At 40.0% G+C, this 144,179-nt stretch overlaps 1 protein-coding gene across 1 annotated transcript; it reads right to left on the bottom strand.

Moving 5' to 3' along the window:
- Nucleotides 1–40,705: 40,705 nt before the first annotated feature.
- LOC126248956 (protein ERGIC-53) lies at nt 40,706–135,156 on the bottom strand. The gene is made up of 11 exons (XM_049950490.1): nt 134,966–135,156; nt 132,353–132,409; nt 132,181–132,278; nt 131,838–132,010; nt 131,265–131,364; nt 129,464–129,587; nt 103,804–103,960; nt 85,138–85,343; nt 84,800–84,914; nt 59,409–59,669; nt 40,706–43,521 (listed from the first exon to the last, which is right to left on the bottom strand). Exons 1-11 carry the CDS (start codon nt 135,129–135,131, stop codon nt 43,485–43,487), a joined length of 1,494 nt encoding a protein of 497 aa, XP_049806447.1. The 5' UTR covers nt 135,132–135,156; the 3' UTR covers nt 40,706–43,484.
- Nucleotides 135,157–144,179: the final 9,023 nt, after the last annotated feature.

The following is a 144,179-nucleotide window of genomic DNA, read 5'->3' as shown; positions in this document are numbered from 1 at the left end:
GGCAATTCATGGAGTAACAAGGTGATGATTAATGACAGTTCAGAAAGTTTTTAAGCTGCACAAGTTTCTTTATGCAGGAATGGGTAAGCGTGGAAGTCGGCATTGGAAAATTAAGGAAACAGTAGGAATGGCAGTTACTGTTCACATTCATTCCCTGAAGGGTAGATCAAGTCGCTGCAGCAATGACAAAACCAAGAAGTTGTATCTCCCAGAAGAAATGTTTATGAAAAATATTGCATGAAATGTTCCAGGAAAAATATCCAAATTTTGACATTTCGTATACAATGGAAAGAACAGTATTCAACATCAAATTCAATATAGCTTTGGAGTATCCAAGAAATGATACATGCTTAACATGCAATAAGCACACTGCTAAGATGAAAGTGCTGAATGCAATGTTATCTGCAAATTTAGATGATGACCTGAAGAAACAAGTCTTGAAAGAAATTAATAAGATCACTATTGTGCATAAAGTACACAAAGTGAAAGTTGAAACATTTTATACCAGAAAGAGAAATGCAGTACTCATTTAAGAAGCCAAAAGTCTAATAAACAGAAGCAATCCGCATCAACTACCAAAAAAATGTATGCTTACTTAACATAGGTACTAATGATGTCTATTACAAAAGACAGTTATCTGTTTACCCCATCAATATTCATTAACTTTCAAATGCAACTTCAGTGCTCTACACTTACACTGAAGATATTGGAACAAAAGAGGCCAATTAAGCTGCTTTGTGACACAATTATTGCACAAGAAATGAAACATCTAAGAAGTTTTTGCAACTCGTGTTCAGGGCAGAACAAGAATTACACTGTACCAAGGTATCTTAAATACCTCGTGAGTGATATTTGGAGGCAGTGAATGTCACTTATTAGAGGACACACTTTTAAGGAGTGTTATAATAGTATGAAACTGATTAACTCCTGAGCAGTAGCACATGATCCAATGGACTGAGTGCAGATTGAAACTCTATGTAAACCTTAGCCTTTTGACATTATGGTGGTCAGTGAAGATATGATACAAAATTGGGGGTCATTTCTGAAGAATAAATAATTAAGGAAATGTCTTTTCCTAACAAGGCCCAGCAGAGAGGTAGTGATCATGAAAAACATTCCCTCCTCATTAAATATTGAGAAACTTAGATGGAGCTTGGATTTTATTGGTAGTGAGAGTTTCACAGCAACTTTAAGAGCAGCAGTTTGGAGAATATCAATCCCCAACTCACATAGGTAAAATATAAAAGTATAATAAAATATTACTTTAGAATAATTTTGTATATTACTGATAATAATAATAACCGTAATAATAAGCCTTCTGGAAACATCAAAGAAGAGTATCAGTACCTCCAGGTTTTAAAGGAGTCCAGTAGACAAGAAACTAGAGTGTTTTACACAAAACTTCTACACTAGACTGAGAACTGCACCTTGGGTCAAAGTGACATTATATTTTATTCTTTTAGCATTTTACCACATTAAGTTAAAATAGCAAAGAGAAACTGCTTACCTTTCAAATGTCTTTCTTGTATCAAACATTGTTTTCCATCACAAAATAATCTGACACATAATATTTAACAAAAAATACAGTTTTACTTGCGATGCCTTCTATTCATCTATATAAAAGTAGCACTTTTTTCCCCCTTGTGGTGCTTCACATTACTTCAGATATTATGCAAATAACACCACAATTTAAATATTTAGGGAAACAATTAATATTAAATTTAATTTATATAACATTTCTTCCCAAATGACTTTTGTATTCATCAGATTTTTCCAAAAGTATCCATGAAATTCAGTTTAAAACTTTAAAATTGCTCTCCTGAACAATTTGATGATGTGAACAAAGCAAGTTCTTTTCCTGTGCTCTTCAAATGGCTCATGCATGTGACAAGGGATTCAGCCTATTAGATAAGCCTTGCAGGCAGCATGATATCGCATTTTCCGAAAATAAGCACCTCTCAGAATGTCAGACTGCAGATCAAATTTTAGCTGACAGAGCTAAGGAAATACATACAAGGAGGGACATCATTATTAGTCAGTGTATCACCTAACATGTAGTTGATAAGGCAATATGTGCAAAACTTTAATTGGGAACTGGGTTAAATGTCAGTCGAATTACAAATACAGCTCATCATCTGCTGAAGATGAAGAAGAAAAAGATGAAGGAGGAGGAGGAGGAGGAGGAGGAGGAGGAGGTCATGTTAGTGTGTTAAAAAAAATACATTCAGCTTTCATTTGTTGCAGCTAAAAGAGCCTCAACTGAAAAACTGATTAAAATGTCTAGTGTACTATCACTACCTAGAACATCAGGTGACATCCTTCTGTTCATAATTGTGGCACTGGTGGGACTTTTAGTGACAGGTTCTTTAGCTGTTGGTGCTGCATCTATCACCAGAGCAGTGTAAAATGCAAAAAATACACAACAGCAACTTGACAAAGTGAAAAGATGTAATAGGTTTAGTTTACAGAATCTGTGGCTATTGGGAACGGACTGTATTAAAATCACACAGGAATAATCTTGGAGTGTTCATATAAGATGGATGATTTAGATGTATATTTAAACAATGCCATACCAGTATTTGAGTTATGCGTGACTTTCAGTATGCTTAAAATGGAAATAAGCGTGCCGAAGGAGGTAATAGACTTTACACAGGAAAATTGAATGTAATCACCACTAAGTTTCTCAAAAAATCAGATTTTGTGGAAGGATCAGAATAAATTTTATGATTCAGCTCAACAGGTGGATAAATAACCGGTTAGCACAATTTGTGTTGAGCGCAATATTGCAATGAATTCATATCTGAGTGACAAACTAAATTACTTTTTCAACAGATTCTTTCCCACTGTCAGTCCAACCTACACACAATGGAAATGTTTCAGACACTCAAGCTACAAACAGGCATGATCTAATTGACAGAGTCAGTATAAAGACAGAGATTAGTGATCATGATGTCATCATAGTGACAACAGTTACTGAAGTTAATAAATCCATTACAAAGGCTAGGAGGGTATTTTTGCCACAAAGAGCAGATATGCAGCTATTAGCATCCCACTTCGGTAATGAATGGACATCATTTAGTTCCAATATGATGGACATAGAGGAATTCTGGGCAAAGTTTAAACAGACTGTAATTTGCCATCTGGAAAAGCATGCCTGAGTAAGTGGACTAAGGATGGAAAATTCATCATGGCTTAGCAACAACATTCAGATATTGCAAAGAAAAAGAGGCTCATGCAATCTTGGTTCAAAAAAGAATGCATAAATGATGACAGGCAAAAGTTAGTAGATATTCATGTGTCTGTAAAAAAAAAAAAACTGATATGGGAAGTACACAACTATTGCCATGATACCCTAGCAAAAGATCTTGCCAAAAACCTGAGAAAATTTTGATCCTACACAAAATCACTAACTGGGTCAAAGCCTTCTATCCAGTCACTCATTGACCAGTCTGGTGTGACAATATAAAACAGCAAAACGAAATCTGGAGTTTTAAATTTCACATTTAAAAAATCATTCATGTAGGGGGATCATATGAACTTACAGTTGTTTGACCATCACAGAGATGCCCACCCATATTGGGAACATAGTAATAAGCATCCCTGGTGTAAAGAAGCAACTGAAAGAGTTGAAAATAAATAAGTTACCAAGTCTGGATGGAATTCTGGTTTTCAGAGAGTACTCCATAGCACTGGCCCCTTACTTAGCTTTCATTTATTGCAAATCCCAAGCAACTGAAAAAAATGTGTAGGTGATTCCTGTAAATAAGAAGGATAAAAGAGCAGACCCATGGAATTACAGACTTGTATCATTAATATTGGTTTGATACAGAATGCTTGAACATATTCTTGGTTCCAATATGATAAATTTCCTTCACACAGAAAAGTTTCTGTCCACAAATCAGCTTGGGTTTAGAAAGCATCACTCATGTGAAATTCAGCTTGCAATTTTTTTTCACAATACGCTGAAAATCAAGGATTAAGGACAACAGGCAGTTTTCTTATCCCTAGATTTACGGAAAGTGTTTAACACGGTGCTCCACTGCAGGCTGTTAACAAAGGTATGAGTATACGGACTAGGTTCCCAGATATGTGAATGGGTCAAAGACTTCTTAAGAAATACAACCCAGTACATTCTTCTCAATGGCGTGTTTTCGAGAGAGACAAGGGTATCGTCAAGAGTGCCAGAGGGAAGTCTGATAGGACTGCTCTATTCTCTATATACATAAATAATCTAACAGCAGGATGAGCACCAATCTGTGGCTGTTTGCTGATGACACTGTATACAGGAAGTTGGTGTTGTTGAGTTACTGTCGGAGGATACAAGATGACTTAGACAGTCAGTGTGATGAATTGTAGCTTGCCCTAAATGTAGAAAAATATAAGTTATTGTAAATTAGTAGAAAAACAATCCCATAATGGTTGAATACAGCCTTAGTAGTTTGCTGCTTGGCACAGCCACAACGAGTAAATATCTGCACATAACACTGCAAAGCGATGTGAACTGGAATGAGCACATCAGCCTGAAAGTAGAGAAAGTGAGTGGTTGACTTTGGTTTATTGAAATAATTTTAAGAAAGTCTGGTTCATCTGTAAAGGAGGCTGCATATAGAGTACTACTCTAGTGTTTGGGGTCCCCACAACACCTGGCCAAATCAAAGGAAGACATCAAAGCATCTCAGATGTGTGCTGCTGCTGGATTTGTTACAGGTAGGTTTTATCAGCATGTAAGTATTACGGAGATGCTTCATGAACTCAAATGGGAATCCCTGGAGGGAAGACAACATTTTTTTTTTTGTGAAACATGATTGAGCAAATTTAGAGAAACAGCATTTGAAGCCAAATTCAGACTGATTCTGCTGCCACTAATATAAGAACCTCACTTAAGATGAGAGAAATTAGGGCTCTTATGGGGGTATACATACAGTCATTCTTCTCTGACTACGTTTGTGAGTGGACCAGGGCAGGAAATGATTAGTAATGGTACCAGGTGCCACCCATCACATGCCATATAATGGCTTTTGGAGTACTTATGTATATGAACATTGGTGTAAATGCACCTGTCAACCCTATTTGCCTTCCAGTAACTGTTCAGACATTAGTTCATCTCAAGTTCAATATTTTGAACCAAAATTCTCATTGACTTTCATTGTGAATATATTATAACACAACTACATTTGAAGCAGGATGGGGATATTGAATAAAACCAGCACTCGCAGGCAACAGAACTTCACTTTACAGTGGTAACATGAGATGTTGACAGCAAAGAACCATCAATTCCTTAAATTGATCATCTTGAAACCACTCAAAAACAATGAATGATACCATTCAAGATAACTGCCACAGTCGAATATATTGAACAAATCATTCCTCAGGAATACTACTTGCACAAACCATTTGCTTCAATGATGTTCAACAACAATGATGATATCCAAGTTGTGATCCAGCGCCAGGATGCTTTAACCATTACAAGCAACACTTTCATATTCAATACACACATCAAAAAAACTTTTGCATCACCCCAGTTCCCAGAACACCTGAAGATAGACGTTGACTATGGAGTATCACAGACACAGTCCCTTTGACTGTTCAGAGATGTCAGTAAACCCACCCAAAGATGTCAACAACTATGCATGGGCGGCAGTGCCTATTAGACAGAGCGGGTCCCACAGCCGACTAGTTCAAGTCATTCCACCAGGAAGGAGGTACATGGCTCATGTTGTCTGTAGTTCAACCATGCCTAGATGGTCAATACCGCGGTTTGATCACATCCTCATTGTTACTTTGTGCCGGGAAGGGCTCTCAACAAGGAAAGTGTCCAGGCATCTCGGAGTGAATCAAAACAATGTTGTTTGGACGTGGAGGAGATACAGAGAGACAGGAACTGTCGATGGCATGCCTTGCTCAGACCCCCCCCCCCCCCAAAAGCGCTACTACTGCAATGGATGACTGCAACCTACAGATTATGGCTTGGAGGAACCCTGACAGCAACATCACCACATTGAATAATGCTTTTCGTGCAGCCACAGGACATCGTGTTACAACTCAAACTGTGCACAATAGGCTGCATGATGCACAACTTCAATCCCAACACCAGTGTGGTGAGGTCCATCTCTGCAACCATGACACTATGCAGCGCGGTACAGATGGGCCCAACAACATGCCAAATGGACCGCTCAGGATTAGCATCACGTTCTCTTCACTGATGACTGTTGCATATGCCTTCAACCAGACAATCGTCGGAGATGTTTTTGGAGACCACCCAGTCAGACTGAACACTATAGACACACTGTCCAGTGAGTGCAGCAAGGTGGAGGTTCCCTACTGTTTTGGGGTGGCACTATGTGGTGCCGACGTATGCTGCTGGTGGCCATGGAAGGCGCCGTAATGGCTGTACGATACGTAAATGCCATCCTCCAGACAATAGTGCAAACATATTGGCAGCATACAGGTGAGGCATTCGTCTTTACGGATGACAATTTGCGTCCCCATCATGCACACCTTGTGAATGACTTCCTTCAGGATAATGACATCGCTCGACTAGAGTGGCCAGCATGTTCTCCAGACATGAACCCCATCAAACATGCCTGGGATAGATTGAAAAGGGCTGCTTATGGATGACGTGACCCACCAACCACTCTGAGGGATCTAGGCCGAATCGCTGTTGAGGCGTGGGACAATCTGGATCAACAGTATCTTAATGAACTTGTTGATAGTACACCACGATGAATACAGGCATGCATCAGTGCAAGAGGACATGCTACTGGGTATTAGAGGTACTGGTGTGTACAGCAAAATGGACCACCGCCTCTGAAGGTCTCGCTGTATGGTTGTACAACATGCAATGTATGGTTTTCATGAGCAATAAAAAGGGTGGAAATGATGTTTATGTTGATCTCTATTCCAATTTTCTGTACAGGTTCCGGAACTCTCGGAACCAAGGTGATGCATAACTTTTTTTGATGTGTGTACTTGGAGGGGAAATTTGTGAAAAAGGGGGATGGAGACCCTCTAGTAAGATCATGACTTAACACATAACACATTCCCTTTTCTGTTACACAAAATATGATACGATCTGAATGGTGCAGAAATTGACTGCACTTGGAATGTAGGTATCACATCAACCTTAAAAACATACCCTTCTGTGTCAAAACTGGGCTTGAATGGTTTATAAAGTATGGGATAGTTTATGTAGTACATGCATGCCTCTCAAAATGCTGATGGGATCCTTCAAGAACATGAAGTCCATTCTAGTTAATGTCAAGCAAAAAATCATTTTAGTACAAAATGAAACAGATGGTGATGCATATATCCAGAGATATGCCACCCTGAAGAGAATAAGATTTTGCTTAACAAATTAATTAGGAAATTGCCCCATACCTCTGTAACCAACAAGGAACACAAAAATCTTTTAAAAATACTAGGTGCTGGTATTCAGTTGCCTTTCAGTTGCAGACTGTGGTAGCTGTTTGAATATCCTCCACTTGCAAGCACATCCTGATGATCATGAACTATTAAAACATCAGTTCAGTTAGAAACAACTTGGTTTATCAAAACTGCATTTCAGAATGATAGGAAAGCAAACCTGAAATGTGATGCAGGCGAATTTGACATATGTAACTTAAGAAACAGTAGAGTTTACCTTAATTTAGAATACTACTCACATACCAATTTACAACAAGAGTGGTCCAATAATTCCTGCTCTTTGATATATATACAAAGTTTCATTGAGCTATGAGGGTGAAGAGAATGAGGGGTGTCTGGTCAGTCCAAAGTAATTTTATAAGTTAAATCCAATAATAATAATAATGGTGTGTAACGAGGGCCTCCCGTCGGGTAGACCACTCGCCTGGTGCAAGTTTTTCGATGTGACACCACTTTGGCGACTTGCGCGTCGATGGGGATGAAATGATGATAATTAGGACAACACAACACCCAGTCCCTGAGCGGAGAAAATCTCGACCCAACCAGGAATCGAACCCGGGCCCTTAGGATTGACAGTCCGTCGCACTGACCACTCAGCTACCGGGGGTGGACAGTTAAATCCAATCATTGTTATAGATTGTGTGAAACATAATAAGAGCATGAAGAGTGGACTGATACACTACATATTGAATTTGAAACTTTTGCAAACTTCCCAGCAAACACCACAGCATTCGCAATAATACTTCACAATACATAATTAACTGCTCACCACTTATTAGAATTGTGCAGAGACTTGTATAAATTAATAGGTGCAGTAGCTCATCAAAACCATTCTCCTGCAAATGTTATAACTGATATCTGAGACTTCCGCAATGAATATGGACAGTTTGTATATAAATATGTCTTGTTTATTGCCTTCACAAATGATGCATAAGCTACCATGAATTCTCTACGATCATCGCTTCAAGAAATCCTTTCAGAGATGTGAAATATCTCAATACACATAAAAAAATGTGCTTTGGTTAAGTGAAACTTTTGTGGAGTGCACTGGAATGATGATGGATTGAATCTCAAAGATATGGTGGCATTGCTTCAAAGTTTTGATCATATTGACTCAAATTTTATGTGAAAGATAGTGGCAAATCACTGGATATGTGATATTTACAAGAACAATGCAGTTAAAAATCTGGAACATACGAGTGTCCTCCATTGCACCTTCTATTGGGCCTGGTGAACTAGTGGTAAAGTGTTGAAAGTCGCTTCGGGTTTGCTGCTGGATCATAAAATCAACTGGATTCAATATTTCAGTGATCCAACTGTTCACCATCTCCATGAGATTACTGCTTCTGCTGCTAAGTCCCACTGAGAACTGATGCAAAATCTGCAAATCGACGTCCTATATAGCCCTCCATACTGTACACAGCTCATGCCGCCCATCACAGCTGCTACCCTCCAAAACTGGGCAGGTAGCACCGCCCTTTTTTAGAATGCTGGCGGCAATTATATACCACACTCAGAGACGATTTCTGAACACTCAGACTGGTCATACTGAAGAACGTACAGTTTTGATGCAGGATAGTACAGGGTTCAATGTCCTGCTAAGAGGAAACCTTTTGTCTCTATTAATCAAATTATCTGCCAACCTAATTTCAATTGCCTCTTTATAAAAACTGTTCCAAAAACCAGAAGTGTTGGCAACTATCACAGTTTCATCAAATTTCATACTGTGTCCCTTGTTTAACCAATGTTCTGCTACCGCCAATTTTTCCGGCTATTGTAGCCTCGTATGACAGCGATATTTCATGCACCTGTCACGAATTGTGTGAATTGAACGGCTAATGTAAGCCTTCCCACATTTACATGGAATTTTGTATATACCAGGCTTCCTAAGCCTCAAACCATCTTTCACAGAGCCAAGTAGGGCAGTGCATGTGGTTCAGATTCAACATTAAAGTGCAGGTCCCGTTTCTCTGTTTGGATAACTGGGGTAGGTTAGGGACACGCAGATTGCTGAAATGACATCCAATTGAAAGACTTGCACCTGGCCACTGAACTACAGGAAATTATTATTACTGGACCTCCTTAGGAGGGGGAGGAGAAAGAGGAGGAGGGGGAGGAGTAGGAGGAGAACTGTTTTGCATGTGCAATAAACGTAAAACTACTAGTGACATTTTCAACTGCTTTAATCCTGCTTGTGACCATGTCATATTGTGAACCCATTCCCAAGAATCTGCAGAGAGTCTATCTGAAATATAAGGACGGAAATGAGGAAGATCTTTTGAAGTAACATCCAGCATTCATCACATGACGTGAATTCTCCCTCATACTAGCATCAGGCTTGCATAGTGCATAATCCTATTGGTTGCTGGTGTGTTAAAATCATGTTTCATCTGGCTCATCTCAACACTTTGTTAGGGAGGTCAACATACCGAGAAGTGATCTTTCTTTAGCATCAAAGTTGGGTACGTTGTGGAACATCTCCTCATAGAGTGAAGTAATATGCTCTCTCAGGTATTCAGGCTGATCAGTTAATTACATGCTTTGAGGTGGTCATCTGAGTTTTTGTTTCCATTTTATGCAAAATATTTCAACGAATGACCCAGCTGCCTTCTTCAGGTGCTGAAAGTTTTGCTTTTAGGTGTATTCACTGCGTGGACTGAAACAAGACTCTGAATTATTGTGTCTCATGCTGCCATTTATGTGGGCTTGGTTCTTAAATGGCAACTGTGACCTTTGATCCTGTATTGTTCTTCAGAGACCGCACTGATATTTCCTAAAACACATATTCTCTCAACTTCTCACAGCTCTGGTGGACGTAATGGCCAGTGAAATCTTAACAAATTGAGTGCAAGACCCCAAGCCTTATTTAAAATAGAACCTTCCTGTTTATTAGGTTTTCCAACAACTTCATTTCAATAGACTCCTTAATTATGTTGTCCTAGAAACTTTGCATTTGCTCCACTGTACTGGTCTCATGGTATTTTATTTCAAGATTATATTCAAGGCAGTGCTTGAGGACAATTAATTTGCTTGGCTGATTTGTTCAGGTGAGTGGCTGATGTTCCTCACACCTCTTCTAATTCATCTAATACCCTGCTCCACATAAGATATCCACATTCGCATGGAATGCATAACACACGCAGCTTTAGGAGATCAAGAATGCCTTTAATGTTACAAAGACTACTTTTTATCTTTATTGATAGGAGGAAAATACACTGGATGGTGTTTTCCTGTAGGAGCCTACCAATCTTTCAGGAGTGCACCATTCTGCAGCATCCATTGACTGAAGGCTTAAAACATATATGAAATGAACTATATATCAGATAAATTAATCTCACTTCTTCATATGTCATTAATTTTTGAGTAAGGATCTCTAGTTAACGTAACTGCCTTTTAAATTTGGTCAATGATGTACACACCGTGAACATATTCACTTTTACAATGCCACAAGAAAGTTATTAAGTGACATATTATCACCATGCAGTGACTATGTTCACTACCGTGTATCATTTGAAAATGGAAAAACTAGGTTTTAATATATAATCTTTGACAAGACCATTGGAGACACAATTCAAACTCAGATTTGATACAAACTAGAAAGAAAACCAGCCATATCCATTTTAAAGGAATTATCCTCTCATCTGCCTTAAGTGGCCTAAGAAAACCACAGAAAACATATATCTGTATGGTTATTCAAAGTCTACTCTTGCAACATGCATGTCCAGTGCCTTAACCACTACGCCATCTTGTTCAGTTTGCACCATTTGAGTGTAATGCTGAGGTCATACAATACTTTTTTATATTAACTTAAAAATGTAAACTTATTCACATTCACCAAAATGTGAAACTTATGTAAGATTTCCTCCCCATGAACCATGGACGTTGCCGTTGGTGGGGAGGCTTGCGTGCCTCAGCAATACAGATAGCCGTACCGTAGGTGCAACCACAACGGAGGGGTATCTGTTAAGAGGCAAGACAAACGTGCGGTTCCTGAAGAGAGGCAGCAGCCTTTTCAGTAGTTGCAGGGGCAACAGTTTGGATGATTGACTGATCTGGCCTTGTAACACTAACCAAAACGGCCTTGCTGTGCTGGTACTGCGAACGGCTGAAAGCAAGGGGAAACTACAGCCATAATTTTTCCCGAGGGCATGCAGCTTTACTGTATGGTTAAATGATGATGGCGTCCTCTTGGGTAAAATATTTCGGAGGTAAAATAGTCCCCCATTCGGATCTCCAGGCGGGGACCACTCAGGAGGATGTTGTTATCAGGAGAAAGAAAACTGGCGTTCTACGGATCGGAGCATGGAATGTCAGATCTCTTAATCAAGCAGGTGGGTAAGAAAATTTAAACAGGGAAATGGATAGGTTAAAGTTAGATATAGTGGGAATTAGTGAAGTTCGGTGGCAGGAGGAACAAGAATTCTAGTCAGGTGACTACAGGGCTATAAACACAAAATCAAATAGGGGTAATGCAGGAGTAGGTTTAATAATGAATAGGAAAATAGGAATGCGGGTAAGCTACTACAAACAGCATAGTGAATGCATTATTGTGGCCAAGATAGATATGAAGTCCACGCCTACTACAGTAGTACAAGTTTATATGCCAACTAGCTCCGCAGATGACAAAGAGATTGATGAAATGTATGATGAGATAAAAGAAATTATTCAGATAGTGAAGGGAGATGAAAATTTAATTGTCATAGGTGACTGGAGCTCAATAGTAGGAAAAGGAAGAGAAGGAAACGTAGTAGGCGAATATGGAATGGCAGTAAGGAATGAAAGAGGAAGCCGCTTGGTAGAAATTTGCACAGAGCATAACTTAATCATAGCTAACGATTGGTTCAAGAATCATGAAAGAAGGTTGTATACATGGAAGAAGCCTCGAGATACTGGAAGGTCTCAGATAGATTATATAATGGTTAGACAGAGATTTAGGAACCAGGTTTTAAATTGTAAGACATTTCCAGGGGCAGATGTGGACTCTGATCACAATCTATTGGTTATGAACTGTAGATTAAAACTGAAGAAACTGCAAAATGGTGGGAATTTAAGGAGATGGGACCTGGATAAACTGAAAGAACCAGAGGTTGTAGAGAGCTTCAGGGAGAGCATTAGGGAACGATTGACAAGAATGGGGGAAAGAAATACGGTAGAAGAAGAATGGGTAGCTTTGAGAGATTAAATAGTGAAGGTAGCAGAGGATCAAGTAGGTAAAAAGATGAGGGCTAGTAGAAATCCTTTGGTAACAGAAGAGATATTGAATTTAATTGATGAAAGGAGAAAATATGAAAATGCAGTAAATGAAGCAGGCAAAAAGGAATACAAACGTCTCAAAAATGAGATCGGCAGGAAGTGCAACATGGCTAAGCACGGATGGCTAGAGGACAAATGTAAGGATGTAGAGGTGCTTACCACTATGGGTAAGATAGATACTGCCTACAGGACGATTAAAGAGACCTTTGGAGAAAAGAGAACCACTTGCATGAATATCAAGAGCTCAGATGGAAACCCAGTTCTAAGCAAAGAAGGGAAAGCAGAAAGGTGGAAGGAGTATATAAAGGGTCTATACAAGCGTGATTTTCTTGAGGACAATATTATAGAAATGGAAGAGAATGTAGATGAAGATGGAATAGGAGATACCGAACTATCAGTTTAATAAGCTATGGCTGCAAAATACTAACACAAATTCTTTACAGATGAAAGAAAAAACTGGTAGTAGCCGACCTCGGCGAAGATCAGTTTGGATTCCGTAGGAATGTTGGAACACGCGAGGCAATACTGACCCTACGACTTATCTTAGAAAATAGATTAAGTAAAGGCAAACCTACGTTTCTAGCATTTGTAGACTTAGAGAAAGCTTTTGACAATGCTTTCCAATTCTGAAGGTGGCAGGGGTAAAATACAGGGAGCGAAAGGCTAGTTACAATTTGTACAGAAATCAGATGGCATTATAAGAGTTGAGGGGCATGAAAGGGAAGCAGTGGTTGGAAAGGGAGTGAGACAGGGTTGCAGCCTATCCCCGATGTTATCAATCTGTATATTGCACAAGCAGTAAAGGAAACAAAAGAAAAATTTGGAGTAGGAATTAAAATCCATGGAGAAGAAATAAAAACTTTGAGGTTTGCCAATGACATTGTAATTATGTCAGAGACAGCAAAGAACCTGGAAGAGCAGTTGAACGAAATGGACAGTGTCTTGAAAGGAGGATATAAGATGAACATCAACAGAAGCAAAATGAGGATAATGGAATGTAGGTGAATTAAATCGAGTGATGCTGTGGGCATGAGATTAGGAAATGAGAAGCTTAAAGAAAGAAATGTGTTTTGCTATTTGGGGAGCAAAATAACTGATGATGGTGGAAGTGGAGAGGATATAAAATGTAGACTGGCAATGGCAAGGAAAGCGTTTCTGAAAAAGTGAAATTTGTTAACATCAAGTATAGATTTAAGTGTCAGGAAGTCGGTTCTGAAAGTATTTGAATGGAGTGTAGCCATGTATGGAAGTGAAATGTGGACGATAAATAGTTTAGACAAGAAGAGAATAGATACTTTCAAAATGTGGTGCTACAGAAGAATGCTGAAGATTAGATTTTTTTTTTTTTTTTATCTGGTCGGGGCGGACGTTGTAAGACACCCTTTTAAGTTCGTTGTTGATCTATTAACTCAGTTTTTTTATTACAGAGGGCAGCTAACCCTCTGACCGAACACGCTGAGCTACCAGATGGGTAGATCACATAACTAATGAGGAAGTATTGAATAGAATTGGAGAGAAGAGAAATTTGTGGCACAACTTGACTAGAAGAAGGGATCGGTGGGTAGGGCATATTCTGAGGCATCAAGGGATCACCAGTTTAGTATTGCAGGGCAGTGTGGAGGGTAACAATCGTAGAGGGAGACCAAGAGATGAATACACTAAACAGATTCAGAAGGATGTAGGTTGCAGTAGGTACTGGGAGATGAAGAAGCTTGCACAGGATAGAGTGGCATGGAGAGCTGCATCAAACCAGTCTCTGGACTGAAGGCCACAACAACAACATCTATAAGATTAAAACTGTGTGTCATCGAGGTTAGAAACTGGGCCCTTAACCATCATGATAACAGTCTAACTGAATTAGTTATCAGGTGCGAACTGTAAACAAGTGACATGACAGTTTCAATTCAGCTTGTACATCTCTCTACATTCAAAAAGAAAGAGAACAGAAAAAAACAGCTGAAACATGGTTTAGCCACAGCCTTGGAGGACAGACTGACAATGTATTTGGTAAACCTTAAGTGTTTTTTTTTTCTGCTCCTTAAACTAGGATTCCTTTTTAAAATCCCTCCTTAGTTTCCTTTACTGCTTGCTCTGCATGTAGATACAAAAACACAAGGGTAGACTACAAACCTGCCTCACTCCTTCCTCAACTACAAGGGCCATTCAAAAAGAAATGAGCCAGAGGCATAATTACAGAAACCAATACCTGTATGTTAGAAGTATTCACCCTATCTGTTGAGACACTTGTCCCATTTTGACATAAGGTGGGGAATGGCTGTCTCATAAAATTCCTTGGGCTGCAATGTTAACCAGTTCCACACGTACAGCTGGATATCATCATCTGAGGTGAATTGTTTGCCCCTCAGAGCCTTTTTAAGGGGACCAAGATGGGCCCCTTCTGATTCACTTCCTGCAGCATGGGACAACAGTAAATGCCCAACGTTACCCGTAAACCTTGACCACCCTTTGCCAAGCAATCAAATCAAAACGACCAGGCAATCTCACCCGTGTGGTCATTCTGCTCCACGACAATGCAGAGCCTCATACGGCCAACACAGTCACGGCAATCCTGCAGAAATTCAAATGGGAGGTTCTTTGCCACCCTCCATACAGTCTGGACCTCTCTCCCTGTGATTACACCATTTTTGGCCCCCTTAAAAAGGCTCTGAGGGACAAACAATTCACATCGGACAATGATGTCCAGCTGTGCATGCGGAACTGTTTAACATCACAGTCCCAGGAATTTTGTAAGACAGCCTTTCACCACCTTGTGTGGTTGTGGCAGTGTCTACCTCTACAAAACTTGATGTCAAGTAGGCCCATAACAAATAACTTTGTATGCTGACAGACAAAGGCTGACAGTCATAAATACTCCATCCAGTCAATACCAATACAAGAGGCTACCATTTGGGATTGTCAGTGCTACAGGATTGTTCCATGGTTATTTACAACAATAAAGATCACTGCAAACCAGCCGGATGACATCATTGTCTCAGGAAGAACTTCAGGTGAACTGTTACATAATTTTGAGGCTGTTTTCAAGATTTTGCTTGTGGTAAATCTTAAACATAATAAAAATGAGTGCATATTCTTCCAGAGCAAAGTACAATATTTAGGACACACCCTGTCTGAAAATGGCATCAGACCAATGTCACAACAAACTGAAACAATTAAAAACCTTCCAACTCCAAAAGACAAGTGATTACACATTGTATTAGGACAAATAAATTACTATAGCAAGTTTATCATACATGCTACATCTGTAAGACAACCACTTCACAAATTATTATACAAAAGCACAAAATGGAATTCAAATAATGAACGCTAATGTACATTCAACAAATTAAAACAAGATTTGTTAGATGCCAAATGTCTAGTGGCACATGACCAACATAAAATATTGACAATTGCAACTGATGTGTCAGAATATGGTATCGGCACCATATTATCACATGAATGGTCTATTGATACAATGGAACACAAGGAGGCAACTAGCGTGAGTTTTGGTGTTCTCGTAAAGATAAGTCATTTTAGATTATAAAACATATAGTTTAGCACCGATTACGTGTTAAATACATGTATTAGTGTGCTTTTTAAGTGTACCATTAAAGTTTTCATTTTTCTTTACATAATATAGCAGAAAACGTGAAAAGATCGTACAGTCATATTTTCTGTTTACGTTTTGCCGTAGCAAATCTATAGAACTTTGTTTAGTTGTTCTTTGCTCTCTCCAGCAATTTAACTTAGCGTACCTCTTCATTATTTAACTAGCATTTCTGGAAAGTAGTGTAAAGTTTAAGTTGTTGTTTCAGAAACTTTGCACTGTTGCTTTTGTTTACACACAGTTGCGTGTAGGCCAAATTTGTGGAACCATATTTTCGTGTTTATCTGTAATTTAACTGACTTATTCTTAATAAACTAGTACGTTTATCATGAGTGAAAAGTGCTTGACTTGCCATAGGATTGTTAGGTCGGGGCTTTGGTGTGATGGGTGCTGTAGTTTTTTCCATGTAGGTGAATGTAGTGGCATGGGAATAGGGGAAGTAAACGAGACTTATCAGTGGTTTTGTAGGATTTGTAGTAGAGATAGGAAGATACTAGAACAGGAGGGGAAAAATTCCGCCCTTCAGGCTGAGTTAGACAAGGCCAGGGGAGATCTTGACAGGTTAAGGAGGGAGAAGGGTAAAGAGAGGTGGGAAGTGGCTACAGGCAACAGGAGGAACAGGCCTAGAACTTTGTCTGACAGCTTCATGGTGAATGTGGACAATAGATTTGACCTGTTGCTTCAGTTGCAAGCTGGTGAGCCTCAAGCAGTTGAAAGTGTAGACAGGGCACAACAAACTTTCAGCAGCAAATTGAAAAGTAAGAATGTAGGGAAATCAGTAAAGAGAAAGAAAGTGTTGTTGTTAGGCAGTTCCCATGGAAGAGGTGTTGGTCAACTTTTGCACGATGAACTAGGATCAGAATACCAGGTCACCAATTTTTTTAAACCTAGTGCTGGTCTGGAGCAGGTGACAGAGGATTTAGGATTACTTTGCAAAGATTTCACTAAGGAAGACACTGTGGTTATAGTGGGTGGGGCAGGTAATAGTATTGACAGAGATCCTGCGTACAGTATAGAGTGTGACCTGGCAAAGATTGCATCAGCATCGAAGCATACTAGTGTTGAGTTTGTATCTGTTCTTGGGCACCATGACCGATCTCATTTGAACTCTTCTGTCAAGAGAGTTAATTTGGAGCTGGAACGGCTGCTTATGTTGGGTGCAGGGTCACACATTGGTGTGGTTCCTGTTGATTCTCTCAATAGGTGGGATTATACTAGGCATGGCCTTCACCTCAACAGGAAGGGGAAGGATAAATTGGCTGGGAAAATAGCAGGAAAGTTAAAGGGGGGAGGCACTGTCATGAGTGGTAAAATACCAGTGGTTATAGGGTTCAAAAAAGACCCTTTTTTAAGGTAGGGAGGACAGAAAGAAACCAAATTTTAAGAGAGGTTAGAACTGAGACAAACCTTCAGTTTGAGAAAGGAGCCAAATTCTAGCTTATTACATTCTAGCTTATTACATCAGCATAAACAGCTATTGGTTAAGCATTTTCAACAGTCTACCCACTTTCAACTCAGTCAATGTGAAATGTCAGCTATCTTTATTGCATCAAAATAATCAAGGACTGAGAAATAAAATTAATGAATGAACTATCTGCATAGATGAATTAGAGTCTTCAAACCCAGCTGACATAATCTGCCTCTCTGAACATCATATGACCACTGGTATAGAACTTTTAAGTGTTACAGGGTTTAGGTTAGCATCTCACTTTAGTAGATCAGAAAGGAGGAAGGAGGAGTTGCCACATTCATCAGGAACTGTCATAAATTTAAGAACATAGACATTCATAAATTTTGCCTAGAACAGCATATGGAAGCTTGTGCAACAGAAGTAGAATTTCACAAAAAATCCTTCATAATATTAAGTGTATATCGAGCACCTGCAGGTAACTTTAATCTGTTTGTAAACCACCTTGAAGCTGTACTGGCCCATTTAACAACCAAAAACAAAGAAATAGTGGTTGCTGGTGATTTCAATGTAGATTTCCTTAAAGACTCTCCCAATAAGAACTTATATGAGTTAGTAACACTATCATTCAACTTAATTCACACAGTAAAGTTCCCCACTAGGGTAGCCAATTGCTCACAAACAGCCATTGATAATATCTTTATAGAAAAATCCAATGAACAAAATTATATTACAAAACCAATAGTCAGTGGCCTCTCAGACCATGACATGCAGTTCCTTCTGTTAAATGTTAATACTGAACAGGATATAAAATCTGTTAAATCTGAGCTCAAGAGGGTAATCAATAAGCCAAAAATTGATTATTTTAGGACACTCCTCAGAGACATTCACTGGACTGATGTTTACAGTGCTCATGGCATGAATGAAAAATATAACACTTTTGCTAATAAAGTGCTTACCTTATTCAAACACTGTTTTCCCCCAAAACTTACCAAGGTTAGACCAAAGTCTACAAAGAAGCCATGGATCACTCAAGGAATAGGGGTATCTTGTAAAACAAAAATAAATCTGTATCTGTCAATCCGAAACAGTGCCGATGTTGATGCTATAGCACATTAGAAGAAATACTGCAAAATATGAAAGACTGTAATATGGACATCAAAGCAAATATATTACAAGGAAAAGATAGTCATATCAGATAACAAAATAAAGACAATATGGGATATAGTGAAGAAGGAGACTGGTAGAACCAGACATGAAGAGGAACAAATAGCATTAAGAGTAAATGATACATTGGCGACAGACGTGTATAGTGTTGCAGAGCTTTTTAACAAACATTTTATAACTGTTACTGAAAAGATGGGATTGTCAGGCTCGGTAGATGCTGCTATGGAATACCTCAGACCAGACATTTCAAGTAACTTCCATAATATGAATTTGACCCTCACTACCACAGCAGAAATAATGTCCATCATAAAATCCTTAAAATCAAAAACATCTAGTGGGTATGATGAAATATCAACAAAGTTAATTAAAGAATGTGATTCTGATCTAAGTAACATATTAAGCTATCTGTGTAATCAGTCGTTTATCAGTGGAATATTTACTGAATGGTTGAAATATGCTGAAGTTAAGCCACTGTTTAAGAAGGTAGATAAAGAAATAGCATCAAATTTCCGTCCAATTTCACTGTTGCCAGCATTCTCAAAAATTTTAGAAAAAGTAATGTGCAATTGGCTTTATAACCATCTTATCTCAGATAACATACTGTCAAAGTCACAGTTTGGATTTCTAAAGGGTTCTGATATTGAGAAGGCTATCTACACTTACAGTGAAAATGTGCTTAATTCATTAGACAAAAAAATGCAGGCAACTGGTATATTTTGTGATCTGTCAAAGGCATTTGACTGTGTAAATCACAATATCCTTTTAAATAAATTAGAATATTATAGTGTAACAGGAAATGCTGCAAGATGGTTCAAATCTTATATCTCTGGCAGGAAACAAAGGGTGTTATTAGGAAAGAGGCATGTATCAAGCTATCAGGCATCATCTAACTGGGAACTAATTACATGTGGGGTCCCACAATGTTCCATTTTGGGGCCCTTACTTTTTCTAGAGTATTTAAATGACCTTTCATCAGTAAAATTACCAGATGCCAAGTTCGTTTTGTTTGCCAATGATACAAACATTGCAATAAATAGCAAATCAAGTGTAGTCTTAGAAAGATCAGCTAATAAAATATTTGTCGACATTAATCACTGGTTCCTAGCCAATTCTTTGTCACTAAACTTTGAAAAAACACACTACATGCAGTTCAGAACTTGTAAGGGGTGTCCCACGAGTATATGCCTAACATACGATGACAAAGAGATAGAAGAAGTGGACAGTGTTAAGTTCTTGGGATTACAGCTTGATAATAAATTCAACTGGGAGGAGCACACCACAGAACTGCTGAAGTGTCTTAACAAATCTCTATTTGCAATGCGAATTGTGTCAGACATAGGGGGATATGAAAATGAAAAAGCTGGCATACTATGCTTACTTTCATTCCATAATGTCATATGGGATTATTTTTTGGGGTAATTCATCACGCCAAGCTAAAGTTTTCCGGGCACAAAAACGTGCAGTAAAAGTTATATGTGGTGTGAACTCAAGAACATCCTGCAGAAGCCTGTTTAGGGAACTAGGGATACTAACTACTGCTTCCCAATATATTTATTCCTTAATGAAATTTGTCATTAAAATATATCACTTTTTCAAACCAACAGCTCAATTCATGGAATCAATACTAGAAATAAGAATAATCTTCACAAGGATTTAAAGTCACTTACTTTAGTCTTGTACAAAAAGGTGTGCATTACGCAGGAACACACATTTTCAATAACTTGCCATATACATCAAAAACGCTGTAACTTACCAAATGAAAGCGTTGGTATGTTGATAGATACAATAAACACACAAACACACACACAAATTTCAAGCTTTCGCAACCCAAGGTTGCTTCTCAGGAAAGAGGGAAGGAGAGGGAAAGATGAAAGGATGTGGGTTTTAAGGGAGATGGTGTGTTCATTGTAAATAAGTATAATAGTAGTTGTATTACACATTTATTACCTTATAAATAAATAAAAAACTTTTTTATTTTAAATTCAGTGCATTAGTATTTGTAAAATGACTCTTTCATATAATATTCATTAAAAAATGACGATCATTCCACTTGGGACCTGTGAAATGGTACATTAGCTTTTTGTTTTAGTTGTAAATATTTGTCATGTATTTTTGTTTTTCTGACATGTTCTACATCCTGGAGTACCTCCTCACTATGGATCAATTGGAATGAAAGTAAATCTAATCTAATCTAATCTGACAACAGGTTTTTGAATGGTCAATAGCACTCACATACAAACATTGAAAGTTGCTCAGAGGGACAACAGTTAAATTGACAAAGAAGCACTTGCCATTATTTTTGCTGTTAAGAAAGTTCGTGAACATATTTATGGCCATAGATTCATCCTGCTTGTGAAACACAAGCCTTTGGCGGCTGTCTTTGTACCAAATAATACTAATCCTTCCAGGACAGCTCAACAATTGCAACACTTGATGCTGCTCTTGTCCGATTATGACTAAGAAAAAATTTTCAGTTCCACAGCAAAACATATGAACCCAGATTTGTTTTCACGGCTGCCAACAGGGTAGAATAAATATTTTGAGTCTTCAGTAGATAAATGTTTTTCTTCAATGATGACACTGTGGAAAATTTCTCACTGAACTGTGATTTAACTTCAAAGCATGTGCCAAAGGAACCAGTTTTATCTAAGATTAAACACTACATTCAGATGGAGTAGTGTAGAGATAAGAAGTTAATTCAGCAACCAGAAATTAGTTCATGCCATTCTGGTACATTCAAAATCAGGAAAGACGTGAGCAGTTATTCCCAGGGTACTTCAAGCCAAAGTACTTCCAGTGCTAGATCAATGCCGCTGAGACATAGTGAGAACCAAAGCCACTGCCAGAAAACATTTATACTAGAAAAATTTAGATAAAGACATAGAAGTGATGCTGGCCAAATGCCAATTATGTTAAAAATACACAGGGATCACAATCTTGGTCACATTTGCACATCAACTTTGCTGGACCATTTTTTGGGAGCTACTGGTTCATTGCCATCAACGCATTTTTAATATTTCCTTTTGCGATCCAAATGTCATCAATTACCTCTGTGAAAACAAATAGGTTTTGTCAAGGATCTTCTCCAATGAAGAACTGCCAAAAACAATAGTTACTGACAACAGTTCTCAATTTTCTTCTCACGAATTCAAACTTCTTTGTGAAAGGAATGGCATTTCACACTTTAAAACTGCACATTACATCCAGAAGCCTATGGATTTGCAGAGCAATATGTGTGGCTGTCCAAGTCACATAGCGATGCAGCCAGCAGCAGTCTCTGACTTTGGCTCTGGCAGTGGGGTCCAGCTGCAGCCAACGAGCAATGATCAGATGGATATGAATGTTCCACATCATCCTACAGATGAGCCTTTGGACCTGGACTTGGCCAACTTTTAACCAAAAACTCCCTCACTGTGGTTCTAACTGTGGTTTTCCATCATGTCATGTGCAAATGCCAGATGGAGCAACATGTGTGCACCCATGACATTTACACATTGGCAAGTTGCTTGGTTGGTTTCAAGAGGGGGGAAGGGACCAAACTGCTAGGTCATCAGTCCCTTCCTCCTATTAAAATAATTCCACAAGAGAAAGAATAATAATAATAAAAAAAATTAAAAAATGACACTCACAGCACAAAACTGGGAGACAGGAAAAAAACCACAAGAACAACAGAAGGGCAACAAACACTACAGTGAACAAAATAGGGCAGGAAAACCAGAGAGAGGTGTAAGAAACAGGTATAAGGAATTAAAACAAGAGAGCAGATGACCATGGCTGGCTGATCATGAGAGTAAGTGAGGCAAGTGAGGAAGCATGCAGCTAATAAAGCCAAGTTCATTGGTTGGCTCCCCTCCCCCCTGCCCCCCACCTTCCAACCCCAGGGAGAAATGGAGGCTGAGGAGAGGTGTGTGTTTCCATCAACAATGGCACACAGTGGTAGAATCTGGGGCGACACATTACAGGCAGTCTCAGCTCGGTGACATAGTACAGTCACCTCCTAGATGGCGCGCAGACCAGAAAATGCGTTCCTGCTCAAGACATTCAGATAGGCCATTCATCCACCAAGATTTACAACTGCTACCAAAAAGAATGAGATTTTCACTCTGCAGCAGAGTGTGCACTGATATGAAACTTCCTGGTAGATTAAAACTGTGTGCCGAACTGAGACTCAAACTCTGGACCTTTGCCTTTCGCGGGCAAGTGCTTGGCCATCTGAGCTACCCAAGCACGAGTCACGCCCCGTCCTCACTGCTTCACTTCTGCCAGTACCTCACCTGCCACCATCCAAACTTTACAGAAGCTGTGAGGACAGGGTGTGAGTCATGCTTGGGTAGCTCAGATGGTCAAGCACTTGCCCGCGAAAGGCAAAGGTCCCGAGTTTGAGTCTCGGTCCAGCACACAGTTTTAATCTGCCAGGAAGCTTCTTATTTGATGAATCCACCAAATAGTCACTGAATAACATTCATAAGCTGAGTGCATGATTTAGGTGACCGCATGCTGATACTTAGTCAGTTCCACAGCAGTTACTGGTCAGTTCCAGCATTAATCACCCAGCTCCAGCAGTTCTTCAGTTTTACATTTCCCTACAGTGCCAACCAGTCTAGTCATTGTGGGCTGTTTACACTAAGTGTATAACATTATTCAAAGGGTAGTGAAAGTGTTTGCCTATTGAGAGACTTAACTTAAACTCGATCCATATTGAACTTCAATTAGATTAAATAGTTATAGTGTTAGGTTATCTTACTTGCAGAACTTTCAACTGATTTTGTTATAGAAATATTGCTCTGTAAAGAGACTGTAGCTAGTGTACAGGAAGGACACTTTGATTTAGCTATGGATATCTGTGGCATCGGGGTTCAATTCGTGATACCTTTATGATGAGCACCTACCTTTGGTGAACATAACAGAAGTTAAAAGCTGGGAATGAATATTTAGTTTTTTGTTGACAAACAACTAACAGCTTATTGCAACAACATGAGCTCATACCAACTGTTCAGTGGGTACAACACAAACTATAGGAATCTTGGTACTGCAGTTTTGTGCAGCGTAACCCAGTGACAGAAATGAACTTATGGTTCAAAATCATTTCACCCCATAGATTGCACACATTGTTTGTGATAATGGTGTAATTGCAGCTCTGCCAGAACTCTCCAAAAATGTATTCCTCAAAGTATTCATTTTGTGCTCTTATAGATAAATCTTCTCCCACATGATCCAACATCACCACCTCAAATTCCACAATGTGAACAATTCTTTTTCAAGGACTTTGGTCATCTCCCTGTTGATTGAATGGCCCACTTTCTTGTAAGTAACCACACTCAGCAAGAAATTTCTTCCATCACATGTGATTTTGTATCTTTTGTAAAGAGAGCAGCAGTAACATCAATATGGCAAGTGGTGTTTGTTATGAAACATATGCATTGTACAAATACATGTCTCACATGCATTGCTAATTCAAGACCTTGCACTGCACAAAACATTCATTTCAGACCATTGGTTCTTATCTCAAAATACTCTATTTAGGATCACCTATCATCAGTAAAATTTCAACACCAAAGTTTTGGGACAACCTATATCTCTGTAAGGCCAAGTGCAGCTGGACAATGATCAAGGAAGGATACCATATCACTGGATTCTTCCTGGAATGTTCTGCCAAAGCCACATAAATTGCTAATGCTGTTTCAGACTTGGGGAGATACGTAATCTCTGTTCCCAATAGGTGGTGATTGATTCACACTCAACAAATGATGGCAGCTCCTAGTCACAGTGTGACTGTCTGCAAACTTATTCAAATAAACAAGAAATAAAAATGAAGTTATCTGTGCACTCCCAGTAACAGACCATACTGAGTTTTGTTATTTTACTGTTGAGGGAGAGTATGAATGGACTGAGATTCAGTACAAAGTTCTCTTAATTTTCTGTACAGTTCTTTATAGGTGCTATTTACATTTTTAGAAAAAGTTCAAGTTTTTTTGAAATCCAGATTATCTGGTGTTATCCTTTAAAGAAAAGAAGTTATGCCTATTGCCTCCTTGAAAAATATGTATTTGGGTCAAAGCGTAAATCATACTGCGTATACTTGCATCTCTAAGTTAACTGTAATCGAGAAGGAGACCACATTTTTGAAATGGATGTCTGAAGGGTTACAGAAGGACAACCAGCATACAACAGCACCCAAAATATGAAATTATAAAAATACTGGAACAGAAAACACACAATTAGAAAAAGTAATGAAACTGTATATTCTCCTCCAGAATGAAATATTCAATGGTGTATATGGTTACGGATTGAAGTGGAAATTAGTGAAGTCTGGTGGCAGAAAGAACAGGACTTCTAATCATGCAAACACAGGGTTATAAATATGAAGTCAAATAAGCAAGAATGGTTTTAATAATGAATAAGAATATAGGAATGTGGGCAAGCTACTATGAACAGCACAGTGAATGCATTATCATAGCCAAGATACACACACCACAGTAGCACACGTTTATAAGCCAACTAGCTCTGCAGTTGATGAAGAGACTGAAGGAATGTATGATGAGCTGAAAGAAATTATTCAGATAGTTAAGGGAGATGAAAATTTAATTGTGATGGAGGACTGGAATTCAATAGCAGGAAAAGAAAGAGATGGAAAAGTAGTAGATGAACATGCATTGCAGGAAAGGAATGAAAGACGAAGCCACCTGGTAGAATTTTGCACAGTGCATAATTTAATCATCACTAACACTTTCTGTAAGTCATGAAAGAAGGGAAAGTACCTGGAGACACCATAAGGTTTCAGACTGATTACATAATATTTTAAACTGTAAGACATTTCCAGAGGCAGATGTGGACTCTGACCACAATTTATTGGTTATGAACTGAAGGTTAAAGCTAAAGAAATTGCAAAAAGATAGGAAATTAAGATGATGAGACCTGGATAAGTTGAAAGAAGCAGACATTTCTGAGAGTTTCAGAGGGAGCGTTAGGCACTGGATGACTAGCACAGGGGAAAGGAATGCAGTATAAGATGAATGAACAGCTTTAAGAGATGAAATAATGATGGCAGGAGAGGATCAAATAGATAAACAAGACAAGGCCTAATTGAAATCCTTGGGTAACACAGGAGATACTTAATTTAACTGATGAAAGGAGAAAGTATAAGAATGCAACAAATGAAGCAGGCAAAAGGGAATATAAAGACCCAAAAAGTGAGACTGACAGAAAGAGCAAAATGGCTAAGCAGGAATGGCTAGAGGAAAAATGTAAGGATTTAGAAGCATAGTTCACTAGGGGAAAGATAGATACTGCCTACAGGAAAATTAAAAAGGCCTTAGCAGAAAAGGGAAGCAGCTTTATGAATATCAAGAGTTCAGATTGAAAACCAGCCCTAAGCAAAGAAGGGAAAGCTGCAAGGTAGAAGGAGTATATAGAGAGTCTATGCAAGAGAGATGAACTTGAATGCAATTTTATAGAAATGGAAGAGGACATAGATGAACATGAGATTCTGTGAGAAGAATGTGATAGAGCACTGAGAGACCTAAGTTGAAACAAGATCCTGGAAGCAGAAGACATTCTGTAAGAACTGCAGATAGCCTTGTGAGAGCCAGCCAAGACAAAACTCTTCCATCTGATGTGCAAGATTTGTGAGACAAGCAAAATGCCCTCAGACTTCAAGAAGAATGTAGTAATTTCAATTTGAAAGAAAGCAGTTGCTGACAGAAGTGAAAATTAATGAACTACCAGTTTAAAAGTCATGGTTGCAAAATATTAACACAAATTCTTTACAGAAGAATGAAGAAACTGATAGAAGCTGACCTTGGGTAAGATCAGTTTGGATTCCAGAGAAATGTAGGAACTTGTGAGGCAATACTGACACTGTGATTTGTCTTAGAAGATAAGTTAAGGAAAGGCAAACATATATTTATGGCATTTTTAAACTTAGAGAAAGCTTTTGACAATGCTGAATGGAACACTCTCTTTGAAATTATGAAGATAGTAGGGGTAAAAACAGGGAGCAAAAAACAATTTATAACTTGTGCAGAAACCAGACAGTGGATATAAGAATCAAGGGGCATGAAAAGGAAGCCGTGGTTGAGAAGGGATAAGAGACGGGGTTGTAGCCTATCCCCGATGTTATTCAATCTTTACACTGAGCAAGCAGTAAAGGAAACCAAACAAAAATCTGGAGTGTAATTCTCTCTGAGACAGCAAAGGACGTGGAAGAGCAGTTCAATGGAATGGACAGCTACTTGAAAGTAGGATATAAGATGAACATTAACAGAAGCAAAACAAGGATAATGGAATGTAGTCAAATGAAATAAGGTGATGCTGAGGGAACTAGATTAGGAAACAAGACATTTACAGTAGCAGATGAGTTGTCACCTCAGTGTAAATGTATGTATAAGCAGAATAATATTCACTCCTAACCAATCAGTTGTTATATTGGAAAATAATTGGCTTCTGTCAATTAGGCATGTCAGCCATTTTGTGACATTTCGACTTGCGATGGCTATAAAGCTGAAATCATGACTGTGTAAAATAAATGAATAGTAATTTAGAGTTTAATGATAGAAATTTCTATCAAAATGCTTGCATATGTAGCACAAATGCTGCAAGTCTGTTGTCATACTTGTGAATTTGTGTACTCACTCCCCTTTCAAGTCCACTTGTACCCAGCAACATGGTGACAAGTGGGCTTTGGAAAAAACTCACGAGATGAGTCTACAGGTACATTGAGATGCTGAGATTCGAGATGACATCACAGGTGTCACTGGTGAGTTTAAAGTGAGTATACAGATGTCATTTCTCATCTCTAGTATATGGTATCTCAGTGCCCTTCACAGTGCTCACTCAACATCTGACACTGTTCGCATCCCTCATACAACCCATCAAGCCAAGTAACAGCACTAAATATAAGCAATACTAATGCACTCTGGTGGCCATTCTACTTGTCACAGAGGATTGCTGCTGATAGAGTGTATGTGCACAAAATTACATTGACATCCGATCATGTCTACTAGCCACTTCACGTTTTTGTCAGGTCACGTATGTAGATTATTTATTTATTGAGACTTTCTTCGATACTGACATCTCTCTGCAGTACGTTGATCTTGCATATATTCTTCTTCTGCCAAACCATCATCTTGTCATCTGCAAATTTTGGAGCCAAGTCGTCGTCGTTGTCATCTTCTTCTTCTTCTTCTTCTTCTTCTTCTTCCCTCAATTTCCTTTCTCCCCCAGTACCAGTTTTGGTAATTTTGTTCCCACTGTTTTTCTTACATGTCTGTATCACTGTAATTTTCTTCAGTCCATCAACATCACATATCCCTCCTTCCACTTCCATTATCCTTGTCACTTCAGTGTTCCTTAGGTTGCCTTTCCTTTGTATTCTTGCTGATCTAGAAATCCATCTCTAATACTTTCAGCTTGTTTATATGTCTTGTCCAGATTTCTGCTCCATACAGGACTGTACTTTCTAATATTGACTATAATAGGTGTCTTTTTCTTCTATCCATCATTCTCCTGTTCCATAAAATTGAACTGAAAATCAAAATGACCTTGTTGCCACCACTAAAAATTCTTTTATTAATTTCTAAATTTGTATTTCCCCCTTTGTTGACTTTTTGATCTCACCCTCATGTGCAGTTCAATAGTAAGATATTCTGCTTTTTGATAATTAATCTGCAAACTTCAGTTTTTATATTCCATTGCTAGCATATATAATTTGAATCCCCCCATCTTGCACTGTGATAACTTTTTCATCAGCTAATAGTAAATGGTGCAGATATATTCAATCTTCAGTCTCTAACCCCATTCTCTTACATTTACAAGCCCAGTTCCCAAGACTAATATCAATACACATTTTGAATGGCGCTGGTGACGTGGCTGTCTTATAACAGGCGCCTGCTTGCTCTAAACTTTTTAAAAGTATATTACCAGTTTTTATTTGGCATAAATTATCTTTACACATTTCTTGTGTTATTTTAAGAGATCCTATGTCTGCCATACATAATGCTTTCCAAACCAATTTCCTTGGAATGGTTATAATATGCCATTTTGAAATCTATGAAAACTAATCTCACAATTTTGATTTTTCTTTATGTTTTTTCAAAAACATAATCTAGACATGATCTACCAGATGTGAAACTGCATTGTTCTTCTCGGGTCCTAAAATTAGTTTCCACTCTGTTTTTTATTACTTTCCTTAAAATTCTTATTAATGAGTTTGTAACACAAATTTCTCAATCATTTGAACAAATTTTGTGGTCTAGTAATATAACAAAGCTTCATTTCCTAGTGTACGTAGATGTAGATTAATTTTCTGAAAGTATTTTCTGCACACAGCATGTTCAATTGCTTTCAAATAATAGAAGTGCTTCAAATGTAATCTCTCTCTTACATCTGAGATATTCTGCAATGCTGTAAAGGCATCTTGTGATAAAAACTGCTCAAAAAAATGTTTTGCACTGCAATTATGACTTATACAGTTTTCCAATCTATTTCTCAGTACTCTTCTGACCACAGCAAGTTATTGCATTTGGCACGTCTAATAACCACTACCTAAAAATTATGGCTGAGCTGTCTGTCTAGATGCAACTACGAGGGCCAAGTTGACCATGGTAGTAAAAAAAATATGTCCATGTGGTCAAATTAACCTATACAAATCCATTAAGATTAAGAACACTAGTACACATTCTCCAGCAGTGTGGTATGGGAAGAAGGCAAGCGTGTGAACACCTAGAATGAAATTTGGAGTAATGGGATCATACTTTCTTCACTGATGAGTGCAGGATTTTTCTGATGCCTGATCACAGGAAAATGTGGAGATGGCCAGACACCAATACATGTCTCAGGCACACAGTCCCACAAGTTTAGCAGTGATGTGTGTCACTCGCATTTTGGGCCAGTATCACTTACATTCGTCAAAAGCCTCTCTTCACTACCAATGGTAATTTGAGGGTTGTAGAGTACTTAGGCAGAATCTTCCAACTTACTGTCTAGTCCTACAGTCAACAATTTGATTATGGGTCCATCTTTCAAGACAATAATACACAAGTACATTGAACTTACCTCATAAACAGCAACCTCCAGGAGGAAAGAGTCAACCGAATGGAATGGCCTATGGTGTCTGCTGATATGAACATGGCTGAGCATGTATGAAACCAGTTGAAAAATTACACGGGATCAGCACAGGAAACCTGCTCACACATTGGATGATCTCTGGAGTGAAACAGTCAAAGAGTGACACAGGCTTGAGCAGCAAAATCTTGACACACTTGTGGACAGCATGCCTAGGAGGATATAATCATGTTGCAGTACACTAGACTGAGTAATGCAGAACTCATATATTACCCAACAGCAGATTTTGCTTTCACAGATGAGCACTTTTTAACAAACTACCTTTATTTTGGAAGTTGTTTGTTTTCATTTCACATAAATCACATTCGTAATTTCACAAGGCTTCTTTTCTCTTTTCCTGTTCACCTTGAAACTAAGCTTACACATGTTCACAGGCATGCAGGTGGTGCAAAACTTCTTTTGATCAGTGTATTTGCTAATCCTGTTCAATAAATCTTCCCACATTATGTGCCATTCCGTTTTTTTACTCATTCTCGGCTTACAACAACATTCACTGCAAACCATGGTACAGTATATGTTGGAGGGTACATTGTGTTTATAATCTACTTTGTCCTATTCCACTAACAAATCAAACATAGGAAAATCTAACATCCTTCATGCTTCTGTATGCACCTTGAAACATAAACATAGCAAGTTGAAACTATTCCAAGTGCTATTGTTCTACTCCCTTTATCAACATTTTATTCCTTGTCTTTCAGCTTTATAAGTAGGATATATGCTAAATATAAACTCAACCTGATTGGTTTTTTATTTATGTAGCGTTTTCATAATTTGTTTCAGGATGTACTAACTAACTTAATTTCATTGGCAACCTTGTTAATTCAGAGAAATTACTAATCAAAGTCATTACAACAACTTGCTATATGAATATCACTGAGAATGAATCAGTAGTTCTAAGAGAATTGACACCAGTCATTAGAAAGTCCTCATGTCATTCTTTCCAGTAATCTGTTTTTTTTTTCATAAAATTAATTAACTTAAAAGGTATTTGTAATTAAATATTGGTCACACACACACAAATTAACTTTTGCTAATTGAGCCATTATGGTTCCAGGATTTGACTTTATATTTTTGTTGCCCTGTAACACCATTATCGATTGTGAGTAATTGGTACGGTGTAATTTTATTATGATGTGTTTATTCTGTATGAGTTAAGATCTTTGAATTGTTGGAGGAAAGTGGAAATTTGTGATGCATACTTTGTAAATATTTAATGGTGCATTTAAATAATGGAATTTGATAAAAATATGGCCGTTTGTAAAACCAAAATTGTATGTAGAAAACTGGTTCATACTTAGGGATCTTGTATTGTGAAATAGAAAAGACATAGGGAACCCCCTCCGCTACGGAAGGGGCTTGGCACACAAGAAAAGGTGAAAGTGGCAGTCAATCTGGGCAGCAAAAGAGACAGCACGTTAGGCAATCAGTGGCCAGCAGTCACATAGTCAACACCGCAGGTGCCAAGTGAGGCATTCTGAAACCAAATCTATGATGGAATGGCCTCGGATGTGGTTCTGGTTGTAAAATGGTGCTCTCAGATTTGGAAAGGCTCTAAAGATGATGAATACTTTGCCAAAAAGAATTACATAGAGCTTAAAACTGCCAGGAGGAGACCTGACACCACCACGAGCTTGCCACCTCTATTGCACCATTGCTTCACCTAATTTGGAAAACAGATATGTATGCCAGTATGAACCATTGCGCTTGTGTGTGCTTTTGCAATAATAAATCAAGAGTTGAAAAATTTGTGTTTGAACTTTGAAACTGTCCTATTCATGATACCAAGCAGGGTCCTATCCTAAAAGTGCTAAAGACCGAGTATCCTGTTTATGAAGAAATGCAAATTTGTTTCTATTTAAATGTGCCTAAGTTTCAGTTTTAAAGAATATAAAAGTTGCTAGTTAAATCATTTGTTTCATAGATAAAGAGAGAGGCACATTATTTTAAACTTTTTAAAAAGATTTTTTTCCTTGAATTGCCACTACTTTGATTGTGTCAAAGGTTAGTGCAAAAGGGTATAATGTTGTTAGTTAAAACTACTTGCTTCACAAGTAGTAAAAGAGGCACATAATCTTTAACCTACTGAAAACTTAACTTGAACTTGAATTTATTTCCGAAACTAAATGAGAATATTGCTAGTGTAAATTGTTCTAAAGCATTGTGGGCTAAATAATCTTAAGTGGGGTTGTAGTTCAGCATTTATGTGATACAATTTGTTCCTGAAATGCGTGCATAGTTGCTTATAAAGGAAGGGACAGTTTAAGGGCCACCACTTATCTCTTGGGGCCTTTGAGAACATTTGGTGCTGAATTAATTAATGGTTGAGGTAGTAATTATAGTTAACAGGAGTAAAGTCTCTTTTTACATTTCTGTGATTGTTAACCTATGCTATTAATAGCTACTGCTATCCAGTGTGCATTTAACCTGGTGTGTGTTCATCGCGCTTTACTAAGACAGAATTTATTGAAGTCCCTTTTGCAAAAGTATATTTAAATCCACTAAAAGTAATGTTTTCACATTATTATGCCTAATTAGGCTGGCAACCGTTTATTGTTTCACTTAAGGGAACTTTAATTTTGTAAGCAAATAAAGCAATAAAGTCCTTCTGCTTTCTACTAATTGCCATAGTACGAAATTCAGGTTCGATACCCTCTGTCCATTACATTAATACATGGTCAATTTCAAAATTGCTCCCAGAGGGTAACACTATACTGTAGGTTTATGTCATATGTGGCATTTAACAGTCCGCGATTATGTTACAGCTCTAATTTTTCTGAACTGGATAACACTCTTCATTATTCAACATAGTCTTTAATTCATAATTTATGTAAATTAACAAAATTTCAAACATGGCAACTTTACTTTTAAGTACATAATAAACAATGTAGGCATACAGTATGGCAGTCAAATAGAACTGTGAACTTTTATAATTTTCTAACAAGCTACATTTTAGTTAAACCAAATCATTCCTGGAACCTATAGATCACCTACTCTATTTAATTTCCCCCTTGCAGTTTCAGAAACTATAATGTGGTTATTAAGGTTACAAAATATCATTATGTCAGTCTTTATATCCTACCACACCCCAAAAAAATTCATTCCACAGCCCAAGAGCAGATAAGTCAACACCTTTGTCAAAGTTCTGTTCACATCATGTCATAAAATGTAGTAAAGTCTGCCGCCAGGAGTCATACAATCAACATATCTGAGTTAAAAAGGCTGCACCTAGCTACTACCGTCACCATCTCTCTGTGAAATCACTTGTAGAAGTTGAGCTTAGTGAACGTCTTCATAAACTCTCCTTTGGCACTACTCATGTATGTGAACTGTATCTGCCAATCTGCACCTTATATTTGTGTTTTTACAGTTGCCATATGGAAAGTCTGATAGCTTATTGTAAGAACTATGCATTATTAGGTATTGTCTGATGAACTGTAATCTGTCAAACTGATGTTGACAAAATTTTTTGCCACTGAAATTATGAAGAAAACTGCAAGTGTGGTGTTAACAGAATATAAACAGTAGTGAAGATAAACTGGTCATCACTCATATGAAGAGGTCTAATTTGAATAACTCTGGCATCAACAAAAATTTCAGTCAAATATGTTTTGTTCATCACTGAACTGTTATGACAATCAACAAAACGAATTTCTGATGATGAGACTTCATATCAGGGTGCACTACTGAGGAAATTTGATCTACAACCAGGTTAATACACTTACAACTTGTATCTGTTATTTTATTATAATGATCTCTACATGAGAAATAGAATGGAGATACCAAAACTATTAAACTGTATAGCTCAGACACTAGGTGTTTAAATTTAGAATTATTTGTGAGAATGCCACATTTCTTCCAGAGACCCTCATTTCAGTTCCCTGAGAATCTCCACGAAGCTTTAGTACTGCTTGTCTGCTGCTAATTTCGCACATCTGTATCATTTCATATTGCTTATTATCATTAGAATTACATATTTAGACAATATTACAGGCTACAAAAGTTGAGCACTAACGTTCTAGTCAGGTACCAACTGGCTATTTCTATATACTATAAACATTATCTTCCATTTATCCATGTAAGTGAGATGCATTCAGTCACACTCATTCTGCATGCCCTAATCATCTCTCAGTACTGCCCTGAATACATTGTGATTACAAAAAAAAGTCTTCTTCCCAACAGGGATTCCCGTTCAAATTCACATAAATTTTCTGTAATACTTGTGTTAGCTGAATCTGCCATTAAAAAATCTAACAAAACACCTCTGGATTGCTTTTATGTCTTCTTTTAATTTGAGATGTCGGGGATACCAAGTACTTGAGCACAAGAATGGATCGACAAGTGCCCTGTGCATTGTCTTCCATATAGATGAGCTGCACTTTGCGAAAATTCTCTCAATAAAATGAAGTTGATCATTTGTCTGTCCTGTAACTGATCTCACATGCTTGTTCCCATTCGATTTACAACATTATCCCTATATATTTAATTGATGTGACTGGGTCAAGCAGCAAACCACTAATATTGTATTTGAACTTCATAGGATTACTTCTGGATTAATTTAAATTTTCCCACATTTAGAGCACTCTGCCATTCATCATGATGCATAGAAAATTCTGTCCAAATCACCCTGTATACTCTTACAGTCACTTAAAGATGACAGAATTCTGTATGCTACAGCATCATCCATTAACATGTGTATATTCCTGCACATCCCATCCATCAGACCATTCATGAAAGCAGGGACCAAGGGTGGTCCTAGAACACTTCCCTGGGGCACTCCTGATTATCCCTTTGTCTCTGATAAACATTCGCCAATCACAACAGTGTGCTGGGTTTGATTACTTAAAAAGTCTTCGAGTCACATATCTGAGAACCTATTCCACATGCCTGGACTTTCCTTAACAGTCTGCAGTGTGGCACAGTGTTAAACACTTTCCAGAAATCTAGGAATGTGGAATTTGTCTGTTGCCCTCCAGCCAAGGTTCACAGGGTATTGTTCAATGAACAGGAAAGTCGAGTTTTGCATAAGTGATTTCCTTCTTTTTTCCCCCCCCCCCCCTATATCTGCATTGATTTGTGGATAGAAAACTTTCTCCACCACAGAAACTTATAAAAATTACATTCTCAAGAATTCTGCAGCAAACTGACATTAAGGATACTGGTCTGTAATTGTATTAATAGAATCATATTATTAAACTACACTGTGTCTTTTCCATCCCCAGTCTCCTTACTTGGCACATACTTCTCCAGAGGGCAATTTATTCAGTTTATACTTTGCCCATAATTAGTCTACTTCCATCTCACTGAAACTAAATTATGTCCATTCATTGTATATGTAGAATACTAACAACCGCTTATCTGTTCTTTCATCTAAGTCTACATCTACGCGATTACTCTGCTATTCACAATAAAGTGTCTGGCAGAGGGTTCAATGAACCACCTACATGCTGTCTCTCTACCGTTCCACTCTCTAACGGCACGCGGGAAAAACGAGCACTTAAATTTTTCTGTGCGAGCCCCGATTTCTCTCATTTTATCGCGATGATCATTTCTCCCTAAGTAGGTGGGTGCCAACAGAAGGTTTTCGCAATCGGAGTAGAAAACTGGTGATTGAAATTTCATGAGATCACAGCGCGATGAAAAATGCCTTTGTTTTAATGATTGCCACTCCAATTCACGTATCATGTCTGTGACACTCTCCCCCCTATTTTGCGTTAATACAAAACGAGCTGCACTTCTTTGTACTTTTTCGACGTCATCTGTCAGTCCCGCCTGATGCGGATCACACACCGCACAGCAATACTCCAGAATAGGGCGGACGAGTGTGGTGTAAGCAGTCTCTTTGGTAGACCTGTTGCACCTTCTAAGTGTTCTGCCAATGAATCGCAGTCTTTAGTTTGCTCTACCCACAATATTATCTACGTGATCGCTTCAATTTAGGTTATTTTTAATTGTAATCCCTAAGTATTTAGTTGAATTTACAACCCTCAAATTTGTGGGACTTATCGTGTAATCAAAATTTAGCTGATTTCTTTTAGTACTCATGTGAATAGCTTCACACTTTTCTTTATTCAGGGTCAGTTGCCACTTTTTCCAGCATACAGATATCTTATCTAAATCATTTTGCAAGTCATTTGGATCATCTGATGACTTTACAAGACAGTACATGACAGCATCATCTGCAAACAATCTAAGACGGCTACTCAGATTGTCTGTTAGTCACTAATATAGATCAGGAACAATAGAGGACCTATAACACTTCCTTGGGGAACACCGGATATCACTTCAATGACTTTCCGTCTATTACTACAAACTGTGACCTTTCTGACAGGAAATCACAAATACCGTCATACAACTGAGGCAATACTCCGTAGGCACGCAGTTTGGTTAGAAGATGCTTGTGATGAATGGTGTAGAAAGCCTTCTGGAAATCTAAAAACATGGAATCAATTTGACATCTCCTGTCGATAGCACTTCTTACTTCATGAGTATAAAGAGGTAGTTGTGTTTCACAAGAACAATATTTTATGAATCTGTGCTGACTATACGTCAATAAATAATTTTCTTCGAGGTACTTCATAATGTTCGAATACAGTATATGTTCTATAACGCTACTGCAAATCGACGTTAGTGATATAGGCCTGTAATTCAGTGGATTCCTCCTACTTCCATTTTTGGGTATTGGTGTGACTTGAGCAGTTTTCCAGTCGTTAGGTACGGATCTTTCTGTAAGCGAGCAGTTGTATATAATTGCTAAATATGGAGCTATTTTATCAGCATACTCAGGGGAACATGATTGGTGTACAATCTGGACTGGAGGCCTTGCCCTTACTAAGTGATTTAAGCTGCTTTGATACACCGAAGATATCTACTTCTATGTTTCTCATCTTGGCAGTTGCTCTTGATTGGAATTCAGGAATATTTACTTCATCTTTGGTGAAGGAGTTTCAGAAAACCGTGTTTAATAACTCTGCTTTAGTGGCACTGTCATCAGTGACTTCACCGTTGTTCCAGTACGAAATCACTCTTAACCATCTTGAAAGATTTATTAACGTTCGTAACCATTGCAGCTATGGTAACATCATGATCACTGATTCCTGTCTCCATACTGACATTGTTAATAAAGTCAGGCCTGTCTGTAGCTTTGAGGTCCAAAAAAATATTTCCATCACATGTTGGTTGTGCCACTAGTTGTTGAAGACAGGTTTCAGATAAAGTGTTCAGAATTTCTTTGCAAGACTGTCCACGACCTCTGCAACAAATTGACAGACATCCCAGTCTATACTGGATAGGTTAAAAGTCATGTCCAACTGAGTGTACGATCTGGGTACTTCTACTCTACAAAGTGTAGGCTGTTTCAATGATTCCTCAATTGATATAGTGGAATCTGCTGGATGATAAAAACATTTGTTGTTTAATTTAAGTTTACTTATACTAGTTATATGTATCTGGTTACTTCACATTCAGATTAAATTTTGGCCTTGATGGACATAATACTTTTGTAGATTGCAGTTTTGACCTGTCTCTGTGATATACATTTCATGCCTTGTTAAATATTCTGGAGCTTTCTAATTGGGGCTCAACCACCTCTCAGCTCAGAGTATAATTTAAGGTATCCGCTTTCCTGTAGGGCAGCAAATTAGACGAGTTTGTTACAAACACTTTGGCAATTTACCATTAAAATCTTGATGACTTGAGTGCCTCTACTTCCTACATTATCAGATTTTACTCTCTGCTGACCGGTGAGCGTTCATCAAAGAATCAGTATTACGTCGTATCACCTAAAAATTCTCCGAGAGAATTGCGTATTTATGAAGATACTTCACATAACAAAAATCTTCCAGAAATACAAGAATACTGAATCTGCATGTTCATCCAGGTACTTTTTGCAATATGTTGAGTGTGAGAAAATCATGTGTGTTTCACACAGTTGGTTTTTCCTGAACCTGTACTGCTCCATGGCCTGTAGCTTGACAATATTAAGCACCTCTGTGATACTGTAAAGGGGGAAAAAAAAAAAGTAAAATGCTGAAACACTGTAGGAACCCAAAGTGAGAAAAAGAGTGTGTCAGGACTTAAGCATACACTAAGTTTAATATGGCCCAAGGCTTTTTTTTTTTAACCTCTAGATTTGATTCATCTTTTGTAATTGTGCACTCCTTTTCAAGCTCATTTAGCACAATCTGAACTTTTTTCAAGAGTACCACAACCAGCACACTTTGAATATTATTTATGTTTACAATGTTCAATTAAGTGGTAACGCCATTTTCCTTCTCTCTTATGGTCCGTTTAGAGAGATGAATTCATATGTAGTCTCCAAAAATCATTGAAGTATAAGCCTGATTTACTCAACTTTCAAGAGGAAGGCCAGAGGAAACCTCTCTCTATATGCCAACAATAGTTTTATTTAATGAAGCAACCACAGCCAGCAACATTACCTCAATTTCGTAAATGTGTTCACAAGTAGGGATAGCATTGGCTCATTGGTAGAGAACAGTGTAATGAGTTGGCAACAGACTATGATGGAGAGGTGCTCAATAGAATTAGTACCAGATGGTCAGCCACAGGACGTCCATTGAACATGCTATGAAGATTAAGTGAAACATGAGTGTGGAAAGTGTTATGGCAACAAAATCAATAGGGGACACCACCTCCATAATGTGCTAGTACTGTGGTTCAAAATCTTTTTACTTTATATTACACAATCAGACTCAGAGTGTACAGGCTGACTGAATCTCTACACTAATTTAAGCTACTATGTTCAGTGTTTTGACCAGTAAAACTGCGGGTACAAGTATGTGTGCTACAAGCATCTGTACAAACTGTAACCCACACATTACTTGCCAAATAGTCTGAGAAAAGTATTCCTGCATTATAAGTTAGCTATTACTGGCAATATTTCATAAACCTGAAGTGTGAATATCTGTGTTTACACACAGTGAATATAAGTCTCGGGAAGATTTGAAGTTACAAGAAAATAGATGCTACATATTGCAGTCTGAATGACTGTCCAACTACAAGAGCTACTGTGTGGTGCTTCATGTTGGAGTATTTATAAATATTCTATATTCTTTACTATTCCAGTATATGTGACAGTGGTGGCCACACAGAGATTACGACACTCAGGTTTACTGTGAGGAGCAATAGAAATAAAGAGAAAAAGAAAGAATGGATAGCAAGAATGAGAAATCTGTCCCAAGGATGAAACATCCAAGAAGTGATGTGAAGCAAAACTGATCAGAAGTGGAAAGATGTTAACTGCTCATCATCTAAATTTGACTGTGGGAATGTGGACATCCAAAAACTATTAAATTCCACAGTAGAAACATTCCAAAGATTTTTCAATGGCACACTCGTAGAACCACATACACGCAAAAACAATGGGTGCTTCAGCTAATTATACTCACGTGTCGAATGGATCATCATCCTGCTCAACACTTCATAACAAAAAGGATGTTGTTACAGATTAATTATGTCTTACAAGCATTCAAGGATCATCCACAAAAATCATATTTTGCTAACCATCTATTTCTAAACTTTATCAAAAGGATGGTTATTTTTCCCGTGTACAAGACACATGTTTCTCTCAGCCAAGTGAAAAGACAAACTAAGAACCTTGCCAATATTTTCAGTTGCTTCTGACAGCAAAAGTGCTCAAAACATGTGAAAAGACTGTTTCTTCATCTCAGTGTGAAAGTTGTACTAAAATGCATATACCAGAGCAGCTTACAACAAAGCATCTCACTGAGAGGATTCCACTCATGGCAAATAATTCATAGATGTGTGTGCGCATTACGCAGCAAGCTAAGAAAAAGAAAGGATACAGCATACTAGTGCAAAGACCATGAGGTAGTTGCCTGGAACAGTCTTCAACAGAGAGTAAGTCACACAAAAGTGTATTTTAAATGATTATGTCCATACTAAATGTAATAAAATGTACTACAGTCCGTTAAAATGTCAGCAAATGAGTGTAACTCCTAGATGTGTAACAATTCAGACTGTTTAAGAGAGAGAGAGAGAGAGAGAGAGAGAGAGAGAGAGAGAGAGAGAGAGAGAGAGAGAGAGAGGGGGGGGGGGGGTAGGTAGGTAGGTTTGCAGAATCTAGTGTCCCAAAGAATTGATTCATCCCGGACAACAAGATATTCAGAAAGCTTATTTCACATTGGGAAGGAAGCACCTGAAACTTGGTGATTTGTGTATACTCCTTGAAAGGTATCAAATAGAGGAAACTATTTTTCTAAGCAGTATATTACATTTACATATGTGTTTCCCAACATGTGGACTGCTGCCTAAGTGAGTAAATGTAAGACTATGAACCTGAAGCTTTGAATTAAAAATTGTTAACAACATTTGTTTTTCATTTATCACTTCTTTCACCTCTTGTAATGGTTTGTTATGCGAAGGATACCAAGTTGCACCAATGTTAAGAATTCCTGTTAAATGGTACATTTTTCTATAACTAGCTGGGTAAATCACTTCAATGGTCACATCAAAGCAAGAGCATACCAGCTTTAATAGGACAATACCTAGTCAAGTACTGTGGTGTTCAAATTTCTCTTCTGGTTGAAGGCAGCTTTATCTTTGGCAAATAAGTCTTAAATGTGGAAAGGTATGGCATAAATATTATGAAGTTTTACACTGACAAATAATAAGCAGAGAAATGTATTAATTGGGAAGTATCTACATGCACAAGTCTTGGAATGGAAGAAGGTGAGTGTAAATAAAAAGAGTCCTTTAACAAATATTGCACGCCAATTTTATTTGACTGTTTGTTCACTTCTGTTTACAACAGTCTACCTGAGACTCAATGAACAAATGGTGAGGTTCCAATGCCTACAGCACTGTTTACATAACGTCACTTAATTTTTACTTTCATTTGTCTGACAGAAAAACTGCGTTTACTGGAAATTTCTCTTTGTGGAAAGTAGCTACCTACGATGTATTTTGCCATAAGTAAAAGAGATACAATAAATGAGATATAAAATGAATATCACAAAATGAATTTTGTTAGACATGGTACTACTAAAAAAATTAAGATGTAATAACCCACAACACATTCATTTACAAACCACATTTGCTAATTTTGTGCAATACACAGCAGTCTTCATCAAACAATAATAAATACACATTTTTGACTATGTGGCAGTGTATGAATGGGTATACCAGATGCTACCATCTTAATTTTTCTTTGGGTTAAAATAGTGTTCAGAAAATATAGTAATTCTGAGTAAGTACAAAAATTTTAGATCCTTACACACCAAAGCCCAAAAGATCATCATTTACCCCATAACTTTGTGACAACTATTCTAACACCCTTTGAAAACAAATTCACACTGTAGTAGTAATTCTGAACAAGGGCTACATTATAGATACATAACAAGTTTCTAGAATTGCCATGCATGTTAATGTGTGTAAATTTCATGTTTTATTCATTTTTAGCTGCAGGATGAATAAATGGTCTTCAATGTGACAAGTAAATTATAACTAACAAAAAATTAGTATGAAATAATTTTCTAGCAGGAACAATCTGGTCCATACGAGAGTAACACCCAAAGCATTGCACTTTATCTCCCACTGTACAATAACCTAATTAACAGTGTTTATATATAACTCCTTACAAGGAAATAAGAAGGAACAGAGACAGCATTTTAAAAATTGCCAAACAGGAAAAATTCATGCACAACATAACACGGTAGGAGAGGATAACTGGTTGGAAATTGTTGAAGACAAAAGCTTCACTACGATTGCTGTGTATGTCACAAATTTGAAACAATTTTTTTTTTACATGTATTGCTGCTTTCACATTTTCACACGACTTGCTGTGGAATCAATGTTCAAAAACAAACTGCCACAAATCACAATCATCAATTAAACTCAGAAAACATTAAAGTTTTGGAAAATTATCATAGGAATTACATACAAGAGAACTAAATATCAGAAACATGGAGAGACAACCACAAGAAAAATGCAAAGAAAATTGTCACAACAAACAAATTCTACAACAGAAAAAACTAAGAACAAACAGAAAACGCAAAATGGATGGAAACAAATTCAAATGCATGTAATGGCACAGGAAGCAAACAATTTTGGTCAGAGGAAAAGTCACTTTTGAACCACAGAATACAAACTTACAGTAATGAAAAAAGTAAGTTTCAAAAATAAATTACTGACCATACAGTTGCTGCTACCACTAATACCAAGACAATGTTGAAATGGTAACACACTGTTACCTTAAATTCATTTAGCCCTAATTAAGTGAAAAACAGACCAACTGTGCTCCAGTGCTTCCTCATCAAATAATGAGAAAAACCAACAAATTACTTTATGAACACACACACACACACACACACACACACACACACACACACACATTTTTCAAACTGGAGAACAATATCCACTAACATACAATTCTGTTACACCTTTTAATAATTAAATTTATGTACACCAGGCCCTATGAAATGCATCTGTTAAAATATAATCACTCAGTACTACAACAGCATTACAAAATTTGCCACAGCTCAGAAAAATGCAAAAATATATGCATTTATTTATGTTGGAATGTCTGCAAAAACTTAAGGACTGCCCAAAGCAATGAAAGAATCTTACGATTACTCCCACTGATTACCTCTTCCAATTCTGAAGCTTCTCTCAGTGGGCTATTACATGTCAATCATAAACACACACTGGTTCTTGAATTAAAAGTTCACACTCATAATTCTGTTTCAGAACAACTATGTCAGAAGAGCACAAGTTTTCTTTGAAACACTAGAGCATCACAACCACATAACTTAAGAGAGGTATGTCTTCCTGAATGTGGAGACCATGCACAAATCTGCGTATACTGCCTGAAAATTGGCACCTTTTCTTGAATGTCCACATACTTAAAACTAAAAACTGTGATAATTGTGTCTTTTTCAGAAGCTTCCTCTGAGTGAGAAACATGGCCTTGGATTCTGTACTGTAACACACGTATGTTTTACAGCTCAAAACATCTCTTTACAATGAGAACTTCGAAGAGTGCGCGCGCGCACATACACGATTATCTGTGATGACTACAGTCAGCCAATAATGTAAGTTTAATTTTGTCATGTAGAAGGCCTAAAGTAAATTTTACACACATTTACAGGGCTCATTCCATATTGCTCTGAGCAGTCTCAGTAACAGGTACAGTGTTCAGAGAACAAAGAATTCTTTATTACCAATGGTGTTTGAAATATTGATCTTATTTTGTCTCTTACGATATGGGAATTAAGATGAATATGGGCAAAAAAAACATCGGTAAAAGAACTGTGTATTGTCTGTCATGGCATGAATTACAATCATTTAAAAAAAGCTTCTGTCAATAATGGAACAAATGTAATACCCTAGATACTATTTAGTGTTCAAACTTAACAGCCTTTTACTCTTTATTATCACAGGTCCCATCCTCCGTTACTTCATGAACACAACATTGCCATTACTACAGTTTCTCCACTTCTTTGGAAGCCTTCTGTCGAGCACAAATCACAGAAGTTAAAAGAACTTCTTTGCCTGTGCTTCTTTGTTGTCCCTGAAAATAAATTTACGGAATCAAAGCAGGGAAATACATCAATTTAAACAATAAAGTCGTAACAGCTCCCAATAGGAGGTTTTACAAAGGTTTAGAATGGGTGTTTTACCTGTGTATGCACATAACAAGTAGATTTCACATATATCTATCAAATTTCACCTGTATTTGTAGGAAAGTTCACCATTCAGTTTTCATTTTCATGCTGTTCAATATTTATGACTTATCTCCTGAACTATGTGTTGCAGAGTGATTCAACTTCTCTAGTACATTCAATGGTATTTGTGAATACTGTCTGCAATGTGTATCATGAATACATTTAGTAGTAAAGAAGTAATAACAAATTAAAACATTGTGCTTTACGCGGCAGTTTTACTGCATGAACAGTGGAAATGCAGTATGTGATAACCTTTTTTTCCTTTCATCATTTTGCTGGGGCTGACAGTGAGAAAAAGTTTCACAAAGGTTTGAAATTATGTGTACAATTTGTTGCAAGTCACTAAGTGGATTCTCAAATACTGGGTGACTAAATTATGGATATTTGCACATTGTGGGCTACACTGCTCTATCACCTCCTCCCTTTTGATACATAGGTGTTCCTTAACCCTACAGCGATCCTTTCCAAAGAGTAAATGATAGGTGAAGTAAGTTCGGTTGAAATCGGTAAAGTGGTTCAGGAGGAGATGTAGAACATACAGGGCTATTACAAATGATTGAAGCGATTTCATAAATTCACTGTAGCTCCATTCATTGGCATATGGTCACGACACACTACAGATACATAGAAAAACTCAAAGTTTTGTTCGGCTGAAGCCACACTTAAGGTTTCTGCCGCCAGAGCGCTCGAGAGCGCAGTGAGACAAATTGGCGACAGGAGCCGAGAAAGCGTATGTCGTGCTTGGAATGCACTCACATCAGTCAGTCATAACAGTGCAACGACACTTCAGGACGAAGTTCAACAAAGATCCACCAACTGCTAACTCCATTCGGCGATGGTATGCGCAGTTTAAAGCTTCTGGATGCCTCTGTAAGGGGAAATCAACGGGTCGGCCTGCAGTGAGCGAAGAAATGATTGAACGCGTGCGGGCAAGTTTCACGCGTAGCCGCGGAAGTCGACGAATAAAGCAAGCAGGGAGCTAAACGTACCACAGCCGACGGTTTGGAAAATCTTACGGAAAAGGCTAAAGCAGAAGCCTTACCGTTTACAATTGCTACAAGCCCTGCCACCCGATGACAAAGTCAAACGCTTTGAATTTTCGGCGCGGTTGCAACAGCTCATGAAAGAAGATGCGTTCAGTGCGAAACTTGTTTTCAGTGATGAAGCAACATTTTTTCTTAATGGTGAAGTGAACAGACACAATGTGCGAATCTGGGCGGTAGAGAATCCTCATGCATTCGTGCAGCAAATTCGCAATTCACCAAAAGTTAACGTGTTTTGTGCAATCTCACGGTTTTAAGTTTACGGCCCCTTTTTCTTCTGCGAAAAAAACGTTACAGGACACGTGTATCTGGACATGCTGGAAAATTGGCTCATGCCCACAACTGGAGACCGACAGCGCCGACTTCATCTTTCAACAGGATGGTGCTCCACCGCACTTCCATCATGATGTTCGGCATTTCTTAAACAGGAGATTGGAAAACTGATGGATCGGTCGAGGTGGAGATCATGATCAGCAATTCATGTCATGGCCTCCACGCTCTCCCGACTTAACCCCACGCGATTTCTTTCTGTGGGGTTATGTGAAAGATTCAGTGTTTAAACCTCCTCTACCAAGAAACGTGCCAGAACTGCGAGCTCGCATCAATGATGCTTTCAAACTCATTGATGGGGACATGCTGCGCCGAGTGTGGGAGGAACTTTATTATCGGCTTGATGTCTGCTGAATCACTAAAGGGGCACATATCGGACATTTGTGAATGCCTAAAAAAACTTTGAGTTTTTGTATGTGTGTGCAAAGCATTGTGAAAATATCTCAAATAATAAAGTTATTGTAGAGCTGTGAAATCGCTTCAATCATTTGTAATAACCCTGTACATACATATTTATATGTACATCAATTTGTGTAAGAAGTATGGATTCTTCTGAGAAACTGTTTACCATGACGCTTTATGCATGTTTGCTAAATATTACTGATGAACACCACAACCACATGGAAACAGGAAAAACGTTTATTTGCATGACAGTATCAGGTTGATACAATTTTGAAACTGAGTTCATCTGTCACCAAAATAAAGTTAACTGTTGCACGAAATGATTCTTTCTTAGGAAAGTAAAGACAGCAGGAAACATTAAGATAAAAGTTGTAATGAAATGCCAACAGCAGATGAGACCTGCAGAAGCCGCAAATTACAGGTAGCAGAATGGACAATCAACAAATGGCTACCACATTCAATAAATAAAAGACAGGAATTATTGAACATATACAATGACATTGCCTTTACAAGTCATAATTAAGAAGGAACGTGGGAAGTTTTACTTCACAAGCCAGTAATAATCGAACAGCACTTGCAATTACAGCACCACAAGCTAACCCGGCAATGCTTTGCAACTGTTAAAAATGTATGGGAACTGAATATATGTCCTAAACTACACTTTCCTCCCAATGTCTATTCACCCCCCCCCCCCCCCCACCCAATCTGTACGCGAGAGTTCCACACTCCTAAACATCCCTAGGTCCACTGTTTCCAGTGTGATAGTGAAGTGGAAGAGTGAAGGGACACATACAGTACAAAAGCATACAGGCCGAACTCGTCTGTTGACTGACAGACTGCAGACAGTTGAAGAGGGTTGTAATATGTAATAGCCAGGCATCTATCCAGACCATCACACAGGAACTCCAAACTGCATCAGGATCCATTGCCAGTACTATGACAGTTAGGCAAGAGGTGAGAAAACTTTGATTTCATGGTCGAGCGGCTGCTCATAAGCCACCCATCACGCCAGTAAATGCCAAATGACGCCTCACTTGGTGTCAGGAGCGTAAACATTGGATGACTGAACAGTGGAAAAATGTTCTGTGGAGTGACGAATCATGGTACACAATGTGGTGATCCGTTGGCAGGGTGTGGGTATGGTAAATGCCTAGAAAAGTCATCTGCCAGCATGTGTAGTGCCAACAGTAAAAATCAGAAGCGGTGATGTTTTGGTGTGCTTATGTTTTTCATGGAGGGGGCTTGCATCCCTTGTTCTTTTTCATGGCACTGTCACAGCACAGGCCTACATTGATGTTTTAAGCACCTTCTTGCTTCCCAATGTTTAAGAGCGATTCGGGGATGGCGACTGCATCTCTCAACATGGTCGAGCACCAGTTCATAATGCACAGGCTTCATTGGAGTGGTTACACGACAATAACATCCCTGTAATGGACTGGCCTGCAGAGTCCTAACCTGAATCCTACAGAACACCTCTGGGGTGTTTTTGAACACAGACTTCGTGCCAGGCCTCACTGACCGACATCAATACCTCTCCTCAGTGCAGCACTCCATGAAGAAAGGGCTGACATTCCCCAAGAAACCTTCCAGCACCTGACTGAACGTATGCCTGCGAAAGAAGAAGCTGTCATCAAGGCTAAGGGTGGGCCAACACCATACTGAATTCCAGCATTACCGATGAAGGGCGCCACAAACTTCGTCATTTTCAGCCATGTGTCCGGATACTTTTGATCACATAGTGTAGTTGGAGACATTTGAAAACGGAAATGCTGAGATGCATTTGATGGGCTTGTGCTACAATTTAGCAAACCATACTCATTTTTATTAATCGCAGTTTTCTAACTGGTAGGATGATACTGTGAAGCCATACACTAACTCTGAAGTTTGTCAAAGTTAATTTGACTGACTACTACAGCCCACAAATGGAGACTTATCAAGCATACTCTGGCACTAACACTAATAAATATCCAAAAGAATAGCTGATAATTGTCATAAAATCATTATAAGATACTTAAAAATGGTTTCTATTTGGTGAAATAAACAATGTTCTGCAATGATAAAAAGGAAACAGGAGTATGTCTATAAATTGGTATGTGCTGAAGAGAGAAGCCTGTAGATAACACAGAATGGACTCTCAAGACCATACTAACACTTTCCTGAAACAGGTCCCACTACAGAAGAAACAGGGCCTCGTTTACACAAACACAGTACTTGTCATTTCTGAACCACGAGGGACTTAAAAATGATCAACTGAGAAATATAAGGAAGGGAAAGTGATACTTAAACAATGAATTGTTCACATGCAAACGAGTCATGGTAGAATGCATGTATTAAATACTTGTGCAGAATTTAGAATGGAGGTGATGGTCGTGTTACTCACTCATGGAGTTAATGTTATGGACTCTGGTGTCAAAGTATACTTTTTGACAACTGGCAAGTGTAAAAAGTTAACTGTATTCATTGCAGAAGCATTTGAATAGAGTAATGTAGCGAAGGCAACTAGTGACTGATATTGTAAGAACAATTAAAGGCCATTAATGAAAAAAAAAACTCTCATATTGTATGAAGGTTGTGAAAGTGGGAGTTTAAGGCAAAGAGCTGTTCAGCAAAGCAGTTCCTTTTCCTTGTTACTCTTCATTACACTGATGGACACAATCGAGAAAGACATCAAGGAAGTAGAAAATTTAGATCTCAATGATTTTGCTTTTGCTTTTGTGGATGACATCACCATTTGGGGAGAGACGGAAATGGAGGTTCAGAGACTGGATTATGTTGTAGCACCATACAGCGAGACCTTCAGAGATGGTGATCCAGGTTGCTGTACACACCGATACCTCTAATACCTAGTAACACATCCTCTTGCATTGATGCATGCCTGTATTCATAATGGCATACTATCCTCAAAGTTCATCAAGGTACTGCCGGTCCAGCTTGTCCCACTCCTCAACAGCCATTCGGTGTATATCCCTCAGAGTGGTCGGTGGGTCACGTTGTCCATGAACAGTCATTTACAATCAATCCCAGGCATGTTCGAAAGGGTTCATGTCTGAAAACATGCTGGCCACTAGTCGAGTGATGTCATTATCCTGAAGGAAGTCATTCACAAGAAGTGCACGATGGGGCCTTGAATTGTCATCCATGAAGATGAATGCCTCGCCAATATGCTGCCGATATGGTTGCACTATCGGTCGGAGGATGGCATTCACGTATCTACAGCCATTACGACGCCTTTCATGACCACAAGTAGCGTACATGGGCCCCACATAATGCCATCCCAAAACAGCAGGGAGCCCCCCCACCTTGCTACACTCGCTGGACAGTGTGTCTAAGACGTTCAGCCTGACCGGGTTGCATCCAAACAAGTCTCTGACGATTGTTTGGTTGAAGGCATATACGACACTGATCAGTGAAGAGAACGTGATGTCGACCCTGAACGGTCCATTCGGCTTGTTGCTGCACCCATCTGTACCACGCTGCGTGGTGTGGTTGCAAAGATGGACCTCGCCATAGAAGTTCGGAGTGAAGTTGTGCATCATGCAACCTATTGCATACAGTTTGTGTCACAACACAACATCCTATGGCTGCACGCAAAGCATTATTCAACATGGTGAGGTGGTTGTCAGGGTTCTTCCAAGCCATAATCCACAGGTAGCAGTCATCCACTGCAGTAGTAGCCCTTGGGCAGCCTGAGCGAGACATGTCATCGACAGTTCCTGTCTCTCTGTATCTCCTCCATGTCCGAACAACATCGCTTTGGTTTACTCTGAGACGCCTGGACACTTCCCTTGTTGAGAGCCCTTCCTGGCACAAAATAACAATATGGACATGATCGAACCACGGTACTGACCGGCTAGGTATGGTTGAACTATAAACAACACGAGCCGTGTACCTCTTTCCTAGTGGAATGACTGGAACTGGTCGGTTGTCCGACCTGCTCCGTCCAACAGGTGCTGCTCATGCATAATTGTTTACATCTTTGGGTGGGTTTAGTGACATTTCTGAACAGTCAAAGGGACTGTGTCTGTGGTATAATATCCATAGTCAACATCCATCTTCAGGAGTTCTGGGAACTGGGGTGATGCAAAACTTTTTTTAATATGTGTATGTAAGGAGATATCTATAGGTAACCTTAACCATGGAGGAAAGAATAAGTGCTGCAAGATTGAAGTGGTTAGGTCACATGAAGCACATGCACCTGCCTAACTCCATGTCAGTATTTGGTGATGGAAGTACCAGGAGGAAGACTGACTGGGTGGCCCAGGAAGGGATGGGCAGATGAGGTTAATGAAGATTTCAGTAGGAGAGGAGTAACATGGAATGCAGTTGAGAGAGAAAAGTTGTACCAGGGCAGAAATCAATGACGACGGCGACGACTACTACTACACCACAGAGTTGAGAGGGTATTCCTTGTTAGCCATGTTGTAGAAGAACTGTAAAACTAACTATAGAGAAAAATATGTTTCATGGCTTATCAAGTCACCCACTCTTTATTCCTCCCTCTGGCATTGTCTTCTTCACTATTTTCCGTGCACTGTTCTGTCACTGTCCAATAAGCTCCAGCGCCAGTGTGTCCCTCTCTTAATCTCTGCCACTGTGTTCCTCTCTTTCTCTCACATTGCCATTGTCTTCTTCATTCTTTCTATAACACAACCACTGTCTACCATCTTCCAGTACTTGCTGCTTTTTCATCTCTCTGCCACTGCCACTGTGTCTTCTCTCTCTGCATAAAAAAAGTGCCAATATGTTGGCATGCCAAAATTTTTGGGAGAATTTTTGAAAGTGCTGAGGAAGGTAGAATGTAGCAGCTGGTACCCCACTGGTACTCAGAGTATTTTAAATAAACAGGAACACATTCGCATTTCTTCGCCATGTACCTCATACGCAAAGAAATGTATTTGTCAGTAAAATTTATATAGTTTACTGAAGTGAAACTGAAATAATACAAAACTAATTTTACAGCTCAAACCAGATTTTATGTGCAAAGCAATATTGCATGTGCTTCAGTACTACAACATGGGGGCCCCAGAACTCCTTTATGATAACAGTTACACTTAACAACACATTTCTCTGTGCTATGTCACTTTATAAACTACGTTTTTGCCGCACACTGGATTTTATGTCCATATTTTACAAGTACAGGTGGGGTAATTTTGAACCTCTGTATCCCGAAAAGGGATAAAGAAATCTTACACGATAGTTCGAGATTGGGGTCTTTGGAACACATAATAAAACTTACAGCCATTTGCTATGCATAGCCATCTCAGAATCCAGGCTGGGTTTTGACCTGCTGGTGATGGTGAAAATATAGTAAAAAACTAATTTGTGGGGTTTTCCCAAGGAACTTTCAATGAACTAATGGTGCCTCTAAGTCCCACCAAGCCCACCATAGACCATACCAAATGCAAAAAGAACCATCCGCTTTGCTCCATTTGCCTAAGGAGGAGGAAGTGTGTAATATTCATACTTTGACCAAATATGTAGGATACTGAAACTACAATGATCATTCTGTTGGGTATATGAATGATCCCTCGTCTAAGGGCTACCCAAAACACTTAACCCCTTCCTTTGTATCACAATGAACCTGTGGTATAACCACCAGGCAATCCTGTTTTTACACATGGTGTTTTGGAACATATTAAGTATGTAAGCTGTCGCAAGTATACCAATTTGTACACCAAGATACCATCACATTCATTTCAGTTACCAGCATTTCGATACTGCTGTGTGTGATATTGTCAGTAAACATAAAGCTGTATGTCTGACTCTTTGAACTCTTCATAAGGGACATTTAGCCACCACTTTGACAAGGTATTTGAATGGTTTATGGCAGGGATATTACGCAACATAATTCCACTGCCTCCTGAAACATGTATACTTTAGGGCAAAACAGTGCCGATCGTGAGGAAAGAAGACACTTTTTTTCAATTGTTTGTGTACTTAAAAGAACAATACAAGTGTCAATAATTACTGTCAGTTTCCCTTTACAAATCACATTCAAAATTACAATAAGAATTTTTAGTGAGTTTCCTTTGAAAGGAACCATTTTGGCATCACCTTACAAAATTTAGAGAAACCTTGGAAATCCTAAACCTGGATGGCCAAATGGGAATTTGAACCCTCGTCCTCCTCAACAGGAGTCTAGTGTGTTGCAACTGCCCATCACAATAAGTGTAGGCCTACAGAATGTACCCCACTGCATATTAAGTTTTTCTTAAACTATTCACTGAACAGTATGCACCTGCCAAAAGAATGTTCTTCACTTCGTTCACTTCTCACTGGCCCCACCCTTCTCACTTGAGCATGGCCACTGGGAAGAGCCACAGTATCAATACTTCTGAAAACAATGTTCCAAAGGGTATTTTTCACATGGGGAAACTTAAGAAGTACTTCTGAACCTTAAATTGAATGTATCATAACTGTGTATAAGGCAGGTAGGTGAGCAAGAGCCCTGACACTCAGTCACTTGCTTACTTGGCAGTGAGCACCTGTTGTAAAATGGGGTTGGCAGATGTCATTACGTAGCTCTGGGGGTGGGCTAACAATACACTGAACTTAACTGTGGTCATTCTTACACAGCAGAGCCTTAGACACAAGTGTTTACACATATGTCGCAGCTCTTTTAAAACTGATACAAAGTACAATGATGGCTGGGTTAAGAATTTTAAAGCAAAGGTCATATGCACCAACATCATTTTACAATATGTCAGTGCAAAATGCCTGTGGGTTTATGGTGCGTATAGTGTCTTGGTATGCTTAGTGTAGGCCTATTTCAAAGTTCTGAAAACAAAAAAAATCAGTTTGTAATAACATGAAAATATCTTTCATGCAAAAGATTATGGACACTTGGAAGGCAAAGAGTGAGAACTGGGGGTGCAAAAATAAAAGGAACTGTTAAAGTGATTTGACTGAAAAAGTATTCATCATATGGGAGCAGATAAATAAATGCCTGAATAATTTTCCCCAGAACATTTTCAATATGAAAGTAAGTTTTTTGATTTCAGGAGGAAAACTCAGCAAATGCATCCACAATTTCTTACAAGTTACCATATTGTTTTTCAGACTGCCAAAGCATTATGCTGTTTCACTGAAGGAGAGTTTATGAAGCCATGTTTAATATCTGCAGCTGAGTATATAGCTCCTGAGAGAATAAGTGTTTCAGGCAGTCTGCCTCATTCTACAGTTCAGCACACAATAAAAAAAGCTAATAACATTTTAGATGAGCTAATGGTTCTTGCAAAACAGTACAGATGTTTCCGATATTGCTCAGATGGTGATTTACATTAGATAAATTCACTATGGAGACTGAAACGGAGGGTAAATTACCTTTCCTTGACGTCTTGGTGAAGAGAAGGGCTGACGGCACCCTAGGTCATGGGGTGTATCGGAAGACAACGCACACTGATCTGTATTTGCACGCAGACAGCTGCCACCACCCTTCACAGAGGAATGGGGTACTTAAAACTCTAGTACATAGGGCGCGCACTATCTCTGACGCAGAGAGTCTACCCCAGGAATTGGAACATCTGAGAACTGTATTTCGAAAAAATGGGTACTCAGAGTGGCAGATTCAACGTGCTCTCCGCCCAACCACTGCAGCACAACCTGTTGAGATGGATGAAGTCACGAGGGAGGATGTAGGCACTGCATTTATTCCATACACAGGCGCAATCTCGGGGAAAATCGCCCGCATTCTGAAGAAACACCGGGTCGGAACTGTGTTTTGTCCTCCAAATAAAACTCGTGCACTGGTGGGGAGCGCCAAAGATGGCCTCGGTTTGAGGAAGGCCGGCGTGTACCAGATTCCGTGTCAATGTGGCAAGTCGTATATTGGTCAGACGATGCGTACCATCGAGGATCGATGCCGTGAACACCAGAGGCACACTCGACTGATGTATCCAAGCAAGTCGGCGGTCGCTGAACATTGTTTGTCAGAAAATCACGCCATGGAGTATGACCGCACGAGGATTCTGGTACAGACGTCGAGATACTGGGACAGCGTTGTTAAAGAGGCCATCGAAATTCGCGCCAATGACGACCTCATAAACCGTGACTGTGGCTATAATCTTAGCAAGGCTTGGGAACCAGCGATTGGGTTAATCAAGAGTAAATTGAGCAAACATATAGTTGTGACGACTACGGCAGACAGAGCCATCACACCGACGTCATCTCAGACGCCATCGCAATCTGTTCCACCGCGCGACCGAACCCAGTTCCCTCTGAGCAGCCATAGCGTACGGATCTCCGTGCCGGCACGTTCACAGGAGCTCAGTCCGTCAGTTCACCTGATGATGGCGACATGTATGATCGCCGAAATATTGTGCCCGTTGGACACTATAGACCGGCAGCACACCCGTAGATATTTTGATAATAGGTCTCATGTTCATAAGAGGACTTGGTTCCATTGAAGGACACTGCAACAGGGACACAGATTTTGTGTACGTGCACGAAAGTGTTGACAGTATGGTTCTGCAATGAGGCGTCTCACTTCTTTGGCTACAGATAGTGCAGTGGCTACGGCTGGTCAAAATCTCAGTTTTATGGCACTTTTATGAGAAATGCGAAAATCATTATCTGCTCCACATGAGATTTTTTCAACACACTGTATTCTCACTGCTTTCTCCACCATAAAAACTTATGTTCTAAGGAACTTGAATGTGAAGGAAGTGCTGAATGAGGTGACTCTTAACAACTAATTTCATCTGCCATCGTGCTCTCAGACATCTCTAGTTCAAAGCCTTTTTGGAAAACTTGGAAAGCAGTTATGAGGAATCATATGTGACAGCGAAATATGGTGGTTGAGTCAAGGTAAAGTCCTTGAGAAATTTTTGAACTTCGCAATGAAATACATATATTGTTGGAAACCAGTCTTAAGCCTGTTGCAGAACTGAAAAATTAATGGCCGATAGCAGATTTAGCATTCCTCTGTGATATTATGCACCATCTAAATACACTACTGTGCGGTAAAAACATGTTAATTCCAGAGATGTATGACTGCATCGAGGGCTTTAAGATAAAACACACTGTGGTAAAGACAGCTAGGAAATGGGAGCACAGCTCATTTCTCCAAGTTGTTATCTTTACGTATGGGAGCACAGCCGAATTTTGAACACTATCAAAATATACTCATTGATCTCCTCCACAAATCTGAGATTTGTTACCAGGATTTTGAAAAGTCTGGTACTTAGCTGCCATACATTATTTGTTTCATAGATAGATGTAAATTTCATTTCACTGGCGTTTTCATTAATGTAATAGACTTAGAAAATACTGTTTGTCACAAAATGCATAAATGAGCCACTGTGAAGAGATACCTTTATGAATGTAACACATCATAATCTACCATAGGTAAACTATTATGTTCTGATTTCTCACGCCTACCCCCACCCCCTTTCCCCACAATTTGTCACCATGAGCTGGCTGGTGGTTCACTGCTGTAGCGCGAGCGTGAGCCAGCCCAAATAAGAAGGCCTTGTTATACAAACGTAGACACATATTGTGACAGCAAACTCTGTGTTTAAAATACTTCTTATATTCCAGTGCAACGTAAGTGCATGAAGGAGGTAAAGTCCATAGTCCCCCCCTCCATGCATATACTGTGCTTACCAAATTATGAAGTTTTTTCCCAAAGTCTAAAAATAAGGGGTCATCTTGTATTCACTGATTAAATTAATATAGGGGTTGTCTTACATCTACAGAAGAAGCTTTGGCTATTGAGGTTCCGTATAAATTTACCTTTTATAATTCTGAAGGGTAGGGATTAGCAGACAATAACTTTCGTTAGAATAGGCAGGAGATTTCCCAATACGCTAAAGCGCTCAATACAGTATCAATCTTGCTTGAACAATCGTGTGGTATTTGACTTGCGGCAGTAACGCAATGGATACGCAAGAAACTATGAACTAGCTGCTACAACAACCTAATGCTCTGCTTAAAAGACTGACAATTTTGTGAAACACAACAGGCAACAGCATCATATTTGATCAACTTACAGACATCTGTTGTCTTTGAACAGGTTTGCAATAAAAGTTCTCATACATGTATGGATACTGCATACATAGAGTTTATGCTGCTTTTTAAGTAAAGGTAACATTCAAAGGTTAAAATCTTGTCTTTCAAAAACCATTAATTGATTTTGAACTCAAGACAACATTTTATTTGGTTATGAGAAACTAAAGATTTGTGAAGTGGGTTGCATCTGAGAAATTTTGTCACTGTTCACATATTAGAATACCGGAGAAAGACTTTACCATCTCTTAATCAGCTTTAAAATCCGATGGTGACATTCAGATGAAACGAGAAAGAAAATAGATCCAGAATTAAATGTCTAACAAATGAAACAAATCACATTAAACTGACTGCAATTGTTGTTGCATTACACCAGAAGGACCGGTTGTGGAGATAGTACCAGCAGACATCACTAGATCATGGGACAAGCTAAAGTTCGAGAATTGGACCGATCGGTCAGTGTGATCATTTCTTTATGTATTAGTCGCTGTTGTTACATATGACCTCCACTTTAGAAGATATTGCAGTCCATGTTTCACAGTTGCTCCAGCAAAACACTAAAGAAGGCTTAGCGGGGACCTATGACAACAGCTTGGCTGAGAACTATATTGTACGTGGGGGTGGGGTGTGGTGAGCAGGCAGCAAATTAAGTCTTGCTGCCAACCATGAGACTATATACTGCATACTTTGGCCTTTTACAAACAACTACGATGTCTTAACTGCAGTTTGTCTCAATCCATTTGTACTCTGAATCAAACTTGCTATAAAATTGGGCAAATACTCAACATTACATGTGTCTGCAGGAGATGCTGAAAGTCTACAGTGGGGCCAGTAGCATACTTACATGTTTCATGCAGCAATGTTGCCGATTGAGGGTGAAGTCTCAACTTTTCAGATGAAAAAGAAAAATATTTGTGGCAACTAATTTATTAGTTTCACAGCTGTCCTGTTAGGATGATGGTGGTGATTAAAAATAGTGGTAACACAGACGACAGGCTAAACAAAGAAGGCAGTGAAGATAAAAATTAATGTAGACAATTTCTTATTGTTTACACTATTTCTTGTTGTACTATCAACGCAGGCAATCAATAAATGGCATAATTTGAGAGTAGGTGTAATGTTAACTTTTTAGGCAGATACCTTACATCAACAAAAGTTCGTAACTTTGATCAGTCAGAATATATTAAGCGGATATTACACGACGATCAGCCGTGAATGGTACTGGTCTAGCGCGATAGCCATCTAGCGGTAGAACGAGCGAAGCTACAAAAATTAGCAGACACATTATCCGCGCGCCAGAATAGACAGCAGTTCTAAACTCCCATCAATCCCCGCATGCACACCAGGTACCAATACCTTGCGCATGCGCAGAAGGGGGTACCTCAGTGCTTTCTGCTTGTTATTTGCTTATTGTTTGGTGGCTAGTAGCCAATTTCAGTTTTCGCATTGGGGATTTTCCAAGTTTTTCTCAGTACATAGGTTTTCATAAACGTAGAAAAAAAAAGTTTTTCTGCCAATTGACTTTCTTTTATACTAGGTGTTTGTGAAAGCATTTTTTCTTTTGATTATTTCATATTACAGAAATAGAATGGAGCAGAGAGGCATTAAGTGTGTTAATTCAGGCATACAGTGACAAAAGGTGTCTATATGACCCGCTGTATCATAATATGGTATGTCAGCAATCGTTTCTTTCTGAGTAATACATGTATAACATTACATGGCGACTTTTGATTTGTATCTTAATGCCTCTTTATTTCAGCATGTCAGAAAAGAGAAACTGGCAGTGATGGCGAGAGAGTCCGTGCAGTTTCGCCTTGTGCGACAGACGATAACTGCAAAAGAATGAGTAGCACATAGCATTCCATTTCCCAAACTTGGAGAAACAACGCAAGTGCACCTTTAAGTATTGGTCCTTTAAAGTGTTGCAAATTGCAGTGCATACACCCACAACAACTTTTGAAATGGTGGGTTGTGCTGTTCTGTGGTTAATAACCAGACTCCTAAAAGATTCCCCAGTTGCCAGGAAACGTAATGTTACAACCAGCCTGCAACATAACAGGGCATGTACTGGTATTTTATCAGTGATCTAGGTTGGTATGATCACAAAACACATAAACATATGATTTAATTCTTATTTTCGAGATGGTGAGATAGCGTCCACTCATGACTGTGTCACACATGCTAATTCCATCTTCTATCATAGACAGCAGCTTCTCTAAACAGGATATGTCCACCCTCACGAAGTTCCGAAACTCTTGCAGATCTTCGGGCCTCAGTTCTTACGTAAGTAACATAATGCCCTGCCTTTGTTCCTTCTTTCCAGCCAGGGTCGAACTCAACAATGTCTAGCTTTCCATTTTCGTCGTCATTCTGCCCTAATCCAAAGATTTACTGTCAGTGGCAGGGCAATAGCTCCAAAGACAAGTGGGTCCCCCATGTGCAAAATGTAAATTTAAATATACATGTACCTGTGTAACCAAGTGTCATAATATAAAACTAACTGTTGAGTTTGTAATTCAGGCCAGTAGTATCCTACATAATAGAATAACAATTACTTAATACATGACAATAAAAAACAATTTCTTATTAAATAGAAACCTTGAGCTGACATAAATAATTTGAACGAATAACATTCCAATAAGTTAGAATGAACTGTTAGAATGAACTGTTAGAATGAACTGTTAGAATGAACTGTTAGAATGAACTGTTAGAATGAACTGTTAGAATGAACTGTTAGAATGAACTGTTAGAATGAACTGTTAGAATGAACTGTTAGAATGAACTGTTAGAATGAACTGTTAGAATGAACTGTTAGAATGAACTGTTAGAATGAACTGTTAGAATGAACTGTTAGAATGAACAACTTTACAAGAGATCAGATGGTTCTATCTGCATTTCGTGTGTTATCACTGTCTATTGCAAATATGCACTGGGTATATGCCGCATGGATGGTGTAATAGGTCTATGTGAACCAGCCTGTAGTTACAGATATGCATGCTCGGGGCGCTGATGTATAGGTGTACGGTTTACGCACATTGTGTAATAGGGGCTTTAAAAATAAATTTTTCTCCAGGAGCTTCTTAAAAAAATTGGGGTCGTCTTATACTGCGCTAAATATAGTATCCGTGGTGGTCTGATTCCAAGTTCAGAGGGTCTCGGACCATCCTACAGGGACTGAACTGACCTGGGACTGAACCCAGGAACTCCAGGGCCGGGGTCTAGCACTTGACCCACCAGACCATCACAAAAATGAACCGCAGGAAGTTTAATATTATGTGTAACATAGAGGTTTAACAGTGTTGTAGCAGATGTCAAGAATTTAATTTCCATTTTCAATACATACGCTATTTAAACAAATAAAATAATTACTTCCAATAATATGAATAGTAAACAATACTTTTGTGTGCAGGAAACTGTGTACTCACTGTTAATAAAAAATGTCTATCAACACAGGTTTGATATATCTGTAATGAAAGTCAATTTCTGAGAATAGATGAAGGAATAAGTGATTACTGATTAAACTGTTATTAGGTGTCTGTGGATGTAGCAGTAACAAATTTAACATTTTGATTATAGAGTAAAAATGACCATTATTTTGTTAACTTTAATTAACTGTTTGTGGACAGATTAATATTTAAGTGATTACAGCAGATAATGATGTAAGGAATACATAGTAGGACTTGTGACTTGTGTAATTCAAATTCCCAGTTTCATTGATAATGAAAAGTACTACTCCAATTCATCTAATGGGAGCACAAATGATTAGTAGAAATCAATACATGCACTTTGCCCCAAAAGAAATAGGAAAGAAAATATGACTTTTTGCAGTTGAATCATCCCGCTAAATTAAGAAGCATTACCAAACATCTTAAAAAAAGTTGAGTTAATACTTATACACAATAAATTATGACTACCTATATGATCAAATGTATGAAAGTATTTACACTGCTTACCTGTAGTAAACATACAGGAGTAGGACAAGCATCTGCCCAATAACAATGACCAGCACCATGGTCAATGAAACACACGATACACTCGGACAAGATGGCACAACTTTCTGTGCCATTTCACGCTTCAGTGAATTAAGTGCATCACGCACTTCATTCCCTAAGCCAACAGCCTCATAGCTGACAGATGCAACTTGTCCTGTTGACTGCTTTGACTGAGTTTGCAAAATAGTGTCTGCTCGTGAATGGACCTCATGTAAAGTAGATCTGAAAAAAATTGTTGCATCAAACACCTAGCAAAAATTATACAACAGTTTTAAGAATACGAACACAAAACCTGTCTGACAATAATATTTAAAAGTGGTGCGGCAGCCTCACACTTTTATCTGTATCAATGCAATAATGAAAGTACACTCATGGTTTGTTGCTGAAAATCACAAGTATGTTCCCGTACATTAAGTCTTTCCTTCCAGGAAAGCTACGACAAACAGAATACTAACAGAGCTGCAAGTATTACATCAGCCAATAAAGACAGAACTGCACTTAACATTTGTTGATTCAAATGTTATCTGTAGACAGATGAGAGCAATAAAGTCACTAATTCTACAACTCACATGCAGTGGAAATAAACTACAAGCATTAAAAAGGGTTTTGTATTAATACATGCTGAACTTAACAGTATAACTATGATTCAGATCCTAGGCTTACAATCTGAAGTGTTATAAATAACCATGCATTAAATTGATGAGTTACACCAGCTCACAACGTGTGCTTATCATCCACATATCTCATACAGTATTCAAGTCTAAAGCTGAGGAGCTCGTTATTTATGAATAACTGTTCAATGTTGTTTGTGACAATTACACATAGTAAGGGACTGAGAGCAAGTACTTCTTACGAGCCATGTATGGCAGTATTTTCTGTAACTGATCCTGTGAGCCAGTCATGCTAAACACTCAGTTAACAGAGGGGGACTGATTACACTAGCCATTTTTCAATTGAGATGTATCAAATGTTTTTGTGAAATGTCATCTCTTAGTATGAAATACATTGGAAATGAAGCAGTACCAGCATACAACTGACAATAATGGCAATAGCTCCTAATCTTTCTGGACATTATATTTCCTCAAGAAGTATTACTGGATGAACAAAAGAAATTGAAAGTTCCATATTCTACATCAGTCATGACCAAACAAAGTACGTCATTTCTGAACTATTAGACTAGTCATGCTTAAGATGAGTATAAACACAGAAAAGATTGGTTATCTTCTGCTCAAAAGGAAGACCTGTATTCAGTCTGTTTACAGAAACAAGGTAAAGATTTTGCCCCTTAGAATTTGAGTTCAATATACACCTACATAATCAGTGATGTCAATGAGATTCTGCAACCACAAAACATATTTGCATACATTGCCTTAGACAAAAATGAAAGAAAAAATGACACTGAGAGAACGACATAATTGATGAAGCTGCATACATATCACACAATAGGCAGCTTCAACTTCCACTTCATACAGTGAAACCTATTTGCACATGAGAACACCTGAATTCCTGTCAAAAAAACAACTGCTATTAATGCCATATACAAACTGTGCTCCGAACAATAACATCCCCTGTCACAAATAAATTCAAGTCATTCAACATGCTACAAATCGATGCTGGTGTTTTTACTGTGGAGGAATTTCTTTTACCATTCTACAATTGAGTTACCACAGGTAGATTTACCGAACGGAACAAAGATCCCTGTATGCTAGATCAACATACTTCCAGAAGAGTTTTTGTCAACAAGGGTAAAAAAAATATATTATCCAATCATTCATAATTTCTGGAAGCACAGTGAATTAAAGCAGCCCACTTCTGAATTGTTTTTATGTCTTCCTTTAATCTGGCTTGGTGGGGATCCTTAACACTCAAGAAGTACTCAGAAATAGATTGCACTAGTATTCTATATGCAGTCTCTTTTACAGATGAACTACACTTCCCCAAAATTCTTCCAATAAAACCAGGTCAATAATTTGCCATCCCTACCACAATCCTCACATGCTAGTTCCATTTCATATTGCTTTGCAGTATTATGAGCAGATATTTAAATGATAACACTGTGTCAAGCAGGACAACTAATGCTGTATCTGAACATTACAGGTTTGTTTTTCCTACTCATGTGCATTAGCTTACATTTTTCTACATGTACAGCTACCTTCAATTCATCACACCAAGTAGAAATTTTGTCGGAGTGATCTCTTATCCTTGATGACACCTTCCCATACACAACAGCATTATCATCAAACACCACAGATTGCTGCTCACCCTGGTTGCCAAGTAATTTATGTACACAGAAAATAATAGTGCCTATCACACTTCCCTGGGGCACTCCTGACGTACCCCTGTCTCTGATGAACACTTGCCATCGAAGACAATGTAATGAGATCTATTACTTAAGAAGTCTTCAAGCCACTAACATATCTGGGAATCTATTCTTATGTGCTTGTACCTTTGTTAACAGTCTGCAGTGGGTCACCGTGTCAAATGCTTTTCAGAAATCTAGAAATATGGAATCTGCCTATTGTATTTCATCTATAGTTTGCAGTGTATCATGTGAGAAAACAGCACGCTGAGTTTCACGTGAGAGATGCTTTCTATAACTGTGGTGATTTGTAGATGCAAGCTTCTCGGTCTCAAGAAAATTTATTATATTCGGACTGAGAATATGTTCCAGAACTCAGCAGCAAACTGATCTTAAGGATATTAGACTGTAATTTTGCAGATCCATTCCTTCACTCTTCTTATACACAGGAGTCACCTGCACTTTTTTTTCCACTTGATTGGGATTTTGCACTGGGTGAGAGATTCATGATAAATGCAAGCTAAGTAAGGGGGCCAATGCCATAGAGTACTCTTTATAAAACTGAATTGGGATTCCATCTAGACCTGGCAACTTATTTGTTTTCAACTCTTCCAGTTGTTCCTCTACACCAAGGATGTTTGTTACTATGTCATCCATATGGGAGTCAGTTCGATGGACAAATGATGGAATACTACTGTGATTCTCCTGCATGATCATCATCTTAACTGCAAAATTTAAAATTTCAGCTTTCATTCTGCTGTCTTCAACGGTCACACTGGACAGGTCCACGAGTGACTGGATTAGCAATTTCACATAGGGCCTGAATTTCCTCAGGTTCTTGGCCAGATCTTTTGCTGTAATATGACTGGTAAATGGTGTATGCTTTGCGCATCTTTTTTACACATGCACAAATCTCTACTAATGTTTGCCTGTCGCCATTTGCATGTTCTCTTATGAACCGACAGTGCAACAGCCTCCGTTTCCTCAGAATTTTCCCAATTTCGTTGTTTAACCATGGTTGGTATTTTCCGACCTTAACCCACTTACTAGGCAGGTACTTCTCCAGACCATGACAAACTTTCCCCATAATTCTTCTACGTCAATCTTACTAAAACTATATGTCAATTTACTGTATGTTAGAAGCTAACAACTATAATTGTTCTTCCTAGTTTTCTTGATCAATTTGTTAACTTTCATTATAGTAGTCGCTGTGATGATGCCTGATATCATAATCACTAATCCCTGGATCTATACTGTCATTGTCTATAAACCTGGCCTGTTTGTACGTACAAGGTCTATGACATTCCCATTGCATATGGGCTGCCAAACAAGATGCTGAAGACAGTTTTTGTGTAACTATGTTAAGAAGTACTTTACAAGACTTTATCTATACTCGACAGGTTAAAGTCACCTCCAACTAATATAGCATGATCTGGATATTTACGGGCTACTGACCGAATACTTTCTTTGAATGACACTAGGACTGTCACAGCGGAATCAGGCAGCTGGTAAAAACATCCAAAAATTAAGAGGACCAGGAATCAAAAATCTGTTGAAATAATAATTTATTTTTATTTTGTTAAGTTACATGCCGGTCCTTCCTGAATCATAATATGTACAATTCGTGTATTAGATTAGATTAGTACTTGTTCCATAGATCATGAATACAACACTTTGTAATGATGTGGAACGTGTCAGGTTAATAAAAGGTGTCTATACAAGATATTACATTACACAAAATCTCTAGCTCTTTAAATAAGTGTCTGCAGGATGATCTTGGATGAGCTCCAGCAATTATTCTGATTACACGCTTTTGTGCAATGAACGCTCTTTTACTCAATGATGAGTTACCCCAGAATATGATGCCATACGAAAGCAGAGAATGAACATAGGCATGGTAAGCTAATTTACTGATATGTGTATCGCCAAAATTTGCAATGACCCTAATAGCATAAGTAGCTGAACTCAAACGTTTCAGCAGATCTTCAGTATGTTTTTTCCAGTTCAACCCCTCATCAATGCATACACCTAGAAATTTTGAATATTCTACCTCAGTTACCAATTTCTGATCGAAGTCTATATTTATTAATGGTGTCATTCCCTTTACTGTGTGGAACTGTATATGCTGTGTTTTGTCAAAGTTTAATGAGAGCTCATTTGCAGAGAACCACTTAATGATTTTCTGAAAAACGTCATTTACAATTACACCTGTTAATTCTTGTCTGTTGGGTGTGATAGCTGTACTTGTATGTTCGGCGCATTTTGATTGTGGGGGGAAAAAAAAGCATTTTCTATACAATGACGCACACTCCCTCCTGTCTGCTGTCAAATGAGCTGTTTATTTAGCTGCAAGAGACTTTTTGTCTTGATTCTATTTATTCTTTGACCATTACTTTGCAAGTTTGTCAGCTTGGTGGTGAGTGAATGGAGTGTAGGTAACAGTTTAACATTAGTTCAAGTGTTCTGTTTTGATTTTACTAATAGTGATTTGAAACAATACTCGATTTTAGGAAGTAATTTTGTTGTGGTGATACTTATATTCTATCCATGCAAATTGTAAATTAGGGCAGGATAAGCAATTTTAACAGTAGGAATAAGTTTGATGGTAATAGTGGACTCCTGTCATTCTCCCTGACTAAAGGGTCCTGACTCGACATGGTGTAAGTATCAGAGAGCTAGTGTAACTGGTGATGAGTATAGACCTAACCATCCCTTAACAATGTCAACAACAGATGTTAAAAATCTATTTGTAGAGATTTGGTTAACGGAAACTTACTTGCTAAATGCATCCGTTGGGAAACTCAAATTCCCGATGAAAGTTTCAGTAACTGTGTGCGGAAATGCCTTCCTAAAACAATATTTTCAGGCCTCAAAATCCTAAAAACTTGTCGTGAATGCAGTATTATGTTTCAATGATGGGTCAGTCAGCAGGCTGAAAGTTTTCAGTGCAATGAACAGAGAACCTAGGATGAACATGAAGAATGTGCTTCTGTCAACTGACCAACTGAGCGTGTGAGAGGCTGAGAAATGTGCCCAACCAATGGCAAGAGAGGCCACAACTGAAAAGAGAGTCTCCGAACACAAGGTGGGGATACAGGAACCCTCGACTATGATAGCTACAGAGCTGGTGAGTTTCAGCTTTGACTGCAGGTTGAATATGTTGTATCAAAAACTTCAAATGCATTTTCCTGAAAGTATGAAAGTTTTAACTTTAGGTATAATTCTCTCTGAAAATGAAATCTATATCAATGAAACTTGGAACATAGATAAATTATTTCACTTTCATTACAATGTACTAGAATTATGGCAATTAAATAAAAGGTTTGACAAACATTTAGTTTTCTTTTATCAAATGCCAATCTTTTAGGTCATATCTTTTCTAGAATTTTTACAGTGATAACAATGCTACTGTTGTAAGTAACACACTTTCAAGAAAATATAACAAATTATACATGTTACAAATTTGGTTTGATATGAGCAAGTAATTTTTGAGGGAAGTGTACCAACATTAGTTGGATCAACAATAGGAAATTCGCTCACAACTGGTTTCCCTTAACTTGGTTTCACCTAGATCCCTTATATATGACCAGATGACTTCACTGTCACACTCAACTTTGACCTCAATAGTGAGAATATTTTTGTCAACTTTAATAAACACTCCCCCCTACTATGGTATCTAATCTGTCTTTCTGATATATGCTCCGTGACTTGCTAAATATCTCAGCACTTTCTACTTCAAGTTTCCAATAGCTCTTGGTCCCAAGAATAATTTGAGTGTGAGAACTTTCCTGAAGGGCAGCAAATTCAGGAATTTTGTTACAAATACTTGGACAATTTACTGATAAAATTTTGAAAGTCAAAGTGCCTTTACTTTGAATGTGGTCTAATTTCGCTATCTGCGTATCAACCGACGAGTCTTCATTAGAGTACTTCAAACTAATAATAATAATAATGTGCCTACGGCATTGGTGGTCAGGAGACCCCTCGCAGGGCGGTTCGGCCACCGCTCCGCAAGTTCTTTAACGCCACTTCGGCGACTTGCGAGTGAATGAGGATGAAATAATGATGAAAGACACACAACACCCAGTCATCTCGAGGCAGAGAAAATCCCTGACCCCACTGGGAATCGAATCTGGGACCCTGTGCGCGGGAAGTGAGAACACTACTGCAAGACCACGAGCCGCGGACTACTTCAAACTGTCGCCTTTAAAAAAAATATATATAAAAAAGTGCACTTCATATGTACTCCACTATCCTAGTAGCTGCTTCCTTTGTGTACCGCACATGTGGCCTATCAAGGGCAGTCCTCCAATTCCCCGCTTCATAACGCAGGTCCAGAAATCTGCTACCAAGACCCCCAAAGAGTTGACGAAGCCATTGGTTGAGACCCCTCCACTTGGCTCCATATCACAGGACCCAGATCAACTCCGGGAACAATGCTGCAAATTGCAATCTCTACTTGCGTCCCACATGCGAGGCCCAGATGTCTTCATCGCCTCCACCAGCCACTTGTATGAAATGAGGGTGACCTCAGAACCCATGTGACAGGAGTTGTTTGTAATGACTTGAGCCCAACTTGCAGATGACCGCACTCTGCACACTTTATATCCACAAGCAAGGCTGCCTCCACATCTCAGATGAGGCTACCAGGCAGGCACACCAAGTGCACATTGGCTTTCTTTTCAGCCCTGAATGCTATCTCCCTAAGGGGCTCCATAACTAACAAACCCTTGGCCACGTGTGCCTGCTCGGACCCTGCTGAAGGAACGACCACCTGCTCACTCACAGGGCGCATAGGCAAAGCCAGAGAGCCAGTCTCCACATTGGCCCTCCGCTTCGAGTGACACAAACACATTACCACCCACCATTCCCCTGCTATAAGAATGGATCCACCGCTTTGATTACATTTTGAGGTGCCTCGGAAGCAGAGCCAATGAGTGAAACAAACAGCACCTGAGATGTCCATGCACTGCACAAGATTCTCTGCTACACCCTGAGGCAGCAGGCTCAAGGTGGCTGACTGTAGCCAAAAGCACCTTCAGCTGTTTGCGAATGCATTCCTTTATTTTTTAACTTCATTTCGGCCATTTTCCAAAAGTGTCAGTCTGATTGGAACACCAAAGATAATTTTATTCACTTTCTAACCCACCAATAATAGCAAAACCTTCTGTGGAAGAGCTCGTGGATGTGTCAGGATCAGAACAATACATGCTCGAGTGTTTCCTCACCCCGCAGCAACCACGGACAAACGGCTAGCCACCACAGGCCCTCATACAACCAGGTGAACGTGATGCTTGTTGGGCTTGTTTCTGCTCTTGCTCTGGTAAGCTTAAAATTATTTCTTATTGTAGTTTTATATTCCACATGAAATAACTTCAATAAACAAAGTGAACACTGTAGTTATTCAACATTTGTAGGTTACTAGGAGTATATATTAGTTATTTTCTTATTCCATGTCTTAAGATTTGTCTTGCAGTTACAAACTGGATTTTGTATACTTGAATCCTGTGAACATTGTTTAAGGATTGTACAATAGAGTTGCAAGTGGGAGAGATCTAACATTTGTGACACTTTGATCATTTTCAGTTTGATCGAGTGGTAAATGCAGTGGAGGCAACTTTAAATATATGTGTCGTGTGTGGGGTGTGTGCAATCAAATAAGTCATACTAGAAAAGTAACTATATTATGAAAAGGACACACACACACACACACACACACACACACACACACACACACACACACACAGAGAGAGAGAGAGAGAGAGAGAGAGAGAGAGAGAGAGAGAGAGAGAGAGAGAGCCTGTTCCACTCACGAATGGTGCGTACAAAGAAAGATTGTTGGTTAAGACACTGCGTTGCCTCCGATTTCTCAAATTTTCTTGTCATGGGCATCATATGAAATGTATGTGGGAGGAAGTAACCTGTTGTCAAACTCTTCCCAGAAAGTGATCTCTCATAATTTCAACAGTAAATCTCTCTGTAGTGCACAACTCCTCTCATGTAATGTCTGCCAATCGAGTTTATTTAGCACCTCAGTAACACTTTTGCACTGATTAAATGATCCTGTGATGAAATGCATCACTCTTCATTGGATCTTCCGCATTTCTTCTATCATTCTTACCTAGTAAGGATCCCATATTGATGAACAATACTCCAGATTCAGTCCAACAAGTGCCTTATAAGCCACTTCCTTTATGGATGCGTTACATTTCCTCAAGACTCTTCCTCTGGATCTGTTTGGCATCTGCTTTTCCTACTATTTATTTTATGTGGTCTTCCCACTTACGATTGCTCTGGATAGCTACTCTCTGATATTTTACAGTAGGTACTGTTTCCTGCAGCTTCTCGTCAACACTGTACTTTTACAGTAGTGGCTTTCTTTTCTTGTGTATGGGCAATATGTTACATTTATTTACATCCAGGGTGTAAGAGTACGGTACCCTTACATGGTATCGATCATGCACTATGCAGCGATCATAAAATAAAGCAGTCAACAATGTGCAAGTGGGTGAGTGAGAGTCTAGTAATGTTGGAGTCCGTGAGTGGAAGTCGCGTGTGCGAGAGGCTAGAGACGGTTGCTCGGTAACGAGGCTGTAGATTAGTGGCAAAATGTAGGCGTAATGGCACACAGCCTTTGATTTCTGTTGAGTGTTTATGAATTTTGGTTTATGAAAGGGTGTTTTAATTAATAAAATCCAGTATTTGTGAAAGGAGATGTTATCATTTAGTAGTTTCTCTTAGATTTCACAAGAACAGAAGGGCACGACAATGAGTTTCATGAAAAGGAGCTATTACCTAATTATGCTAAATTAGTTAAATATAACTTCATCTTCAGAGTATGCGAATAATAAAGTTCGGTGCAAAACTGGGGGGAGGTTATAAGGGCCAACTGCCAGAGCCTGCAGATCATTCTGCAATTTTTGATACTGTCTTCCGACATTGCTACTTTATTATAGACAACCGTATCATCAGTGAACAGTCTTCAAAAGCATCTGACACTTTCTAGTAGATAATTTATATACATTGTAAACAGTAATGATAGTGTCCCATTTCCTTGGGGTACCTGTCGATTTTGTTCTGGTAAGAGCAAAGTGTTGAGTTCTATCTGCAAGGAAGTATTGAATCCAGTTGCAAAACTAGTCCAATACTCAATGATCTCCTTTTTCCACCACACAACAATGTCGAATGGTGTCAAATGCCTTCCTGAAGTCAAGGAACATGGCATCAACTTTAGCACCATTAACTACAGCACTATGGATCTCATGGAGGAACAGAGTGAGCTGAGTTTTGCACAATTTTCATTCTCCAAAAAGTCCTAATTCTTGAGCATAAAACATGTTCCATAATTCTGCAACAGGCTGACATCAAAAATATAGGTTTACAATTGTATGCATGTGTTGGACACCCCTTCTTGAAACCAGAAATGATGTGCACTATTTTCCCCAGTCACTAGATACCCTTCATTGCTCCAGCAATCTACGACGAACTGCTGCTAGAAGGGGAGCAAGTTCTTTCACACAATCTCTGTAGAATCGTACAGGTATTTCATCTGGTGCCAATGCCTTCAACTACTAAGAGATTGTATTTGTTTTTCTACTTCTCAATTGGCTACCTCACTATCTACCATTTTGAAATTCATATGATGATTGAAAGGAGGGACTGTTATGATCTTTCATGGTGAAACAATTTCTGAAGACAAAATTCAGTATTTCAGTCTTTTATCAATTATCTTCCATTTTGGTGCCAGTACGGTCTCCAAGTGAATGAATGGACGATTTCTAACTGCTTACCGATTTTACAGAAGCTAGCAAGTTTTTACTCAGATTGGTTGACCAAGTTTTACTTTCTAACTCATCTAAGTCATTGAACACTTCTCTCATTGTTATCCTTATGCTCATTTTCGTGCTGTCTAGCTTTTGTTTGTCAGTTAGGTTTTGACTTCTCTTTAATACGAGATGAAGCTATCTGTGTTTACAAAGCAGTTTCCTAACACGGCTATTAAACCTTGGTGGGTCTGTCCCATACCACAAGACCTTGCTTGGAACATAATTGTCAAAGGCATATTGGACAGCACTTTTGAATTTTTTCCATTTGTGCTCCACATTGTCATCCCTATCAATGAATGTTTGATGCTGACTACTCAGATACTCTGCAACTTCTATCTTGTCATGCTTGCTCAGCAAAAATATCTTCCTACCATTCTTTAATATTCCTTGCAAAACCTGTAGTCATAATTGCTGTCAGAGTCTTGTCATCACCTATCCCTTCCTCTACATTAACTGATTTGATAAGTTCATGTCTGTTTGTTGCTATGAGGTCTTAAAGTGTTACCTTCCTGAGCTGGTTCTGTAACTATCTGCCGAGTTATTTTTGAACAAGACATTCAGAATAATGTCACACGAATCCCTGTCTCTGGCATCAGTTTTAATAGCACGACTCACTCAATCTATACCCGACTAGTTGAATACACCTCCCATTACAACAGAATAATCAAGAAAATAATTAACGATATTCTGGAAGTTCTCTCTGATCTGTTCTATTACTACAGCCCCTGACCCACACCATCTATGAACACATCCAGTTACCATTTTTGACTGACCTTTGATGCTCAACTTCAGCCAGATTAATTCACATTTGGGATCCATGATAATCTCACTAGATATTATCGAGTTCTTTACTGCAATAAATATGCTGTCACTACTGGCCACTAATCTATCCTTACAATAAATATTCCAATCTAAATTTAGAATTTCATTTCTATTCACTTCCTGTTGCAACCAGTTTCCTGTTCCTAATAATATCTGGGCATTATAACTATCAATGAGAGATTCTGGGACCTTTCCTTGGATGCTCCTGCAGTTTACTACATCATACTAAACTTTTACCTACCCAATATATGAGGACAAGCATTCTCTGAGAACCTTGTGGTTGATGCAACTTTTGATTTTGGCGGGCCATTTGTCTCTGATCCAAAGGGAGGGGGGTTTTGTAACTTAAGACACCCATGTGCACACCACACGTGCTCTGCTACCCTAGTAGCTGCTTCTTGCATGTAGTGCATGCATCATCTAGTAAGGGGAACCCTACAATTCTCCACACAGCTTGTGTGCAATGTTAGTTGGCCTTCACCAACTCAGGTATCACTGATGCCAGTAAGTGCTATTACTTGCAGCCGGTTGAACCTAGTCCACTTGATAGCCACTGACAGGACCTTCTCCATGTCACAAACAAGACCCTTCCAACGAACACACCAAGTGCACACTGCCATTCTTTCACGCCCTGCAAGCTATTTCCCTGGGGGCTCTATCACCTGTTTAATGTTGGAGCTCCCAATTACAAGCATACCCACCCTGTGCACTTGTCCAGACTGGGCAGGAAAATCTGCTGCTGCCACCACAACAGGAGAGGCGTACCATGCTGGTTCACATGTATTACTAAGACTGGCTAGCACCTTGTACTGGTTACTAATGTGTAATGAGCCAGCAGTATGTTCCCCCTTTCACCTTCACCCTAGTGACACAGGAACCCACCACCCACTCTCCAGTGACAACGGACTGGTCAAATGTTGCACATCAGATGACACAGTAACACCCATGTCACTAAAGGATCCCAATGGCACCAAAGGCATTGCAGGTCTCTTCACCAGCACACCAATGTCAAAACAGCTTTGAGCATTAGCCAGAAGCCTGTTGATCAGGGCCAAAGGAGCTTCCAGCTGTTTACAGACAGCAGCCAATTCTCATTGCCTCCACTCATAACAAGTTAAAAAATAAGGGGGGAGGGGGGCGGGGTTTACAAAGCAGGCAAGATTAACTTAGAAAGTACTATCACACCCTGCAGCCAAGAAAATAACTGGCAATACGGAGATTTGGACATATGCAAAGAAAGATCGTTTTGGCATGGGTTTTTTTTAACTTTCTGAAGTCTCTTTCAGAAGTCTTGATAATTGAGATATGTGATGAACGGTGACAATTTAACCTTTGTGCTACTTTTGCATTCTATAGGCATGGTTGAGAAGTTGGGTGTATGAGTACTGCACACTGTAATTCCAAAAAGGGGGAAGGGGGTTGACTATAATTGCATTTTTCTATGAATGTCATCATTTTGCTCATCTAACAGCTCTCCGAGTCCTATGCAATATTGTTACTGGTGACGAGTTGTGATTCCTCTCCATTAACTTCTTAAAGAGAAATTAATAGCTGGGCCCTAACAAAAGGCATATCCTTGAGCAAAGGGTCATGTGAACAGATTATATTTTGCATATGGTGGCACAACAAGGGTCTTGTGCACAACATACTGCTTCCCAATAGTGTGTCCATCACAGCTGGCATTTGTTGTCTACAACTAAGAAACCTTTTGGATGCAATATAAGAAAACGACCAACAAAAGTGCATGAAATGTTGCTTGTTAAACGGCCACCAAGAAAATTCCTTTCTGGACGAAAATGCACTTCCAACCTGGCCTGATGACATCTTTAACTCTGAAGAGTAGGTTCCTATAGGCTTGATATCGGTAAACTAACCGAGCACTGTCAGATTGTTTTAGTCAATGTTGGAGAATATACTATAGAGACCTACTTGTTCAGAGTTAAAGGTGTCATCAGGCCAGGTTTGAAGTACATTTCATCTGGAAAGAAATTTTCATGATGGGTGTTCAAGGAGGAGTGGAAAAAAAGAACACCTGAGGGCACAACATCAAAAGAATAAGTGTGCAAGTGAATGACTTCCCTGAATAATTTAGTTTGTGAGATCAGCAGAATGTGTTATAATGTAGGAGCAATATGTGACACAGTTTTGTGGGCTGTTTTTCTTACATTGGAACTGAAAGGGGTCTCAGATGTTGGCAACAAATGCTAGCTGCGATGAACACACACCTGGGGAGGAGTTTGTAGTGCATAACACTTTTCGTACCACCAGATACAAAATATTATCTTTTCACACTGCCCTTTGGTCAAGATGTCTTGTTATTAACACCACTGGACTGGAAATAGATAGAAACATGCAGTTTGTTTTAAAATACATGTGCACTTGTGAATGCGTAATAGAAATGGTAGCAATGTGTGGGACACTGAACTCCAGCAGCAGCAGTGAGAGAAACTTTTTGATACTTAAAATGGTGACACTTTCATTACAAAAACAGCACGTAATCTTTTGTTGTCTACATTTGCGTGGTGTGACAGCAATCTAAATTCATTGTCTGTTGAATCACACAGGTGATGGCTGCCACGGACATGTCTAATGTGCGTTCATGGGTGCGACAGTTCAGTTCAAAGAAGGTAGAACACCATGTGACAAACTATGGCCATTTTGGCCTCACAAAAGGCAGTCTGATGACACAATCAAGAGAGTGGAGAGAGTTGCTTTGGAGGATCGCCGAATGAGTGTGGAACACATCACCTCAAAAGTTGGTATTTCCATGGGATCTGTGCACAAATGCTCATGGACAACCACAAGGCTGCACTTGTGGCATGTTGCCTGGCAATGCTGACAGGTGATGACAGCATGAATGTGACTTTTCATCAACCGTCAATGCACGAGTCATAGATGCCATCTTTCAATCCTGAAACAGAATGCCAGTCAGCTAAACAGAAGCACACTGACTCAGCGCCACCAAAAAATTTCTGGTAAGTAACACTGCTGGAAAAACAATGGCATAACGGTGGGCATGTCATACGACAGAGATAGTGTAATACTCCAATTATTGAAACTTCCTGCTTTGAAGTTGGTTTCCTTCAATCACAGTGCTTAACATCATGCCCAAAATGTTCACCATTGCCTAACTGTCACAACAATTAGTTACTTCCAGTTCCTTGTCTGACTTTCTTCCTTGATATGTTTGTATCCCAAATTCTGGTTCTGTGCCTTTCGTTTCATATTTCATCATAAATGATAACTGCAGGCGCACACGTTTCATACATAGTGCCAACTGAATACTACTGGATCCTCCAACAAGATATGTGATTCAGCACCTTTTATACAGTTTTGTAACTGCAGATACTGGTCTACATTATATAAGCTTTGCACGACATTACATGAAGCTAAGTTTTTGAAGGCTGTCCATTATTGCAGCTGGGACACCAGTATCATAGATATTCAAATGCAATGGCATAGCTTAGTGGTTAGTGGACAAGGGCTGTTCAAAAAGTAAGGTGATTTTTCAAATTACGCGGGCAACATACATTCAATTATTGATTTTTTGTTTTTGTTTTGTTATGTTAGTAAACATGTCCTGAACATGTTCACAGTTTCAAGTGAACAGGATACTTCATTTGTTTTTGACAGATAGAAACGTTAGACATGTTTTCGTGTGCTCGGCGATTTTTGATTATAAAAAAATTGAGCAAAGAATTTGCACCAAATTTTGTGTGAAAAATGGAACCAAGTGCTATAAAATACTTGAAATTTTGACAGTGGCATACAGTGAGTCTGCTCTAAGTAAAGAAAATTTGTACAAATGGTACAAGCTCTTCCAAGATGGCTGAGAAGATGCCAACGACAAACCTCACTCTCGACGCCCCAGCACAACAACTGATGATAATATTTAAGCTGTGAAGAAAATTGTTTTGGATAATTGTCGAATAACCATACGAGAAGTTGAGTTTATCGGTCGGCTTGTGTCATGTTTTGGGCGTGAGACTTGTGTCAATGAAGTTTGTTCCGAAACTTCTCAATTTTGATCAGAAGAACTGTTGCATGAGCATCACTCATTCAGAAGCTCTTGAATGATGTCAATGATGATCCTGATTTGCTCAAAAGGGTCATAACTGGTGACGAAACATGGGTTTACAGTTATGATGTCGAAATCAAAGCCCAATCATCCCAATGGAAGCATTGCGGAGAGCCAAGACCGAAATAAAGCACACCAAGTTTGATCAAATGTCAAAGTTTTGTTCACTTGTTTTTTTTCCTCCAGTTACCGTGGCATAGTGTCTCAAGGTTGTACGGCCAATAAAGAGTATCAACTTGACGTTACACACAATTTGCAAGAAGTAACACGCAAAAAAGTCCGGAATTGTGGAAAAACAGTTCATGGCTTTTGTATCATGACAATGCACCTGCTGATTCATCATTGCTTGTGAGAGACTTTTTGGCCAAAAACAACACAACAATCATGCCTCGGCCACCATATTCACCAGATTTGTCCCCATACGATTTTTTCTTGTTCCCAAAACTGAAGAGACCTGTGAAAGGACAAAGATTTTCAACAATTAAGGAAATAAAACCTGCATTGCTGGAAATACTCAAGGCTGTATCAAGAAGTGCTTATGCTAAGTGCTTCCAGGTTTGGAAGAAGAGTTGTCACAAGCGTATTTTATCTGAGTGGGATTATATTTAAGGGGACAGCATGAATACTGATTAATAAATAAATATTTTTTTTGTAAAAAGATGGAGTTACCTTACCTTTTGAACACACCTTGTATAAACTTGACATGTAGAAGATTGAAGGTTTGAATCTCGTCTCATGCAGTGAACTTGATTATTTTACTTAATGTAAACAGTCTTTGGTCATTGTTTTTATTTAATTAATTGGTTTAAAAGTATTTTTTTTATTTCTAACATTTTCATTATCATATTGATTTTTTATTTGCTCTCATTTTTCTTCCTATGATTCTTCTTTCATTTGGAATTTGCTTGTATTGCCTATAATCTGCAAACAAGTGTCAACCAAGACTGCTAATAGGTTGGTAACACAGCATCCTGTGTAGCCAATGAGAATTATACCTCTAAAACAAAATTTTTCTGCAGAAGAAGGCTATGAAAACAAACATAATATGAAATTTTTCTGTCTTGGTTTGCTTGTACAGGTTAGCCTTAAATGCTGTGGACAAAATGATTGTGATTTTAGTTCTGCAACAGACTGTTGATCACTGTCATCTCAGATGCAGTGCACATCACGAGATTGTGGTAAGGTTAGGATATGGGTTTAAATTCTGGACTACAAATTCGTGTGTTGCAGTTCAGTCATTGGTCACTTAAAATTAGCTGTCTACAGATCAACTTCCATTTCTTTCATACCTTACAGGGGCGCCTTCCAACATTGCTCCACATTACACATTAACAGCATTTCTTAGGAGACCTGCCATATTCATGTGTTGTCTATAACTGAGTGGTAGCGGGCAGCGGATGTGGTAACACTGTAGTGGCAAATTATAGATGTCAACTATCAAGTAATTTTAATCAGACTATACTCATATTGTTCTGAAGGGCACTATGGTGGCAAGATGTTTTGAAGAACAAGCCCCTTACAGCATTGCATGAAGAACAGCCAGGAAAGGCTGCATGTGTCGTCTTTCACCAGAACGATGCATCAAAGCATTGGGCGAACATGGCACAGCAGTTTCTTTGCAACAACTTCGAAATTATTTCTCATCCACCCTAGGCACCTCACCTGGCTTTAAGCACATTTGGCCATTTCCAATTATGAAAGACGCATTCAGCTACCCAGGAGGTATAGGCGGATAAGGCAAAAAAATTCCCAGATTTTTCCCGCATTTTCTGGTTAAAAATACACTTTTTCCCTGGTTAAATTCCATTTTTCCCAAGTGAAAGTACATTTTTTTCCAAGTTTTAAGTGACAACATACTTTCCTTCAGAGCTGTAAAAGATATCAATTCTTTGAATATTCAAGGTTTTATTCACCGGGATAGAATTTCCAGACACTTTAGGAAACTAAACTCTCAAAAAAACAACAGGTTTTGTTAAGGTCTTTGATGCATGACAACACTTACACTGCATGTTTTGTACTATGAAATTGTAAACACAAATTGCACCAAATACAGCACGGCAGCATGCGAAGCACTTAAATAGGGACTGCAGCATGCTTTTGTCAGCCAATTACAGCTCAAGTCATGTGATCTCACCAGCCACTGACAGCAGATACTCAGAGCACAAGTCATGTGATGTAGTTAGGTGATAGAAACATCAGTGTTAAGTAGCACTAACATACAAACAAGAAAAGTTAATGGTTTAAAGTAATATACATACTGTATAGCTGTAACAAAAGCTACGCTTTCACATACAAGTCAAAAAGTTATTGCAGTTTTTTCCAACAATGTGGTTAGGCAGAATCCTAAGAGCACAGCTTAAATTGCAGCAGCTGAATATTTCCGACAAGCACGATTATAAATTTCACTACTGTGTATCGAACATTTTGTGGATTACCTGTCTGAATACATGTTCCGTCAAGCACTTACTTTTCCATAGAACAGGAAAGCCAATCACATGTGAAATTCCTCAAGAGCTCACTTAGAAAGGATAATTATACTTTTGCCATTATTAGTGTATAATTTGTAATCTGTTGAAGAATTAAAATAAATATGAAGCACTAACCTTGAAACTTGCTCTTTTTGGCGTGTGTTACCCTTTAAAATATATCAAACACAAACGTACCAGTAAATTTTACATAATGGCATAAATGGCTGGTCTTTTGGCACCAAAATTTTTCTAAGAAACTGGTCCTCAGTGTTAAGTTTTGAAAGAGTCTAAGGATGCGCGATTTGAGAAATTCATCACACATTCTCACAAGTAACATAATTCATCTTGAGTATAAAGAAATTTAGCTTTAAGTAACACTCCCCAAACCACCATCCGCAATATATTCCCATGACCTGTTAGAAATGTAAACACCTGTCATGTCACGCTCATTGAGAACAGTTTATTGTATTGCATAGCCTTCAACACAGTCATCGAAACAAGGCTCACAAAAAGAAGCATCGAAAGCAGTTCTTTGCAATTGAAGTTTTATTTCGGTGTTATTCTCTTGTTTATGTTTTATTGCTGCAGTATTATTCTGAAGTAGTGGGCTAAAGCAAAATTCTTTGTTAGATTATCAGTTCTAATCAAACACAATTTGAAAAATAACTGAAAACTAAAACAATGAAAAATTCCAGGAAGTCTAAAAAATTCCCACATTTTTCCTGGGTTTCTCACGGATGAAAAAATCCCTAGGTTTTTCCCAGATTTCCTGGGGTGTATATACCCTGGTTACCACACATTCCGTAGTTGTGAAACTACTGCATCAGTGATTTTACAGTGGCCAAATTAAGACTCCTGAAGAACCATTTGCAACAGCCATGGAATCATGCTGTCAACATTGTGAAAAATAATGTAATGGCTGCGGGAAGATTATGTTGAGAAGTGACCAGTTGAACAGGTTGGGCGTGATTAATTTGCAAGGGCAAAAAATTGGAGCTGTTATAGCGTGAATGCACCTCGTATGTCACAAATGTTGGGCCTTTTCCACTTGTGACTACTTTATAACACTTAAAGATTGTTGACAGGATTATAAGAAAACTACAACTGATAAAACATACTCACAGTAACTTACCATTTTATATAACTTCATAGCGTTCACTTCACCTATCGAAGTGATTTTATGCAAAAAATCTAACTACAATAACAAACAATTTTATGCTTGCCAGTGTGAGAGCATAAACGTGGCCAAGATGCACCGTGACACATTCATGGGGTCAGATGGAGACATATGTCAAGTGGCTGGTGACAGCTAGTCTGTTGGCAGCTGCCGATAGCCGCTGTAGGGTAAGGAAACAGTAGCATAGACTGTTCTGAACTTGGCACAACCATGAGCTCTTTTGCAAAGTTTTACTATTACCGGTGGGTTAGAAAGTGAAGCAGATTATCTCTGAGGTTCCATCACACTGATACCTTTAGCAGACAGTCAAAATGAAGTTAAAAAATAAAGGAATGAGTGGACTGGAACTCACGAAGTTGTGTCTACAATGTTTACCACTAGATGATGAGCAGATGCAGCATTGCAATAGAGCGAGTGGAGCACAACACTTCCCCCAGACACATCTGCACAGTGTTGCCATATCATGCAGATAATGGACTTTAATTCTAATGTGTGGCCAATTTTTGTGCTATCAAGTGCACCAATGTCACACAGTGTGGAGTTTTAACTTGGCAGTCCTTGCCAGAGACTCATTTTGTCACATTTATCCCCTCATCATGCCCAACATCCCCAAGTAACTAGGACACATTAACTCAAATTATCCAACCACGGCTGAGGATACCATAAATTGAAGTTTTATAAGACATGCAACTCACAGAACCCATCTACTGTTAAGGCACTTAGGATGTTTAGTCATGAATAATAATCCCCTCCTCAAGTAGAAATGTGCCAATATGATTGGGGCGTGGGTACAACTAGGTCTCTGAAATGTTCTTGAGGGACAGTTACTGTAGTAACACTGTTCACGTTACGTCGCACTTCACTTAGCGTAGACCGGGCCTGTGTCCTAGGCATGCCCGATGTTAACTGACTGGGCACGGCCCGTGCTGCCAGAGTTGTTGTTGTTGTTGTTGTTGTTGTTGTTGTTGTTACGCCGGCAGAGGTCGGGTCCGAATTCTCGCGTGCCCTCTGGTGGACGGGACTACTTGCGGCAACTACCGCCCGTGACGCGCCGTGCCAATGTGCGCCTCCCGCGATCTTTCTCGTGGCTACTACACTCCTCCTCCTTCGGGGGGTGAAGCCACTGTGATCCACTGCGTCGGAAGGTGGAGCGTCGGGCAGGAGCGATGACCTCCACATCCATTGGATGGCCGGAGTCGAGGGGATCTACCAATCCTCGAGCCGGAACCTTCGAATGCGGCTGGAAGTGACCCACACGAAGAGGCCCCCGTCGTCCCTCGACCGGAGCTCGGGACAGAACGGGTGACAAGCTGTCTAACTCCGGATCCTGTTCCACCTCAGGAGGGGCAAGACCCAGTGGCGGGGACGAAGGGGAAGGGACGACCGCAGGTGAACTAGCCCCCTGAGAAACCGGGCCTGCTAGGGGGGCCGGCTCTCGCTGGGGCATCTCGAATGATGGCGATGCCAGTGCTGGAGCTACTGGAGGCTGCCAAGGCTGAGAACCATCGCAGTGCGGCAGAGTCACAGCGGGGAGAGGAGGTAACGTCCCCTGTGAAACCAATACAGGTGCCGGCAATGGGGAAGCCGGCGTCCGAGAGGTCGGAGGGTGGGTGCCCGAACTTGGACGTAGCTGATTTTGGTGACGACGTACCACCCGATCCCCCGCCTGCAAGGTATAGAGCCGGCGGCCATTTCGGCGCAGGACCACCACTGGTATCCAACGTGGATTGCGACCAAACCCACGGGCCCAGACCGACATACCCAGTGGAAAGCCAGGTACTCCGTTTTGTGAAGACTGGCGAGGACCAGGCCGGAGGAGGTGCAGCAGAGTCCTAGGTTGACGCCCATGGAGGAGCTCTGCGGGGATGCGTTCGCCCATTGGTGTGGTCCGGTATGCTGTCAAGAAAAACGTCAATGTTTCCTCTGCAGGAAATTCGTGCACATACTTTTTCATCTGCGTCTTAAAAGTGCGCACCATGCGCTCAGCTTCCCCATTCGATTGTGGATGGAAGGGGGGAGAGCAAACGTGCCGAATACTGAAGCGCCTACAAAAATCCTGGAAGGTCTGCGAAATAAACTGCGGTCCATTGTCTGAGACCAGGGTGATTGGCAGACCTTCCACAGAAAAGATTTTTGCTAGTGCCTGGATTGCAACTTCTGAAGTGGTTGAGGAGCAGCGAACCACATATGGGAATCGGGAATAAGCATCAATGACAATGAGCCAAAGGCCATTGAGAAATGGGCCTGCAAAATCGATGTGAGCACGTTCCCATGCTTGGGTTGCCGGCGGCCATGAAGAGAACGCTGCCCTGGGAGATGCTTGTTGGCTCGTACACTGGGAACAGGCGGCCACTAAGTGCTCAATTTCTCTGTCAATACCGGGCCAGTACACATGTCTGCGAGCCAAGGTTTTAGTACGGGAAACACCCCACTGTCCCGCATGTAATAACGTGAGGACCTCCCTTCGTAAACCTGCAGGAACAACCACGCGAGGAGCAGTATCATCGGTAGCCAGAAGGAGAACTCCTTCCAAGACCGAGAGGTGGTCTCGTAGAAGAAAATAATTACGAAGAGGGTCCGAGGCCCGGCCCGGAGGGCGGGAGGACCACCCCTGCTGAATGAGGCGAACTACTTGCCGGAGAACCGGGTCAGCCGCCGTTTCTCTGGCGACTCGAGAACTAGTGATCGGGAAGCCATCAACTGCTTGGCGGGACGCCACATCCAAATGAAAACACATAATCTCCTCTCGATTGAACATAGGATCCGGGCCCACCGGAAGACGGGAAAAAGCGTCGGCGTTGGCATGCTGTCCTGTAGGGCGAAAATGAATGTCATAATGGTACTTAGAGAGGAACAAGGCCCAGCGCTGTAGTCTGTGGGCCGCCCTATCCGGAATCTGAGAGGCGGGGCCAAATAACGATATTAACGGCTTATGGTCAGTGATTAACTGAAACTTCGTGCCATACAAGAAAGGGTGAAACTTGGTAACAGCGTAGACAATGACCAAAGCCTCTTTTTCCACCTGGGAGTAATGGGCCTGCACGGGACTAAGCGTTTTAGACGCAAACGCCAGTGGTTGCTCAGAACCATCTGCGTTGCGATGGGCCAGGACCGCCCCCACCCCATACTGCGAAGCATCTGTAGCCAGGACCAACGGCTTATGGGGATCAAAAGTAGCCAAACAAGGGGCTGAAGTGAGGAGGCCCTTCAACGAGGTGAACGCCCGCTCGCATGCAGGCGACCAATCAAAAGGAACACCCTTGTGCAGAAGGCAGTAGAGGGGGTGGGCTATAGTGGAAGCCCTGGGAATGAACCGGTGGTAATAGGCTATCTTGCCTAAAAAAGCTTGTAACTCTTTCAGCGAAGTGGGCCAAGGAAGGGTGACGATACCTTGGACCAGACTTCCTAGTGGCTGGATGCCATGCCGAGATATGGTGTAGCCCACATACTCAATGGACGGTTGGAAGAAGGTTGACTTATGCAGGTTGCAACGCAAGCCCACAGACCTGAATTTGAGAAAGAGGGTGCGAAGGTTGTGCAAGTGTTCCTTTGTGCTGCGGCCTGTGATAATTATGTCATCCAGGTAATTAATACAATGAGGGATTGTCGAAGTGACATGCTCAAGAGAACGCTGGAATATCGCCGGGGCACTGGATATTCCAAAAGCCAACCGCTGGTATTGGTAAAGGCCAAACGGGGTGTTGACGACCGCCAGCCGTTTGGAGTCCTCATCAAGTGGTATCTGATGATAAGCCTCCGAAAGATCGATTTTCGAAAAATATTGGCCTCCCGCTACAGCGGAGAACAATTCATCAGCACGAGGCAAAGGATAGGTGTCCACCACCAATTGGGAATTAATGGTGGCCTTGAAATCGCCACAAAGACGTAAGTTTCCCGAGGGCTTCTTGACAATAACGAGGGGCGAAGCCCACTCACTGGAAGAAACGGGAAGAACGACCCCTAGGGCTGTCAGCCGGTCTAGCTCTTCCTTTAGCTGAGGGCGGAGAGCAAAGGGGATCTGCCTCGCGCGTAGAAAATGCGGGCGAGCCGACGCCTTCAACGTTAAGTGAGCTTCAAAATCGGAAACACGCCCCAGGCCGCCCTCAAAAATATCTGGAAAGTCTGAGAGCAAAGATTCCAATGAGTGATAGGGAACGTCTTCGGAGACCAACTGTATGGTGTCAGCAATAGAAAAACCGAAAGCTTGAAAGGCATCCAGGCCAAAAAGGTTAGCGGAGCTCGCATCACTGACAACAATAAAAGTAATAGGCCGAGTGACTGATTTGTAAGTCACGTCGGTAGTGAATTGACCCAGTAGGGGAATGAACTGTTTACCATAACCGCGTAGACGCCGGTAAACTGGCGCCAACGGGGGCGATCCAAGGTCGGAATAAGTTTGTGAATTCAACAACGAAACTGCCGCGCCCGTATCTACTTGCAGTTGTAACCGGCGCGACCGAACCGACACCTCGATAAAGAGTTTGCGTGCCGATGCGTCGGGAGCCTGGCCCGATGAAACTTCCTGAATGTCAACGTCCATGTCCTCTGTACTTGCTTCCTTCGATTCTTTAGAGGCTGAGCGGCAAACTTTAGCAATGTGACCCTTTTTATTACATTTGCGACAAACGGTCCAACGCCGGGGGCACTCTGACCGATCATGATGTATATAGCACGACGCACAGGACGGCAACAGGGGCCGGCGGCTGGAATTCTGTTTACGCGCCGTGCGGGAGCGGCCGTAACGGCCGGATTGTACCGCTCGCACGTCGTCCACCCAGGACACAGTGGACGCGGTCGCGCCGCCCTGAACCTCCGCGACGTCGCACCACGCTTCCAGCTGTTGACCTGCTGCGTGAGAGACTTCATACAATTGAGCAATGGACAGGACTTCCTCGAGGGAACGGTCTTCTAACTGCAGGGCCCGTTGCCGGACCTCCCTATCAGGGGCCGAACGAACAATGACGTCGCGTACCATAACGTGGGCATACGACTCTCGCAACTGCTCCGTGACAAAATGACACTTGCGACTAAGACCGTGCAGGGTAGCGGCCCACGCCCGGTAAGACTGATGGGGCTGTTTCTTGCATTGATAGAACTCGACCCTAGCCGCCACAACATGCGTGCGGCGGCGATAATATGAAGACAGCAATGAACACAATGCATCAAAAGACAAGGACGAGGGTTCCTGCAACGGCGCTAGCTGCCGCAAAACTTGATACAGCGAGGGAGATATCCAAGACAAGAAGAGAGCACGACATACCTCCACATCGGCAACATGAAAGGCCTGGAAATGCTGCCAAAGGCGATGTTCGTATGCGTCCCAATCCTCCGCCGTCTCGTCATACGGGGGAAAGGGAGGAGGGAACTGCGCTGGAGCAGACGGCGTGGAGAGCAACGCCGGAAGCACTTGTTTCATGGTGGCCATGAGCTCCGTCTGCTGCGCCACCAAAACCCGTACCAAATCCTCCATGCCATGGAGAATCTGCGAAACCGGAACGACGACGCAACACGCAAAAGAACGACCCTACTCGTCGCCAATTGTGTAGTAACACTGTTCACGTTACGTCGCACTTCACTTAGCGTAGACCGGGCCTGTGTCCTAGGCATGCCCGATGTTAACTGACTGGGCACGGCCCGTGCTGCCGGAGTTGTTGTTGTTGTTCTTGTTGTTACGCTGGCAGAGGTCGCGTCCGAATTCTCACGTGCCCTCTGGTGGACGGGACTCTACTTGCGGCAACTACCGCCCGTGACGCGCCGTACCAATGTGCGCCTCCCGCGATCTTTCTGGTGGCTACTACGGTTACCATTTTGAGAACTCTCCCACTAACAAATAATAGAGTTAGTTTGTGTATATGCACAATTGTGAACTTTATGGGTCACATACCATGCACCGCTGTACATAGAAGTCACCTCCAACGAAATTAGTGTGGAAACATCAGGTCAATATTCCACATCCTGTTACATTAGCAAGGCTTGCTGCAACCCACATTAATTCTGTTATCTATGCTGGTGGTCCAAAAACAAAAAGTGAGAACTGTCTTTCATTGCAGTTGTTTGTGGATGATGATGATCTTATCTTTGAATACATGCCGTTATTTGAAGGCCACCCTATAACCTTGAGAAGAACTGGAATACTTTGGTGCCATATATTGCTTTGCACTGAGACTTTGTAGACCCCATGGGAGTCCTAAGGACTGCCCCTCTCTCTCATGTTTTGCCTACTTGAGTGACCCTTACAGGAACTTTTCCTTGCACATCCTTCCAGTACAATATACTCCGGTTCAATCACTGGTTCAACATAGAATCAATTAGCAGGGAACCATGAGAATATGAAGGTGACCTACTGGATAACAAAATATGGAGTTCCTAAGATATTTGGAATAGTGGGTACCACTATTCTCTTACTGCAATTTAGCCATGCCCCTCCACCGACTTTTTTTTTATTGGGAAAGCTACAAGCAAGTAAAATATTCATCAAAATTGACCACCTCAAATCACAGATTCTATAACTCTGATACTGGAGCATAAGTGTTTTAGGATATATCAAATCGTCTTACTAATAAATTTCTTACATCAAATATTGTTTTATAAAACTTTCCAATGCTGCCTATACCGTAGGTCAAAAAATACCATATTATGCTCATATCCTCTCTTTTTCTACAGATCCGTATTTCACACTTACCTTATTTCCCGAGCAGCATTGATGATAGTATTCTGATTGGACAGGACAGCATCCACCTCATGGCGGCGGATAGTGTCAGTTATTTGTAGTGGTTGTCCCCCTGCCACCTGTCCTCCTATGAACAAACATTTAAAAATTTAATATAACTAAGACACTGGAATGTCCTTAAGTTACAATGTATTCTCCAATTTTACAACATAATCATCAGCATCAACATGAAGTTAGAATGTTCCAGATAAGTGGAATGTTCACCCTCATTTGCTCACAAATGTAAAATGTAAGTATCAATTGTAGTGTTAATATCTAGCATTACAGGGAATGGTATCAGTGTTACTTGCCTGTTGATATACCGGAGAGAAGGCTCATAACTCTTTCTTGTCTGCCAACCACCTCATCCAGTTTTCGACTCAGCTCATGAATCATTTCAGACATTTTGCTCTGTCCCGCAAATATCTGTCTCAATTCCCGTTGGCTATCAGATTCAAACCACTCATCAGAGAATGGATCACGGTCCTTGACTGCATCAGGGTGCTCACGACGATACCTGGAAAACATTAATTTTAAAGTATACAGAGTAACGAAAGATTTATTGAAAAATTATTTCATTATTAATCTGGAACCAACAAATGCTTGTGTCCTTCATTCTTAAATCATCTTATGGGTAACAACGAGGAAGTGTTATTACTAGCACATTTCCTTTATGAGAACTGTTTGTCTATGAAGCACATTAAGGAAAAAGGATGAAAATGTACAGTAGCTTATACACTTCACACAGAGTGATGTTAGTTGACTTTTGCCATTCAGTAGCAGTAATCCTACATTGTTGACTGCTGTTCATTGTTTTCATGTTCTGTGGATTAGTTTGCATGCTAAATCATAATGATGTGGAATGAGTCATCTTACACTAACAGTGCAAATTAATTTGTATGCGTGGTTCCATGCAGAATATTTCTAAAGGTATTTTTTAATGAAATGCAGATATACAGATGTGAGTGAGTAATTCCTATCGGGCAGAACAGAGTGATAGAAATTCTTCTGCAGACTAGAGGGAGTTGTCATTACTGTGTCAGACATGTAACTGAGTAATTGATGAAAAATTTTTGTTGCAGCACTGTACACCCCTTTTTGTGCTACAGACAACCTTAATGTTGAGTAATGAATCTCATTTTTCCTTCTGGTATTGTATGAGGCTCACTCCAAAAGAATTGCACACTATTTTTTTTTTATTCATCTTTTATTCTACATGTTTGGAAGTTTTACAGTGTGTAGATGCATCCTTTAGGAACAATATTTTCATTTCTCCACATAATTTCCATCCCTCTCAACTGCCTTACACCATCTTGGAATCAGCACCTGTATACCCACACAGTAAAATTCTGGACCAACCTGTTGGAGCCACTGTTTGGCAGCATGCACAAGGGAGTCATCATCTTCAAATCTTGTTCCATGAAGAGTGTCTTTCAGTTTCCCAAAGAGATGATAGTCACACGGAGCCAGGTCATGACTGTAAGGTGGGTGTTTCAGTGTTGTCCATCTGAGTTTTGTCGCCACTTCCATGCTTTTATTACTGACATGTGGCCGTACATTGTCGCGCAACACCAAAACATCCTGCTTTTGCAGATGTGGTCAAACAACTCAGTCAAGCTTGAAGTTTCTTCAGTGTCGTCACATATGCATCAGAATTTATGGTGGTTCCACTTGGCATCATGTCCAAATGCCAGAGTCCTTCGGAATTGAAAAACACCATAGACATAACTTTTCCAGCAGAAGGTGTGGTTTTGAATTTTTTTTTTGGGTGAATTTGCATGATGCCACTACACTGATTGCCTCTTCGTCTCTGGTGAAAAATGATGGAGCCATGTTTCATCACCTGTCACAATTCTTCCAAGAAATTCATTTCCACCATTCTCATACCATTCCAAAAGTTCGCTGCATACCGTTTTTCTTGTTTCTTTGTGAGCCACTGTCAACATCCCGGGAACCCACCTGGCACAAACCTTTTTTAACACCAACACTTCCAGTATTCTGCAAACACTTCCTTCCCATATCAAAACGTAGCATGACAATTCGTTCACTGTGATGCGACTGTCAGCAGTCACCAATTCGTTAACTCTCTGCACATTGTCTGGAGTGTGTGCAGTACGAGGCCTGCCGCTGTGAGGACAATCCTCAATATTGCCATGCCCGCTTTCATCATGTAACCTGCTTGCCCACTGACTTAACTGTACTGCGATCGACAGCAGCGTCTCCATACACCTTTTTCAACCTCTTGTGGATGTTTACCACTGTCTCGTTTTCACAGCACAGGAATTCTATGACTGCATGTTGCTTCTGACGGATGTCAAGTGTAGCAGCCATCTTGAAGACATGCTGTGACGGAGGCACTAATGGGAACAGGTTGAACTAAGTCTGAAAACAAGCGGGAAGGATGTATCTACACACTGTAAAACTTCACATGCAGAATGAAAACTGTATTTTAACAAAAAGTCTGCATTTCTTTTGGAGTGACCCTCGTAATTATGTAAATTGGTGTTCCTTTTGAACTGCAGTGGATTATTTACAACAAACTTCATGATTGAGTAAGTAACTCTGAAGCAGTAGTCACAATGCCCAGCTCCTCAAACAGATAGCACAAGATAATCATGTGCGGGCACTACATATTATTCTTACAGTATTTTGTGAGCAATGAAGACTTTTTAAAGCAGAGGAACCCCAGAACATAATTCCATATGACATTAATGAATAAAAATAAGCAACCTATGTCAAGTTGCTGATTTGTCTCTGACCAAGATTTGCAACATTCCTACAGGGTGTTTCAAAAATGACCGGTATATTTGAAACGGCAATACAAACTAAACGAGCAGCGATAGAAATACACCGTTTGTTGCAATATGCTTGGGACAACAGTACATTTTCAGGCAGACTGTAGGGAAGCAGCCTACTCACGCCGTAATAAACTCACATCAGTCTTTCCATTGTGTGCCAGCAAGTCCGCTGTAACTAGCTCTGACGTCATAAATGTTGCGCAATACTTTAAAAATCAAGCAAAGAACCTAAAACTTTTCTGGCATGTCAGAAGTAATACTAAATTAATGTGTGTTAAATATCAGTTCGATAACTTCAGCCATTTTCGAAATTTGGACGTTTTTCTGAAAAAATCATTGGCGCAACAGAAAAGAGCTAGAGACTTCAAAATTTATATTTAGATTCATCTTTCATAATAATTTAATAAAAACAGTACTTTGGATTTCACAAATTAAGATTTTAGTGAAAATTCATGATTTTCTGGTTTTCGTCTCAAAACTTAAGGAAGCAAGATAGATTAAGTAGGCTAGTAAATAAGGCTAGGATGTTTAGATTTAAATAGGTTGGAGATCCGCTATGACTATGAAGATGTGAAAAGTTTCTTTTGAATACCTATAAAATTATAGCGATAGCGGATCTCAAAAGGGCCAGTTCAGAGCTCATCTACTGCGTGCAGTGTAATTAAATTAATTCTCTCGCCCAAAATATTTAACTTAGCCACGTCAAAATTTTATTATCAATACTTACCTGCATGCTGAATGCACATATAAATTAAGAGCTTCATCGGCCATCAGCAAGAGAAGCTATGATTTATTAGGTAGCTTAATGTGGTGCATTACTAGCCCAGCGGCTAGTCGGGAGAGCCGATTTGATCAGGCGTTCCCTTAGCCGTCCGCACCGCGGCTTTATATATAAGAACGCTGCGCGAGGAAGGAAGGCCCCAGTTCTCTCCAGACGCTGAATAACACACCATCTGTGTCGGGAGTCGCGTCGCGTCGGTATCACTGCTACTAACAGCTTCGGATGCAGTATTCAGTTACTCGAGATGCACGTAACCATGAAATCATTTCAAGTGAAGTGTTAATTCTGGGATGATTTTCATTATCTAGCTTCAGTTTGCGTATTGTCGTATTTTCACGTGCCGTCGCGGGACAGACATTCTACCAATTATTTAGCGTGGCGTTTGATGAAATATTCTCATCAAATTATGGCGAGCATTCTTTTCAACATTTAATTCGGACATTTATAGTTGCATCAGCGCATTAGACTCTGAACTGCTCTGATAGTTAGGTTGTAGGGATACTTGTGTTTTTTTTTTTTTATCTGTGACTTTGAGAATATACTCAACTAGTTTGGAAAATCGTTTTTGATTAGAAATCCCGGACAATCTCCTAATTCCTCAGAGCTATAAGCTGCAGCTATAATTGTATTCTCAGATGAAGTGGGCACTAGGAACTCTAATTACAGGCTTCACGTTTTGTTAAATCACTTTCTGGGTGCTAAAAAGTAAATAGAGAGCCAGTGTTGAGAACGGCGAAAGACAGCATTAACAACATTCTAAAAGCCAGAAACTGATTCAACATTCAAACATTTATACAGCAACAACATTATTTTCAATACAATACGCTGCCCCACAAGACAAACTTTCGAAATTACAGTAGTTACAATTGTCAACAACAGATGGCGCTGCGGTCTGGGAAACTCTATAGTACGATATTTTCCACATATCCACCATGCGTAGCAATAATATGGCGTAGTCTCTGAATGAAATTACCCGAAACCTTTGACAACGTGTCTGGCGGAATGGCTTCACATGCAGATGAGATGTACTGCTTCAGCTGTTCAATTGTTTCTGGAGTCTGGTGGTACACCTGGTCTTTCAAGTGTCCCCACAGAAAGAAGTCACAGGGGTTCATGTCTGGCGAATAGGGAGGCCAATCCACGCCGCCTCCTGTATGTTTCGGATAGCCCAAAGCAATCACACGATCATCGAAATATTCATTCCGGAAATTAAAGACGTCGGCCGTGCGATGTGGCCGGGCACCATCTTGCATAAACCACGAGGTGTTCGCAGTGTCGTCTAAGGCAGTTTGTACCGCCACAAATTCACGAAGAATGTCCAGATAGCGTGACGCAGTAATCGTTTCGGATCTGAAAAATGGGCCAATGATTCCTTTGGAAGAAATGGCGGCCCAGACCAGTACTTTTTGAGGATGCAGGGACGATGGGACTGCCACATGGGGCTTTTCGGTTCCCCATATGCGCCAGTTCTGTTTATTGACGAAGCCGTCCAGGTAAAAATAAGCTTCGTCAGTAAACCAAATGCTGCCCAGATGCATATCGCCGTCATCAATCCTGTGCACTATATCGTTAGCGAATGTCTCTCGTGCAGCAATGGTAGCGGCGCTGAGGGGTTTCCGCGTTTGAATTTTGTATGGATAGAGGTGTAAACTCTGGCGCATGAGACGATACGTGGACGTTGGCGTCATTTGGACTGCAGCTGCAACACGGCGAACGGAAACCCGAGGCCGCTGTTGGATCACCTGCTGCACTAGCTGCGCGTTGCCCTCTGTGGTTGCCGTACACGGTCGCCCTACCTTTCCAGCACGTTCATCCGTCACGTTCCCAGTCCGTTGAAATTTTGCAAACAGATCCTTTATTGTATCGCTTTTCGGTCCTTTGGTTACATTAAACCTCCGTTGAAAACTTCGTCTTGTTGCAACAACACTGTGTTCTAGGCGGTGGAATTCCAACACCAGAAAAATCCTCTGTTCTAAGGAATAAACCATGTTGTCCACAGCACACTTGCATGTTGTGAACAGCACACGCTTACAGCAGAAAGACGACGTACAGAATGGCGCACCCACAGACTGCATTGTTGTCTATATCTTTCACATCACTTGCAGCGCCATCTGTTGTTGAAAATTGTAACTACTGTAATTTCGAAAGTTTGTCCGCCTGAAAATGTACTGTTGTCCCAAGCATATTGCAACAAACGGTGTATTTCTATCGCTGCTCGTTTAGTTTTTATTGCCGTTTCAAATATACCGGTCATTTTTGAAACACCCTGTACATACAAAAATGGCTGAGCTAAGTTGTTTTCAGAATTATAAAATGTGTTTTTTCCAGTTTAAATTTTCGTTAATACGTACAACTAAGAATTTTGAAGTTTCTATATTATTTATTATTTCCTCACCCTGTGCTGGACTTAATGGTGTAGTACCCCTAGGTGGGCAGACCTGGGTATGTTGTTCCTTCAAAATTGAGGGGGAGACCATTCAATGATACTTTTACGAACATTGTTTACCATTTCTTGTATTTCTGTACATATGGTCTGATTACACTACTAGTGTCCTCTGCAAAAAGAAATAAATCTGCTTGTTGTACAGGGTGATTCATAAAGAATACCACGACTTTAGGAATTTAAAACTCTGCAACGACAAAAGGCAGAGCTAAGCACTATCTGTCGGCGAATTAAGGGAGCTATAAAGTTTCATTTAGTTGTACATTTGTTCGCTTGAGGCGCTGTTGACTAGGCGTCAGCGTCAGTTGATGCTAAGATGGCGACCGCTCAATAGAAAGCTTTTTGTGTTATTGAGTACGGCAGAAGTGAATCGACGACAGTTGTTCAGCGTGCATTTCGAACGAAGTATGGTGTTAAACCTCCTGATAGGTGGTGTATTAAACGTTGGTATAAACAGTTTACAGAGAATGGGTGTTTGTGCAAAGGGAAAAGTTCTGGACGGCCGAGAACGAGTGATGAAAATGTAGCACGCATCCAGCAAGCATTTGTTCGCAGCCCAGGAAAATCGACTCGCAGAGCTAGCAGAGAGCTGCAAATTCCACAATCAACTGTATGGAGAGTCCTACGAAAAAGGTTGGTTATGAAACCTTATCGTCTGAAATTGGTTCAAGCACTGTCTGCAAATGATAAGATTAAAATAATCGATTTCTGTGATTTTATCCTTGCTCAAATGGAAACAGATGAATCTTTCGTTTCAAAGATTGTGTTTAGTGATGAAGCAACTTTCCACACTAACGGGAAAGTCAACCGTCACAATGTCTGTATATGGGGCACTGAGAATCCGCGGGGAAACAACTCAGTATGAACGTGACTCACCTAAGGTGAACGTTTTCTGTGCCATTTCACCCAATAAAGTTTTTGGTCCCTTTTTCTTCGAAGGTGCTACTGTAACTGGACTACAGTATCTGGAGATGTTAGAGAATTGGCTGTTCCCTCAGCTCGAACAAGAAGCACAACAATTCATATTTCAGCAGGATGGAGCGCCACCACATTGGCACTTATCTGCCCGTGACAGAGCACTTCATCACTGGCCTCCAAGAAGCCCTGATCTTACCTCCTGCGATTTTTTCTTATGGGGGTATGTTAAGGATATGGTGTTTCGGCCACCTCTCCCAGCCACCATTGATGATTTGAAACGAGAAATAACAGCAGCTATCCAAACTGTTACGCCTGATATGCTACAGAGAGTGTGGAACGAGTTGGAGTATCGGGTTGATATTGCTCGTGTGTCTGGAGGGGGCCATATTGAACATCTCTGAACTTGTTTTTGAGTGAAAAAAAACCTTTTTAAATACTCTTTGTAATGATGTATAACAGAAGGTTATATTATGTTTCTTTCATTAAATACACATTTTTAAAGTTGTGGTATTCTTCTTGAATCACCCTGTATATTAGAAGATCGTTTACACGAGGAACTATAGTGGACCTAAGATTGAGCCTTGGGGAACCTCATATGTGATTTCTCCCCAGTCATACTTACGTCATCAGACTATATTGTTTGAATTACTAAGTACAACTTTTTGCATTCTTTTGGTCAGATATGACATTATCCAACGGTTGGCTATACCACCAATCCCGTAGAACTTCAATTTCCTAAGGAAAATTCTGTGACACACAATCAATTGCCTCAGATGGGTCACAGAAAATGCCAACTAGCACTGTTTTATTATTTAATGCTTGTAAAATTTGGTGAGTGAACATGTAAATGGCATTCTTAATATAGCACCTTTTCTGAAATCCCAACTATGATTCAATGAGGGTATTATTGTTGCTAAGGTGAAATACTAATCTACATCACTATCTTGAAAATTTTGGGAAATGGCGTCAGCAGTGAAACAGGTCTGCAGTTATTGACACATCTCCTATCACCTTTCTTCTAGAGGGCTTTATCAATGGCATATTTCAGTCTCTAGAAAAATGCCTTGAGTTAGTGATGTATTACATATTTCAGATACGACTGGTCTTATAAGGTAACAGATCTTTAGTATTTTCTTGAAAACACCCATCAAAACCAAATGAACTTTTATTTTTGAGAGAATGTATAACGTTCTAAATTTCAGAAGGAGAAGTTGACGATACATTCATGAGATTTAATTTTATGGGAGTTACATCGTCAACATACTGCTGTGATTTTTGTCTTTGAGTGTTTGTCCCTTTGTTTTCTACTACATTTATGAAATGATTAATAAATATGTTTGCCATCTGTGACTCATCATTTATAGCCCTTCCATTTAATCCAATTGTGATGTTACCCTGCTGTTCTGTGGCTGGTTGTCCTGTCGTTTCACTCCATTCCATATAGCCTAAAGTATGTTGTCAGAATTACTGATTTCTGATGTGCGTCTTCCTTTATTTTTAATAATCTTGAGTAGTTTTTATAGCGTGTAACTACTGCATTATCTCTACTTGTTCTTGCCAAAAGATATTTCCCTTTTCCTTTCACAAGATAGTTTAATCCCTCTAGTGGTCCATCTTTTTACATGGCTAATTAATGTCCTTTTGATTAACTTATGCAGAAAGCTATTTCCAAATAATGATATGAGTTTATCAGAGAATAGATTAATCATTCGGTGGGAGTGCCTGCGGCAGTTAGCCCGAGATTTAGTTTTCTGTTAGTATCACATATAACATTACAGTTGTGTCCACATCCGGATACTTATTTGTTATTCTCAACAGATGTCACCACTTACTACATTTGCACAATTCATGCTTTCAGCAGTTTGGTTTCTATTGTTGCTTGAAACGCAAGTGTTGCGTTTGCAGTGTGTTTGCCACTACGTGCCTTGTGATTTAAGTATTTTCTATACATGTGTTTTCTTTCACCTCAAGGCAATCTTTCTTTTATATTAGTATATAATGTACATTCGAATTGACTCAAAGCTCCCATATGCAATTTTCATTACTTTTTACAATCTTTGATATTGGCTTGCAAGAATATATTACTTTTATAAAAACATGTGTCTCATTATGTCTCATGAAAGTGTGGAAATGGAGAAAAAGAAGGCATCTGAGAGGCACCGTCTAATTGTACGGCCTGAAGACTATGAGAAAGTATTGCGAGAATTGTCAGAAGACGAATTACAAGATTGTCAGATTCATGAGAATCTGAGTGGGAAGAGGAAGTTATTGAAGAAAACCACAGCTGTGAATGAACAATCAACAGGGGAAACAGATGACTATCTGGTTGAAGAGAGGAGAAAACAAACAGATGATTATTGATTTTACGTAGGAAAAGATAAAGAAACTATCTGGATAAGTGAACTGCTTCCTCCTTCTTCTAAAACCAAGGTCGAGAGCAGGCCAGGTCCAAAAGCGGATATGTACAGTATATCCCTAATAAGCCCGCAAAATATGGGCTCAAGATTTATGCCTTGTGCGATTTTACACCCTGAACTTTGAAATTTACTGTGGTAAGCAGATGCCAGGACCCTACCTGAAGTCTAACAAGAAATTGATGCATTTTACCTATTTATTACTGATGGGATGATTGACAACATTGTGGAAAATACAAACCAATACATCCAGAATAGTAAAAGAGCTTAAGTTCAATATTCAAGAGAATGAGACTGCAGAGACACCACAAACCAGAGATAAAGGCTCTTTTAGGCGCATTATATCTAATAGGTATAAAGAAAGGACACACAAATTGCTGTGAACTGTGGGATGCAGATGGTACAGGAATAATTATTTTACAAGCTGCACTTTTGCTTTCTGCTTCGAACCCTTAGGTTTGACGACCTGGGTACCCGGAATGAAAGGAAAAAAAGTGACAAACTAACACCTATTCGGGACTTCCATCATGAGTTTGTCAAGAACTGCCTTGCTCACTACAATGCCAGCGAGTTTGTCACTATTGACAAGATGTTGCATCCTTACAGAGGATGCTGCGGATATGTACAGTATGTCCCTAATAAGCCCGCAAAATATGGGCTCAAGATTTATGCTTTGTGTGATTTTACACCCTGAACTTTGAAATTTACTGTGGTAAGCAGATGCCAGGACCCTACCTGAAGTCTAACAAGCCTGATGACATTGTGCAAACATTAGTGACGCCAATTGAGGAAACAAACAGAAATCTTACTTTTCACTATTAATTCACAAGCACACACTTCTATGTGCTCATCACAACAAAATCTACTTGTCTCAATGTTTTGTAACTTTTGTTCTGTCTAAATATAAAATATTTAAATATGTCTGCTTGTGTCTATATATATATATATATATATATATATATATATATATATGTGTGTGTGTGTGTGTGTGTGTGTGTGTGTGTGTGTGTGTACCCGTCCTTTTTTCCCCCTAAGGTAAGTCTTTCCGCTCCCGGGATTGGAATGACTCCTTACCCTCTCCCTTAAAACCCACATCCTTTCGTCTTTCCCTCTCCTTCCCTCTTTCCTGATGAGGCAACAGTTTGTTGCGAAAGCTTGAATTTTGTGTGTATGTTTGTGTTTCTGTCGACCTGCCAGCACTTTCATTTGGTAAGTCACATCATCTTCGTTTTTAGATATATTTTTCCTACGTGGAATGTTTCCCTCTATTATAACCATATCATTAATTTGAACCCAACAATTAAGTTTGTTATTGTCGCTGTTGCATTTCGAAATCTTTCCTGTCGTCTTATTTTCCCTTTATTTTCTGGTCTTTAAATATGTCTGCTTGTGTCTGTATATGTGTGGATGGATATGTGTGTGTGTGCGCGCGATTGTTTACCCGTCCTTTTTCCCCCCTAAGGTAAGTCTTTCCACTCCCGGGATTGGAATGACTCCTTACCCTCTCCCTTAAAACCCACATCCTTTCGCCTTTCCCTCTCCTTCCCTCTTTCCTGATGAGGCAACAGTTTGTTGCGAAAGCTTGAATTTTGTGTGTATGTTTGTGTTTGTTTGTGTGTCTGTCGACCTGCCAGCACTTTCATTTGGTAAGTCACATCATCTTCGTTTTTAGATATATTTTTCCTACGTGGAATGTTTCCCTCTATTATAACCATATCATATGAATAATCGATAGACTAACGTGCGCTGGATGCTAGTCGCTTTGTGAGACAAGGTTTTTTTCCTCAGTAGCACGAATTTGCCCCCCCCCCCCCACCCCCTCGTAGAACTGGGCCTGCTGCGCATGCAATAATATGGCAGCTTGGTAACTCCAGTAAAATTTTTCCCGGTAGCATCTAGCTGCTTGCTGCGACTGCTTACACAGCCAACACACACATTTCTGTAGCCAGAAGGGGGAGAAGGTACTACTCAACTGCGCATGCGCATGATCCCGCTCGTAACTACTAAAACGAATCTAATGTAAACAGTTGTGACGTCACGCTCATCGAAGGCAATTTGTTGTTACGGAACATTGCATAGTCTTCCTAAAGCCTTTGACACACATTGCTGTTGGCAGACGCTTGTATGAGCACTGTTTTGTTGCTGTATATGGAGCATTTCCTTTGCAATTTAAGTTTTATTTTCGTTTTTTTTCTCGTTCATGTTTTATTGTTGCAGTATTATTCTGAAATAACGGTATACAGTAATATCCTTTGTTAGAGTATCGGTTCTTGCCAGTCAAAATTACAAAAATTTAACTGAGAGCAAAAACAATGAAAACTTCCCGGAATTCTAAAAAATTCCCGGGTTTCTCCCAGATGAAAAAATTCCCGGGTTTTTCCCGGATCTCCCAGTTGTCCCGGGTCGTATACACCCTGAAAGCAAATGTAGGGTGAGTAACTGCTTCTCTATCCAAATGGTTGGCCAGTTCCCTCCCTGTGATACTCTAAGATTTGGAACCCAAGGAAAGACAACTGAACAGGCAGTGTGGCTAAAGTCAGAGAGAAAGTCATGAATAGCAAATATCACATGGTTACAAGGAGACTGTTCATTAAGTCACTACGAAGTCTAAACGTGTGTAAGGAAGTGTGCTTAATAAAATGTAGGGCTCTTTTAATGACTATTAGTGCCACACAACACATTCCATCAACAAATGGTGTTCTGAAAAGTGAGAGATGTAAAAGTATATCTCACTCCATCCACAGTTCTAAAGCAGTTAGTGTAAATTATGAAAACATGTTGGTAACTTCTGAAGAACTGAGAGGAGCAAACACCGGAAGGTCATGCACGCAACAGTAACTTTATGTCCTTGAACTAAATCAGTCCTAAATCATGGTTTGGGTACTAACCAAAGGGGGGTGGAGGCGGGATGTTCTACAGCAATTACCAGCAGCACATTTAAAATGTGGTTAGGCAGACACCCCGGCAGGGGCTTTGAAGTCATTCCTACTGGTAATCCTACTTGAGAGTGGGTGTCAGGGGGCCGATGCCCCTTGCACGCAAAAAGAATTTCATAAATTGGATGATTTGGATATTGCTGGCTGATGACTGCATAGGTGAGCAAGAATTGGTACCATCGGAACTGAAGGAGGATTCCCGCTTCAGCAAGGAGCCTGTCTATGGGGCTAGTCTAGAAGGTACCATTATGATGGACAGGGTCCCACAATTTTAAAGCTGAAAGTGCCACTGAGCCATAAACCTGGTAACCAAAGTCCAACTGAGGCGAGACCAGTGCACGGTAAATATGGAGGAGAGTAGCAAGATTCACACTACAAGTGTGGGCAAGGAAGCTTTAAGCTTTTGCATGCAACTAAGTCTTTAGCTGATGAATATGGGGGAGCCCTGTCACTATTTTATCCAAGAGAAGTCCCAACAATCGGGACTCTGCAACAACGTCTAAGTGCTGGGCACCCAATTACAGTTTTGGGTAAGGATGGGCCATGGTACAATGATAGAAATGCAATACTCGCATTTTCATGGAAAAGAATTGAAAACCCTGAGAAAGGGCCCAAGCAGAGACCCTTTGGATGGCATCTTGGAGCTGCCATTCAGCCAATGCTACAGATTAGGAGCTATACCGAATGTAAAAGTTGCTGAAACACAGTGCAGGGGTGGCCAGTTGTCCAACTAGAGGTCACTACATAATTGACAGCAATGAGGAAGAGTAACACTCAGTATGGACCTCTGTAGAATGCCATTCTCTTGGAGTCATGGAAAGCTATGTGATGTACCAGCTCTAACCCGAAATGACTGGTGAGATAAAAAGCAATGAAGAAAAATCTATAGGTTCCCTCTGAAGTCCCAGTCATGAAAGGCAGGTTAAATGTGATGGCATCAAGTGGTTGTGTATGCCATATGTAGGTCAAGAAAGATTGCAGTGAATTGGCATTTTAAAAGAAGCATGTCAGACTTCGGTTTTCAACCTAACCAGGTGGTCAGTTGAGGATCATCCCTCTTGGAAGGCATGCTGATGGGGGCATACAAGGCTATGCACTTCGAGGTCCCAGCACAATCGTTGGGCTACTATCCTTTCCAGAAGTTTGCTGAGCATGTTAGCGAGATTAATCTGTCAGCAAACATATGGGAATTGGATTTTTGCCTGGTTTAAGGATTGGGATAATGATACTATCCTCATCTAGCTTCTAGTCAAATACAGCTAAAGACTGAGGCGATGGAGTCCGAGTAACATTAAGATGTTGGATCACATGATTATGAATTCAATCAGGGCCTGGGGCCATACCATGTGATGAGTCAGGAGCCTAAAACATTTCCCAGTCACTGAAAGTTTTATTACATAATTCAGCACGACTGGGGTAGAGGATAGGTGTCTTCAACTAGTCATTTGTGCATTCAAAACATAGCCAAGTAAGAGGACGACGCTGATACTGTTGCACAGTGGGTTGCAAGGTGGTCAGCAAGAACAGTCTCATCAGTAGAAATACTACTATGAAGGAGACACAGGAGAGTTACTGATGTTTGGTGGACCAAACCTGGAATAAAGAGGCATGTGTTTCAAAGGAAGGGATGCAGTGCATCCAGCATTCCTTCATGTTGTGTTTAATTAGACAGCAAGCCTCAGCATGAAACCAATTGAAGCTTACGAGTGTGATCTGTGAAGATGTTGCAGGGACCTTCAACAATTCTGAATAGCTGTTGCAATGTCTTTGGTCCACCATAACACCGGCTGACAGCAGAGTGGTCCTGTGGAAAGGGAATAGCAGTTCCAGTGGCATGGTTGACTGCAATAGACACATCCCCCACGACTAATCAAAGCAATCTACAGCAGGCAAAGGTGACAGCAGATGTATGCAACAGCCAGTAAGTCCTTTTCCTACGGCATAAAGTCAAGTGCCGGCACACCAGTCAGGAACAAGAGAGAAGAGATGACTGTGAGAAGAGGCCTGCCAACAGCATGCTAACTGACTCTTCTCCAGGGCAACAACGTGACGGCAGTGAGCCCTATGTGGAGAGGACATAAAGTGCCGCGCCTGACTGCTTGTGGCCAGTTGAACAGCAGCATCAAGATTAGACACTTGTATAGCAGTGACTTAGGAATTGTATATACTGAAGAAGCTTGTTTATTTTGCATGTCACCCTTTGCTTGTGGCACATCTATGTAACACAAAGTTAAAGTATTGTAATTACTCATTTTGTAATAAAACTCATTAATACGATTTGCTTAAATTGTTGTCAAGTGATCCGAGAAAGTAGGTTTCCTAGACACACCATATTCGACGACTAGGCAGGATTTAACATTTGGTGACAAGAAATTGGACTGTTCCCATAGCGGCAATATGTTAATGCTTCAGAGCCACCAAAGCATTTTCGGTTTTTGTCGTGGGCTTGTGTGTTTTGCTGGCGCCTTAGTTCTACCTTGACTTTTCTTAGCAGGGGTGTGTCTACATATTTTAATAGTGTCTTTTCTATTTAGTGTTTTCAGGTGGGAATTGCAGAAATTTTCTTTGCTTGTGTGCTTATTTTTATTGCTTGCTTTGTCTGTTTATCACATTTGTCTCTTCCAAAATGAACAACCCACCTCTCTCATCCCATGCTCGGGTGCCTCAGCTGGAGGCGATAGATGCAACGTAGCTAACACAAATGTTTCAGTTCCAGATACAACAAATTGCATCTCTGCTCAATACTGAACAGCAGCTATTGGTGAACTGATACTAATGCTGTGCGAACTACAACAACTGTAGCTCCAAGTGCCGTACCGCCTTTTCGCCAGTTTAACAAAAAAGATGACTGACTCTAGTGGTTGTAACAGTATGAAGCACACATAATTGCTCACAACGTAACAAGTACTGTGAAACTACATTCCTTTTTGTCAACAGTAGACAGTGCACTGTTTCGCCTCATTCAGAAATTATTTCCTAACACCACTCCGAGTGAACATTCCTAAGATCAGGTTGTAGATTCGCTAAGTATTATGACCAGAAAGATAATGTGGTGGCAGCTAGGTACCAATTCCTTCGTTGCAAGAAAAGGTCAGAGCTAACGTATTGCAAGTGGGTAACAGATTTTAAATGTGCATATGGTGCTTTATTTTCAGATGTTCTGCTGTGTGATGCAATTGAGCGCAATTTAACTCATGTCAGACCTAGAGAACAGATTTAGGAACAGTCAGATCCATAATTTCAGCATGTAGTGCAAATACTAGATGAGTACGATTCAAGATGCCGTAGCAGCCGATAAATATAAGCAGCCACCAATTTCTCGGGTTGAGAAAGAATTCACCCTTCACAACTGTCTTCTGTGATAGGGAGAGGTGGTGTGATGGGAGATAAATTTCATCTCCCAGCTACCACCAGTTTCTTTTGTGGGGTGACATTAAAACACATTACAGTTTATTGGGCAGCTCTAACGTAACTGTTGTAACAGAGAAGATGGTATACTGAATAATGGCTTCCCCACTCTCTTTAGTACAGCATGTGGATCTTCAGCTATTGACAGTGTGGTCTGTAGCCTCAGTTTTTTACTCTTTTATGCAGTGGAAGATACACAGTGAACAATGTGATCACTAACCAGTCAAAGGTCAGCCACATGAAAATGAGGCAAATGGAAAAATGAGCAACAGTTCTGTTGTGTGTGTGTGTGTGTGTGTGTGTGTGTGTGTGTGTGTGTGTGTGCGCGCGCTTTCCCTTGCCGCCACCTAGCGAGTAGATTTTTTATCTGTCTGACGCAGCATACTAAGTATGATGGATAACTGAAAGAATATCAGTTCTTTATTAGGTAAAGACATCAGACTGTAGAATGGACAAAAATTATTTTTCTCAGCTAATAGTTTTTGAAAAACTGGATGATAAGCATTTCATACTGGCCAGAATTCTGTGTATCAGCACAGACACCGGCATTTGCCAATCAGTACAGCCATACCAAAAGCCACCTCAGAATGAATGCAAAAGATAACATCTGTAGCAGTGACAGGGTTAATCCAAAAGTATTTACCATCTATCAAAAGTTTCCACCAAATTTAAGGAAACTCTCTATTATTTCAAATGCAACTGTCATAATTGTTAATACGTTTCTCCCACTGTGAGACATGACAGTCAATGCCTTTATGGAAAAATGTTAGTGGCTGCCTACGGGACCATGACTGTACCCAGGCACGTAACTCTTCATGTGAAGCAACTTCATGGCCATGAATGTCTTTTCTCAGGGATCCAAATTATGGAATTTTCATGGGAAGAGATCGGGACTGGGTGGAGCATGTGTAAGGGCTTACCAGAGAAACGTCTGCACTGTACTCTAAGGAACCATGGCAACATACGAGCAGGCACTTTTTTTTCTTTTTTTTTTTTTTAATGCAATTCCCATAATTTTGGAGCCCTGAGGAAAGATATTTGGGGCCACTGATTTGTTTCAGATGAAAACAGTGTCTGTCTTGTATCTAAGTGGGATAAACATCACAGTTATGGTAATTACTGTTGAAATAATAAAAAGTTCTCTTACTTTTTTATCTTTCTCATTCACATGTGACTGCCCTTTATATGTTGTACCGCCACAGCTCCCATCATGGTATTTGGTCACTATAAATGGCTCAAAGACCAGTCTACACATCCCATCATGGGCTGAGCGATTGTTTCCATTCATCAGGGTGGCAACAATAACAATCAAATTTCCATTGGATTGTGTTTGCATGTGTGTCAAATACCTATTTTTAATAATGACTCAGTTTGCGATAGTACCACCTGTCAGTTGATATCTACTTTCACAATTTTGATACTACAGAAGGAATGATCCAGGGCAATTGAGGCTGCTGGACCCACAATCATCTGCGGTTTCATGCCCTTCTCATAGTACTTGGTTTCGGTAGGAGTATCCAGGTAAGAGTCATGAAAAGATTTAGACCAATCTGTCATGCGGCCCAATATCTGCACCATTTGAAGTCCCTGTCATTAGGGTATGAGGTTGTAGCAATTAAGGCAGCAGGCGAGGAAGGAGCAAACATCTGTTAAGGTTGGGATGGGCAGGGGGAGTAGGTTGCCCTTTATCATATGGGTTGAGGGGAACCTCAGTAAAGGAAAGGGGGTGAGTCCCCTCCCTCACATGAATGGATGAATTAAGATAGTCAAACAATCAAAGATCTTTAATTCTTTGACTTTACGTTCCCCTCCAGAGACAGGGCAGGTTGGTGATTGGTGGGAGTGATCCTCCCTGCAACTGATGCAATGAGATGGTTTTACATACAGGGTACCCTCATGTTGTGGTTGTCCGACATTCTGTCCACACTGGTTTATTCAATGAACATGTGGCCCAATTTCAAACACTTTATGCACCTCGTTATGGATGGTACAATGGGCGTTACAATACACTGCTAGACCATAATCTTAACTTTTTCCAGTAACAAAGTCACCCTCAAAACCCATGATAAATGCTTCATTGTCAACATTGTTATCTTCAGGCCCTTATCAGAGCAAACTGATAGAATGGACACTGACTTTCCGAATCTGCACATAATTTCTCATTATGTTTGAAATACAAGGTCCCTGGGAATATCAAACCCTTAACCATTCAGTATTTTGGTTCTTGGGGGGATAACTGAAAGTAATATCGTGAAGTTTGTTGCAGAGTAACAATGCCCGTGACTGGAAAGGAGAAGGGTGCTTTAATCAGCATAGATCCCTTCCACACTGAAGTGACCTCACCATATTTGACGTCAATTTTCTCTACAAAAAATAAGGGTTTGGTATCTGAAGGACTGCCCACCAGTCCTGGGAGTTTAAGCACATGTGTCTTTGCTTGTTTGTCTGGTCGATTTTCATCTCGATTCATAGCTAATGAGGGTAAACTTATCTGATGAAACTGCTGGTGCCATATGACCACTAGCATGGTTTAGCTTTATTCTCTTAATTATGACTATTTTGTCATGGTGCCAACCCCTACCTCACTTGGTGAGGGAAGGGAAGGAAAGGTCTGTCTTCCACTAGGTGTCATCCCTCTAAAGCTATGGTCACCTGGCATGGAGGGTGTTGAGAGTTGGTCCCATGTTCCATTTAAAATAGACCCCTGGGTATTCATGGTGAAGGAAGAGTAGATACACCAGCAGCACATTCCCTGTAATCAGGTAGCTACCATCATAGGGGTAACCTGACAACCCCAACCCCCATCAACCATCTACTGTGTACTGGGTGACTTACAGACAAATTTTAAAATTAATGTGGTGGTCAAGCTTGATAACAGGACATTTGTTAAATGAACCAAAATGGGTGTGTCATTAGCAAAAGGCAAAATAGAGTTACGAAAGCAGAGACTGGGGGGCAAGGCTGAGTCAACATCGACTAGAGTATCCATTGGAGGTTTAAGTCGAAGTGATAAATATAGGATAGTGTTGCAGCAAAGGAAGAGAAGAAAGGCTGCAATGCTCTGGAACTTACCATGTATGGACTCACAAAAGAATGGGGAGAGCTAGTACAATTCTTTCAGCTTCTTCAGATATGGCAATTTCTACAACTGTCAAATGCTTTTATAATTTAACAAGAGTCGTGTGAAATAATGAGAGTAATAAACATTGCTCTTATAACTACTACAGGAAATGCTGTAATGGACTTAAAACACTACTAGTCATTTGTTTAGACACTTACTCTTCTTTCTGCTGTTCCAACTTCTTCTGATAATCTGCATATTCCTGACTGAGTTTCTTCTGCTCCTCATCAGTGACCCGTGCTAGAGAGGGCGGTGGAGGTGCTTGCCCAGGAGGATGCAAGCTTGTGGTCAGGAAGTGGAGAACATCGTGATCATCTATATAAACAAATTTCAGTGTTATTAGCAAACATTATAACAAAATGTGTACAATTTGTACTACTCAAATGCATCCAAGATCATTAACAAACTGCAAATGAAGTTCATATATTTCCACAATATTAAACTTTTGGGCACAGCACAATATGCACAATCTGTATATCAAAGGACATTAGATGAGCGAGTTACTTGCATAGAAACCACCGCACGATGAAAATGAATTCATGGATGCCCTTTCAAATAGCCACCTTACGGTCAGAATGACACAGGCAGAGTGACTTTCTAAACCCATATGGAATGGTTGTAATAAAATATCAAGATGTTTTGATCTCAGAATCAAACATGGAATGCTTCATCCTCTCCTGTCTTTCGCATTCAGGTTGTAAGAACAAAATTACGGTAACACCTCCATGGCTGCAAGTCACTGCCAATAGGCTAATAGTGAGAGAACCTTCCAGAATGAGTTCGGATTGTTATACATCATATGTCAAGTTCATCCTACTGAGAGTAGATGTTAAAATCCCATGGAAAGCATATAGGGACGACCTCCTTCCACAAGCTACCTTGTCCACAGTTACTTCCAATGATACATGAAAAAGACCAGCACCTGCAGTTTCAGTTTGTGAATACTTTTGTAGATCATTATCTCTGAATGAATTATGGGATATCAAGAATGAAACTATTTGGAGATAATTAAGATGTTGAAATTAATTAGAAACAGATACAGAATTGCAGGTGTGATTAAAGTTACTATTTGAACATTTTTGACAAGTTCTTTTACATAATTTAGAATATAATTATACTGTGCTGTATGGACAGTATGAATTCATTGTTTTTGGACATCAAAATAAAGGTAGAAAAAATACACGAGAACTCACACTGAGCATAAGTTGGGGTGTATCTTCTTACTGTTGTCAGCATGTGGAACATGCCGCCATGTTAGAATTTTTACATGCTGCTCTCCAGTGACTGACTATGCAATCAGTGTTCTATTTAAAATTCTTTCGTTTATTAGTGGAAAATTTTAGGCTTTGAAGTTGAAACATGCAGTATCATAGACGTTTGTGTTTTGTAGGAGGCTCACTCTGCATCTTGAGAATCTTTGAATGAAGTGCTTAATTTTCACCTTGTTACTGCAAACAATGGGTGTAAAATGATATCCCAAATGGATTAATAGATGTCACTATGGATGAGTAGAGTTAATACCATGTTTACTCCCAACTGTTTCATACTGGAGGTGAGGGTATTAAATTCAGAACTTTAGTCATTTGGCAGCGGTCTTTTTGAAAGTTGAACATATTTTTGACTGCCTGTTTACAAAAACAACAGAATAGTGTCTAATGAGGTTGCACCATAATTAGTGATGACTATACATTTTGCTTTTGGGTAGAAAGTGCTCAACATATCAATTCAAGCTCTGTAGTACATAAAGATTTCTATACATCAGGTTCCTGGAAAAGACTACGAACCCAACAATAAAACCTTTCAAGAACAGTTGCAAGCACATGTAACTATTAATCAAATATGAAAAAGTAAAAGCATTTATCTGTCTAAGACATCTGTTCAGGACCAATTGTGTACAGTCAGTGACCAGAAAACTTTGGTATCACTTCTGTCTTCAGTGTGATGAATCAGTATTCTTACCTCCCAGTCTGTCACTTGAAATGATTAAAAAGCTGAAACAGGCCTGAAGTGAGTGTGAAGTTATTAATTTTCACAAAAAAGGTGACAGCCTTGGTGGAGTAATGATTTTAACCTTCAACACAAGCACAAAAGGATGAAGAATTGATCAAATAACACACTTTCCTACATGACAAAGAAACAACTATGAAGTTTTGCGATATGTAGGCTTAATATGAGGGCTATCCACAAAGTACATTATGTTTTGGAATTAAAAATAAGTGAAGTATTGGAAATTTTTTTTATTATATACAGATGAAAGCCAAACTTAAATACTACTTTTCTACATAGTTGCCATTTAAATTAAGGCAGTTATCGTAGCGATGGACGAGCTTGGAAATTCCTTCGTCGTAAAATTCGGCTGCCTGCGCCTTCAACCACGTGGTTACCTCTTCTTTTGGGATAGAAAAGGTGTGATTTTTGTGGATTTCCTGGAAAGAGGCACTACAATAAACTCTCAAAGGTATTGTCAAACTCTGCACAACCTCAGAAGAGCAATACAAAACAAGCGCAGGGGAAAGTTGGGCTCAAAGATCTTGCTGATTCACAACAACACCCGGGCCCACACGGCAAATGCCACTTGTGAAGTTCTCGAATCTTTTAAGTGGGAGTTGTTTCCTCATCCGCCGTACAGTCCCGACCTGGCACCGAGCGACTTCCACTTATTCCCAGCAATGAAGAAGTGGTTGGCTATGCAGCGTTTTTATGACGACACACAGCTTCAAGAAGAGGTAACCACGTGGTTGAATGCGCAGGCGGCAGATTTTACGACGAAGGAATTTCCAAGCTCGTCGATTGCTATGATAAGTGCCTTAATTTAAATGGCAACTATGTAGAAAAGTAGTATTTAAGAGTGGCTTTCATCTGTATGTAATAAAAAAAAATTTCCAATACTTTATTTATATTTAATTCCAAAACGTAATGTACTTTGTGGATAGCCCTTGTATTTCAAGACAAGTTTTATCAGGGCAATGGATAAGAACCTGGAGAATAGAAAATTAACAGTTTTGAGACTGAGATGCAACATATGCAATTCTGAAAATTATTCAGTCAAAGACTGACACAGTAAAAAGCAAATACCTTGAAATTAAAGGAGACCACTCACTGAAAAACAAAAGTGTTAATGTCCATAGACACACACAAAAGATTGAAAACTTGCTAGCTTTCAGTTATCCTTTAACGAGCTAGTACACACACACACACACACACACACACACACACACACACACACACACACACACACACACACACACACCTATGCCCTGACAGCTCTGAGGGAGGCATCTGGATTGCCAGCTAGGAGAGAGGGAGAGAGAGAGAGAGAGAGAGAGAGAGAGAGAGAGAGAGAGAGTGTGTGTGTGTGTGTGTGTGTGTGTGTGTGTGTGTGTGTGTGGAGGGGGGAGGAGACTGAATGGAAGGTACAGGGGCAATGGGTTACTTAAGATTGAGGTCAGGACAATCACAGGAACAGAGGTTGTGTTGTAAGGATAACTCCCCATCTGCATATTCTGAGAAGCTGGTGGAGGACGGAAGGATCCAGATGGCTCGTGTTGTGAAGCAGCCACTGAAACTGAGCATGTTCGTCAACTTTGTTCTTGGCAACAGTTTGGCAGTGGCCATTCCTAGTTGGTAGCCATAGCAACATAAAAGGCTGAGCAGTGTCTACAGCAGAGTTGGTATATGACACGACTGCTTTCACAGGTGGCATGGCATCTGATGGAGTAGGACAAGCCTGTGACAGGACTGGAGTATGATGTGTTGGGTGAGTAGATTGGGCAGGTCTTGCACATTAGTCTGCTTCAGGGAATGGGAGGGGTACAGGGATGAACTAGGATTGGTTCCAGTGTCGCCCACAGAAGAAACACATGGAAGAGAGACAAAAACTGTACTCCGCCCAGAACACAGAAATGTCACATGGAAGTCAACAGGGCTTCACACACTCAGTATTACTGTCGATATGTTAATATGACAGTCTCAGGGCGTGTATTCTCATATGTCAATAGTGGAAACACTGACAAACAATATTGATGTCAACCAAAATAGTCTCACTATTACAAATAGGTACTAAGTGCATGAGGGCAAGCATTATCGGTCTGACAATCCATCCTTATGTTGATCACATTTTCTTAGTTTCACTTCTGTGTAATACAGGTGGTATGTGCTACATTCAAACAATTTGAAATTTTAAACTTTTTAAAATTAACAAAAATGATACCTTCTTTTTTAAGAGTTATAGAAATAACCCATGCCTATGTTATCAGTAGGGACTTGAAAATGTAGCATCTATTTTTGTTAAAATTCGTATCTATTTCTTGCAAAATTTGTGTCCATTTTCATCGAAATTGGCATCTATTTTCTTTGTTTGTAAATGATTAGAAGCACAAATTTAAAAGATTGTCACACTGCACGAGTGGAGACAAACAAATTATTAGTTCTTTGAAAAAGGCTGCTAAAGTGCTGGTTTTTGACTGGAATGTTTGCTTTTGCAAAAAATTTCAGTACCTTTTTCTTCCAAAATTGCCTTTACTTTTTTCATTTGGCTGCATTTAAGCTTTCAAAAATGATTGTTCTGTTGAAAAGCACCAGCATTTTCCCACCAGTTGAGTGAATGTGTCTCCGATATGAGGTGTTTCTGGACATTGTCTTTTTCCACCCAATCTGAAGATTAAAAAGTCTGCAGACTATTAATTTTGACTTTTTGTGGGCATTCATAGCCCTACGACCCATGCTTGATAATGCTACAGGTAGAACTGACAAGGTACTTAGCACAGAAGTAGAACCAAACTTACAGCAACTCAATTTTAACGTTAGAGCAAGAATTTTGGTGCCATTGAAAAATGTTACAGATTTGGTTTTCCAATCACTATAAAGCAGATGGAGGGCACTATAGGCTACCGCTGCAGATGGCCACAAGCTTAAACAGACTACAATTTTAACTGCCATAGAGGAAGGAGCGGTGCAGGGAAACAAATCCAACCCTGCCTCCATTTCACTGGGCAGCAGCCTACATCAGAACTAACACATTGTCATCAGAATTAACACATTGTCACAGGGATCACTGAACTCTTCTGATGTTGTAAGGGTCGTAATCGAAATCTGTGATGGACCAGGATTAGTAGCTTCACTTATTTGAAAAAAAGAAATAAGAAAAGGGCAATGCACAACACAAAGCATTATTCAGGGACAGCTAACACCCAATTGTTTAAGTTAGAAGATTATTGTTAACAATTTAGTTCAGGCTCGGTGTCTAACGCTATTCGATACAACTACAGTTCAAAACATCCATCACCTAATTTTCCATGTTAAAACTGTCTGCTTTATAACATCTTTTGAACTTTAGCTAACAAACAAAGGCATTTCTTTCTCATAAAATGCTAGGTCCCATGGCTGAGTAGTACATTGCATTGTGCGACATATACCTTAAACAGACCATTCAACCATCTACACTGCAATGGCACCAGATAACTGAGCACAATGGTACATCGTTGCTTTCATACACTGTATTTTGCAAATAAGTTCTTGCACACATTATCTTTCCAAATTGGGCTTTGCCAGATGATGTACAATGCCAGTAACTGCTTACATTTTCGATACTGTATGCAGAAAATACAGCAATTTCAAATTATCCCTGATAAATAGATCATCTGGATCAATTCACTATGAAAGAGTGTCTATTAAGTAATTTCGCATTTATTCGTGTTTATCGCAAAATGCGAATTTGTCTGGTCCCAAGTGATCAGTTATCAAAACTATTCTTCAGATGTTTATATTTATTTACAGGTCGTGAACATTGTTTCTTTACTAACGGCATTACAGAAATCTGGAAAAGAAATTTGTAAGACTACTATTGTAAAACAACCTAAGTTAAGAAATGATGTTCTTGATGCATAAATAAAGGTAAACATCTGAAGATGGGCTAAACATAGAATGGAAATACCTTCGAAAGTGCATAATTTGTTGCTGCGTCGGGAAATGGGTGCCATTCATATCAGTGCATTGCTCCATAAACATTAACTTCACTGCCACTATAGTTCTGACTTTGTGCACTAGCAGTGCATTTGTCATGTCATGTGATGAGGTGGCCCACAAACTTAGGTGAGCATGTGAATCAGGCCCGCCCACAGGTCACCAAAGGTTGCCCATCCCTGGACTAAGACCACACGTACGTTCATTGGTTCATTGGGTGGGTGACAGAACACCACCGTAGGAGAGGTAGTAAGGATCTCGGGTAGACTGTCCCTCACTTCAGGGCAGGATGAGATATAATCAAAGCCCTGGTTAAATTGTTCCAGTCCAGGGTGATACTGGGTGATGAGGGGGGCACTCCTTTGTAGCTGATTATTGGGGTAGGAGAGGATTGGTGGTGTGAGAGGATACGCCATGCGAAATCTGTTGTGGACTAGGTTGGGATGGTATTGGCTGTCTAAAGGCCTTTGTGAAGCCTTCAGCATACTGGACAAGGGTGATCTTGTCACTGCAGGTATGTCGTCCATGGGTGGCTAGGTTGTACGGGAGGGATTTTTTGGTGTGGACTGGATGGCAGCTGTTGAAATGCAGGTACTGTTGGTGGTTAGTGGGTTTGATGTAAAGAGGTGTGGACTGAGTCGTCAGAGAGGTGAAGGTCAGTGTTCAGGGAGGTGGCACGTTCAGTAGAAGAGAACCTGGCAAAACAGATGGGAGAAAAAGTGTTGATGTTGTGAAGCAATGTAGATAGAGGGCCTTGGCCCTGAGTCCATATCACGAAGATATCATCAATGAACTTTAATCGAACAAGAGGTTGGGACTATTGGAAGACTAGGAAGATTTTCCCTAGATGGCCCAAAAACAGGTTGACATAGCAGGGTGTCGTGCGAGTAACCATGACTGTGCCATAGATTTGTTTGTAAACCTCTTCAAAGGAAAAGTAGTAGTGGGTCAAGATATAGTTGGTAAGGTGTATAAGGAACGAGGGAACACCTTTAGAGACTGAAGGATGTTGGAAGAGGCAGTGTCCTGTAGTGGCAAGTCCATTGGTATAAAGGATGTTGGTATATAGGGAGGTGGTATCAACAGTGTCAAGTAAGGATCCAGAAGGTAAATGGGTGGGGATGGTGGAAAGTTGGTGAAGAAAGTGGCCATTATCTTTGACGTGGGAGGCTAGGTCTCAGGCAATTGGGTGGTGGTGTTGGTAAACAGTGGAAATTCTTTCAGTGGGAGCACAATAGCCCAATACAATGGGGCATCCATGACTGATGAGTTTGTGGATTTTGGGGAGCATGTAGAAGGTGGGTGTGTGGGGTATTGTTGTGGTGAGGAGGGAGATGGACTCAGGTGAGAGCTTCTGGAAATGACCTGTGGATTTCAGTAACGACTGGAGGTTATTTTGTTCAGGTAGTCAGGGATGATGATTAGGTCTGGATCTCTTTTCAGGCTGTGTATGTTTGTCTTTCCTTCTGCTGAAAGATCAGTGTTCTTCAAAAGGCATCTAGAGATGGTTGGTGAGGCCAAGTTGGAGGTAAGGAATTCCTGGGAGATGGCTAGGGGGTGGTTAGGGGAGTGGTGGGGGGAGGGTCACACTTGAATGGTGGTATGAACTGTGAGACAAGGTTCAATGTTGGGATTAGGTTTGCTTTGGTCAGAGAGACTGGTGAAGAAGACGTGTTTCCACCTTAGAGATCGTGAGGAGGAGAGAAGTTACTTGTCAAGTCCAACATGGTTAAATTTGAGGGTAGGGCTGAAGGTTACACTTTTGGACAGGAATGAAACTTCCGTGGGACTGAAGTTGCTTGGGTTCTGGGTTTTTAGGAGGGAGTTTTGGGAGATGTGGTTAAATTGAACGAGTCTGCCTTGCAGGGTCTGGGTGCTTTGAAGGGCTAAAAAGGGAGCTCACAGTGAGACGGATGGGTGTTTATGGATAGTGATACCCTATAACAGGAGTAGGATGTCAATGGATTGGACAATTTATGGAGTTGGTATCTGGAATGCTCCTCCAGGTTTCGGAGTGCAAGGGTTTCTATTTCGGAGCTGAGGTGCACGTAGTGAGGACTGTACAATAAAAGTATCTTGTGGAGCAAACAGAGGTGGTTCTAGGGTATCTGTGCCAAGGAGAGGTATTTTTGCAGTACCAGTTCCACGAAGGATAGCGACTGGTAGAACCTGAAAAGGCGAAGTTCATTACGAAAGGAGGGATTGCATCCAGAGTAGGGGATTTTTATGGTTAGGTCACTCGGGGATTGAAACACGTGTTAGACTGGGTTTTAGCCAGGGAAAAAGATATTTTTCAGAAGTGGTGCAGGAAGACGGAGCAGGGATCCATTGGGGTATGGATGATACGAAATGAGAAATGACATGCGAAATGGGCAAGTGAAAGTGTAAGGTGGTTATAATGAGAACTGGATAATATAGCAAGAGCTCATCAAGTGGAAAGGACAGAAGAAGTAGTGCTGGGAGCAATAAGACTGTTCTGTGGTGTGACAGTAGTTGAAAGTGTGTAAGATACCATCACACGCGAGAATGAAGAAGGAAAGAAAGTTCTGACAGGAGGAACTGGTGAGGAGGGATGAGTGAATTCAGAGTTTAAATGTACTGGTTGGTCGCTGGAAGGTGGTGTAACTGTGATCTTGTGGACAGCCGTAATGGTTGCAACTGGAGCTCCAGGGTGTCACAGAAGCCATGCATGACCATGTCACCTGTATTTGAAAAACTGCCATCCCTTCCTCCCACACAGCCCCCATCCTCCCAACATACAAGAATCAGCTACAAAGGAGCACCCCCCTCATCACCCAATATCCCCCTGGACTAGAACAACTCCTCCACAAAGACTTTGACTATCTCTCATCCTGGCCTGAGATGAGGGACATTCTACCTAAGATCCTTCCCACCCTTCCTAAAGTGGTGTTCTGCCATCCACCAACATCCTAGTCCATCCCAATGAAACTAGTTCCCAACTCCTCCTCACAAAGACCCTATTCCTGTGGCACACCAAGGTGCAAGACATGCCCAAACCACCCACCCAGCACCACCTGTCACAGGCTTGTCCTACACCAACAGAGCCCTGGTCACTTACAAAAGCAGGCATGTCATATACCAACTCTGCTGAAACACTGCACAGCCTTTTATGTTGGTTTGACTATCGACCAGCTATCCACCAGGATGAATGGTCACTATCGAACTGTTGTCAAGAACAAAGTTTACCACCCAGTGTCTCAACAGGCAGTTGAGCACAACTTGCTTAATTTCAATCGCTGCTTCACATCCCAAGCCAGCTGGATCCCTCCCTCCACCATCAGCTTCTCTGAACTATGCAGATGGGAGTTATCCTTACAACACATCATCTGCTCCTGTAATCAGCCTAGCCTCTGTATCAGGTAGCCCACTGACTCTGCACCCTCCATCCAACAGCCCCCTTCTTCCATCCTGTCACCCTTCCTAATTCACATCGCCTTCAGCATGTGTTTCTTCTCACCGTCAGCTAAATCATGCCAGCCCATATATCTGCCCCCTCTCCCTCCATATTCCTAGCCTGCAAACTGGGCACCTCCCTCCAAGCTGTTAGCCACACTCCCCCAGTCACTCTCACCTCCCTCTACCCAACCCACCCAACACTACCCTCACCGCAACCAGTCCGCACTCTGAAAAACAACACTGATTCCACCAAAAAAGGGCATTGATGCTACCAAGACTACCCAGCAACATGCAAGGGGGGAGGGGGGGGGGGGGACACGACACAGGCACACATGCGCGCGCGCGTGTGTGTGTGTGTGTGTGTGTGTGTGTGTGTGTGTGTGTGTGTGTGTGTGTGTGTGACAACTCTGACAGCAAGTTTTCCATCTTTTCCATGTGCCTTTCAACAACTTACCACTTCTGCTTTTCAGTGAGTGGTCCCCTTTAATCCTCAAGTACTTATATTTTACAAGAATTTTCATGAAACAGTAAAAAGTAAGGAATTTTAGAAACTGAGGAATGAGATATGTACTTACGTAAACCATTGATGTTAGTAAAAAACTAAAAAGCAATCTTTCCCAATTACTTTCCCCAATTCCTTTTTTGCTTTGATGGATTCTGGATAATTTATACTGTTGGTCAAAAGATGCTTCCTATCTGTTCCCCTTCTTCAGCAATATTCTTCAGTTTCCCCTATCATAACAAATATGTATCTACATGCAGCTGAGTCTTAAGAAACTTTAACAGAATGAAGATAGTGAAATACTGAATGACACAAGAAAGCCAATAACTATCAAGTTTGGTTTGGATATGAACAGTGAAGGAAATCGGCCATGTCCTTTTCAAAGGAGTCATCCTATCATTTGCCTTAAGGAATCAGAAAACCACAGATAACTTAAATCTTAAATGGCTGGGTGGAGGTTTGAATCCCAATTTGTAAAATGGTTTTCTTGTGCTTTAACCACTGTGCCACTTCATTTTGTATAAAGCCTGATACATAACTGAAGATAACTATGATTATTCTACACATAAAGCTAATTAACTACTGCATCTGTACTGTTGGCTCAGGATGTCATAGTCTTGTTAATGTGTTGTGTGCTTTTATATACATACTATAAATTTAAATCTCCACTGTACTTTTCTGTCTTTATGTGAAGGCTAATCTTAGGAACTACTGCACTGATTTTGACATAGTTTTCACTAATGGAGTGATTCAGGAGGAAGGTCTGTCTGTCTGATTTATTACTACTAAGGCAGACATGAGCCAGGGCAGGTCACTAGTCTTGTAATAAAAGTGGCATAATGCACTTCTGCAAAAATTAAATTAATTAATATGAGAGTAATAAATGTGTTACTGACTTGCATTAATTTTCCAAGTGTATATGTGGTTTTAAAAATGATAAAGACTGCAAGACATTGTCGAAGGTTACTGAAGGATCAAACTGAGGTTAGGACTATGTTTAATACCTCCTCAAATGTTACCACAGGGCATTATAAAATATGGGGACAAGTTATCTAGTTAGTTACATGTTCCACTGATCAATCTCACAGTAACCATTATGATGTGGAACGTGTCAAGTGCATAAGAAATTCACACACGAATCAAGAGTGTAAGAGTTTTTTTTTTTTTTTTTTAAGCTTAAAATTTTTATTGTTGTTGTTGTTGTCGTCGTCGTCTTCAGTCCTGAGACTGGTTTGATGCAGCTCTCCATGCTACTCTATCCTGTGCAAGCTTCTTCATCTCCCAGTACCTACTGCAACCTACATCCTTCTGAATCTGCTTAGTGTATTCATCTCTTGGTCTCCCCCTACGATTTTTACCCTCCACGTTGCCCTCCAATACTAAATTGGTGATCCCTTGATGCCTCAGAACATGTCCTACCAACCGATCCCTTCTTCTGGTCAAGTTGTGCCACAAACTCCTCTTCTCCCCAATCCTATTCAGTACCTCCTCATTAGTTATGTGATATACCCATCTAATCTTCAGCATTCTTCTGCAGCACCAAATTTCGAAAGCTTCTATTCTCTTCCTGTCCAAACTATTTATCGTCCATGTTTCACTTCCGTACATGGCTACACTCCATACGAATACTTTCAGAAACGACTTCCTGACACTTAAATCTATACTCGATGTTAACAAATTTCTCTTCTTCAGAAACGCTTTCCTTGCCATTGCCAGTCTACATTTTATATCCTCTCTACTTCGACCATCATCAGTTATTTTGCTCCCCAAATAGCAAAACTCCTTTACTACTTTAAGTGTCTCATTTCCTAATCTAATACCCTCAGCATCACCAGATTTAATTTGACTACATTCCATTATCCTCGTTTTGCTTTTGTTGATGTTCATCTTATATCCTCCCTTCAAGACACCATCCATTCCGTTCAACTGCTCTTCCAAGTCCTTTGCTGTCTCTGACAGAATTACAATGTCATCGGCGAACCTCAAAGTTTTTATTTCTTCTCCATGGATTTTAATACCTACTCCGAATTTTTCTTTTGTTTCCTTTACTGCTTGCTCAATATACAGATTGAATAACATCGGGGAGAGGCTACAACCCTGTCTTACTCCCTTCCCAACCACTGCTTCCCTTTCATGTCCCTCGACTCTCATAACTGCCATCTGGTTTCTGTACAAATTGTAAATAGCCTTTCGCTCCCTGTATTTTACCCCTGCCACCTTTAGAATTTGAAAGAGAGCATTCCAGTCAACATTGTCAAAAGCTTTCTCTAAGTCTACAAATGCTAGAAACGTAGGTTTGCCTTTCCTTAATCTTTCTTCTAAGATAAGTCGTAAGGTCAGTATTGCCTCACGTGTTCCAGTATTTCTACGGAATCCAAACTGATCTTCCCCGATGTCGGCTTCTACTAGTTTTTCCATTCGTCTGTAAAGAATTCGTGTTAGTATTTTGCAGCTGTGGCTTATTAAACTGATTGTTCGGTAATTCTCACATCTGTCAACACCTGCTTTCTTTGGGATTGGAATTATTATATTCTTCTTGAAGTCTGAGGGTATTTCGCCTGTTTCATACATCTTGCTCACCAGATGGTAGAGTTTTGTCAGGACTGGCTCTCCCAAGGCCGTCAGTAGTTCCAATGGAATGTTGTCTACTCCGGGGGCCTTGTTTCGACTGAGGTCTTTCAGTGCTCTGTCAAACTCTTCACGCAGTATCGTATCTCCCATTTCATCTTCATCTACATCTTCTTCCATTTCCATAATATTGTCCGCAAGTACATCGCCCTTGTATAGACCCTCTATATACTCCTTCCACCTTTCTGCCTTCCCTTCTTTGCTTAGAACTGGGTTGCCATCTGAGCTCTTGATATTCATACAAGTGGTTCTCTTCACTCCAAAGGTCTCTTTAATTTTCCTGTAGGCAGTATCTATCTTACCCCTAGTGAGACAAGCCTCTACATCCTTACATTTGTCCTTTAGCCATCCCTGCTTAGCCATTTTGCACTTCCTGTCGATCTCATTTTTGAGACGTTTGTATTCCTTTTTGCCTGCTTCATTTACTGCATTTTTATATTTTCTCCTTTCATCAATTAAATTCAATATTTCTTCTGTTACCCAAGGATTTCTACTAGCCCTCGTCTTTTTACCTACTTGATCCTCTGCTGCCTTCACTACTTCATCCCTCAAAGCTACCCATTCTTCTTCTACTGTATTTCTTTCCCCCATTCCTGTCAATTGTTCCCTTATGCTCTCCCTGAAACTCTGTACAACCTTTGGTTCTTTCAGTTTATGCAGGTCCCATCTCCTTAAATTCCCACCTTTTTGCAGTTTCTTCAGTTTTAATCTACAGGTCATAACCAATAGATTGTGGTCAGAGTCCAGATCTGCCCCTGGAAATGTCTTACAATTTAAAACCTGGTTCCTAAATCTCTGTCTTACAATTATATAATCTATCTGATACCTTTTAGTATCTCCAGGGTTCTTCCATGTATACAACCTTCTATCATGATTCTTAAACCAAGTGTTAGCTATGATTAGGTTGTGCTCTCTGCAAAATTCCACCAGGCGGCTTCCTCTTACATTTCTTAGCCCCAATCCATATTCACCTACTACGTTTCCTTCTCTCCCTTTTCCTACACTCGAATTCCAATCACCCATGACTATTAAATTTTCGTCTCCCTTCACTATCTGAATAATTTCTTTTATTTCATCATACATTTCTTCAATTTCTTCGTCATCTGCAGAGCTAGTTGGCATATGAACTTGTACTACTGTAGTAGGCGTGCGCTTCGTATCTATCTTAGCCACAATAATGCGTTCACTATGCTGTTTGTAGTAGCTAACCCGCACTCCTATTTTTTTATTCATTATTAAACCTACTCCTGCATTACCCCTATTTGATTTTGTATTTCTAACCCTGTAATCACCTGACCAAAAGTCTTGTTCCTCCTGCCACCGAACTTCACTAATTCCCACTATATCTAACCTTAACCTATCCATTTCCCTTTTCAAATTTTCTAACCTACTTGCCCGATTAAGGGATCTGACATTCCACGCTCCGATCCGTAGAACGCCAGTTTTCTTTCTCCTGATAACGACATCCTCTTGAGTAGTCCCCGCCCGGAGATCCGAATGGGGGACTATTTTACCTCCGGAATATTTTACCCAAGAGGACGCCATCATCATTTAATCATACAGTAAAGCTGCATGCCCTCGGGAAAAATTACGGCCGTAGTTTCCCCTTGCTTTCAGCCGTTCGCAGTACCAGCACAGCAAGGCCGTTTTGGTTATTGTTACAAGGCCAGATCAGTCAATCATCCAGACTGTTGCCCTTGCAACTACTGAAAAGGCTGCTGCCCCTCTTCAGGAACCACACGTTTGTGTGGCCTCTCAACAGATACCCCTCCGTTGTGGTTGTACCTACGGTACGGCTATCTGTATCGCTGAGGCACGCAAGCCTCCCCACCAACGGCAAGGTCCATGGTTCATGGGGGGAAATTTTTATTACCTACTCCATTCCCTTATAATTCCTATTCAAGAATTTATCTATGGTAAAGAAGGAGTTGTCAAGGAGATATGATTTCAATTTATTTTTCAAACTATTACTGCTGTCTGTCAGACATTTTATTTCATCTGGTAATTTATCGAAAAGTTTTACAGCAGCATATTTTTACCCCTTGCAGTGCCAAAGATAGGTTATGCAGAGGATAGTGTAATTCTGTCTTTCCTCTCTTATTATAGTCATGAATGCCATTGTTGCTTTTAAACTGGTCCATGTTGTTGAGAATATATTTCATTACTGAGTAAATGCACTGTGAGGCTGTTGTAAGAATTCCTAACCTTTTAAACAGATGCCTACAAGATATGAGAATATGAGCCCCACACATTTTTCTAACCACTTTCGTTTGAGCAGTGGATACTTTTTGCCTAAGAGTTGAGTTACCCCAAAATAATATTCTGTGTGACATAAGAGAGTGAAAGTATGCAGAGTATGCTAGCTTGCTAATTTCTATATCCTCAACATTAGCAATTATTCTGATTGCAAAAGTCGCTGAACCTAGTCACTTTAGGAGATCCAAAATATGAATTTTCCACTTACGATTCTCATCTACACACACCCAAAAACATAATATGCTCTATACTGGCTACTGACTTCTGTTGATGTGTTACATTTATTGAAGGAACTGTACTCCTTGCAGTAGAAAATTGGATGTATTGTGTTTTTTCAAAGCTCAGAGCAAGCCCATAAGCAGAAAACCAATCCATAACTTTTCCAAAGACATTATTTCTATAATTTTCTATTGAAGCTTCTTGTACTGGATTAATAATGATGCTTGTATCATCAGCAAACAGTATCAGTTTAGCTTCTTGTTTCAGATAAGAAAGGAGGTCATTCATATACATAAAGAACACAAGCAGACCCATGATCAACCCCTGTGGAACACCTAATGTAATTTCACCCCAGTTGGATAAAGTGGGGAAACTTCCTTGCTTAAATCTTACTGAAACTTAAATCACTTAAACCATATAAAGAAACTTTTTACTTCATGTTCTGTAGATGTGACTTAAACCTCTCACATGATGTTCCATTTATACTGTAGAATTGTAATTTCTGTACCATAATGTCATGGTTCACACTATCAAATACTTTGGATAAGTCACATAAAATTGGTGACATTTTACTATTTAGACACTATTATGTGGGCAGCATAATTTTATATTGCTGTTTCAGTAGAACAGGATTTTTGAAATCCAAACTGTGATTTACTAAGTATCCCACTACTGTTGAGATGGCTAACCACTCTTTAGTAGATTACTTTCTCGGTGAGTTTTGAAAATGCTGTAAGCAAAGAAACTGGCTGGTAATTATTGACATCTGTGGTGTCCCCTTTTTTGTAGAGAGGTTTGGCAATGGCATATTTTAACCTGTCTGGGAAAATACCTTGAGTTAGTGATGCATTACAGATGTGACTCAGAACATCAGCTGTAACTGCTCCACATTGTTTTCATATCTGGTCAGAGATGTCATGTACCCCAACATAACATTTATTTTTCAAAGATTTAATGATTTACCTTATTTCACAACAGGTTGTTAGATGTAAATCTGACAAGGAATTTTCAGAACTGACTTTTCCATGTATTACTTGGCTTTTTCTTGTGAACTATTCTCACAAATTTTTTTCACCTACACTTAAGAAATGGCTGTTAAATGGATTAGCTATTTGTGTATTATTGGTTAAGTTGGTCTCATCTTTAGTAGTAATACTACCTAACCCAGTGGTTACTTTTCTTGTCTTTCTTCTAACAACATTCCATATTAATTTGATTTTATTGCCTGAGTTGTTAATTACACTTATTAATACACATTTTTCATTTTTGTTAAATTTTCTGACAACTTTTCACAGGATGTTCAATAATTTTTATAGTGTAAAATTACTTCTGGGTCTTTACTAATCTTTGCTGTCTCATACAATTTTATTTTTCTTACTGAAGATATTTTAAAACCTATAGTAACCCAATGTTCTTCGAAAACTGTTTCGTGTTGCATTTAGTAATTTTTTGGGACAACAATGTTCAAAAAGAGATATAAATTTATCAAGAAATGCGTTGCATTTATCATTAGCATTTGGCTCATTATATACATCTCCCCAATTAACATTCTCTCTCTCTCTCTCTCTCTCTCTCTCTCTCTCTCTCTCTCAAGTGCACTATAGATACCGGACTGACCAGCCTTACACTTTTACTTAATGTTTTCTGAACTGCACACTGTGGCAGGTTTTGTAAATGTCTAATTGTGGCTACAGCCAAGCGATGCTTATTGCCATCTTCACTGCCTGAGTATTTCAGTAATTAGTTGAGGATCACAGATAACAGATTTCTTTGATGTAAAAGAACGCGAAAGGAACAAAGGACATGAGGACTGCTACATAGAAGAAGCATTGAGAGGCAGACAGGTAGATAAAATATAGTAAAACCCTGAATTAATGAATCCACTTTTAAGGAAATCCTGCTTTTAAAGAATATTTCCATTGGTCCTGGTAAAACTCCCATAAGAACAATGCTATTTCTCCCCACTTTCAGAAAATGTTCAATTTTGAAGAATAAACATGAAATCTTTTGCAAATTCAAATTCAGTTTATGTGCAATTCCCAACACGTTCAAGTGAGTTTCTGATTTCCTTCCATTTCATTTCACACAAGTCATTTCTTGTCATGTGGCACAGTAAATGGTAATAAATTCAACCAGCCAACATGCATGTATATCATCATCTATAACTCTACTTGCCTTTTAGCTATACCGGCAGATGTGCTTAATGAGCCTGAAATCATGGCCTTTGTTGAAAAACACACACACACACACACACACACACACACACACACACACACACACACACGCGCGCGCGCGCAAACTGCAGCCTCTAGCAGCTGAAGCCACACTGCAAGCAACAGCAGCAGGCATGAGGGCGGGAAGGGGTAGTTATTTGTTTACTCAAGTGCCAGAGTTTTCAATTTTACTTTTGTGGAGTTATAGACTGCAAATGTTGAAAGTTTACAGTTCAGCAGAAGATGACTATCATTCGCAATGTCAATGACAATCTTTAAGATAAATATTTGCATTATGCTGAAGAAATGTTGTGTTCCTCCTCCAAACTGTACAAGTCATCTGCAGCCTCTGGACCTCGGCATAATACACGTTAATAAAGTCAAATACAGAGTAGCAGTTGTTCAGAAGTCAATAAAATTCTTTGAGAGGAAGGAAGCCATGAGGCTCAGCCTTGTACAGGCTGTGTGTAAGTTTGTCTCTGTAACATAACAAACTATGTTAAACTGTTTCACAAAGGCTGGCTATGGTACATCAGTTGCTGCAAGACGACATTGTTTTAGAAGAAAGTAAAAAAACTGCTACTTTTGAAAATGCAATATTCCAGAACATTGTTGTGGTGGTGGTGGTGGTGGTGGTGGTGTTGTTCTGACTCTTGTACCTGAGACTGCTGCAAATGAAATGCTTATGATGGAACACAAGTAGCACCTGGAAAGGAGGAGGAGGAGGAGGCAAATTAGAGCACTGCGTCAAGCTTCACTCTTGCTGTGCAAGGAACTGATAGTATCAGGTACGTATTTTCCTCTTTCAATGTAAATTAATTGATTCTAACTTATCAACACACTGGAGCAACAACTTCCATTACTATACAGTGTGCTGGAATGACAAAACAAGGCTTCCTGCTTTTTTTTTTTTTTTTAAATGAAAGATGTGCTCTGTGAAAACTGTAATAATTGTGTATTTACTGCATTTAAATTATTATCACATAATATTAGTAATTTTGTAATTAAATAGCACTTATATCACTTAAACATGCTTGAATTATGACGTGTGTCACTCTTTCTATGTACTCTCACAAAACCTCCAGTTAAGGAAAATCCCTATTTAAGGGAAAAAATTTTGGATCCTCAGATATTCATTAAAAAGGGATTTAACTGTACTGCTACATATTTAGCTATCAGGCTATACTGCTTGCATTACATTACTCAGTATACATTGTTTTCTTCCTCTGCTTTCGCATGTTTCCTTGTCACCTTCTGAATCAGACATGCTTCCATCTGGTTGGTTTGTGGGATTGAAGGGACCAGACTACTAGGGTCATCAGTCCCTTTTCCCATGAACTTTAAACACCCACAAGGAATAAAAACAAACAATGGAGATGACAAGAGACAACACAGGACAAGAAAGACACAGACAGAAGAGACCAGACAAAAGGAATTAAAACTCACACGGAGTGTGACAGTGGTTGGCTCACCATAGGAGAAAAATAAATAAATAAATAAATAAATAAATAAAACTCTAAATCTGCCATCGCAACGTCAGTCATCTGATAAGTGCAGGAAGCGTATCAGGCAGCGCAAACGTCTGCCTGGGCGGAGTTAAAAGCGGGCAGTCCAACAAGATGTGTACCACTATCAAAGCTGACTCACAGCGACAAAGGTGGGTTCTCGCGGTGCAAAAAATGGCTGGGTGTCATCCAGGTGTGGCCAATGCGCAGCCGGAAAAGAACAACAGAGTGCTTGCGAGAGACCTGCAAGGAGGAGCGCCACGCACCAGTAGCCTCCTTGATGGCCCGAAGTTTGTTGGGTGAAGCAAGGGCGCGCCATTCTTCACCCCAGGTGCGAAGTACCTTCTGCCGCAAAACTGACCTCAGGTCACTCTCTGAAAGGCCAACCTCCAAGGCTGGTGCACCAACAGCCTATTTGGCCTGCGTATCAACACGTTCATTTCCCGGGATGCCTACATGACCCGGGGTCCACACAAAGATCACAGAGCGGCCACAACGGGCAAGAGTATGGAGGGACTCCTGGATAGCCATCACCAGAAGAGAGCAAGGTAAACACTGGTCGATAGCTCGTAAACCACTCACGGAGTCACTACAGATAACGAAGGACTCACCTGAGCAGGAGCGTATATACTCTAGGGCGTGAGAGATGGCGACCAGCTCAGCAATGAAAACATTGCCAGCCAGCAATGAGTGTTGTTCATAATGATCCCCTAGAGTAAGAGCATAACCGACATGGCCAGCAACCATCAAACCGTCAGTATAGACAACGTCAGAGCCTTGAAATGAGGCAAGGATTGAAAGAAAGTGGCGGCGGAGGGCCTCAGGAGGGACTGAGTCCTTCGGGCCCTGTGCCAAATCGAGCCGAAGGCATGGGCGGGGCACACATCACGGGGATATACGCAGAGGCGCCTGGAAAAAGAGGTGGAAGACCAAAAACCTCAAACCCAGAGAGAAGAGCCCAGACACGAACTGAGATCGTACACCCTGATCGGGGCCGCTGCTCTGGCAGATGGACGACCAAGTTGGGGAACAGCAGACGGTAACTGGGATACCCAGGCGAGCTACAAACATGAGCAGCGTAAGCGGCCAGTAATCGTTGGCACCGGATCCGCAATGGAGGGACACAAGCCTCCACAAGTTTGCTAGTGACAGGGCTTGTGTGGAAAGCTCCAGTGGCGAGTCTGATTCCGCTGTGAAGGATGGGGTCAAGCAACCGCAAAGCAGAAGGGGATGCCGAATCGTAAGCCAGGCTCCCATAATCTAGACGGGATTGGATGAACACCTGGTACAGCCGTAGAAGGGTAGACCAATCAGCACTTCAGCTAGTGTGAATCAAACAACAAAGAGTGTTAAGATGTCGCTAGCACATTTCTTTAAGCTGCCGAATATGAGGCAGCCAAGTCAACTGGGTATCGAAAACCAATCCCAAAAACCGATTCGTCTCCAGCACAGCAAGAGGTTCACCGTCAAGATAAAGCCGTGGCTCAGGGTGAACAGTGTGTCGCCGGCAGAAACGCATAACGCAGGTCTTGGCAGCCAGAAACTGGAAGCCATGCACTACAGCCCAAGACTGCGCCTTTCGGATAGCACCCTGCAGCTGCCGTTCAGCAGTTGCAAAGCCAGTGGAGCTATAGTATAGGCAGAAGTCGTCAGCATACAAGGAAGCTGAGACAGAAGTTCTCATTGCCGCAGAGAGCCCATTAATTGCAATCAAAAGAGGCAGACACTTAAGACAGATCCTTGTGGTACCTCATTCTCCTGAACATGGGAGGCGGGGCACATGGAGTATTGGGATGTGATGGGTGTCCGCAATCTCTGCATGTGAGGCTGGAAGTGCAGCGGGAAGACATATGTCCGAACTTCCAGCACTTAAAGCACCGCATCAGGGGAGGGATATAGGGCTTGACATCACAGTGGTAGACCATCACCTTGACCTTCTCCGGTAATGTACCATCCTCGGAGGCCAAGATGAAGGCACTGGTAGCAATCTGATTGTCCTTCGGACCCCAATGAACAGGCCGGGTGAAATGAACACCTCGACGCTCTAAATTGGTGCGCAGCTCATCATCAGACTGCAAAAGAAGGTCCCTATGGAAAATAATACCCTGGACCATATTTAAACTCTTCGGGGTGTGATGGTAACTGAAACATCCCCCAACTTGTCACAAGCAAGTAACCTGGACAGAGGATGCAATCTTTATCAATACAGCCCCAGAGCACGTGAAAGACTCCCCATCAGCTCTCGTACAAACTAAGAACCACTGCTATCCTGAGCCTTACGTTCCTCCAACAATGTGGCCAGGGAGGGGAACGATTTGGGATTGTATTTCTGAGCACTGAATTGAGCCCGAGAACACTTAGAGACTGCTGGTGGCTAGCCACCAGCAAGAGATGATATACCACGCTTCATTGAGAATTATCCACCCTGATGCCACCCACCCTGACCAAGCGCCCTCCCCACGAGTGCCACCCAGACTCAGCAAGGGCCACCTGGCAGGATGGCCATTGCCGGGAGTCCCGATGCCCCAGTGAGATAGGCATCTACTCCTTGGCATACAAGGGGAGTTAACGGCACAGGCATCAGCAGAGCGATCCCTGTGTTGTCAGAGGGCTACGACAAACAGGATACATGGCAGCCCCACCACAACGGACTGGCTACCGTGCTGGATATTAGGTGCAAGGAAGTCCATGGTTGTCATCTCCGCAAAAAGCAACACTGCACAGTGCATGGTGGAAATCGCACCCAGGAATGTATCCTCACCCAAGAGATGGAGAATGAGCGGGACGGCAATGGGACGACGAGAAAGCTGGCTAAAGGTCTCTATGCACAATGAACACAAAGCACCATGTAAGGCGCCCTTCCCCAATTGGCTCGCTCTTCGGAAGAATTTGGAAATATTGAAAAACCTGAGAGGGGATAATCACATATAGGCTGAAACGTTTGAGACTCCTTTTAGTCGCCTCTTATGACAGGCAGGAATACCGCCATGCTTCCAGTCTAACAGTTAATAATAGCCTCTATGGTGAGGGGGCAATCTATTCTTCTCCCATTGTTGTTATTCCATCCAATACCTTAGATTGCTTGAAAGAAAAAAAAGCAGCACAAAAGGAACAAATGAGAAGAGGCAAGAAAGAAACCATCTGGAGTTTGTAGCTACATAACATGCTGAGAGCAAAGTAGTAGTAGTGGTGGTGGTGGTTGTTTTGTATTAGGCCAAGTACCTATGCGACCGTACCTACGTGATCAACACCATATGCAACATTCTCTATGTTGAGCCATATGATAAAATCACAAAGCATGATATGCAAGAAAGTATCAAATAATACATCAGACAAGTGTTTTTGGATAATTGCTTACTACAAAATAACTGTGTTAGTACCCATTAATAGTTAGGGAGAAGTCTGCATACTATGCAAATTCTACAAATCCATGCCTCCATACTTCTTTTAAGCACCCAAATGGATGTAAAGTGAAGAACGAATGCAAGGAAACTTCATACTGTGCTATAGTCTGTTCCATACAGGCAGCTTTCCCAGCTCAAACAATTCATTTATTTCCTTAGAGTCCCAAAACATCTTGGTGGCTAACAAAGAATTCTCCACACCTTCATAGGAGAATAGAATTTCCTTTATGTTCTCACAAGCTCCATCTTTTCTGGATACACCTAATCAATAGCCAATAGCAAACGAGCCACCCCCCTCCACTTTTTCTGGATACACCTAATCAACAGCCACATTAACAAACTCAAGGCCATAGACTGAAAAAGCAAGAAGACAATACCAGAGAACTACTAAGCAGGTGACAGATTCTTTCTTCTTGTTTTGACTAAGTGGAGTCTACAAATGTCAAACAAAAGTGCTCGCTAAAAATATTGTAAAATATGATCTTTTAAGGTATTTTAGTGGATCGGTATTTCTGAAGTCCAAAAGTATAAAAACAGACTGGATCAATTCAGTTCCTATGGTGATCTACAGCTCCGGCCCCCCCTCCCCTCCTGAGTAATGATACTTTGCTCCATACACACTTCAGATGGATGCAAAGTAGCACCTCTTTGGCAAATAGTGAGAATGGAAATTATTTAATTGGGTATATGACTTTCCATGTGATACACACATGATAACACTCGAGTATGAGTTGCTTGCTGCTCTATGCACAAGGCAGTTGCGTCTGATACTCAAGGTATTTTTCCCCGTCTTAGGCACTTCAAAAGAATAAGTTACTTCATGCACCCAGTCAAGCGCAGATTCTTAAGCTGAATATTTTCCTGCTACACCCAGTGTCATACACAATTATAATATGCAATACATGTCAAACCAATGACAACTCTCATATAAAAGCGTGAGGGTATACTGAGGTCAATCTATATGACAGTTGTCATATAGTTTAGTCATATAGTTTCACATGTACTGCGTGTTAGAACAGTGTGACATTAGGTATACAAAGAGAAATTCAACTTATGGAAATAAACCTGATCTGGAATCTTATGACTGCTGAAACCAAATCTGATTTTTTAGTGTACTTACAATAAAAATTTTAGTTTTGTTAAGATACGTTTTGATAATACATTCAGCCAATGAAAATTTACAGCCATTGTAGGAAAGATGGCAATCTGGAGGAGGACTACCTTCACAAGGATGAAAAACCATTGTTTCTGTACTAGCACTGTGATACACCACTGTCAAGAAAAATTGGAAAATTGCAGTAAGGGACTATGGGCACTGTTGAGTTCATCTGTCCCTAGCCTTACACACTACTTAATCCAACTTAAACTAACATGCTAAGCATAAAACACACACACACACACACACACACACACACACACACACAAGGGAGGACTCTAACCTCCGACAGGGGACAGCTGCGCGAGCCGTGACAAGACGCCTCGCACCACACGGCTAACCCGTGCGGCACATTTCAAGAGATTCACGCATTATACATATACCTAATCAGCAGCATCGCTGCCTTGTGACGGTGAGACGCCTCATGTCATCGTGAAAACTCGACAATATTTTATCAGTGCAACTGACATACATCTTCAGGTGTGGTTCAGGTTCACTGCACTTGAAGATGTCAGCCAGTTGCACCGACAAAATATTGTGGCGTGTTCACAATGACATCCGATGTCTTGTCCGAGAATCATACTTGCTCCAGTGTAAAGCACATTGAAAACATTCTGTTTTAAATGAGAATATACTGTTTTAAATGGGAATATACTGTTTTAAATGGGAATATACTGTTTCAAATGTTAAATAAATGTAAATTCAGTGCGATTTCCTTGAACACACAAAATACTTATGAAACGCTGCTACGGCAATATTACCTATGTCACCGCTTTCTACATGGTTCACAGCCTACCGTATTTACTCGAATCTAAGCCGCACCTGAAAAATACGACTCGAAATCAAGGAAAAAAATTTCCCCGAATCTAAGCCGCACCTGAAATTTGAGTCTCAAAATTCAAGGGGAGAGAAAAGTTTTAGGCCGCACCTCCAAATCGAAACAAAGTTGGTCCATTGTAATCCGAGACACAATTTAGGTCCAATGAATGACGATACAGCTACAGTAGTTTGGTTCGAGTCGTAAGCTTAGCAGTTAAGCTTTACCAGGTAGCCATGCGTCAGGCGCTCCGTCCGTATTTATACGGGTACCCTTCCTTTTTCACGAGCTTCGTCTGGTTTGAATTGATTGCTTATTTTTCTTTGATCTGATAAGTGCAGTTCTCTTTGTTATAGGTGTTTGAGTCACTCTAAGCTGAAAATGCATTACTGTACTGTGTCATGCATTGTTTGTTGCATTCTGATAATGAGTGTTTACGACCTGTCGCCGCTCGCGGTATAGCTTGTTTTTGTGCGCGCTACCGCTGCTTACAATAAAAAAAAAAGAGGAATCGTCTCATTAGCGAAACAATGGCAAGAGACTGCAATTTGTTGTTACTTGCACTGATGCTTTCTTTGATAATGATCAACAAGCACCAAATAATAGACTGCGTATGACGGAAGATGTTCTGAACGAGAGTTTGGCGAAAAATTTTCTCTGTTTGAAAATCTTTGCAGACGCCTCTTTAGTACGTTACATTCTGCACAGAAATTAGAGTCATCTTAGATTTAAAAATCTAGTCAATTGCCGTGCTTCATTTCTGACTGTATCACTATTAGGCATAAGAATAATACGAATATAAACATGATATGCTATGTATATCCTTCCGCGTTTGCTGTTGTCTCACTCTAATTTCGTAGTTTATTAGGCAGACAGGATTTAAATGAGATAGCAGCAAATAATACATGGCAAAATGTTTATATTCGTATTATTCTTATGGTGAAGAGAATACTGCATGTGATTCACAATTCATAAAAGTTCCTATTAGCAACCATCTCTTCTCACAGGTAGGAAAAAATTCAGAGCGTAGAGTTGGTCATATTGACAAACATCCCAAACAGTCTTGCCAGTCGGATTTTCGTAGTACATTGAAATGCTGCTACTTTCGAAGATGAACAATACGGAATTTGTATTTACTTTGTTGGATAATGTATGAAAATGCAGTGGACGAAACTCGGGGCGGAGAAAAAAAGCTCGTCTTCCACTTTTTTTTAAATTTATTTACCGACGCAGAGGTTTTGGCGCCAGTATTTATCTTTGTGCCTGCAAAGCATGCCTGTGTAGCGCTACATATATATTCGACAGCAGAAGTTAGTTGTGGCGGCACCTACCAACATTTTTCAGAACTTCCGCTTACTTTGCACTCGATTCTAAGCCGCAGGCGGTTTTTTGGATTACAAAAATTGGAAAAAAAGTGCAGCTTAGATTCGAATAAATACGGTATGTGGAACCTATTACCTGGATGGAAACTGCAGCATTTTAATTTATTACAAGCAATAACAGTTTGGCTGATCTACAGTTTTAAACCACCTCCACAATGAAGTTTACTTTTAGTTACGATTGACAGTGACTGGCAACACTTATTGCATTTCGCATCACCTTGCAAACTAACTTCCACACTTATTAGGTAAATCTTTAAGTCAGTACACTTTAATAAATCATTTCTTGCAAAGATTCAAGACTACATTTGTATTTAGTATCAAGTGCCACACCCGACAATAAAATAATGAACTAATGTACCTGCTAACCCTCCTGTTGCAGCAGACAGACCAAAGTAACCATTTTTGGGAAGGACTACGTTATCGGCTCTGAAACAGATTTCCATTTCCTGTTCATTGTTTGTCATACCACTATGGATCAGGACCTGCAAAGAACATAACATAATTTAAATATATAGAAAAGAAGTAGAAAAACCATGCTTGTGGAACTGTTATTTATATTCACAAAATTGTAATGTCATGCATATTGTAATCATAACTGTAAAACATATATACATATAAAACTATGCACTATCCACAATAATAGTTTCCACAGAACAGTAGTGTTTCAGCATAGAAATTCTATCTCTAACCACTTGCATTTTTTGTTTACAACACTGTTTAATCATTACTTCAACAGTTTTCTGGTTTAAAGACTGCTCAATCGTCTCAGCACAACGAAGATGAGCGGAGCAGGCTAGGATTCCACTATCTGCTACATTATGACAATCTGTCTATATAAAACCTTCAGGGCATCCCAACTGACATCACATGTTTGCACTTATTTATTCATGACAAGTTGTAAATGAAATTCAGACAAAACTCATTGGAGACTGATTAAAATATATAACTACTGTACTGAACAAAGTTAAGAATTTACACTTAAAATGTAATCTAAGATAGTTAACACTTATCTGGCATCTTCACAATATTTAGTCTCTGGAGCCTTTCATAGAATTAATTCAGGTACTGCTAATAGACGGTGGAATCCTACAGAACAATTGTGAACTTCTGCATTGTAGCACTGGTTCTCATACATGAATTTCCAAACAAAATGTTTTAGCCTTAGGTACAAATAGACCACTTTGCTACTTAATCCCACAGATTATAATCACATTAATGACAATATACAGCAACACACTAGCAAGTAAGGGTAATTCAGCCACAGTGTAGAACTGAAGTTTATGTTGACAACTTCTGCAGAGATCTGCTTTGTGCATTACATTCTAGATAAATTTCTGAACTGACCCAATACAACTTTACATCTTTTGTGAATTCTCGAAGTAGAAATTTACTTAAGAAATTGTTGCCACCTTTCAAGTGTGAATGTAATGCTATTAACTCCATTTCACAACTCTGAAATGTTATCTCCATTTCACAGATGGGTTTAAATTTTAAACCACAGCTTTTAAGTGTAGGAAAAAAGGCAGACATTCCAGAACATACACTTACTTCATACCACCACTTCCATAAAAAATTCAAGCAACTAAGAGTAAACCTGGTGTTGGCATACAGTAGAAGTAAATAGACCAATATTTCATGAGAAGAGGGGTATGTGCCTGTTCAAATAATTGCAATGTACAGGCTACAACCCTGGCTTCTGGAACCAAGCAGATTACTTCCACAAAGCGTAAGGAAGATAAAATACACTCCAGCAAATGTCAAATGAAGTGCAAAGCAATATCTTTAGTTATCATTAAGCATATAGTTTGGCTGTAAAATTGAACAAAACAAAATACTGTTACCATATGTACAGAGGTCCCCAATAGCAGCAGTACAGCCAAATAAATTCAAAATCCAAATAGCAAATGCTGAACTTAATAGATTGAGAGCATAAGAATGTCTAAGTTACAAGTCAGTGTCAAATCTGAACCCTCAATAATAGCTTTGGAGAGTTCCAGCTTTTTATGTATATTTCTGTCTCCTGCACCAGTTTTAACTGAAGCAATTCCATAAATTTACAAAATTTGTCTTGGAAGTATGTGCAATATTCTTCTCAAAATACGACAACTCTTGTTACCTGAAATGAAACAGCTTCTCTGTTTTCTGCATTAGAAACTTACAGTGAGTGAGTTGAGGTAATACTCTATTCGAGCTCTTGTCGGGTAAGGCTTGTTGCGGAAATCTCTCATACATCCATTCAACATCTGAGTTGCTCCATCACTGCAAATGAGGAAAAAAACAAATGAACACTGCTATACATATACCTGTGCTTTCTTGTTATCTGGATGCTCACTATTCTTGAAAGTATTTTTAGCAAATCTGACCTCCGGTCTAACTTGTACAAAGTGACCTTAATACCTATAATGCTCTGTTTAAATGTTGAAGCCCTACAGCTATATGTAACACAAAATTCAAGTTAAGTTTTCATTTCTCAAACAAAGCAATTAACACATTCACTCACATAATTTCTCTGGTAATTTATATTGTGCACACATTAACAAAATTTAAAGTAACTTCTTATCAGTGGTGAGGCAAGGGTGCTCCAAGTAGAAAAACCAACTGTTTGCATTATCATACTATTCTGGAGGTGCTACACAAACTGTTTCTTGTCACATCTGTTACATAAACATTATTAGTTATTTAATCAATTTTATGAACCAGCATGTTTACAACAGCTGAAGTATAAAACTTACTGAGGATGATCAAATTCCTTTGTACCATCATTGAGTACACCCATAATGAAGGGGTTATTGTGTTTATTATCATTGTCAAATGAATCAAAGAACACACCAAGTCCAACCCATTTATCAGAACTGCCAAAAACTGGTCCATCATAGGCACCTTTTGACTCTGTGAACCAGAAAGCCTGCAAGGAAAGAAAAGAAAATGCATTATCTGTTTTATAAAAATAGCCACACCACCAGTTTACATATTTAATATGGTTTACAGTAAATGGAATTGCAGATTTTTCACTTCATTAAAGGTAACTTAACAAGTACTAAACAGCACGAGTATAAAAACAGTACAGCATCCTACCAGCCCATCAGCACCCAGTCTACCTCTTCCTGTGATGCGGAAAACAATATCAACTTCCCACCAATCAAAATTTGTTTTTGATTTAGTCCATATTGCTCCTGTGAAAACAAGGAAAAAATAAGTGTGTGTCTGACACTTTAATTATTAACAGATGTGCCTCAAATGGACTTACCTTTTTGACTTTTCATTGATGGAGCTATTCGGACATTTTCTGAACTGGCAATGGCATCTGCAAGAAATTTGTTTAGAAAATTAGTAAGAATGTAGTATTAGGTCATAAACCCCCGACTTATCTATTTGTTATTACTTCGGCAAACTTAAAGTCCCTGGTATACTAGGGAATCTTAAGAATAGGCCTTCAAAAATGTAAAACCCCACCTATATACATTTCGGCACAGATAGTTAAGTGTTTGGCCATTAGAGAGCACCTGGGATTACATTTGTAGCCTGACTGCCATGTTTTGGTTGAGAGGGTTCCACCAGATACCATCTTTACTGTGTGCAACTTTGGATACAAGATGCGTACTTTCAGCCCCTCTCTTGTATTACTGTTTATGCAATGCTTTCAAAAAAAAAAAAAAATGGTATAGTGGCTGGGTACGACACAATTTAGTGACTAAGAAAGTGAAGAATGTGATGTTATTTCAGTAGAGATTGAAAAGGATGAAAGGAGTGAAAATTGTTTGTCAGCGATGCAAGATAAATACATCTACTGTGTTCCAGCCAGCACCTTCAAGACTTATATTCACGGGAAATTTATGAAATACATGGTTGGACTTCATAGCTACATAGAAACTAAAAAATGACTTCCAATTTAAAGATATTTTAGTCACAGACCAGTGCAATATATACTCAGGATTTGATTATTAGTGATTTTCAAAATTTTAAACTCATTATTTTGAGTGTTAAAAGCTAGTTTTATATGTCTATATGTAATGTCATTCTGTATGGGATGCTTTTCATACAAATATTTTTTGGAACATAAATCAATGTGTTAAAGGGGTTAAAATAGCTTAAAAGCCTAAAAATATTAACAAATAAGTTTTTGTTCACTCTTCTCTTTAATTTATTTTCTGCACAAATTGCGCTTTGTCAAAGACCACATATCAACCAAGGTATAAATAGTGTAACCGTCAGAGAGTAAGAAACTGGAAAACAATACTAAGGAACTGTTAAATGAAATCAAATGGACTGTCCAAGCATTTTCATCAATAGCAAGCAAAGAAAAGATGAAACCAATGAGAAAACAATCTTGAGAAACATTGTTGACAAACAACATAAGGTGCAATAAGGAAAGATCCCAATGAAGTCCAACAACTGCTCTCTTCAATTATTACCTAGACCGCCTGAATATGATGCTGGCATATCAATAGCATCATGATTACCATGCCCTAGTATTTCAAAAAATACTGTTTACAGAACAGCAGATGCACACCCCAACAGAAATTTAACGTGCAAAATCAGTTACCCCACAAATTTCACAAAAGATGGTATCAAGCATCAAATCAATAAATGAAAACATTGTGGTCGTAAAAGAAGGATGGATGATTATGTTTCATATCCCATTAACAATAAGGTTACCTGATAAGGAGGACAAACCCTGATGGGTCAAGGATGGGGAAGGAAATTGGCCTGCCCAGTGTTTTCATCCTAGTCCATAGGATAAACTTTCTCTTAAGAGCAATGTCCCAAATAACAGGGCAGTTTGTAGGGTGATGTTTAAATACCAAAAGACCAGAAACAGCACTTTTCAAAATTAAAGAATGAGAATTTCACACTTCCATATGTACTACTCAAGTGTCAAAGACCTTCACTTGCTCTGACTTTAGTCACAGGTAAAAGATATGACTGTAACATAACAGAACTAGAATATTATATCGATGTATGACGCAAATACTAGAAAATGTATTGTCGAATAGGTAATACAAACGCTATCATGTTCATGTATATTGACAAGATTTTACAACACAAGTAATAAATCAGAGTATCAACATAGAGAAGGAAAGATCCTTGTATCCACACAAGAAAAAAATTATGAACTTCCGTCATTTAGGTTAAACTAGAGTGTTACCAAAACAATGTAACTGTAGACTTAATAGCATGTTGATAATGACAACTCTGTATAAGGTCTCTAGAGAACACGGATATCAACAATATAAGTTCAGAAACTTAATACATCTTGCCCACAATTATTGGCAAAAACACTTTTTCCCAAAGTTTTAATGAAACCTTTTTAACTGTAACTACATAAACGCACATTAACACGTAGGTACTATGGTCACGTGCATGTCACATAATTCCAGCGTTGACACTCAAAATTTGTCATCTGTCAGTTAGTTCTTAACCTTAATTCCATGTTCAAAAATAACTACGTAACAATAAGATGAAAAGCTATTTTGAATCAAATTCAAATTAGTGAAATGACGTACAATGTTTACCCAACCGGTATAGTGGTATACAGCTCCGAAAATAATTGTTACAAAGTAACGGAATAGAGCAGAAATCAAAACAGGTTAATTCATACTAAAATAGCTAAAATGAAACCTGCCAAAATTAGAAAGCAACTAATTACAAAAACAAAATACAACAATCGGCAACATCCCAGCTGTCATATGTTTTTCAACTACAGAAGAAAGACATTTCCATGGAAACCGGTTCTTTTACGTAGAAATGCAATCGCTGTACTGCACACAAGTATTATTTACGGCAAAATGAATTATCCATCGAAAGTTTCAAAAAACCGAAGACACCGCACATTACAACCGAATTTAACCGATTGACTTACTTCCGCCGTACTCCCAAAACGGGACAGATCCATCCTTCTGAGCCAAATATGGAGGCTTGAAACTATATTTATATTCAAACTTCCTGAATCGATTATTCCCAAAAGTTTCAGACGTCAACAATAGCACAAACACCACGCACAGCCACCTCAACCCTGCCGCCACCATGTTTCACGACGGTCAGACTGTCTTTTCTTTCCTCTTCGGCTACGTGAACAACAACACAACCTGGTGGAATTTGATTGGACGTGGACAGCAGTCGCTTTCTTCAAAGATATAACCTCACAAGTAAACTACTAGCAGGCCAGGGAGCAAGGAGTTTAGATACTAGCAAGGAGGTTAGAGTCGAATCTTCTTGGACCAAGTACGTATTTTTACTCTTATCTGCTTGGAGGAGGTAGACAGATTATTGGTACTGACACAGGTGGAATACTGACAAGATTTTTCGCTAAGAAACTACGTTGAATTGCAAATAGAAGCATTAATTACGTAGCGCACTATTAAGGCCCGTCCACACGCAACGATCTGTCTGCGCAAATGTCTGCGCACATCACATGTGCGCAGACAGATCGTTGCGTGTGGACAGAAGATTTGCACCAACCTGAGGTGTGTGCAAACCTGGAAGTTGGAGTTGGAGGTTTGAGCGAAATCTTTCAAATCTGTAGGTTCAAACCACATCTGCGCAGACAAGTTGGAGCGTGTGGACAGGAGATCGCCGCAAATCTGGCGCGAAACAGCGGTTTGCTCAGTCTAGTGTTTGTATTTGTACGCACAGAGCATTAAAATGGCTGATACTCGTCAGTGTTCTCGAGAGTTTGTAAGTGAATTCATTGAAATATACAGAAACCACCCATGTTTGTGGAAGATTAAAAGTAAAGAATATAGTGACCGAGACAAAAAGACAGCAGCATACAATGCTCTAATTGAAAAATTGCGGGTAGTTGACGCCTCGGCAAGCAGAGAAACGGTAATAAAAAAATAATTTCGTTGCGAAATGGCGAAATTATTTGCGGATGGATGTCGAAACTTATAATTATCTCTTAAAGCTTGTAACCCCTCATATTATGAGAAAAAATACTTTTATGAGAAGGGCAATTTCTCCTCATGAACGGCTGGCGGTAACATTAAGATTCCTAGCACCAGGAAGGAGCTACAAGGATTTGGAATTTTCATCTGCAATATCGAAACAAGCATTGAGTGAAATAATACCCAACAGATGTGAAGCTATTTACGCTTTCCTGAAGGATGAGTTCATGAAGGCAAGTCAAGTAAATTAAGTCTGTCAGCGAATTGTTTACCAAAAAGAGTTATCCAAAGTTCAGAAATCTAGAAGATCTGGTGTAGGAGTAGATCAAGTATACCAGCCAACGTTATGGTATTTTGATCTGCTTGTCTTTCTTAGTGATCAAGAAACGCCAAGACCAAGCAGGAATACAATTGAAGATGAAATTGGAGTGCCAATGTGCGAGGAAATGGAACACGAGGTAATGTAAAACAAAATTGGTTCGCCCTGCAACTCTCGCAGTAAATTTACGTGAGAAAACTGCTTTCGCTTTAGCAGCCACTGCCTACACCATTTTGACCGCTTTCTCTGTTTCCTGCGGTTGGTCTGAATGTTTTTTGCAACACAAGTTGCGAACACAGACCACAACAGAACTTCCTCCATTTCTATATTTCAAAATAACTGAATTAAATTTTGACGTTTACGGGGATCGTAGTCGCTTGCCACTGATATTTCATTTCTACACCGACAGATGGCAGGCGAGTAGTAGATTGGGGTTTGTGTCGTGTGAACACACCACATTTGCAGCGATCTTTTGCATGTACAGATATCTGCGCCGATGTCTGCGCAGACAGATCGTTGCGTGTGGACCGGGCTTTAGCATACTCGTAACTCATAAAACACAGGAAATTCATTTTTAGGATCGTTGTATCCCATAATATACAATGATGTAGGATTTATCACACATGGTATTACTTAAAGAATAGTACATGAAGAAGTTTTACAATTAAGGCCAATTCATACTGGCCATCACGTCAAGTTACGTCACGTCAAAAGATTCTACAATCAATTTCAAATGACAGAATTCAGACTACAGTCAACGGACGGTCAGACGTCAGTGTTTCTGGGGACAGAAATTTTTTACCTACGCGTCTTCTGCTAACATTGCAAATTAACCAACTTTCGCGACACGTAAGCATGTTAAAGTAGTGGACTTTGGGCTTTTGTATCTTCTTAATGCCGGAAGGCAGTGCAGCGACACTTCAGTCTCTGCTGAAACGCAATTTCATAAAAACTCAGCGTGTGAAAAATGCAAAAAAGTGTTGTAAAAGGCATTCTTTGTGTGAAATATAAGTTCTGGCTGCATGAAAATAGCTAGAATGTGAATCTAAATCGTAAATGACGATATTAGGTGGTCATGTAACTGTGTTAGTGATGAACGCGAAGATCTTCTGAATATGATAAATTCGAAAGACGAAATTATCGAGTTTCTGAGTAGTGACATTGAGACTCCCAGAAAACAAATAGTAATCTTGAAACAAGAAAACGCGAAACTATTAAATAAAAAAGTTTATGGATTCGTGAAAACAGTGAATCAGTGACGGAAAATGGCCAAAAAACAGTCAAATTCGAAGTGTTAAAAGAGATACGCAAACCGAAAAAAGTGTCAATGATGACGAAGATCGTGGAGAAAGAAATACAAAATATGTCAGACCCAGAAATAAATAGAAGTGAGTTGCAGTAACGTATAAAAAGGAAGGAAGAAAGCATCAAGGAAGTGACAAACAAAGCGCAGGAAATGACTTCTCAATAACTGGCGACTCACTAACTAAAGACGTTGCAGTACTGAATAATAAGACTGATGTCCGCCCAGGGACGAATAAACACTTCAAGAACAAGTAGACAATGAAACATAGTGCATTCTCGCAGATAAATCGGAATGAAAACTTTAAAGGTGTTTTCATCCACCTGGGACGAATTCGCTACGAAACAGCAGTGAAGAAGAGATCGTAAACGAAGCACGAAATCTAATCCAGACGGCGAATAACGTGTACCCAGGATCAAAGATAATTTTAAGTAGTATTCTACACAGAAAATCGGTTAGTGATAAATACATAGGCAGGATAAACAATCGAACCGGAGAGCAGTGCCACCGACTTGGTGCAGTTTTCATGATTTCGAATAAATTTATTAGTGATAAATTTTTAGGACAAAATGGGCTGATCCAAACAGGATGGGATCGGCTACATTCAGCAATATGTACTGCGATATTCGTAAGACCATACTTAGTTCGGGAAACTAGTATGCAGAGATGTAGATGTCAAAATTGATAGCGAAGTTGAAGCGAAAATACACAAATAGCGTTTCAAAACAAACCCTGTTAAGAATATTCAGAGAAGTTACAATATGTTCTTAATGCACTTGAACATAAATGGGTTAAATTCAAACTATAAAAATTGCAGTGAAATAAAACTTAACTATTTGCTAATCATTTTGTCAGAGATATCAAACGTCAAGGTCATATAAATGAATGAACACAGCCTTACAAAGGATAGTATCAAAATCTTAAATAACCTTGGTAATTCCCTTGTTGTCCTCAGATTTTGTAAGAGTAATTTAACTCAAGGAGGATCATGCAAACTTGTGGAACGATCAGTGAGATATAAAGGAAGATTCGATTTCGATTCACTTAATGAAGAATGTATATATGAAAGCTGCTGCATAGAATTAGACCAAAATATTGAAATTTTATCTGTGCGTCCACAGGTCGTGGTCGTGCGATAGCGTTCTCGCTTCCCACGCCTGGGTTCCTGGGTTCGATTCCCGGCGGGGTCAGGGATTTTCTCTGCCTCGTGATGACTGGGTGTTGTGTGCTGTCCTTAGGTTAGTTAGGTTTAAGTAGTTCTAAGTTCTAGGGGACTGATGACCATAGATGTTAAGTCCCATAGTGCTCAGAGCCATTTGAACCATTTTTTTAATCTGTGCATATAACTCCAGGTGCAGAAATAATTAAATAATTTTTGTCGAAATTCCAGAACCTATTACATAAATTTCAAAAATAAACCAAGAAAAGAGTACAATAACTGCTGATTTCATCATACATTTAGCCAGTGAAGCCAGAAACTCAAAAAAATTCAATGATATGATTGAAATACCGGGTTTCCGTGGTAATTTCACTGATTTTACTCAAGTAAACGAAATGTCAGCAACATGTGTAGATACGACTTTAACCAATTAAACTTATAATGAGGCAAATGAGTTTCGTTTACATTTAGGACTTTCTGATGATTGTGCTCTATTTATGGAATTACCAAAAACAATATAACCTTGCCCGAAAGGAACCTATACCAAACCCCAGTTCAGCACAGAAAATATGAACTTATTCCATCATAGGTTAAATAAGGCAGATTCGTTTGGTTTGAATAGTTTAAAATTAGACATGGAAAAGACTCAGTTAAGGTAGTTTAAAGCAAAACAAGTAAAATTAAATGATATGCAGATCAGGCACAGAAACCAGGATTTCCGGGGAGCTAGCTGGGTGAAATTCCTAGAAATGCAACTAGATGAAAATGGGCTCACATATACAGTACTTTGAAAAAAAAATTAATTAGCCTAATATTTTCAATTAGGATAACACACAATGTTACCAAGATGGACATAGAAAAGCAGTATATCACAGCTACTTTGAGTCAGTAATAAGGTATGGAATTGTATTCTGGGGTAACTCAACAATATGTGTCGAACATTTAAACTTCATAAAACCATCATTAGAAATATGCACATGGTAGGACAAAGAAAATCATGTCACCCACTCCTAAAAAAATCTAAGTCTGTTAAGTATTCCCCCAATATACATACAGGTTGTTACATAAAGGTACAGCCAAACTTTCAGGAAACATTCCTCACACACAAAGAAAGAAAATATGTTATGTGGACATGTGTCCGGAAACGCTTACTTTCCATGTTATACCTCATTTTATTACTTCTCTTCCAACCGCATTAAGCATGGAATGGAAACACACAGCAACAGAACGTACCAGTGTGACTTGAAACACTTTGTTACAGGAAATGTTCAAAATGTCATCCGTTAGCGAGGATACATGCATCCACCCTCCGTCGCATGGAATCCCTGATGCGTAGACAAGAGCTTTCAAATGCCCCCATAAATGAAAGTCAAGAGGGTTGAGGTCAGGAGAGCGTGGAGGCCATGGAATTGGTCCACCTCTACCAATGCATCGGACATCGAACCTGTTGTTGAGAAGCGTATGAACACTTCGACTGAAATGTGCAGGAGCTCCATCATGCATGAACCACATGTTGTGTCGTACTTGTAAAGGCACATGTTCTAGTAGCACAGGTAGAGTATCCCGTAAGAAATCATGATAACGTGCTCCATTGAGCGTAGGTGGAAGAACGTTCATAGAAAATCTGGTGTGATGACGTGATTGCACAATTGCGTGGGGATTCTCGTCAGCCCACACATGTTGATTGTGAAAATTTACAATTTGATCACGTTGGAATGAAGCCTCATCCGTAAAGAGAACATTTGTACTGAAATGAGGATTGTCACATTGTTGGATGAACCATTCGCAGAAGAGTACCCGTGGAGGCCAGTCAGCTGCTGATAGTGCCTGCACACGCTGTACATGGTACGGAAACAACTGGTTCTCCCGTAGCACTCTCCATACAGTGACGTGGTCAACGTTACCTTGTACAGCAGCTACTTCTCTGACGCTGACATTAGGGTTATCGTCAACTGCACGAAGAGTTGCCTCGTCCATTGCAGGTGTCCTCGTCGTTCTAGGTCCTCCCCAGTCACGAGTCATAGGCTGGAATGTTCCGTGCTCCCTAAGAGGCCGATCAATTGCTTCGAACGTCTTCCTGTCGGGACACCTTCGTTCTGGAAATCTGTCTCGATACAAACGTACGGCACTACGGCTATTGCCCCGTGCTAATCCATACATCAAATGGGCATCTGCCAACTCTGCATTTGTAAACATTGCACTGACTGCAAAACCACGTTCGTGATGAACACTAACCTGTTGATGCTAGGTACTGATGCGCTTGATGCTAGTACTGTAGAGCAATGAGTCGCATGTCAACACAAGCACCGAAGTCAACATTACCTTCCTTCTATTGGGCCAACTGACGGTGAAACGAGGAAGTACAATACATACTGACGAAACTAAAATGAGGTCTAACATGGAAATTAAGCGTTTCCGGACACATATCCACATAAAGTCTTTTCTTTATTTGTGTGTGAGGAATGTTTCCTGAAAGTTTGGCTGTACCTTTTTGTAACAACCTGTATATGAGTTAATCATCTTTTTGTACAATATTCTTGACCTGTTTGTAGCAACTCATTATCAGCATGATTACAATACCAGAAATCAAAATAATTTTACGCTGCCCAAACACCACTTAAAACTTTATGTTCAAACTCCACAGTATATGGGTCTGAAAATTTATTGTGAATTGAAAGGAAGAGAATTGCTCCTCATAAGTTTAGAAACACCGAAAAACCTTATATGAGAAACTAGTGCAGAAATGTTATTCAGCAGAAAAATTCAAGAAAGACAACCTGAAAATTTGAGGAGGAGAGAGCAAGTACTTTTTGTTGTTGTTGTGGTCTACAGTCCTGAGACTGGTTTGATGCAGCTCTCCATGCTACTCTATCCTGTGCAAGCTACTTCATCTCCCAGTACATACTGCAGCCTTATTCATCTCTTGGTCTCCCTCTACGATTTTTACCCTCCACGCTGCCCTCCAATGCCAAATTTGTGATCCCTTGATGCCTCAGGACATCTCCTACCAACCAGTCCCTCTTTCTTGTCAAGTTGTGCCACAAACTCCTCTTCTCCCCAATTCTATTCAATACCTCCTCATTAGTTATGTGATCTACCCATCTAATCTTCAGCATTCTTCTGTAGCACCACATTTCGAAAGCTTCTATTCTCTTCTTGTCTAAACTATTTATCGTCCATATTTCACTTCCATACATGGCTACACTCCACACAAATACTTTCAGAAACGACTTCCTGACACTTAAATCTATACTCGATGTTAACAAATTTCGCTTCTTCAGAAACACTTTCCTTGCCATTGCCAGTCTACATTTTATATCCTCTCTACTTCAACCATCATCAGTTATTTTGCTCCCCAAATAGCAAAACTCCTTTACTACTTTAAGTGTCTCATCTCCTAATCTAATTCCCTCAACATCACGTGACTTAATTCGACTACATTCCATTATCCTCGTTTTGCTTTTGTTGATGTTCATCTTATATCCTCCTCTCAGGACACTGTCCATTCTGTTCAACTGCTCTTCCAAGTCCTTTGCTGTCTCTGACAGAATTGCAATGTCATCGGCGAACCTCAAAGCTTTATTTCTTCTCCATGGATTTTAATTCCTGCTCCGAATTTTTCTTTTGTTTCCTTGACTGCTTGCTCAATATACAGATTGAGAAACATCGGGGATAGGCTACAACCCTATCTGACTCCCTTCCCAACCACTGCTTCCCTCTCATGCCCCTCGACTCTTATAACTACCATCTGGTTTCTGTACACATTGTAAATAGCCATTCACTCCCTTTATTTTAACCCTGCCACCTTTAGAATTTGAAAGAGAGTATTCCAGTCAACATTGTCAAAAGCTTCCTCTAAGTCTACAAATGGTAGAAAAGTAGGTTTGCCTTTCCTTAATCTTTCTTCTAAGATAAGTCGTAAGGTCAGTATTGCCTCATGTGTTCCAATATTTCTACATAATCCAAACTGATCTTCCCCGAGGACTGCTTCTACCAGTTTTTCCATTCGTGTATAAGAATTCGCGTTAGTATTTTGCATCTGCGACTTATTAAACTGATAGTTCGGTAATTTTCACATCTGTCAACACCTGCTTTCTTTGGGATTGGAATTATTAATATCTTCTTGAAGTCTGAGGGTATTCCACCTGTCTCATACATCTTGCTCACCAGATGGTAGAGTTTTGTCAGGACTGGCTCTCCCAAGGCCGTCAGTAGTTCTAATGGAATGTTGTCTACTCCCGGGCCCTTGTTTCGACTCAGGTCTTTCAGTGCTCTGTCAAACTCGTCATGCAGTATCGTATCTCCCATTTCATCTTCATCTACATCCTCTTCCATTTCCATAATATTTTCCTCAAGAACATCGCCCTTGTATAGACCCTCTATATACTCCTTCCACCTTTCTACTTTCCCTTCTTTCCTTAGAACTGGGTTACCATCTGAGCTCTTGATATTCATACAAGTGGTTCTCTTCTCTCCAAAGGTCTCTTCAATTTTCCTGTAGGCAGTATCTATCTTGCACCTAGTGAGATACGCCTCATGAATTAAATTCAATATTTCTTCTGTTACCCAAGGATTTCTACTAGCCCTCGTCTTTTTACCTACTTGATCCTCTGCTGCCTTCACTACTTCATCCCTCAAAGCTACCCATTCTTCTTCTACTGTATTTCTTTCCCCCATTCCTGTCAATTGTTCCCTTATGCTCTCCCTGAAACTCTGTACAACCTCTGGTTTAGTCAGTTTATCCAGGTCCCATCTCCTTAAATTCACACCTTTTTGCAGTTTATTCAGTTTTAATCTACAGTTCATAACCAATAGATTGTGGTCAGAGTCCACATCTGCCGGTGGAAATGCCTTACAATTTAAAACCTGTTTCCTAAATCTCTGTCTTACCATTATATAATCTATCTGATACCCTCTTGTATGCAAGTACTTAGGACTATTAATTTTTAAAAGTTTGTTATTTTCTAAGAACAATTACTAATTGCTTAATTAATTAATTATATTGTACAGTAAAATATACACTGAAGAGCCAAAGAAACTGGTACACCTGCCTAATATCGTATAGTGCTCCCATGAGCATCCAGAAGTGCCACAACATAATGTGGCATGGATTTGAATAATGTCTGAAGTTTTGCTGGAGGGAACTGACACCATGAATCTTGCAACGCTGTCCATAAATCCGTAAGAGTACGAGGGGCAGGAGATCTCTTATCAACAGCATGCTGCAAGTCATCTGAGATATCCTCAATAATGTTCATGTTCATGTTGGGGAATTTGGTGGTCGGTGGAAGTGTTTAAACTCAGAAGAGTGTTCCTGAGGCCACTCTGTAGTAATTCTGGACGTGTGGGGTGTTGCACTGTCCTGCTGGAAGTGCTCAAGTCTATCGGAATGCACAATGGACATGAATG

The sequence above is a fragment of the Schistocerca nitens genome, chromosome 3 (assembly GCF_023898315.1).
Source record: "Schistocerca nitens isolate TAMUIC-IGC-003100 chromosome 3, iqSchNite1.1, whole genome shotgun sequence".
Lineage (NCBI taxonomy): Eukaryota > Metazoa > Arthropoda > Insecta > Orthoptera > Acrididae > Schistocerca > Schistocerca nitens.
The sequence above is the reverse complement of the archived record's forward strand: the minus strand, read 5'-3'. Positions and strand labels throughout refer to the sequence as shown.

Bases quoted from the DNA above. Each gene is read 5' to 3' on its own strand.
- LOC126248956 (XM_049950490.1), bottom strand. From the start codon at position 135,131: ATGGTGGCGGCAGGGTTGAGGTGGCTGTGCGTGGTGTTTGTGCTATTG. The intron at 132,011-132,180 runs GTAGGATGCTGT...CTTTCCTTGCAG, and splicing joins GACTGGGTGCTGATGGGCTG to GCTTTCTGGTTCACAGAGTC. The intron at 85,344-103,803 runs GTAAGTGTCTAA...AATGTTTTCCAG, and splicing joins TTGGAACAGCAGAAAGAAGA to GTATCGTCGTGAGCACCCTG.